The 143561-nt window shown below is 36.9% G+C and overlaps 6 protein-coding genes and 1 pseudogene across 6 annotated transcripts; 3 read left to right on the top strand and 4 right to left on the bottom strand.

The window, feature by feature from the left end:
* The first annotated feature begins 20387 nt into the window (after window positions 1-20387).
* Window positions 20388-23098, top strand: LOC109001432 (light-harvesting complex-like protein 3 isotype 2, chloroplastic). The gene is made up of 3 exons (XM_035685419.1): window positions 20388-20871; window positions 22384-22521; window positions 22625-23098. Exons 1-3 carry the CDS (start codon window positions 20457-20459, stop codon window positions 22870-22872), a joined length of 801 nt encoding a protein of 266 aa, XP_035541312.1. The 5' UTR covers window positions 20388-20456; the 3' UTR covers window positions 22873-23098.
* Window positions 23099-44326: 21228 nt separating this feature from the next.
* LOC109011005 lies at window positions 44327-48927 on the bottom strand (annotated as a pseudogene).
* A 4914-nt stretch (window positions 48928-53841) lies between these two features.
* LOC109011006 (cyclin-T1-like) lies at window positions 53842-55441 on the top strand. Its single transcript, XM_018992010.2, has 4 exons — window positions 53842-53857; window positions 53925-54218; window positions 55094-55291; window positions 55370-55441. The coding sequence occupies exons 1-4, from the start codon at window positions 53843-53845 to the stop codon at window positions 55439-55441; spliced, it is 579 nt and encodes a 192-aa protein (XP_018847555.2). The 5' UTR covers window position 53842.
* A 2330-nt stretch (window positions 55442-57771) lies between these two features.
* On the bottom strand, window positions 57772-121414 carry LOC108983692. The gene is made up of 35 exons (XM_035687346.1): window positions 121130-121414; window positions 120596-120689; window positions 120165-120259; window positions 119549-120057; window positions 119225-119435; window positions 118799-119107; window positions 116898-117048; window positions 116593-116730; window positions 114204-114285; window positions 112024-112298; window positions 111793-111906; window positions 107036-107298; window positions 94002-94250; window positions 93746-93901; window positions 93148-93285; window positions 92795-93037; window positions 91555-91682; window positions 91031-91154; window positions 89209-89370; window positions 88973-89120; window positions 88796-88896; window positions 84646-84807; window positions 81038-81085; window positions 80674-80781; window positions 78162-78236; window positions 77729-77779; window positions 74810-74953; window positions 74602-74732; window positions 65107-65194; window positions 62250-62309; window positions 61937-62180; window positions 59731-59882; window positions 59577-59647; window positions 58754-58910; window positions 57772-58276 (listed from the first exon to the last, which is right to left on the bottom strand). Exons 1-35 carry the CDS (start codon window positions 121304-121306, stop codon window positions 58112-58114), a joined length of 5523 nt encoding a protein of 1840 aa, XP_035543239.1. The 5' UTR covers window positions 121307-121414; the 3' UTR covers window positions 57772-58111.
* A 6495-nt stretch (window positions 121415-127909) lies between these two features.
* Window positions 127910-128401, top strand: LOC109005493. The gene has a single exon (XM_018984456.2). It carries the CDS (start codon window positions 127910-127912, stop codon window positions 128399-128401), a length of 492 nt encoding a protein of 163 aa, XP_018840001.2.
* Window positions 128402-128483: 82 nt separating this feature from the next.
* Window positions 128484-128983, bottom strand: LOC109005484 (adenylosuccinate synthetase 2, chloroplastic-like). Its single transcript, XM_018984449.1, has 2 exons — window positions 128629-128983; window positions 128484-128536 (listed from the first exon to the last, which is right to left on the bottom strand). The coding sequence occupies exons 1-2, from the start codon at window positions 128981-128983 to the stop codon at window positions 128484-128486; spliced, it is 408 nt and encodes a 135-aa protein (XP_018839994.1).
* A 7824-nt stretch (window positions 128984-136807) lies between these two features.
* On the bottom strand, window positions 136808-137714 carry LOC118347732 (putative nuclease HARBI1). Its single transcript, XM_035687891.1, has 2 exons — window positions 137427-137714; window positions 136808-137301 (listed from the first exon to the last, which is right to left on the bottom strand). Exons 1-2 carry the CDS (start codon window positions 137695-137697, stop codon window positions 136832-136834), a joined length of 741 nt encoding a protein of 246 aa, XP_035543784.1. The 5' UTR covers window positions 137698-137714; the 3' UTR covers window positions 136808-136831.
* Window positions 137715-143561: the final 5847 nt, after the last annotated feature.

Below are 143561 nucleotides of genomic sequence, written 5' to 3' on the forward strand. Positions count from 1 at the left end.
ATAAATATGGTGCTTTCTTTAACATGTTTTGGTTGATAAATTTTCTCTAATCTGTTCTATGTTCATGTTCTTGCTTCAAGTATGAAATTGTGATTTATATAACATGTTATGGTTGATAAATCTTATGTGTTCTATTCTATGTTTATGTTCTTACTACAAGTATGAAATGGTGCTATGTCTAATATGTTTTGGTTCATAAATCTTATCCAATTTGTTCTATGTTTAGGTTCCTGCTTCAAGTATGAAATGGTGGTGTGTTTAACATGTTTTGGTTAATAAATTTTATCCAATATTTCTATGTTTATGTTGTTGAGGTGTCTTGTTCCTGGAGGCACATCGAGCCACCAAGACAAGATTGTATACTTAAATTGTTCAAGTCAAAATTGTTTGACTTTAACATCTTTTAGTTAATTAGCATCATTTGTATCAACCTTACCTTCTAAAGGCACATTGAGCCATAAAGGCAAGGCTATAACAAAATTGTTGGAGTCAAATTTGTTTGACTTTAACATCTTTTAGTATCCTTGCTTATGGAGTCACCTTGAGCCATCAAGACAAAGTTATTTTTATTTTAGTTGATTAATATAACTTGTATGGTCAATGTTTATATACTTATTTTAAAAAAATATTTATTTTAGCAAATGGATAATCGTATGAATGAACTTGATCCGGTGGAGGAGTATCAAAATGAAAACTCCACTGGGATTAGCTTAGTAAAGCCCATATTTGATGATGATGTCACTGCAAATACTGAGGCTCCTAATACTGTCTCTAATGAAGGCCCAACAGAAGTGCAAACGGTAATCTATGAAAGAAAGAAGAGAAAGAGGACTTCTATTGTATGTAATGATTTTGTCGAAATTGAACGAGATGAGGCTAAACATCCTCAATGCAAGTGGTGTAAAACTTTGTTTAAAGCATCTCGATCAAGTTCAACGACTTCACTACGTAGGCACTTGCTAACTTGTTTGTCATACATAAGGTCTATAAAAAAACAGAAAGTCTTAGCAGTTGAGTCTAAGGTGGCAAATGGTGGCTTCACTGTCTCAAACTTTACCTATTATTGTAGTAGGGTCCGAGAGATTACCTCTCATATGATACTTTATCATGAATATCCATTTTCTTTAATGGAGCATGTGATATTTAATAAGTTCATGAGTGCAAACACTCCATTTGGGAAAAAATGTTTTGGGCTGCTACAAAGAAGGAATGCATGAGAACTTATGAGACTAAAAAGATAAAGTTAAAGGCTTTGGTTAAACCTGTTAACAAAGTTCATTTCACAACTGACATGTGGAGATCTTGTAAAAAACTTTCATATATAAATACTGATTGGCATCTTCAGAGGCGTGTGTTGAACTTTTGTAATGTGTCACCTCCACATACTGGCCTTCTTATACTGATGTTTTAGAAAAGTGTTTCCAAGATTGGAGAATTGAGAATAAAATTAGTTCAATTACTGTTGACAATGCAAGTTCTAATGATGTTTCCATCAAGATCTTGAAAGATAATTTTAGATTGAAGAAAACATTGTCTGTTGGAAGGAAATTGTTTAATGTACGTATTTGTGCGCATATAACTAATTTACTTGGGGAGATTAAGGAGATCGTTGATTGTGTGAGAGATGGTATAAAATATCTAGTAGAATCAGAAAGTAGGCTAAAATCACTTAGTGAAATTGCAAAACAGTTGTCATTGCCTTCAAAAAAACTGATTTTAGATGTGCCTATAAGATGGAACAGCACATATGTAATGTTGGATATTGCAGTTCAGTTCATAGAATTTTTTCCCAAATATGGTGATAGAGATAACAGTTTTGAATGGGTTCCAACTATTGAAGAGTGGGGGCAAGTTGAAAATGTTTGTCCACTGCTTGTTATTTTCTATAAAGTATCCAATATTATATCCGGAAGTGATTACCCAATAGCAAACTTTTTTCTTTCTAAAGTCTGGAGAATGAAAGACATCTTGGGTAAAAAGAGTAAAGATAAGAATGAGTACATGAAATCAATGGTAAGAAAATTAAGTGCTAAGTTTGAGAAATATTGGGGGGAGTGTAATCTATTGATGGCAAGTGTTGCGGTTTTAGACCCTAGATTCAAGATGATGCTGATCCAATTTTGTTTTACTTTAATTTATCAAGAGCCGGGAGCTTCCAAGAATATTGAGCATGTCTCTCAAGTGTTGCATGAATTATATGATGAATATGTTCAGGAATACAATTCGACTCTTGTGGCACAAAGAAAGCAGGAAAATGCTTGAATAAACGTATCCAGTTGTTCCTCAAGTGCTGGGAGAAGCATGCAAAGTGGCCAGTGATTATGAAAATCCTTTTTTAGAAGTGTTGATACAGTGCAACCCTCTAAACCAGAACTAGACAATTATCAAGAGGAGAGTATATATATGTGAAAAGAGTTCAAATGCAAGTTTCGATGCCTTGGAATGATGGAAAGCAAATAATCTTAAGTTTCAAACTTTTTCCAAATTGGCTCGAGATATATTGGCTACACCAATTACCATAGTTAGTTCAGAATCAACATTCAGCTCAGGAGGCAGAGTCATTGATCCTTATCGAGCTTCATTGTCAACTGAAACTGTACAGATGTTGCTATGTCGATTTGATTGGGTTAGAGCATTATATGGGCTTAAAAAATCATCAATTAATTATGTAAGTGTTACATTTATTTGAATCTTAAGTAGCTATTTTACTATTTTATACACCAATTATTTATAGAAATACTAACTAATGCTTTACCTTGTCAAGAGAAGGATATTCCATCAGAAATTCATATTCTCTTGCCAAAGCCATAAAGACTCAGATTCAAGTGCAACTAATATTTCCACAGTTTGTATTGTTTAGTCTATCTAATTTCCTATCTGATATTTGGAAAGTTTGGTTGTTCTATCCGGACAGTTTGGTTATTCTATCTGGACAATTTGGTATAGTTTACTTTTAAATATTTAAACAGGTTGGTTGTTCTATCTGATTTTGTTTGGGATGAAATGAGTCATGACAGTTCAGGTAATTTTTAAGTTCTAACTCCTCACCATCCAGATTTCCTAAATTTTGTAAATGGAAAATTAAATTTTTCATTGCAATCAAACATCCCTTGACAATATTACTAAGTTAAATGTATTTGAGCAATAATGCAAGGGATTAAAAATGAGATTAATATTTTTTAGTGTATCGGTGTATGCAGGTTGTTGTCATGGTGATTTTGTTCAAATTTAGGAACTTGCTTACTGTTGTCATTGTGATTTCAGATTTTGTAGAAGTTTGGTAACTAGCTATCAATGTGACATTGTTGAAGTTTTGTAACTGCAGTTGTCTGGCTGATTTTATTGAAGTTTGGTAACATGTTGTGAACTTTGGTCATGCTAATTTTTTTTTTTGTTTGGTAACTTGTTGAGTTATTGTAAAGGTGATTTTGGCCAAGATTGATAACTTCTTGTATCATATTGATTTTGTTTTGGTTTGGTAACTTGTTGATTTTGTTTTTATTTTTGCCAAGATTGGTAACTTGAGTCATGCTAATTTTTGTAAGAGAATTTGGTTGGGTTACTTGTCTATGTTTATTATCTTATATGCATGCTAAGTCGCTATTTGATCTTATCTGGTTTGTAACTTGCCTATTGATATACCTAATGATTTATTTTATTTCTTAGATTTCTTGGATAATTACATTGTGTAACTGTGTTAGAGATACGACATTGATTGTTGAGGCAAATTTGCATTCCTGTCAAACATCCCTTGACAGTATTACTAAGTTAAAAATACTTGAGTAAGCATGCAAGAGATTAAAAATAAGCTTAATGTTTGTAGTGTATTAGTGTATGCCTACTACTGACTGCTGGTTAATCTTCTTGTGTCATGCTAAGTTTTGATGTTTATCTTATCTAGTTTGTAACTTGCAGCTTGCCTACTGCTATACCTGAATGGCTGAATCCCTGATGGTTTATTTTATTTCTCAGGTTTCTTGTATAATTGTATTGTGTAACTATGTTAGAGATATGACACTGATTGTTGAGGAAAATTAAGTTTTGCAATCCTGTCAAACATCCATTGATAGTATTACTAAATTAAAAGTACTTGAGTAACAAAAAAAGGATTAAAAATAAGCTTAATTGTTTTAGTGTATTAGTGTATGCACGGCAGTAGGTTGGTATCAAGATTTCTAGCTCCATTTATGAAAACTTAGGACTTTACTGAGTTTACTCCACATTTTTTGTTTTAAAGTTTAATATACTAGGTTCCATAATTTTTTATTGTAAAGTATTTTTTTGATTCACTTGTTCCATTAGGATGTAAATGTCATTTAATGTACCATAGCCCTAATAGACTCTTGAAGGCTTCAAGGTGTAAATTTGTATTTAATTTGTCATTTCATGTCTATATTTACTTAAATTTTTTATTATTTATTTTGGAAATAAAAAATATATATATTCCAATCTCGAGCCAACCTCAGTTGAACTCGAGCTCGTCTCGTTAACAAACCGAGCTTCGAGCCAAGCTCAATCTAACCCTTAGGCCCGGCTTCAAAACGAATCTAGCCCAAGCTCACTTGTCTTGTGAACATGCCAAGCTCACACATCCCATTCTCATTCGAACCCGGCTAGTTTACAGCCCTAATTATAACATGCATGCGCGCAGGTCGTGAGGTGCTAATTACTAAATTGTAGAATGGAAAAAATGTAAGAGTTTTATTAAAATTCTATGCCTCACACACTCATATCCTAATGAGTTTATACTAGTTCAAATATATCTCTTAATTAATGAGTTATAGTGGGGATACAAATACCTCTAGATTTCATGATTGTTAGAAGTCTAGAAATAGCACTGAAAGGGTTAAGGGTTCTCACCTACAATGTAATTGTACCTCTAGTTATCGGGAGACACTTAGAGGTAAAGTTATTAGGGTTATCCTTCTCTCATAGTCAGATCAGATTTTTTATCAAACTAAAATGGAGGAAGGTACGTTTTTTAAATATTATTAATTATTATCGTGAATCATAGAAAATCAAAGATCCAAATATTAATGTTTCATGTTAAAATATTTAACATGTGGTATCAGAGCTACAGGTTATAGATATTTTATAGTTTCAATAAAATATAATATTGATGTAAATTTATAAACTGTGATTCGGTTTTACATATTCATGTACAACATTTGTTTTAGATATAAACTTCATGTATTTATAAATTTACGTAATGAGTATTGATCTATACGTGTGTTCTCGGCATGGAATGGTGTTCTGGTTCAAGGGAAAGCAGTGAGGGAAAAGCGGATGTGGATTGGTAGCAGTAGCGTGAGGATGGTGTTCATGCCTCTATTTGTTTTGTTTAGTTTATTAAAAAAAATGTGGTGATGATCTGGCGCTGGGAGGAGGCCAAAAACCTCCTCACCAATGTCTCTGTAGCAATGTCACAAAGAATTGAAAAGTCCAATATAGCGGCAACGTAGGGAAGAAAAATAAAAGGAGAATGGAGAAGGGAGGTGGACGTCGGCGGTGGGAGGAGGCCGGGAATGTCTTGCTAGCATCTCCTTGCCGGCGACGACATCCACAGTTGCCCCAAACAAAGTTGTAAACTCTCATCTAGTGCAACGGCTTCGTGAGAGTGAAGGAGAAAAACATTCGGGTCATAGATTGGTAAATGGATAGGGTTTACAAACCCATTACAGTTTGGGCTGATTATAGTGGGTCTTAAGTCTAGCCCAGTCTAAGAACATCGAATGCAAAGAATGATGCTTGGGCCAAAATAGTGAGCCCATATGTTAGGCCCAACCCAACAATGTGATTAAAAAAAAGTATTATACAAGTTGCGGGTCAGAATTGTAGCCCAGCCCAAACAAAAAAAATAATTCAGAAAAATAATTCTTTATTTCTCTTTCTCTCAATGCATGTATTTTATTGTTTACTAAATGTAAAAATTATTTGGACTTGAATTATGACTATTAGTTATAAAATTCTTAATTATTATTTCTTATGAATTTTATTGTATCGTAAGGCATATAAATTTATGAATTATTTGAAGTTAAATTATGCATGGCTACTAATTATAAAATTCTTAATTATTATTTTTTTATGAATTTTATTGTATACTTGGTCGTATATATATAATTTTAAATTTTAAATGGAGTGAGTAATTTGTACCAAAATTAAGGAAGGGGTTGGTCGCCCAAATGTACAAAACCTTACTTGATTTTAGATAAAAAATAATTAACTACATTATATCATGGGTAATAACGGAAAATGATTGGATCTGTAATATAATTAGTGATGTGGAGGGAAAAATTTGTATACTAGAGCTTACTTGCAAAGGAAAATTCTCATAATATAGCTAGTTCATCCACAAAATTTAAAATTAGAAGGAACACTTTGTATGCCGGAGTTTACTCTCAAATGAGAATTATGATGATACAGCTAGTTCATCCACAAAATTTAAAATTGAAGGGAACATTTTGTGTGTTTGGGTTCACTACCAAATTATGGATCTCAATGATACTTTTAGTTCATCCATTATGGTTTAAATTCTAAATTTAAAACTAGAGGAAACATTTTTGTGTTGGAGTTCACTCCCAAAGGAGGGATCTCAATGAAATTATTATTTTATCCATAATGGTTTAAATTCTATTATTATTATGAGTGTCAAACTCAAAGCATTATTGTGATCAAAATATTTTTCTTGCATTAAGTATGTGAATATCATTACAAGGTTCCCTATATAGATGACTCAAGTTTAGAGAAATATGAGCATGTCAGATTTTCACTAAGACCTCGTTTGGGAATGACTCTAGTTCTAGACCCTGGTTTACCTATTTTAAGTCTAAAATTAATTATTATTGAGAATAGTGGTATGGGTACAAAGGAAATGATGAATAGAGGTAGTGGTAAGAAATTAATTACAATATATCAAACTTTGAACTTTAGGAATAGAAATGATGAAATCTTCTTATTTCTTACATAATGGTTTATTCCAGATGTATAGATATATAGGGGTTTTAGACATATTTTGAAACCCAGCCAGTATATACCAATTTTGAGATTTGAATAACCGATACCGCACCGGTTACACTCCTAAACCGATACTTCCGGTTTGACTGGTTTCGGTCTAGTTTTTTTATTTTAATAAAGTATTAATTGATTATATAGCTAGTATAACTATACTATAATGATATAGTGATATAGTATTAGTATAACTACTAATATTATAGTGATTTATATAGTTATATATAGTGGATTATTAATAATATTAGTATTAGTATTAGTATTAGTATTAGTATTAGTATTAGTGTGTATATATATATATATAATAGTACCATATAATGATATAGTATTTGATTATTATGTTAGTGATAACATGCTAGTGATAATATGTTAGTATGTAACTTATTTATATATTTGATTATATATGTTAGTGATAATATGATAGTTACATACACTTTTGTATGACTGTAGATGATCAAATGTATAGAAATGTATTTATCCTTAATATATATATATATATAGTTTATATTAATAGCATATGATCAAATGTTCATCTTTAAGATTAAGATTTTATGTTATAAAATCAAAATTTTTAATGATAATGTTATATCAAATGTTATATTAATTTTATGTTATTAGGTTATTATTATACATGAATAATCGGAGTTTAAAATTTAATGTTATATTAATTAGCAACTTAGAATTATATATAAAAATTATATAAAAAATCTTTTATATAATATAAAAAATTAATATATATCTATATGAACCAATCCATGTTAAAAAAAAAAGAAGACCAGAACAGGACCGATTTCGACTAGTTTTGAGAAAATTGAAACTAGTACCGGACCGAACCAATTTTGAACTAGACCAAATCCACCGGTTCGATTCGGTTCACCTATTTACCGGGTTTTGTTTCATCCCTACAGATGTATTATTATTTCAACGAAATAATGAAATATGAACAAGTTGGTATAATGGTTTTTTAATTGATACACATATGTTTTGTTAATTTGTATTGAAAAACTATTATATCTTCTGGAAATGTAAGAAATATGTCAATTGAATTTTGATTGAAATAAGAACACATGAAGCTTTAGGTGTCCTAAACATAAGACTTGATTCGAAAGGAAGAGTAAACTTCTTTCTATACAAGTTTCGAATCAAATCTTATAAATGTTTAGACTTATTTTTTGAGGTTAAACTCGAGTGCAAATGTTCATGTTTCTTTTGTTTACATGAGTTTCAAATCAAACTCTATAAATGTTGATACCTATCTTTTTATTAGACTTGAGTACAAATGTTCATGTTTCAATTTGTTTCAAAATGTCAATTATGTTGGTTCCATTTTTCTTCCAATAAAGTTTTTATTTATCATGCCTTCATAATAATATTTTTGTTAAAAGTTTTTTCACTCATGATGGATGTACTGGAACCAAAGAAAAACTTATTTATGAAAAACTTTTACAATTTGTGGCATAGAGTTTGAAATATAATTTGTGACGTAAAAGTTTGGAGAATATCTCTAAGAAAAGTTGTAGATGTTTGTAAATAAAATATTTTTCGCAATTAAATTTTCTAATCTCAATGTGTGTTGATTTGTACAAAAGGAAAGCAAATCAAACATATTAAGAAAAGATGGCACAAGGAATAGGGAGTTTCTTGAAATAATGCATATAGACACATGTAGATCTTTTCTCGATAATTTTTTTTATAGATAGAAGTATTTCATTACTTTTATAAATGATTTTCATGGTATGGATGTATCTATTTGTTACATGAGAAGTCTCAAGCCATTGGTAATTCTTGAGGTACTTCTCATGGGAAGGAAATGCAGCTAGGTAGAAATGTAAAAATCTCGAATTGGTTTAATGTAGTAAGTGCATGAAAAGTATTATAAGTCAGGTTATAATCCTGGTCTGTTTTCTCAACTTTTTGAGAAAATGTAGTAAAACTCTTAAAAATAATAGTGTAGAACTTATATCGTGTTCCTCATAAAGTAGTTTTAATGACTTTTTCTGTGGGGTTGCATACTGATTTAAGGCATATACATAGTCAAGGTAAAGCACGGTCTTATAACCTAAATGAAAGAAATTTGACCATATAATAGTTATTAAGTACATTATTATTTTTGATTAAATGATATAGGTTGTGTTTCTAATCATGATCTTAGTATTGAGGAAATTGAAATGTCAAATTTCTTAAGGTTGGCAAAATTAGTGGGAGCATAAAAGCTAGAGATGTGATTATCAAAGAAGTTCATGATAGTATCTTCAAAAAGACTTGTAGTTCTTTTTTCTGATCACCTTAATGATAACGTGGAACAACAAGTAAATAATCATCCACCTCATAAGAGAAACACCGCTGAAGAATTAGTCATGAAGACATCAGAACAAGTAACCACATACAATCTTCTTGATTTGCTATTTGGTTAAATTACATAATGTATTTTCAAAATTCAGAATTTGATAAATAAAGATCCATTTATGTTTTCACAAGTTGTAGAAATGATTGATTCTATAAAAGATTGATACATTAAAGAGATATTAAAATCTATGAATCAATGTAAAATCTATAATTTCATCAAATTTTCTAAAAAGTATAAAAAAGTTTATAACTGTTATTTTTATGTGATTTTTATTACTCTTTTATTTATGAAAAGTGTTAGTTTTCCTTCAATTTTATTGATTTTTATAGGTTGTTTTAGAATAATGTTATTTTCTTAAGTTTGTGCTCAAAATGAGTCTTAATGCATAAATATATTTTTTGTAGGGCTTGAGAGTAATTTGGAAAAACAAGAAAGAAAAAAAAATCACAGAAGAAATCCACAAGAAATTCAAATTCGAAATACGCTAGGGACCTGAACATACTTTAGTATTTTGACCGTAACTTTCTACTCACATTTCGGATAGATGCGATTCTTGCAAAAGACAATTGGCAGAGAAGTTATTGAGGGTGTTAAAATTTGTAAATGGGCCCCGAGAGTCAATCATTTGTTGTTTGCGGATGATAGTGTGATTTTTTGTAAGCCAAATGGGGTTACATCTAAAAAACATCATTCTTTATTGAATACATATGAGAGAACATATGTTCCATGTATTAATAAAGAAAAGACTTCTATGATTTTTAGTAGGAATGTTAATGAAGACTTGAGTGTTTGGATTATGCAGCTTTGGGGGTAGTCATATACAACAATTTGAGAAGTATTTGCGACTTCCTCCTATGGTGGGTAGGTCAAAGAAAAAGCCTTTTCTAGTATTAAACAACGACTGTGGGAGAAACTTCAATTGTGGAAAGGTAATTTGTTGTCACAAAGGGGGAGGGAGGTTCTAATAAAAGCTGTAGCAATGTCTATTCCGACCTATGCTATAAGTTGTTTCATGTTTCCTAAATCTTTATGCTTTGAGTTGGAGAATTTGATGTCTCAATTCTGGTGGGGAAATCAATCTCAGGGGAGGAAGATTCATTGGGTTAGTTGGGAGAAGTTGTGTGATTCTAAGGTTCAAAGTGGGATGGAGTTTAAAAATTTAAGGCTGTTTAATTTGGCTCTCCTAGCAAAACAAGGTCAGAGACTTTTGAAGAATGAAGACTCACTTATGTTTAGTATCTATAAGGCAAAGTATTTTCCAAACTCCAATTTTTTTTAGGCTAAAGCTGGTTTGAGATCTTCATATATTTGGAAGGGGATTTGGAAGCTAGACACTTTCTACAGAAAGGATGCAGGTGGCATGTGGGAAATGGAATGAATATATGAGTATTCAAAGATCCTTGGATACCAAGATGTGAATTGCCTGTTGTTCAATCAATTGTTGATAAAGATATGCGAGTAAATTCTCTAATAGATGAGAGCACAAGATGGTGGAATGTTTAGAGTTTATAGCTCTGTTTAATCCAAATGAGATGAGGAAAATTTTGAAGCTGAATGTGTGTTTAGATGATGAAGATTCTATTTTCTGGGTATATGAGAGAAATGGAATTTACTCGGTTAAAAGTGCATATAGAATGTTTCAAAATTCTGGTGTATAGAATTTGGGTGAAAGTTCAAGACAGAAATCTGATATAGCTTTTTGGAAATGTTTGTGGCATTTGAAGTTATCTAAAAAAATGAAAATGTTTGCTTAGAAAGCTTGTCTGGAGAAGTTGCCTACATATCAGAATTTAAGGAGAAAGCATATTATTGATGATGATGTATGTGTGTTCTGTGGGAGGGAAAGAGAGGATGTTGCTCATGCTGTTTTTTATTGTCCTGATGTGAGACAGATATTTGCAGACCACCTCAAGTTGTACAAAAATGTTGTTTTTGGTTTGAGTTTTTGGTTTGAGTTTTTGGGATTTGGCTAATATCGCTCGAGAAAGAGGGTTAGAGGAGGATTTGGCTATTTTTATTGCAATTGCTTGGGCTCTTTTGTATAGAAGAAACAATTTTATATATGAGCAGGTCCTACTTCGAACACAAATGGTGGTTAATAACGCTCTATCTTTGAATTTAGAGTTCAAACAAATTTAGGTTTTTGATGTCTCAAAGAACCAAATCAAGAAAGTTGTTTCTTGGAACCCACCTCCAATAGGCTACCTTAAGTTGAATGTTGATGGTGCAACTTTTTATGAACAACATACATCTAGGGTAGGAGTTATTCTTCGAGATCACAATGGTGATATTCTAGTTGCTTGCAGTAAAGTGGAAAGGGATGTAGTGTCTTCTAAATTTATTCAGGCTATTGCTATGTTTAGAGGATTGCAATTGTGTATCCAATGGGGTGTTCCAAAGTTAACGCTTGAAACAGATTGTTTGCTTCTTGTGAATGCTTTGAATAATCTTACTGACTATATTACTGATTTTGATTTTCTACTTCAAGATATTCAAAGAATGATGACTTTCTTTCAAGAAGTTCAAGTTTTACATATAAACAGACTAGGTAATACTGCAGCACATTAGTTCGCAAGGTATGCTTGGAATATTAGTGATATTGAAATGTGGTGGGATTTTTGTCCTTCATTCGTAAGTCAAGCTGTTTGGCTTGACAAAAGCAATTTGTTGTAAGGACTTTTTTTGATTCAATGAATAAGATGTTGGTTATCAAAAAAAAAAACTTGTTTATCCCTTTCATAAATAATAATAATAATAATAATAATAATAATAATAATATGAATTAAAATAGAAATAAAAAAAAAAGTAATAATAATAATAAATGAAATTTACTTTATTATCTAAATTTTGAATCTATATGTTACAGAATCATTTTAGTTGTTATTTAATATGAAACTACCATTCTAGTTAAATAACTAGAACTTACGACTGCTCATCGTAATTAATTTTTAATATTGAGATAGTCGTTAACTCGCATGTAGTTTGCTTGCATTATTGCATTAAGGAGAGATCTTGATTTGATTTATAAGAAGAATAAACACCGCTTTAAACTTCATTTAATTAATGGAATTAGATATTCAAGGTCTCTTGCCAGAGCTATTTTATAAATTGTTTATTAAATCATTTGGGTTAAATTTAAGATTGAGAATAAAGAAGAGATGAATTTAAAGTAAGGGTAATTTTATGTTCTTACATTCATCGCGCATTGATAGGTATGAACACTCGTTTGCTCTGCTCACGGTGCAGAACCGACCTTCACTCAATTCACGATATTGAGAATACCAAACGCTAGTTTGCAAAACTGATTCAATACCCATTCCAAAACATCTTATGGTTCCATATAGGCAACCATTTACAACCTTAGAAACAAGTCCCATAATAATGAAAGGCATTAACCAATAGAAGAAAATAACCAAACATGGAAAAGTCTAATAATAACAAATAAAACAGTAAATGATAATAAGGATCAAGTCCCACACATCAAGCTACGTAGTTTGCCAACTTGACATTTGGTTTGCTGGTTCTTGTGCTTCTTCTACGTGATATCGTGGACCCTTCAATATTCGTATCATTTGCTCCTCCTGCGAGAAGAACCTTGTCCTCAAGGTTAAAATTTGGAAATTGCTCTTTAATAGTAGAAATAGGCTCCCACGTGGCATCCTCTTTAGGTAATGTATTCCAACGAATCAAAGCCTCCCTTACTCGGCCACTCGCACTTTGAACCCATCGTTCACCCAAAACAGCATCAGGTTGTAGCAATGGTAAACCATCATCAACATATGGAGGTAAAGTTGAATGCACAACCCCATGGTCCCCGAGTCGACGCTTCAAGAGAGCAACATGAAAAATAGGATGGATTTTTGCATCAGCAAGCAATTGAAGACAGTAAACAATATTACCAATATGTTTGAGAATTTGATAAGGACCAAAGAACTTGCTGGCCAACTTTTGATACGAACGCTTAAGAATAGAGTGTTGGCTATACGGTTGTAATTTTAAATAAACCCAATCTCCTACCGAAAAAACTTCTTCATGTCGACCTTTATCAGCTTGTTGCTTCATCCGATTGTGAGTAATTTCCAAGTTAACTTTGAGTTGGCGAAGAATACCATCTCGAGAAAGCAGAGTGCTATCAACCTCAGCTACGGCGGTAGATCCAGAAACATATGAGTTCAAGATGGGTGGTGGGCGGCCATATAATGCTTCAAAGGGTGTCATTTGGATGGAACTATGAAAGGAAGTATTATATGAAAATTCAGCCCAAGCACGATAAGCTTCCCAACGTTTTAGTGTTGCATGGACAAATCAACGAAGGTACTGTTACAAACACCAATTGACAACTTCGGTCTAGCCGTCCATCTCAGGATGATAAGCAGAGCTGGTGCGTAATGTTGTACCTTGCAATCGGAAGAGTTCCCGCCAAAAATGACTCCTGAAAATTCGATCACGATCGCAGACTATAGATGTAGGAATGCCGTGAAGTTTAATGATATTTCTAACAAAAGCATCGGCTACATCCCTGGCGCTGTAAGGATGGGCAAGAGCAATTAAATGGGCATACTTTGTGAGGTGGTCAACAACTACAAAAATGGCATCCTTACTGGCTAACTTGGAGAGACCAACTATAAAATCCATGGACACATCAGTCCATACACCCAAAGGAAGGCTCAATGGTTCGAGGAGGCCCGCAGGAGAGCGGGTATCATATTTATTGCGCTGACAAGAATCACACTGCTGGACATGTAATCGAACATCTCGTTCCAAGCCACGCCAAGTAAAAAGAAGAGACAAACGTTTATAGGGGCGAAGAAGGACAACATGCCCGCCCACTTGGCTGTCATGAAACTCATGTAAGAGAGATTTCTTGACAGCTGGAGAGTCGGGTACCAAAATTCAACCTGCACGCATAATACAACCATCCTTCAGTACGTGATCCTCTACAAATAATGTATCAGCTTTCAATTCCTACATAATGGGACCCAAAACTGAATCACGTTTGGTGGCAGCCCTTAATTCAAGTCAAACTTCCCAAATAGGATCGGAGATTGCAATTAATTCAAAATCCCACCCACTGCAAGATAATGCATCTACCGTATTATTTTCTCTTCCTGATTTATAAATAATCTCATAATCAAATCCTAAAAGTTTAGAAATCCATTTTTGCTGCTCAGAAGTAGTGATGCGCTGCTCAAGAAGATAACGCAAACTCCGTTGGTCAGTGCAAATCTTAAACTTCCTTCCTAACAAGTATGGCCTCCATAACTTAACTGCCTCCAAAACAGACAACATCTCTTTTTCATACATAGACCATGCTTTTTTTGCAGGACCAATTGCCTTACTAAGGAAAGCAATCGGTTTGCCCTTCTAAGAAAGTACCGCGCCCACACCCAATCCAGAAGCATCTGTTTCAATTATAAATTCTTCCAAAAAATTAAGAAGTGCCAAAACTGGCATAGAAGTCATAGCACTTTTCAAACTATTGAAAGCATCTTTGGATTCATCAGTCCATGTGAACTGCCCCTTTTTAAGCAATTGAGTTAATGGCAGAGCAATAAGACCATAATGACGCACAAACTTACAATAATATCCAGTGAGGCCTAGAAAACCTCGTAGTGCAGTAACTATCTTGGGTTGTGGCCAATGAGTCATAGCTTCAATTTTTTGTTGATCGACTCTCACCCCCTTCGTGGTAATAATATGTCTGAGGTACTCAACTTTAGTTTGGCCAAAAATACACTTTGAAGGCTTTATGTAAAAAGAATGTGAAACCAGTATATCCAACGTAATCCAAAGATGTACAAGGTGGTCCGCCAAAGATTTAGTATAAATTAAAATATCATCCAAAAAAACTAAAACAAAGTGACGTAAATGCACCTTAAAGATTGAATTCATAACAACTTGAAAGGTCGAAGGCGCATTGCACAATCCGAAGAGCATTACCAAATATTCAAAATGACCATGATGAGTCTGGAACGCCGTTTTGTGAACATCGTCAGGATGAACACGAACTTGGTGGTAGCCCGCTCGTAAGTCAAGTTTGGAAAAGTAAGCCGCACCAAAAAATTCATCCATCATATCCTCAATGGTCGGGATAGGAAAGCGATCCTTGATAGCCGCCTCATTCATAGCACAATAATATGTACCATCCTTTTTTTTAACTAGCAAAACTGGTGAAGAAAAAGGGCTCGTACTCTGACGAATCAACCCTATTGCTAGCATTTCCTCAACTTGACATTCGATCTCATTTTTTTGGAAATGGGCGTATCGATAAGGGGCCACATTCACGGGAGTAGACTCATCCTTCAACAAAATACGATGATCACACTCGGCACTGGGGGCAATGTTTTCGAAGTCTCCAAAACTTGGGAATGTTCTACTAACAAATGTGTAATTTCATCAGCAACAACTAGTGTACTAGAGTGTTGACATTTGGATTCACCCTCAATAGCCGTTAAATAAAACATCTCGACACCTTCTTTCCATTCTTGTAATAAAGAATTGGCATCAACCACCCTAGAAGGCCCAACTGATTCGGCCTTGATGAGATATTGATGATTATCCACTATAAATTGCATAAACCATTGTGCATAATTATGCCCCACATATTCCAGACCTTCAAGCCACTAATAACCCAAGACGAGATCCAAACCCTGGATAGGAAGTCTAGATAAAGTGGTTTCAAAATCGAATCCTTGGATTGAAATGGGACTTTATCATATCTCGCATGACACTCTAATTTTTCGCCACTTGCAATGCGCACACAAAATGGAGTAATAGGAGTAACCGCCAGATTTAATCGATTGACCACCAATTGGTTAATAAAATTATGGCTTGAGCCACTATCGATCAACGCATTAAGTTCTTGGTGATGTATCACAGCTCGAACCCGCATGGTATGATTACCCAAGCTGCCTAATATAGCATGCAGAGAAATAAGGGATCAGCTGGAGAGTCTATAGCCTCCAATTCTTCTTCGTTTGCAGCTTCCAGTGCCATCGGAACTTCGGCCTCAATCAAACATGTCTAAGCTTGACACCTTGCCAAGGGAGAATTTTTCATCACAATTAAAACAGAGATTCTTCTCATGCTTCAATCTCATCTCCTCAAATGATAATCGCTTCACTACCGAAGCTTGTAGAGGCTTTGTACCAACTGGCGCAGAATTGGGAGTAGTTAAAATTGTAGACCCTGGAGTGCGATTGGTGGAGCGAAAATTTCCCACAGCTCTTTTAGTTCTTTGCAACTTCTCATCTTGGTGTTTGGCCAAGTCAATGGCCCTTTGTAAGCTCTTTGGTCAAAACATTCGCACCTCAACAACAATTTCATCCTTCAGTCCCCCCATAAAAGCACCAAGAAGGGCTTTCTTTGGCCAACCCGTCACACGGTTGGCCAACTTCTCAAACTCCTACAAATAAGCCCGGAAAGAACCTGTTTGTGAAAACTTACTAAGTGCTTCGCCATAATCCTCAAAATCCATTGGTCCAAAACGATGAAGGATTCCTTTCTCAAACTGATGCCATGAAATGGTCTTCCCAAGGTGGAAACGGTTGTACCATTGCCACCATTGATTTTCCTCACCTCTTAAGTGAAAAGAAGCTAATACCACCTTCTTCTTACCCTGAATCTCCAGAGTAGAAAAATACTACTTCGCACGATCAAGCCAAGCAATGGGGTCTTCACCTGCAAATCGTGGAAAAACAAGTTTCACTCGAGAATGCATTCGTAGGGTCTGAGTCTTCTCTTTCTCCCTGACGTTATCACCCTCTGAGCCTATATCGGACGCTTGAGAGGAAAAAAGACATTTCACTCTCACCCTTAACAGAATCAACTAGCTCGAAGTCCTCTGAACTCGAGGACAACAATCGCAACTTTTTGGAAGACTTACGAGGGGATCCCTTACGGCGACGTTCGTCCCGACTCGATGAACAGGTGTTGGATTTAGCCAACTCTTGGAGAATGGACTGATTAGTTACACTCATTTCTTGCATTGTGCGACATAAATCAGAAACAACTCCTTCAAGTTGCTCCAAACGAGCCTTGTTGGTCTTTGATGGATCAACCATTGACAGCAGAAAGGAATGAATCGTACTGGCTCTGATACCAATTGATAGGTATGAACACTCGTTTGCTCTGCTCACGGTGCAGAACCGACCTTCTCTCAATTCACGGTATTGAGAATACCAAACACTAATTTGCAAAACTGATTCAATACCCATTCCAAAACATCTCATGGTTCCATGTAGGCAATCATTTACAACCTCGGAAACAAGTCAAATAATAATGAAAGGCATTAACCAATAGAAGAAAACAACCAAACAAGGAAAAGTCTAATAATAACAAATAAAACATTAAATGATACTAAGGATCAAGTCCCATGCATCAAGCTACGTACAGGTTGACATTTGGTTTGCTGGTTCTTGTGCTTCTTCTAGGTGATATCGTGGACCCTTCAATATTCGTATCACGCATATTCCATGAAGGGATTATTTACGTACTATATATTAACGTGACTTTATGTAATATATTAGGTCTATTTTATAATAATTACTCTTACTCCACTAGGCATATGATCTTAGTACCATCAACTAAGATAAATTCCAATGGTGTCAAGAGTACTTTAGCCCAACTCTACACGATCTGTGACATTAGGCTTATCCCCAAGACTTGTAAAGTAAACCTAAACCAGCAGGGAATTTGTTCAGATGGGAAAAAATATCAAGCCATGCTTGGACCTGTACATATCTACAATGTGTCGATGATGATTCATATAGTATCTTAGAGCATTAGTAGTGAAGTGACTAAGAGAATTCACTTTTTATTATTATTATAACTAGCTACTTTTCATAAATACCAAATAACAAACTCTCTAAATTCATCTCTACTTTATTAAAAAAATCATTTTTGTTCTCAAAGTAATTGAGAGATTTATTCCTTTTTAAAAAATCACGCAAATTAAAATACAATTTACAAGTGCAAAAAAAAAAAAAAGGTTTTATGCAATGGGCATTATAGATTTTGTCAATCAAGTGAAAAAAAAATAGAACAAAAAAAGGGAGAACAAAGGAAAAAAGAACACTTGTTAAAATATTTATAATAAGAATAAATAAATAAATAAATAGCCAGCTAGATTCACGGGTCATATTTGGCCAGCCCAAATAACCAACAATAAAATCAAAGTTGATTTAGGAGTGGTTTGGATTTAGAGATGAATTGAGATGATTTGTAAATAATAGAATAAAAATTAAATTATTTATTATATTTTATGTAGGAATTTGGAAAAGTTTTTTTGAGATTTGAAAAAGTTGAATTGTTTATTATATTTTGTGTGGAAATTTGAAAAAATTGTAATGATTAGATGAGATGAATTTAGATGAATTGGTGTGAGTTCTGAATACAAACAAAGCTTCGTACTTGATGTATTTTGCACTCATTGGCCAAATTTTAGCTATATTTTAACTTTGACTAATTCACTACAACTAGTGCTCTTAATTCATTAAAACCCCTTCTATCTCCTAACAAACTTGGATTACCAAAATTACACCTATCTACACTAAGGCTCTACTTGTTTTTGTGTAAAGTGAATTCGGTGAATAGTTTTCGGACATGTTTGGAAAAATAGGTTAACGAAAAGAATAATGTTAGATACAGTCTTAAGCTATGCAAATCTCAAGCATTATATTTAAGAAGTAGAATCTATTATTAAAAAAAATGATTTCGTCCAATAAAGACAAGTGAAAATGATTTCAATTGAGAAATTTTATAAACTGATTTCCAATCTTATTCGATCACTCTCGAATCTCAAACAACATTTTTATTTTTTATACTTTCCCTAGTTCTGTCTCTGGTGATCCTTTGATCTTTCTTGTCTTTCCTATGCCTTTTTTTCATTTAATATTTCTTAATATTTTTCATTTTATATATCTTAACTTACAATATTCATCTGGGATTTTTTAAATTTTTTTTACTATCTTTTTTAAGCTCTTTTATAGGAAAATCTTCACATAGATAATTTATGAAGGTAATCGAGTTTGGATGAAGTTGTGTTGCGACTAATATTAATGGTGAGGCAATGGATGGACTTTTTTGTAGGGAGTGTTATATTAATGGGTACATGATATTAAATATAGTCATCCACTCATCATGGCTTTAAATTGTTAAATTTTGGTCGTTTAATATGTTAATACTTTATAGCATAATTATGATAACTTGGAATGCATAATCTAACTAAATTCAACATTGGGTTCCCAATTGCTCTTATTTTTTAGAATAATTTTATTTAGTCATGTGAAACTTACTGTTCATATGACCTTTTTGACGTGGCACTATTATGTGATGTCATGTAATTTATTAAAAAAAAAAATTAAAAGTACATTCACAAAAAGATAGAGGAAACCTAAAATTTTAATTTTTTTTCTTTTTATACTTTCGAACATCTTTTTAATCTGAATATATTTTTTAATGTTTTTAATAAATTACATGAATGAAAGAGGATCATCTAAGTTTGGTGCTTGAGATGATAAATAACAAGTTCCAATAGCATTATGTCTCGTTTGGATAATAGGATGAGATGAGATAGTTTTAGATAAAAGTTAAAAATTTAATAAAATATTATTTTTTAATATTATTATTATTTTAAAATTTAAAGAAATTAAATTTTTAATTAAATTTTATATAAAAATATAATAAAATTATAATAATGAGATATATGTGATCATACCATTTCTGATCCAAATGTGCCTCATCTATTTTTCATCGATAAAGCTTCGTATATAGGCGAATCTTATTTATTGTAAAGTTGTTAATGGCAAGTACAAACCAACAGTTTTGGCCATTTCTGAGGGAGTGATGCTACACGCCTACCGCTCCCAGCTCCCGCTGGGAGCTACCGTTAGGTTTTTTTTTTTTTTTTTTTTAATATTTTTAAATATTTAAAAAAAAATTATAATATTATTAAAATATACTTTTTTAATTATTAAAAAAAAAATTAAAAAATCACAACGATAAAATAAAACGGTAGAAATAAGTGGTAAGAATAGTATTTTTCTTTACGAGGAGGAGGAAAGGATAGGTAGAGGACTCTGCTCTCGTTTCCAGCAAAACCATGTCCGTTTCCATGGCCTTGTTTTCTCCTCCAACCCACCCTCCATCCTTCTCTCCCTCTATACCCCTCAAACCCCACCTCACCCTTAAACCTCATCTTTCTCTCGGACCACTCAAGACTTCCGTCTTCCTCCTCTCCGCCGCTAGGGCCTCAGCGGACAATGGAGCTGGAACTTCGGCCTCGGCTGCCACTGCACTTGAACCAGATGCAGACCTGAAGATCTCTAAACCTCCAAAAGCGGTGTTTCAGAAGGATGAGAGCACTGCTGGAGCCAATGGGTCTTTGGGGGCGACGGAAGCAGGGGAAGTTGAGGTGGTGAGTAAGTTTGAGGACACCAGATGGATTGGAGGGACTTGGGACTTGAAGAAGTTTGAGAAAGATGGAAAGCCCGACTGGGATGCAGTTATTGACGCTGGTGAGGTTTTGGGTTTGTGTCAATTTGGGTTCAAAGTAACTTTTTTTCCCCTTTATTTTATGTTATATTATTTCGTTTATTTTGAATCCGATTTCATCACTTCTGCTTTGCTTCCGCGTTAATTTGACTTGGGCTGAGGTTTTATTTTTTCTACGTACTATTGTTATCTGAAACAACATGCAGCTTAAAAGTTAAAAATTTCAGTTATCTAGTGTGAATTATGTTTCTTTTTAAGAAACCTCTATCTGCATTGATCGGTCTGCTTTATAATAAAGAAGAACATAATGGAAATTGACTAAAAAAATATCTACTACAATATGAAAGGAAATGTAGCTAGAAGAGTAGTAAGAACTTCAAATATTGTTTACAGCACGTCCTGATCAGTGTCATCTTTTATCAGTCTCCTCTTTTAAAATTACTTTCTGTATGTCTTTTGTGATAATCAATAATACTCTTTGTGTTGTTAGGTATACATTCCAGAAATTTTTATGATCTGTAAGGAAAGCGTTCACAATAAGTTGTAGGAAACTATTTATTATGAACATTTTTGGGGACAGATGCTACCAATGTGGTGACTGTGATTTTTGCACAATAAGAAGCCTTTTGGCTTTTCTCAACAAGCCCTATAAACTATTAAATACCAACCACAATAATTCTGTCTATAGCTCCAAAAAATGCTAGTACCATACTGGAAATGGGATGAAACACTGGGAAAAAAATCCCGTAATGGATGAGAAAGTTGGAGAGCATGATTACAGTGGATTGGTCATAGGTTTCATTATCATTACGTTTCTTGCTGTGGGCATTGCTGAGCCTTGATGTTTCTGATTAGAGTTAATGGAAGTGATATTAGAGGGGACTTCAGAAGTGAGTGTATGATATTTGGAATTTTGAAGATAGAGCTCTGTTGGCCATCATTTTAACCTTTATCACCTCATAGACATGACTGGAGAATTGAAAGATAGGGCAGTGTCTTCCCTAATTACAGTTGCAGAAGGAGTCTTCCCTCATTTGCAGCAGAATCTAAGCTCAATACTTCTTCTTCCCATCCCCTTACAAGGAAGGTGATATATTAAAATGAACTTAAAAATATGGCCAACCATCCTACTTGAATCCCTAACTGAAATAAATGTCACTCTACAATCAGAGGTGCTTTACTGTATTGCATTATTGATCTTTCAAAGTGTGTTCAGATTACTCAACTTCCCGTGGCGTATTAGTAGGAAATTTAGTGCTTTCTTTCCTTGTTTAGTTTCATTATCGTCAATATGCAATTCCTTTGTTGCTTAAGTTTCACCAAGCCAAGAGGTTCATATCTCTCTCATTGATGTTTCCCCTGTCCTTTTGAAAACTTGGATGCTTGCCATATTTTTCTTTTATTTTTATAGGGAGGAGAGGATAGGATGAGGTGAAAATGGAATCAGTTATGATTACTTTATATTTATTCATTATTCATCCAGATTACTCTTGATTACTTAATTTCTAATGGACGTCCTTGGATAATTTTTTTAGAAGCTAGGAGGAGAAAATGGCTTCAAAATAATCCAGAATCATCCAGTAATGATGACCCAATAATTTTTGACACATCCATCATACCTTGGTGGGCATGGATGAAAAGGTTCCATCTACCTGAAGCCGAACTACTTAATGGTTTGTTCAGTTCATAGTTCCCTCTATAATGAATCTTAGCTCACAAAAAAGTGGCTGCTGGCTTATGCTAATTCTTCGATGGTGTTTAATGAGTTTTATGCAGGCCGTGCTGCAATGATAGGCTTCTTCATGACTTATCTGGTTGATAGCTTGACTGGGGTAGGTTTGGTTGACCAAATGAACAACTTCTTCTGTAAAACTCTATTGTTTATATCTGTTGTTGGAGTTCTTCTGATCCGGAAGAATGAGGATTTAGAAAACTTAAAGAAGCTGCTGGAAGAGACAACCTTCTATGACAAGCAATGGCAAGCAACCTGGCAGGACGAGACGCCTGGCAGTTCCAGGAATTGAGAAGTGAAATTGCTATTCATGAGTTTGCCTCCAAAAATTTCGTGGGCATCCTCTTTTGCGTTTCTTTTAAGGTAATTACTCTGTTTTAGTGGAGAAGGATGATTTCAACTCCCATCAGTCGTCGAACTTAAGTTTTCTTATATTTTTAGCTACTGTGCATTTGCAGCTAGAAGTTTATTAGTTTGTGAACACGATCCCTTTTAAAAAGAATTAAGCGGAAAGATTATTGTGGGACTAACTTCAGATTCCAAGATGACCATTCCTAGCTGCACCTGTCTGCAAGTATAACTATAGGATGATAAATATTTGGACTCTCATCAATTCAGTGTAACTTGGCCTAGCTTGTAAGCAATGGTCTACAAGTTTCTAACGAATAACTTGAAATTCTGAGTGGTACTCAGCTTTGTTGGATGAATTGTCAAATCTACTTAAAATAAATCAGTATTTAGGAAGTCATTACTCGAGTCTTTTGTGGCATTTGGCATACATCTCTTTCAAAGCAGTTGCAACGCCCCAATCATGTCCGAAGAGTTAGTTCTTGTAATCTAAAATTGTCTCTCATAACATATTTATATATTTCAAATTCTCCATAAAATATAAATTCATGTATTCAAAACCAAAAATATATGTTCCTCTACCAAGATACCAAAGAAATATCTCAATAAAATAAATTAAAATCTCCACAAAAATTTGGAAATATCCATTTCTCAAAATATCAAAATATCATAAAATAATAAATCTATTAAATAAGACTCTCCAATAAATACTTGTACCCTTGAAACCTTACTAACATTTCATACTCTTGACTTCCTGCCAAGGCATCAAAATTATTGAAAAAAATATCGTGGAGATAAGAGGTGAGTTATCAACAACTCAGTAAGTAAAGAATATATATTAGTATGTAAACATGAACATTTACAGAATTCAGAATACATAACAAAATATTTTCATTTTCAGAGTACAGAACCAGAACATGTTATCAAAAGTATCAAAGCAAAAGTTCAAAAATATTTTTATTCAAAATTCCTTTGGTATAGCATAACTAAAATATCGCATCAGAACATAATTTCATGTTTAACCCCTGTAGTAGGGTTGTGTGAATCCTGAGGGCCAACCAAGTAGAAACAGAATGTGAGATCTTCCCCTTATTCATTCTCGAAGCCCTGACTTCCAAAGTGGTTGCATCAGAAATAGAAAAGTTGGTACCAACTCAAACAAAGGCCACACTTTTACACCTATGGTAAGGTTAGAACGGAATAGAAATAGAATGTCATGCCAGAAGTTTTCAATAGTCACATCATATCATATAGGAGTACATAACATATTCAGAACACAACAAAATCATATCATAATCATATAATTATGCACAAATCTTGATATTTGCTTCTTGTTGCACAATTCATAAACAAAATGCAGAAAATAAGTTCATGTCTACACCAGTCATGACAAAAAATACTTTCTTATTATACAAAGTTTCATGAGTAATTCATAACAAATAACTGAGGTTCTTTCAAATTTATTTTCATAACAAAACATGCATATTTTTTAAAATTGACATCAGTTCATTTCTTTTATACAAATCTAGTATATGAACCCTGCTTACTTGGACTTTTAGATTTTCAGAATTTTCTCACAATAGTGCCAAGCAAATATTAATTGTCACCTATAAAATAGTCACGTAGCTTCCATAAATTTTCGATCGAACACGTATTTCGATACTTAAACCTGAAATGCTAAAATAAAATATTTTTTCTAAATGTCTAAAATTCTTTTAACCCTAAAATATTATTACTTTTCAAATTTCATCAATATCCATTTAATTCGTTCGACTAATACATTAATTGTAAAATACAATTTGTGTACTAATATAAAGTGAGACTAGGCCCACTTAAAATATTATACTAATTTTTGCAAACCAATTGAGGCCCATGGTAAATATCTCGCCCAACGTAAAAATACAAGTTCAAACTTTGGCTTGTAACTCAAAGGACATAAGTGTAATTTCATAAAAATTATTCTACTATATGCTAAGCTTTATGTGAAACCAAAGAAATCTTTCCTATTTCAAAAACAAGGCAAACACTAGAGAGGGGTGGTACGTCTGAGGCTTACTGAGAGGGAAACAGGCATGTGGCGGAGCAAGGGACTAGGCGGCGGTCGTGAGTGGTCAGCGAGGTGGAAGAGCATTGAGAGAAAAGAGAGAGTGATGAGAGAGAGAGAGAGAACGGAGAGAGAGCATGTCGTGAGGGAGAGAGAAAGCTCACAGTGAGATAGTGAGAAGGCGTGGGACGGTCTAGGGGTGATGGGAAGCTTTTGGCTATGGTTTCTGTGCAATTTCCGATGTGTTTAGCTCTCAATGATGGTGGTTTGCAGTGGCTCATGGTGGAGAAGTAGGTGCTCTATTTTGAGGAGCAAAAACAAAGATGCATTCGGTTCTCTATGCCAATGGTTGCCAGTTTCACGTGGGCTGGGCAATGGGCTATCACACGGTGGTTTTCTTCTGGATAGGTAGGTTTTGTGCGGTGGACGTACTCAGGTTGGGCTTCTATGATGAAGAGGACGTGCAAGTTTCCAACAGCAACGGCTTGATGCTGCAGCTTCCTCGTGGAGAAGGGGGAAAGGGCAGCACGACTGTTTCATGGTGGTCCCATGCTGGACGCTGGAATGTGAGAAAAATAAAATCAAAAAAGAAAAACTGTCACCTGAGAGGTGGTGGTGGCCGTGAAAATGTGCTGGTCTTGGTTATTCACAGTGCAGCAACGTGCATGGAAGGGGAAGCTTCAATGGAGATTTGCAGCAACCCTATTCTGGGAGAAGAGACGGTTGTTTTATCTAACGTGTGGTATATATAACAACTATTGAAAACCCTAGGAGAAGGAAAACATGCATGTGGATGTGAGTGGAGTCGTGCGTGGTGGGGAGTTTCTAAAAATTTTGGACGTTAGGTCTCTCAATTTAGAGCAACCGGTTCTGGGTATTACTATATGGGTTGGGTTGGTTATAGAAGTCCACACCTCATCTCTTTTTTGGCTTGCCCGTATTTTCATGGGTCTCAACACAATTGCTAAAATAGGCCAACTAGTCCTATAAATTTTTCGAGCCAATTTTCAAGTAAATAGATCTCACTTGGTTCATTAAATAATTTAACCTAATATTAAGCCCAATAAAATCCATACTCTATCAAAATAAAATTTGGGCTTGTAGCCTGTTATAAAATTACTCGTTAACTCTCAAGTGGCTTTAGAAAACTTCGTCCTCAAAATTTATTGCATCTAAAGTAAAGCCTAAAATACTTATCCCTCATAATCCATGCCTATTTTAAAGTTCAACTATTATGTCAATCTAATATTTCAAAATCCTAACTTTCCAATATCCCTCACCCCATTAACTTTTCAAAATTCTAGTGTCGATTTCCATACACGACCCTGAGTTCAAACATAAACCTCACATATATTTATAAAAAGAACTCCAAACAAAACATTTCAACCTCCTAATAATAGTAACATAAAAGCTCTAAGGTTAAGTCCTAAGTGAGCTCAATTCACTAATTCCCAAATCCTCACAAAGTCTACTTTCAAACCAGCAAGTTTCCAAAATTCACACTTCCATTATACACACTGACCAACCAAACACCTAAGGCTAGGGTCTCATGGACATTAATTATTGGGTCTAATCCCTTTCAACGCCTATTCACGCAATTATTACCAGGCTTGTAATTATAGACTACGCACCCTTGAACATTCCTATGCGGTCTATGTCATCCTTTGGAAAAATCATGCACATTCCCTTCATCCCAACTTCAATATTCTAAACTATAAAACTTAGTAAAATTCCATAAAAACTGCAATAATGATTTATCCTAACTCAACTAAAACGATTGCTTTGAAGGAGAAAAGGAGTAGAGTACTTGTTCGCATCGTGGTCGTCCTCAGGATCTACAAGTGTCAGTGCAAACACTCGAGCCAATCCCATTCTACGCTGATTGTTTCCCTATGTCATATGTTGGGGACTTGAAGGTGGGTTGGGCTTCTTGTTGTCTTCCAATAGTAATGGGTATTCCTTGATGAAGTGTTCGGTCTTACCACATCAAAAAACACGACCCTACCTCCCTTATGCACTCTCCCGTGTGTGCACGATTGCAAAACTTACAGAGATTATTCGGTTGATTTCTCTGCGTTTGCCTCTGACCTGAGATGCTCCCTTCGTTTCTCTTCTTCCATAGCCCTTGATCCATACTAGTGGAGGATTCTTGTGGGGTAGTTCTCTTCCTTTGATCTTGAAGTTCTATACTTCTCTTGAGGCTTCGCTCAAATACTTTGGCCTTATTCACTAAATCTGAGAAAATTTGGATCTCAAAGCCAACCACTCGTTCATAAATCCTATTGTTCAACCCCTGCTCAAACTTTGGGGACTTCTTCTCCTCGTCAGGGATTAGATATGTGGCAAAATGTGACAGCTCAACAAATCTGGCCACTTACTGGTGTATTGCCATAGTTCCCTACACCAAACTAGCAAACTCCGTGGCCCTATCTTCTCTAACTGAGCTTAAGAAGAAGCGATCAAGAAAAATTTATTTGAAATGGGGCAAACTGACTACATTCGTCCCTTCAACTTCCCTAATGGTTCTCTAAAAAATCCACCACCTTTTTGCCTCTCCTATCAGCTTGAAGGCGGAGTATAATACTTTTTGTTCATCAGTACAATTCAAGACACAAAGTATCTCCTCAATGTTCTGGATCTAGTCCTCAGCCAAGACTGGGTCACCATGCCCATCAAAAGTGGGAGGGTGCATCCGCCCTCATCGTTTCTCGCATTCAAGTCCCCAAAATTTCGAACACAACGACGAGCGGCCATCCTGGAAGACTCATACTTGGTTAAACGTTTCAAATGGAATATTACAAATAATAATTTAAGCGTAAATGTAACTTACAATTAATCTATATATCACAAATCAACAATTTATTGTCTTACTCGTTCTTTCTCATATACTAAACTGGCTTAAAGTAAACATACTCCTTAATAGTTCATTCAATTTAAACCAAACCATTTTGATTAAAGCTTACGTGTAAAAATTTACCTCAACTACTCTTCAACTTGACATCAAGGCAAACTTACCTACTAGATCAAAAACTAAGCACCATATCATATCATTTCATACATTAAAACCTACTGAATCTGAAGCCTAGTCCTCACTGAAACTTATGCATATCTTTAACATCTGAGCCCTGAATTCTTATCTAAAACCTCAAATATTTCAAAACCAGTTCTCCAAATTTCACAACCTCTAAAACCTCAAATATCATAAAACATATTCCCTAAAGTTTGCACTTTCTTAAAACTTTAAATAACGACATAATCATCTCCTACCATCCGCAAATGTCTACACCTACAATCTGAAAACTATTTCCTAAAGCCCACACATATCCAAAACTTCAAATATTATAGTCTGCAGAACCTCAAACCTGGCGTTCGATCAAGCTAAGTACACCTCCAAAATCTAAACATTAAATCTTATCAAAAATCATTTCCAGCAATCTAAAACCACGGATGTCATGTAGTCACTTATTAAAATCTACAAAATCTAAAACCTCAGATCTCATCAAAATCTTTTTTAGAGTATGCAGAATCTCTAAACCTCATATTGCCAAAAATTCAATCCATAAAGTCTACATAATCTCAAACCTGGCTCTTATACCAACTGTAACGCCCTGATCCTGGAGGTCCAGAGAGTTAGCTCTTGTAACCTAAAACTATCTCTCATAACATATTTATATACTCCAAATTTCCCATAAAATATAAATTCATCTATTCAAAACCAAAAATATATGTTCCTCCACCAAGGCACTTAAGATATACCTCAATGAAATAAATTAAAATCTCCACAAAGACTCAAAAATATTCGTGACTCAAAATACCAAAATAACATATAATAATAAATCTACTAAATAAGACTTCAATAAATACTTGTAACCATTGGCACTTATTCCTCTATGACCATCAAACATTGCTAACACTTCTTACTCCTGACTTCTAGCTGAGGCATCAAAGTTATCCGAAACATATTGTGGAAATAAGGGGTGAGTTATCAACAACTCAACAAGCAAAATATAAGCATTTATAGAATTAGAATGCAAAAAAAAATATTTTTATTTTTAAAATGCAGAATCAAAACATGTTATCAAAAATATTTGAGCGAAAGTTCAAAAATATTCTTATTCAAAATTCATTTGGCACAGCATAACTCAAACATCACATCAAAACAGAATTCTATGTTTAACCCCGTGGTAGGGTTGTGCAAACCTCAATTATCAACCGTGTAGAAACAGAATGTGAAATCTTCTCCTTATTCATTCTACCTCAATTACCAACCGTGTAGAAACAGAATGTGAAATCTTCTCCTTATTCATTCTCGAAGCCCCAAAGTGCACACAAGAAAGACCACTCAGAAAACCACTTTGATTTTCGAAGTGGGTGCACCAAAAATAGAAAAGTTGGTACCAACCTGAACAGAGGCCACAGTTTTACACTTATGGTAAGGTCAGAATGGAACAGAAACAGAATGTCATGCCAGAGGTTTTCAAAAGTCACATCATATCATATCAGAGTACAGAACATATTTAGAACACAACAAAACAAGATCATAATCATATAGTTATGCACAAATTTTCATATTCGCTACTTTTTGCACAGTTCATAAACAAAATGCCAAAAATAAGCTCATATCTATACGAGTCATGACATAAAATATTTTTTTCTTATACAAATTTTCATGAGTAACTCATAACAAATAACTAAAGTTGTTTCAAATTTCTTTTCATAACAAAACATGCATATTTTCCAAAACCGACCGAAATTTATTTCTTTTATGCAAAGTCTAGCATAGGAACCTCGCTTATCTGGATTTTTTAGCTTTTCATAATTTTCTCACAACAATGCCTAGCAAATATTAATCGTCACCTATAAAATAGTCATGTAACTTTCGTAAATTTTCGATCGAACACGTATTTCGATACTTAAACCTGAAATGCTAAAATAACATATTTTTTCTAAATGTCTAAAATTCTCTTAACCCTAAAATATCATTACTTTCCAAATTTCATCGATATCCATTTAATTCCTTTGACTAATACATTAATTGTAAAATAAAATATTTGTACTAATACAAAGTGAGACTAGGCCCAACGTAAAAATACAAGTTCAAACTTTGGCTTGTAACTCAAAGGGCATAAGTGTAATTTCATAAAACATTACTCTACTCTATGCTAAGCTTTACGGGAGACGAAAGAAATCTTTCCTATTTTGAAAACAAGGCAAACACTAGAGAGTGGTGGTACGTCTAAGGCTTACCAAAAGGGAAGCTAGTGTGCGGCGGAGCAAGGGACAAGGCAGCGGTCGTGGGTGGTCAACAAGGTGGAAGAGCACTAAGAGAAAGAGAGAGTTATGAGTGCGAGAGAGAGAATGGAGAGAGAGAGAGAGAGAGAGAGAGAGAGAGAGAGAGAGAGAGAGAGAGCACGGTGTGAGGGAGGGAGAAAGCTCACCATGAGATAGTGAGAAGGTGTGGGACAGTCTGGGCATGCAGGATTCTTTTTACAACGGTTTCTGTTCAGTTTTTGACTTATTTGGCTCTTGGTGATGGTGGTTTGCAATGGCTCACGGTTGAGAAGTAGGTGCTCTGTTTTGAGGAGCAAAAACGGAGATGCCTTCGGTTCTCTATGCAGGTGGCTGCCGGTTTCGCTTGGGTTGGGCTGTGGGCTATCACACGGTGGTTATGTTCTAGACAGGTAAGTTTCATGTGATGGACGTACTCGAGTTGGGCTTTATGATGAAAAGGACGTGCAAGTTTCCAACAACAGCAGCTTAGTGCTGCAGCTTTGTCGTGGGGAAAGGGGCAAGGGCAACGGTGACTGTTCCATGGTGGTCCCGTGCTGGATGCTGGAATGTGAGAAAAATAAAATCAAAAAAGAAAAAGTGCCACCTGAAAGGTAGCGATGGCCGTGAAAAGGTGTTGGTCTTGGTTATTCACAGTGCAGCGACGTGCATGGAAGGGGGGGCTTCAATGGAGATTTGTGGCAACCCTATTCTAGGAGAAGAGATGGTTGTTTTATCTAACGTGTGGTATATATAACTGCTGTTGAAAACCCTAAGAGAAGGAAAATGTGCATTTGCATGGGAGTGGAGTCATGCGTGGTGGGGGGTTTCTAAAACTTTTGGACATTGGGTCTCTCAATTTAGACCAACCGGTTCTGGGTCTTACTATCTAGGTTGGGTTGGTTATAGCAATCCACACCTCATCTCTTTTTTGGCTTGCCCGTATTTTCATGGGTCTCAACACAATTGCTAAAATAGTCCAACTAGTCTTGTAAATTTTTCGGGCCAATTTTCAAGTAAATAGATCTCACTTGGTTCATTAAATAATTTAACCTAACATTAAGCCCAATAAAATCCATACTTTGTCAAAATAAAATTTGGGCTCGTAGCCTGTTTTAAAATTACCCATTAACTCTCAAGTGGCTTTTCATACATATTATTCCAAATAAAAAATTTTGAATGTGGCTTGGTGCTGGACACAGGTGTTACAACAATCGTAGTTGACTCGAATCCATGATTTCTAATTGTGATAGCGCTTGTCAAATTGTGAACTATCAATCCACCTAAAACTAACTATAGTTAGGAAAGATAAACTTTAAGGCCTGGTTTAGTTTCATAAATATTTCAAACAATCTTATCACATCTCATCTCATCTCAACATTCAAACACCATTCAAACACAAATATTTTTCAATTGAACTTTTCAATTTTTTCATCTAATCATTATTACCTAATAATAACAACTTATTCAAACTTCCAAATAAAACACAAAGAATAATTTATTTTTTTCAAATTCAAAAACAAAAATTATATTAAAAAATTATATTCTAACTCTATTTTAACTTTATAATTTTTTTTATTCAATTTATTCTCTCTCATTTTCCAAAACTCCATAAATATCTTAACTCAAATCATTTTACTACCATTCACAAATTATCTAATTACTATTCACAGATTTCTTATCTCATTTCTTCTAAGCAACCAAATGAAGCCCAAGTCTAAGATAGTGAGCATGAACAAGAATTAGAAGATCACACCGACTCAAATCTATACAAACAATTATGGCAGCTTATCATATGGTAGAGAAAGTACTCTAGTATGCATTTTCAACATTTTTCCTTCCATCGGCTAACTCTAATGAAAGTCCAAAGAAATAGTGATGACTTAACAAAGAAACAGAAAAATTAATCGTTGCCCTGGAAGATGTTTGAATGGAGAAGACAAAATACAATCGTTTCCAGTCCATTCAATGCGTTAAACGGCCGATTAGCTGATCATCTTCAAATTGTGGCTCGTGTGCCTCAACTAGAAATGATGTTTCTAAAAAAAATTATGTATAACATATATAATTTTCAAAGTAACATATATAAAAAAAAAAATTATGTATAACTTACAAATATCAAACTAACAACTTTTTCTACTTCTTAGATGATATCCTCCGGATGCATCAGATTAGGGTTGTTCATCCGATCTGAATTAGCCATATTCCGACCTGACCCGACTACTTTCACTGTCGAATTAGCACTATTCTGAATCGTTTCCGTTAACCCACCCAACCCGAATATATTCAGGTGTTTCAATTTTTTTATTTTTTTATTTTTTATGCTACAAAGGTTGTTTTGCATCAAATTATTTTCAGCTGGTATGAAAAATTATTATTAATTTCTTACGTATAGGCATTCAAAGAGATGGAGCATTATTGGAAAACTCTACTTACAACCGGTTTGGGGAACCTCGGCGTCACCGTGTCCTACGTGGCACGTTTCAAAAACGGTGTCATTCTAAATTAAATTATCAACCGGTTGAATCTCCTCCAAAATCCCTCCTTTTTCCCCCGAATTTGAATCCCCCTCCATCTTAGTCGAAACCCTCATCCCCATTCTCTTCGTCTTCTCCATTCCCATCGTCTTCCCCGAGAAGCCAGCCTCTTCGTCTTCTCCATTTCAAAGAGTCTCTTCGTCTTCGATTTCGCTCCCAAGAGCCACGAACCCAGCAGTCGGCTTCGTCTTCTCCACGAAGTGGGTCTTCGTCTTCGATTTCGCTCCCAAGAGCCACGAACCCAGCAACCGACGAACTCACCCGTCGGCCCAGAAGCGTGGAAAAGTGAAGCCAGCCAGCTCGGTGAGCAAGACCAAGATTGAGGTGGAGAATATAGGTATGGGGAAAATGTGTATCGCTCTACATAATCTTGAAATCTGCTCTACTGTGTTTGTTTTATGGTTAAGAATCGGATTGCTGGTTGTTTTTGCTTGTAGTTTGTGTTGTCTTGATGCAGTCCGGGCCCCGAGGTGGTTTTGGTTTGGTTTAGCAGGGAAGTGATCCTATTGGGATTGAGTATAAGATGGTTGGTTTGGGTTTAGGGGATGCTTGGGGGGTAGGTGTGGGACCTCTGATTGGATGCCCTTAGTGAGATCTCGAGAATTGATGTTTCTGGTAGTTCTGAAAAGATGGCGAGTTTTTTGCGTTTAGTGTGAGAATGATGGAATCTTCTTAATATGGCTTTCATTTGGTACTTTCACCTTTTTAGGAACAAAATTGTGCAAGGTGCCAATTTCGGGTACCTTATTGGTTGCACAGTTACATGTGCGTTGTTTATAAATTATGATTGCTAGAAATTTATAATGAATTATATTTACATGATGGAACTTATTGGTTGTGCATTTTCTGGTTGAGTTGTGGTGTTGGGAGTCTCTTGGTTGTGTGAGGTGGATAAAGGTATGTATAAAGAGACTGTTCGGATTGATGTGGCTGTGTAGGTGGAGTTACATGGCTGTTTTGAGTTATATGTTGGCTGTATTTGGGTTTGTATGTTGATTGTTTAGGTTGATGTGGTGTTTGCATGGGATGATGCTTGTGGGCTGGTTGTGTTGGATTTGTCACAATGGTGGGCCATTGGTGATGTACATGTAAAAATTTTGGTTGTTTGGTGTTACTATTTGAGTTGATGTTGGATGTCGGAGTTGTTTTATGGTTGGTTGTGTCATGAAGTGTGTTGGGCTGGTTGTGTTGGACGTGTTGTAAGTTGTATGGATGGTCTAGGTTGACAAGCGGGATGGTTGGGTTGTGATGTCGTTGTTTGAATAATCTTGATGTGATTTGAGATGGTTCTCTTTTTTTTCTTTTGACACTAAGAGTTGGCACCTTTAATTTTTTTTGTATATTAACTGGCATTTATAGGCTTAATATCACTTACATTTATAGAAGTGTCTCAACAAAAGACTTTGAACATGGCAGTCGTTAGTCCTAGTTCCCCTTTTTCAGTATATTTACTTTCTTAAATTTGACTAATGCTATTAGCATTTTTGCTACAGTTGATCCATATTGTCTAGTAGTCTGCTACTTGTCAATTTAGGCTACGTCTTACCTTTTATTTTCCTAACAAATTGACATTAATTTCTAATTTGCTTTATTATGCCTACAGACAAACGCCATGCGACGTGTACGACGCCGGCCAACTCCTGCTCCCGACCAATCACTGTTCCATAATGCCCAGGCTCAGCAACTATACACTGAAAATTTTTCCAAGCACAATCCCATTATTGAGCGTGAGGTCAATCTAGGTGAGCTTGAAGAGACTATACTGCCACATATCTTTCGGTCTCGCCAGTGGGTATCATTAACCACTGGTCTCCCCCCTCCGTCTGTGGAGTTGGTCCGAAAGTTTTACTCCAACATTCATGCCATGGCACCTGATGGTTCCTTTGACGTCACTCTCCGGAATATCCAAATCAGAGTCAGTCCGGGCATGTTAGCTGATTTGCTTAATGCCCCCCGTGTTACCGAGGCCCCATATTCGTATGCTAGCACCTCTGGTCCTAGTAACCCTACTATCTATGCCAAGTTGTGTGGAGATGAATGAGGTTGGGATGGTCGGACACCCATTCCTACCAAAAACTTCTCACCTGACTATCTCCTTCTTAGTAGGATCGTCCTTACTAACCTTTACCCAACCAACTACCATAGTGATGTCGGCCTTGACAGAGCCACCTTGCTTTATGCACTGATCAATGACGTTCCCATCGATTTGGGAAGTCATCTTTGCAAGGTCATTTTAGAGACTCATCAGTCCAAAAAAACTCGGTCGGGATTGCCTTTTGCGTGTCTTGTCACTCGCATTGTTTTGTTTCACTATGTTCCTATTCCAGAGACAGAGCTTAGAACCCCTCTGAAGACTCCAATTGGTCGTCAGACCATCCAGCTCAGTCGTGCACACATTCGCCGATGGCCTTTTGATGATGAGGATCCTGCACCCAGTTCACACCCATCCCGTGCAATGCCATCAGGTTCTCAGCCATCTAGCTCAAGACCATCCACCCTTGCACCAGAGCCGAATCAGCCGGGAATACAAATGGTGCTTGATTGTTTGAGCCGCATCCAGACTTGTCTTGACCACATCGATAGTCGCATCGATAGTCGTCTTGATCACATCGTTCCTGGTCTTGAGCACATCGATAGTCGGCTCGATAATTTGGAAGGCCATCTACATCGCATTGAGGATCATCTAGATACTCGCATTGATAGCGTGGATGGTCGTGTAGATGGCTTACATACTCATCTTGATCTCATGGATACTCGATGTGAGAGTCTGATGTATAATTTTAATTTCATGGCTGGTCGATTTGTTAACCTCCAACACACGGTCCTACAACGCTTGAAGCAAATGGAGGAAGCTTTACTAACAGACGATTCTGAGGATGATGATGGGAATGTGATTACTGCTGAAAACGCTGTGCAACCTCCTCCAGATGCAAATCATTGATGTTTTTATTTATTTATATATCATAGGATACAAGTGGGATATGTTGTACAGGTCATGAAAGTTGTATTTTTCTTTTTATTATCTTCCATGTAAGTACCCCTTGACGAACTTCAAGTTATTCAGAAAGTTAAAATCATTATCACTGTTGATGGTTATATCTCATGTCCATTTTGCAACAACTTTTTTATCATGTGAGAGTGAGCTCCTTTTGCCCTTGACCCTTCTGAAAAATCTAATAATAATGGTAATTGTCAAGTTAACTAGGATAGTATCAAGAAAAAACTCATAATATAAAGGAAAATAAACAACACATGAGGGGAGGGAGATAGTTATCTTAACTATTAAAAAGACATTTTTCTTACTAGGATAATTATGCACATGAACATGGACAACACAAAATCAAAGAGTTTCGAGTGAATCTCTCGATATAACAAAGTCAGAGACTCACGCTCGATATTCTCTCGATCATAGCTCGAGCTTCAACTTGATAAAGCTCGAGCTAGGATCGAGCGAAGGTCAAGCGTGAGTCTCTGACTTGGATAAACCAAGTCAGAGACTCACGCTCCATATTCGCTCGATCATAGCTCGAGCTTGAACTTGATAACGCTCGAGCTATGATCGAGTGAAGGTCAAGCGTGAGTCTCTGACTTGGATAAACCAAGTCAGAGACTCACGCTCAATATTCGCTCGATCATAGCTCGAGCTTGAACTTGATAACGCTCGAGTTATGATCGAGCAAAGGTCAAGCGTGAGTCTCTGGTACTTCTCAAGTCGAATTGGTTTATCCTGGTTCAATTTGATGTCTTTTGCTTTTCTTTACTTTCACAGGGATTGGCAATTCAATTTCATGTCTTCTGCTTTTCTTTCAAGCCGATTGTGATAAACTCATATGTTATAACGTACGTAGCATTCTCAGCCAGATAAATTGTTTATTTACAAATACACCATACATACAGATAGGGACCATCAATTCGACTCAGTATTTGTGCCATTAAACATATACTAAACCAAGCATAATTGCCCCATATCAATTACACTCCATAACAAGTTGGTTCTTAGGCACCAGAGTTGCACATGAAGATCGACAAGCATGGGCTTGGTCAACAGACTATGGGTGGGCACATGGAGATCCATCTTCGCTCAACAATTAGAATCAAAAAGGCTTCTTCTATTTTCTAGAGGTTTTGCTTGCTTAAACTCCTCTTTTATTAAATGATTAATTTATGAAACAGAGAAGTAGGCTTTGAAAAGTAAAATCTGAAAACTAAAGCTTAACCTGTTTACTTGATAAATATCTAATAAATTAGAAGTAAATACGAAGTTAATGCATGGAGAAATACTATAGCAACGGAAGACCATGATAAACATATATTTGAAAGGAGGACCAAGTTTGTATCTTTCATGAAAATAAGTACTGCATAATATCCAGAAGAGACCAGATCATTTCTGTTGCCATAATGTTTCTGCACAACTTATGCCGAGAACAAGTGCATGGCACTTCACCTGCTTCTTTTCCGACCAAAAACATTCATAGATGTAACCCACAAACAACACAGTGATTCAGAAGATTTTCAGATGTTCCAAACTAAAGATATTTGGACTGGTAAGAGACCGTAAGAGTGGCCTTCTCAATGATGTGCAGGTCATAAAATCCATACCTAACGAAGACTTCAAAATATATAGCACGACTATATTCGAAGTGGGAAACAACCAAATAAGCAAGCAAAACGCATTTTCCAGCAGCACGAACACGGGAGAAAACAATCATATATTTGAAAGGAGGACCAAGTTTGTATCTTTCATGAAAATAAGTTCTGCATAGTTTTTAACTCAAGAAAACACAGCAGAAATGAAAAGAGACAACATATTCTTGTCGGTCGGAGCTAAATACAAGCTATAAAAATAGAGTTGCACTACACCTATTCGATAAAAAACCACAGGGAAGAACTGAAGAATTTGGACCGAGTGGAATTCATTTCATAGCTTGTATTTCCTTCGTACAATATGATCCACACAGTGCAATATTTATAGACTTCATTTAGTCTATACAATAGATTTCATACCTTCTATTTCCTTCATACAATGTGACTGTCAAAGTGCAGAACGATTGCACTGTTTGCGACTACTCAGATTTGGATAGCCCAACCCAAGTCGACGGCGGCTCAGATCTGGAATGTGTGACGAACGGCGACGGAACAGTTGGTCCACAGCGACAGTTCTTGGTTCAGAGAAGGGTCGGAGGTTCAAGTGAAAATTTTTGTTCTTATTTTTGTTTTTTGCTTTCCCTCCTTTTTCTGCCCCAGATTTCAATCGCTCAAGTTTTTTTTTTTTTAATTAAATTATCAGCTGACGTGGCTCTGGTTGCACGCCGATTCCGCACCGGGGTTTGTATATAGAAGTATTGTGTTTGTTTTGGGTTAAGTGAATGTGTTAAACAGAAAGATGCGTTCTAAAGGGCCAAGAAGACAGATTGAAAAATAAAGGCCAATCCCACCAAAATTGACAAGTCTTCTACCTCTTGTCAGCTTCCATGTACTTTTGAGAACCAGATAAAGATTAATTAAGAACGAGATAATTTTTCTGCTTGTTTTTTTATTCACTTTTTTTTTTTTTTCAAAACTCAAATATGCTCAAGTTCTGCCACAATCAGATCACGCTTTCCATCCGTTTTCGCTAGCCACCATGACAATCAAAGTCCAAACTAACTTATTCACAACAACCGAACCACAGCCAGAAAATATCAAGAAATGTCCCAATGACAACACCAACCAAAAATCAGACACCGAACCTTGCGAAGTAGCAGAGCGAGCAAGAGGGAGAGAGCGAGAGAAAAAAGCAGAATACTTCCAAGTTTCCAATTCCACCAGTGTGAGTGTTACACGGCTTGATCAAACAATCTCAAGTGAAGAAGAAGTCTGAGTTCGGGAGAAAGAAGAAGAAGTTTCAAGAAGTCAATAAAGCGGGCCGAGCTTCAGCCTTTTTATTCATTAATGGGCTGGGAGTGCGTTTTATGTGTTATGGAGGCCCATTTGTTTTTATGATGTTTTACAGGCCCATTTGTTTTTATGATGTTTTACATTTCCGTAATTTGGCCGTTTGGCCCTGCGACAATTTGACCTTTATGGTCTGCTGCTTTATTGTTTTACTATTTTGTTTGTTTCCTAACCGTTAGCTAGCTGATTCCTTTTTAAGCTGGACAGTACCTGTATGCAACGGATGCTTAATGAATTTTTCAGACTATTTTGTCATCTTCTATCTTCTCTCTCTATCTCTTATTCTCATATTTCTGGAGGAGCTCCCCTCGAAGAGAGCAACCCTAGTTTTTTATAGCCTTTTACAATAGGCTTGTTACAAAGTGGTACCAGAGACACCTTCTGTGAAATCCTGCATTTCCCTTTTCAGTAATGCCAGAAAACAAAAGGCTCAAGGACTTACAAGAAGGACTGAGCAACCTAAAAAAAAAATACTGATGGCCAATATAATACTCTTGAAACCGAAATGCTGTCAATAAAAAGACAGATGGATACAATGCTACAACAGATGACAACAATATCAAGTGAGCTGCAGAAGAAGGGTCGCAATCACAGCTCTGGAGGATCCTCATCAGCACTGCATGATCACGAGGAAGATGGGGACAAGAGGCCTGCGGGTGACGTGCAGACAAGGACTGTAAGGCTTGACTTCCCAACTTTTCATGGAGATGATCCAAATGGATGGATCTACAAGGTACAACAATTCTTTGTTTTTCATAATACCCTGCCACATCAGAAAGTTAAGTTAGCCTCATTTCACATGAGTGGTAAAGCTTTAACTTGGTTTCAAGATTGGGAAGATTCAGGACCAGAACTTGAATGGGAGCCTATGACTAAGGCATTGCTGGCCAGATTTGGTCCAAATGGGTATGATGACCCAATGGAATCTTTGACTCGGTTAAAACAAAGCAATACGGTGGAGGAATATAAAGATAAATTTGAATATTTATCTAATAGGCTGAGAGGCTTATCAGAACCATATAAGCTAAGTTGTTTTCTCAGTGGACTAAAAGATGAGATTAGACTAACTGTTAGAATGTTCAACCCACCAAATCTGACCACAGCTTACAGTCTAGCAAAAATACAAGAAGAAAAAGTGAACCTCTCCAAGAAACCAAACAGATCTGGTTTTATGTATTCACCTAACCCAGGAATACTCAAAAGACCCAACCTACCAAACAATGAACATCCTAAAACATTTCCCAAACCAAACCTGTAGATCCAAAAAATAAACCAAAGCCAAATGAAAGAAAGGAGAGAAAAGGGATTATGCTACTACTGTGACTCTAAGTGGACAGTAGGACATAAATGCCAAAATCCAAAGTTGTATCTATTAGAAGAGGTGTTGTTTGAATCTGAAAAGCAAAGGGATATGGAGGAAACCGTGGGTGAGTTAGAGAGCCTAGACAGTTTAAAAACAGAAATAGACCTAACCATAAACCCAGAAATATCTCTCCATGCCTTAACAGGATCCCAAAATCCAAAAACCATGAGAGTGATGGGGAAGATTGGACCTCAGTGGGTGACAATACTAATAGACACTAGATCAACCCACAATTTTTTGGATCCAGCTGTGTTAAACCGAGTCAAACTACCTATTAATCTGGAAGAAAAAGTTAAGGTGAAGGTGGCAAGTGGGGAAATCCTACCTAGTGAAGGAAAGTGCAAGGGAGTGAGTGTTAACATTCAGGGTACCAACTTTACAATTGAGGTGCATGTTTTAGTCCTAGCAGGTTGTGATATGGTGCTAGGCATTCATTGGCTGCAAGAGTTGGGTACTGTTTTGTGGGACTTCCAAAAGTTAACCATGGAATTTTCTGTTAAAAATAAAAGAGTGCAGTTACAAGGGTTGACAGCAAAGAAATTGATTGAGGAAGGATCTCTAAATACCTTTAATAAGCTGGAAAAAAGGGGCATAATTTTACATGTCATGGAAGGTGAAATCAACTTAGTTGAAGATCAAATTCCAGCAACTATAAAGAGTAAACTCAAGGAATATCCTGAAGTGTTTGAGGAACCAAAAAGCCTACCCCCCACCCGAACCCATGACCATTCTATAAATCTCATACCCAACACCAAACCCATTTCCATGCGTCCCTACCGTTACCCATATTTTCAAAAAGATGAGATTGAAAAGATAGTCAAGGAATTATTACATTCAGGAGCAATAAGGCCTAGCCAAAGCCCCTATTCTTCCCCGGTGTTGTTGGTTAGGAAGGCGGATGGGTCGTGGAGGTTATGTGTGGACTATAGGGGCCTTAATGCAGTCACTATTAAGGATAAATTCCCTATTCCTGTAGTGGAGGAGTTGATGGATGAGTTACATGGTGCCATGATTTTTTCTAAGCTGGATCTAAGGTCGGGGTACCACCAAATTCGAGTAAAACCCTCTGATATACACAAAACAGCCTTTAGGACCCATGAGGGTCATTATGAATTCTTAGTGATGCCCTTCGGGCTAACTAATGCCCCTTCTACTTTCCAAAGTTTGATGAACGAGGTGTTCAAACCTCATTTGAGGAAGTTTATACTTGTATTTTTTGATGATATACTGATCTACAGTAAATCTGAAACTGACCATTTGAGGCATTTACAGGTGACTCTCGAAACTTTAAGAGAGCACAAGTTGTTTGCTAAGCTTTCTAAATGCAGGTTTGGGTGCAAGGAGATAGCCTACTTGGGACATTTAATTTCTGGACAAGGGGTGAAGGCTGATCCAGAAAAATTACAAGCCATGCAAGAATGGCCTCTTCCCAAGTCTATCAAGGCATTACGGGGATTCTTGGGGCTAACCGGATACTACAGGAGGTTCATTAAAGGCTATGGAGACATTGCTGGCCCACTGACCAGAATGTTGAGAAATGATGGATTCAAGTGGAGTGAAGAAGCTAAAATAGCTTTCCACAAGTTGAAGGAGGCTATTTCTTGTCCCCTGGTGCTAGCTTTACCAGATTTTACAGCAACATTTACCATCGAATGTGACGCTTCGGGCACAGCTATTGGGGCTATCCTTATGCAACAAGGAAGACCCATTGCTTATTTCAGCCAATCTCCAAAAGGGAAGGCTCTACACTTATCCACTTACGAGAAGGAACTATTTGCACTTGTGAGTGCAGTGGTAAAATGGAGACCGTATTTACTTGGGGGAACTTTCAAAGTTAAGATGGACCAACAAAGCCTCAAGCATCTTTTGGACCAAAGAGTAGGAACCCCAATGCAACAAAAATGGGTTTCCAAATTATTGGGTTATGACTTTATTGTGGAATACAAAAAGGGTGCTGAAAATAAAGTGGCTGATGCCCTATCCCGAAAGGAGCAGAATGAGGAGTAGACATTAATGCTTATCTCCTTTCCCACGGTGGAATGGCTGGAGGACCTAAAAGCTGCCTATGAAAAAGACCCTAAGGTACAAGCTCTAATCTCTCTTTTCAAAAAAGATAAATTAGGCCCCAAGTATACCATGAGGTCAGATCTGCTATTATACAAACAAAGGCTATACATTCCCCAACATAAGGAGTTTAAGACCTGTTTGCTGGAATTGGGCCATAGCAGCCCATGGGGGGGACACTCGGGCTTTGATAAGACCATTCAAAGGATGAGGAGAGATTTTTATTGGCCCGGTTTAAAGAGTGAGGTTAAGTAGTTTATTAGAGGATGTGATCTCTGTCAAAGAGTTAAATCTTCTAATACGCTTCCAAGTGGGTTACTACAACCCCTTCCCATCCCCACATCACGATGGACTTTGTTGAGGGTTTGCCTAATTCTCAGGGGTTTAACAGCTTGTGGGTAGTAGTTGATAGACTCACAAAATACAGCCACATAATACCCTTAAAGCACCCATACACAGCCCAAGACCTCGCTAATCTGTTCATCAAACATATCTTTAAATTACATGGCTTACCCCTCTCAATAGTTTCGGACAGAGACAGAACCTTCACAAGTAAATTTTGGCATGAGCTATTTAGTTTACAAGGAGTCCAAATGGCATTAAGTACAGCCTACCACCCTCAGACGGATGGTCAAACAGAAGCTGTAAATAAAACCCTTGGAAATTTTTTGAGATGCTTCTCAGGTGACAAACCAAGGGACTGGGTAACGTGGATACCACTAGCTGAGTGGTGGTATAATTCTTCCCCACATGGGTCAACTAAATTAACCCCATTTGAGGCCCTATATGGATACCCCCCTCCCCGTTGGTTAGAATATGTACCAGGCACGGCTCGGGTCGCAACAGTGGAAGAACACCTCCAAAACAGGGATCGAGTCTCACGGGTCATCCAACACAACCTGCAAAAAGCCCAGGACCGAATGAAAAAATATGCTGATCTAAGAAGAAAAGAGAGGGAATTCACAGAAGGGGAATGGGTTTACCTCAGACTCCAGCCGTACAAACAAGCAACGGTAGCTCTACGTCGAAATCACAAACTGGCTCCGAAATTTTTTGGGCCGTTTCAGATTCTCCAAAGGGTGGGTAAGGTTGCTTACAGATTAGATCTACCACCACAAGCACGGATCCACCCCACGTTTCATGTATCTTTGCTCAAGAAAAAAATCGGAGCTTCAACTACAGCCATGCCCGATCTTCCTCCAGTAGATCACGACGGAGTCCTCCGACCAGAGCCTGTCGAGATACTAGCACGCCGAATGGTGAAGGTGGGTAATCAAGCAAAGGCTGAAGTTTTGGTGCGCTGGTACGGCCAGGACAGCAGTGAAGCCACATGGGAGAGACATTCGAAGTTGAGAGAGGATTTCCCACACCTTGCGGGCAAGGTGTTCTGAAGAAGGGAGGCTTGTTACACGGCTTGATCAAACAATCTCAAGTGAAGAAGAAGTCTGAGTTCAGGAGAAAGAAGAAGAAGTTTCAAGAAGTCAATAAAGCGGGCCGAGCTTCAGCCTTTTAATTCATTAATGGGCTGGGAGTGCGTTTTATGTGTTATGGAGGCCCATTTGTTTTTATGATGTTTTACAGGCCCATTTGTTTTTATGATGTTTTACATTTCCGTAATTTGGCCGTTTGGCCCTGCGACAATTTGACCTTTATGGTCTGCTGCTTTATTGTTTTACTATTTTGTTTGTTTCCTAACCATTAGCCAGCTGATTCCTTTTTAAGCTGGACAGTACCTGTATGCAACGGATGCTTAATGAATTTTTCAGACTATTTTGTCATCTTCTATCTTCTCTCTCTATCTCTTATTCTCATATTTCTGGAGGAGCTCCCCTCGAAGAGAGCAACCCTAGTTTTTTATAGCCTTTTACAATAGGCTTGTTACAGTGAGCTGCGACAGTGAGAGAGAGATTTGCAAGAGAAAGACTGAGAGGGTTCTCACTTCTAGATCAGAGAGCGTCGAGCGAGAATTCGTGGGTTAAACTATGGCAGTTTTTTGTCAAAATTCAGGTATCAGGTAATTCTGATTAAAAGAGAAGACGGGTACGGCCATTTCCGTTTCCGAAGTTAATTGAAACGGGTCGGCTTTTTTTATCGGTCCGGGTCAGATAAATCGTCTGGGTCGGATGAGCGGCTTATTTGTACACCCCTACATCAGATGAGCAAAGAACAGAACGAGTAAGAGATTGCCTCAGGCTTCCCATCCCCTCAAGAGGGTAGCTCGTGCAACCTGGTTCACCCCCAAACTGAAGGCACCCATTCGCAGGTTGCACTCTTGAAGTTTACACATTGCCTTGATTTCATGAAAGGCCCTCCTCATGTACCTGTTAAGCTCAAAGTTCACTTTCTCTTCTTCCCACATGAATCCTTGAATGTTCTGCAGCGCAGAGAGAGAGAGAGCCAATAAATATTACCCTAATATGAATGCATATGAAATAATCATAAAGCAATATCAGGTGCAGACTTCAATAAGAAAACAATATTCCATCATTCTATGGAGGATGGCCAAATAAAAATGAAGGAAAAAGGAAGTGTAATTATGCATTGGTGGGAGTGCAGTTTCTTTCACCTGTACCCATTCAAAATAGCTCACAGTTACACCACCGGAATTTGCATATATGTCAGGGAGTATAACAACTCCATTCTTAGATAAGATCTGCAGAATGGATAGATTTTGTCAATAGAATGTTTGAGCTTGGAAATTATGTCACTTTCCATTTTTGTATAAACACCGTCTGCATTATTACCTCCATCTGCTTCTGGGTCAGTGGGATGATTGGCAGCTTCTATTATGAATTTTGCCTTAACATCAGCAGCATTTTCCCTTTAAATGAGAATAAAAGTAAATAATAATTGACTTAACTTGTATTTGTTCAAATTAGCGGGGTAGAGGAAATACAAAATAGAAAATGATATAGTGCTAGATTCATTGTGTCCATTAAAAGTTTGTAGTACTTGAAATTGTAATTTTTAAGTAAATGATACAAGTCTATTTCAGGTGTAGTGTATGAAGCAAAAGACAGAATTAAAGTTGGTCAGCAGCCTGATAGTAATTAAGTATTTGGCAGTGAAATAGAGTAAGAACTCCACCTAAGGCACAAGGGATGAGAACATCACATTCATGAACAAATCATTTGGGTCCATGGAGTCCCCACCTTGGAAATCCTTTAAAGTTCCAGTGATCTCTCTGTGTTTCAGCAGAGCTGGGATATCAATTCCACTTGGATTTTTAACTGCACCAGTAATGTCACTAACAGCAACAACCTTGCCTAAGTTGCCTTCTTTCTCATGAATAAACTTTGCTGCCCATGAACCAACATTTCCAAAACCCTGAAAGTAGATTCAGTAAAAAGTGACTAAAAAGTCTACAAAATTGATTAAAGCCCCTGAAAAGGAAGATTACATGTGATACTGGTGCTACCTGTAGAGCGAACTTCGTACCAGCGATTGACTTCCCATATTCAGCAAGTAAAGACTTTGTTGCAAAAACAACTCCAAGTCCTGTTGCAGCCTCCCTTCCCAGCGAACCCCCAAGATCCTAAAGTGGGAAAAAAGAAGAAATTTTTCAATTCCATATTCCCTTAATAGAAACTTGCTGCAAAGTTTTTATCTCTCTCTCTCTTACTAACAATTGGTTTCCCTGTCACCACTGCAGGTGAATGCCCAATAAACTTTGAGTACTCATCAAGAATCCATGCCTTTGTCTGCACAGTTTGAAAATTAATTAGTATCTTAACCCAAAAAAAACCGTTGAAAAGTTTCTATTTTCAAACCAGAAGTACCATAATCAAAATTCATCTAGTCCATTGACTTAAATGGGTTACCTGTGCGTTAGTCCCCATGTCAGGGGCAGGAACATCCCTGTGAATTCCAATGAGATCGTGGATCTTCTGAGTAAAAACACGAGTCAGACGTTCTAACTCACTAATACTTAAGTCTATTGGGTTGCAGCCAATCCCACCCTTTGCTCCACCATATGGAATGTCTGCCACAGCTGTCTTCCATGTCATTAGATGAGCCAGAGCATTCACTTCATCTGGGTCAACCTAGCATCACAGAATTTGAAAGTTTGTACTCAATAGAGCTTACAAAAGCTTACAACCATTGTGACTACCTATAAATAAAATTCCCACGCAATACCTAGAGTGAAACATCTTCAGCATTTCATGAGGGAAAACTATGACTGGTCCTAGTTTCATTAAGCTAAGCATCAGTTTCATATTTTCTCTTATCTATACCAACCTTCTAGCCAATGACTTGGTAGACGCAACACATTCCCTAGACCACCATGTACAAGGTTGGATGTCGTCAGTTTCCTATTTGGTTGTACAATGAACTAGTGTAACCTATTTGTATCTGCTCTTGTTAATATGATCCAGCAATGTTTCTATCATAAAAGCTGACAAGAAAAGAGGAAAATCTGAAACATGTGATCAAAATGTTGACCAGTAAAATATGACACATTAAACTGTAACTTTTAAGCATATAGACTGCAAGAGTATCAATTCCCCACGGTTTCATTTGATTAATAAAGTATAGGTAGTTGAACGTGTCTCCCATTTATAACCATCACAATGTCATATGAATATCCTGCATGCAATTATAAAAATGTAGTATAAAAATAGGCATGTGTATAATGAATAATAGTAAAACTCTTTTGCTCAAGGGGACATTTAGAATAAAAATCTAGGATTACATCTAACACTTAGGAAAGTAGAAAGCTTATTATATATATAAATTTTTAAGATGAAAGCAATAAATGAACCAAGTATAGAAACGGGGGCACTTGCAAAAGAACATAAATAACATGACAGAACTCCATGATGCATATATTACAGAATCAGACATGCCTAAATTCGAGTGCATGGGGCAGGCTGCAAGAACTGAACTTCACCATCTAGTTTTTAGAGATACATAATCTGTTTATAATATAACTCATCATATACGCTTTGTGCTTCACGAACTTGTGGTGTCAATATTTCTCAACACCCTCATGACTCACGTCCTCATACCACTCAGATTGCCCCTCCAGTGCTCTCTAATGCATTTTGCACAATGCTATCCTATCATATCTAGATTGAGGATATGCTTTGACCACTAATATAAATATTGGGTTAGAATTTAAGGATCGAAGGTCAATCTGAGTTTTTGCAGAACTAAGGAAATAGAAAAGGAAAAGCAAGTTAGTACACCCAATAAAGCCATATAATCCTCCACAACAAACACTAACTTCAAATATCCTATTTTACTTTTTGAACTACTAGTAAGTTCGAAACTTGTACTGTTCCAAAGTAAACATAACTTCTTCATGAAGTTCAAAGTTTCCATCTTTATGTTTTTCAATCATTATAGAAAAGGAATGTTTTGGCAAATAAGAATGTTTTGGCAAATAAATGAACATTATCTTCATTACATGATCGTCCCTAGAACATCAAGATAAACTAATAAAAAGGTTCGAACGAACGAGGCATTGGGATAACAATGGTATCAGTCCCTGTCGATGACTTGATTTCAATTAAGAAAAGTTGAAATCAAGCCCATGTATTATAATCAAATTTTGGTAATCAAGATTGATCTGGGGGAAACTAATTTAAAACCCGATATTTTTAGTCTCCATCCATTAGTATCACGACAGCATAGTACTTTCCATAAGAGATAGGTTTGATCACACCATAGCATTGGTGTGATCTTTCCCCACCCTATAATTCCCCGCATGGGGATACCTTCCATTGGAGCTATCCACACCGATGTGACATTGGAAGGGTTTCAACTCTCCCAAGTATTGTACCTCTTTATGAAGTGTTGCACCTCTCTATGAAGGGTTGCATCAATGACTATAAATAGAGCTCAAGTGAATGGATTCAAATAATTCAGTTCTCTTGAGTTGATGGTACTGCTTGGATTTCCAACCTCAAGGGAAAGCCATCAAACACGTAATGTGAGCTTCAATTTCATCATCCATTTTTGGTTGATCATGCATATACTCAAACAGTAAGGATTCAAATCATTAAGCAAATTGTCTTAAACATGGTTCAGTCATAAGAATCTTCTTTTCTGATTAACGAAGTGAACTCGACAATGTAAAAGAAAAAAATAACAACGGTAATAAAGATAACCTCAGGGTGGTAACGGATTCCGCCTTTCATCGGCCCCCGAGCATTGTCATGTTGAATTCTATATCCAACATAGGAAGACAGAGTCCCATCGTCCTTCGGGATCGTACACTCAACCTGCGAGGAGGTCAAATTTATGAAAGAAGAAACATACCCGCACCCACAGTCGGACCACAAACAACAACAATAGTGCAGTGAAAGAAAAAACATCCACGAAGTCGAAGTGTGAAACGGGTTAATTTAATACTTTGATTTCTCTATAGGGTATGAGAAGACTCTTTTCAAGCTTGGAATCCAAACCAAGAAGACGACCTGCATGTTTGCCCAAAGCCAATGAAACAGTGAGGACCCAGAAACCGAAATGGAACCAAAATCCAAAGGGCCAAGATAACAAAATCTGAGGGACGGATATTAATTAAAGAACCATTATATACAAGTCTACCGGCTTTATGTAACTGTTTCTTCACGAGAGCAGAATGGCAAAAGTGTTCTTTGAGACGTTGACACTTCGACAGAAAAATGCGACTCTTTTCAATGGGCGTAGGAACTATTTGCTATTTAGGAAAATCTTGAAGACACTTATAGGTCTGTGGAATGCTTAGGAGACAAACAAGGCAAATTGCTCGACTGTTTTACTATATTTGCTACCGTGAATCCTTTGCATCACTATCATTGCCATATACATGAATTGATTGCCATTCTGCGGATTCTAGTTGAATAATTAATTCCCTAATATCTAATTTCTTTGTATAGCTAATTCCTGTAACGTCATAGCTTTATTTATCCATAGACGTTGACATATGCAAAATTTTCTATAAATCAATACAATCACCTCACGTATGAGATAGCCTATTTCCCTAAATGGTATCAAGCCAGGTTGGGGAAATCAACAAGATCGCCATTTCATTTTTGAGCTTCCTAGGCTTCTTTCATTTTTTCATACTATTCATACTGATATGTGGGGGCCGATTCCTGTTACCTCTAGGGAGGTAACCGATCTAGTTTGGTCTGATTTTAGACATATTTTAGAACCGAAATGATATACACCGATTTTAAAAATTTAAAAACGGAAACAGACCAATTTATCACCGAAGTCGGAACTTTCTAATTTTCCTGTTTTGGTCCAGTTTTTCCAGTTTATCGTTTACAACTATATAAGTTGAGACCCGAGAGCTGGTTCCTATCATGCTTGTTCTTCTTAAAAGTAAGTTCATATTAATAACTTAATATTAACGTTCATGATTAAGATTAAAATTTTATTTTATATTAATTTTATATTATAAGATTAAAATTTATATATTATATCAAATATTATACTAAAAGTTATAAGATTAACTTTTTGTTATATCAAATGTTATATTCAAATTTATAAGATTAATAATATATATGAATAATGTCACTTTTCAATGGATCGAAAATTCTGATGTAGCTACCATTTTTCGCAATTTCCTTAACTTTATGAAAATTACCAATTTACTAGTGTTAAAATTGTTTAAATTGATGGAGGTGACGAATATGTAAATCAAGTTTTGAAAAACTATTTTGGATCCAAATGTAATAAATTAGAGGGAGAAAATAAGAAACATCATGGAAAGTTTTCAAGTAATTACTCTAATTTTATGTGATAGAAATCAAAGCACCTTTTGCTATTAATCCCAGTTTAAGTACGTTTTGTTGGAATTAAATTCTAATTTCATGCGATAAGATTTGTTAGGACATGGAGATTATACTTTAATAAATAATCATAGATCCCCTCTCCACTCTTATTTATCTTTGTTTAATTATATTTAAGAAAACATTGATCAACCAACAGTTAAAAGATGTTATATTAAATGATATTTACCAATTTTTCATAAGGGATGTCTAGAAATTGAGTCCACATATCTCCAACTTACCTTTATAAAAAAAGTGAACAGCTTAATTACCTATTTTTTAGCAAGCATTATATTAAGAGTAATGCTACGTACATGCAGTGGTGGAATGCGCAAGCACCGTACTGCAGTCGCTTTAAAAAAGAGTGAGGTCCACTATTAATAAATTATTATTTTTTCATGTGGGTCCTGTATTCATTCTCTTTTTTCAAAGTGATTGCACGATGCTTGCACACTCACAACTGCAACTATCATTTCTCTAATATTAATGAAAGGATTTAATTAGGTGTGAAAGAAATGTGGTGAATCTCCACAAATGTGCGCCTATTAAAGCTAATACAATGCTTGAAAAATATAAAACATACAAAAGAGATTTTAGCCTAATAAATTGATCTTCACACATCCCGGCTATATTGACCAAACCGAGTAGCTACCCATCGTGCTTGATTGTTTTGATAGTCTTGTTGGCAGATTGAGATGCCATAGTTGGAAATCGTGGAGAGATCATGAGATCAGGTACTGCAATTCATTACTCTTTCTCCTAATTCTCAACATGTGGCAAGTACACAATGGGCTTCTCAAAGGAAGAAGAAGATTGTCTGAAAAAATTGACGATGGAATGGCTAGTATTGGGGCACCCGCACAAATGGTTTTGCCGAAGTACATTTTGTGGCAGCCGTTAGATTTGTGGGTGTCGAATCATGTGGAGAGGTGCGTGTTGGTATATTCAAGATAAATGGCACTTGGTCGGGCTTCATCCACCTTCTAGAAAAAAAAAAACTTGAAGATTAACAACCTGAGTTTATGCAAAAATAGAAATGAACTCAATATACATCTCAGTGTGATTAAGCAACTAATTTATCAACTAAGACTTAGCATATGAGTGAGCAATTATATGGTCACGACTACCGCTGGCCGCCCCTGAGCCCTAGCTGTTGCCATCCATATTTATGATCATTGCCAACAGTTGTATGGTGGTTTCTTGCCACCACTTACGTTATGTCGTCTTGTGTATTTTAGGCTGATGGCGGCTACCACCCCGAGTAGCGATTGGATTGATGGTGATTACATTGATCGTCTCTTGAGATAGCACTTAGCATTTAGGGTTAAAAATAATTAGAGTTAACGATTCAAGGTTTATTCTTTATACTTCGATGTTTAGTTTAGATCTAAAACATCATGTGTGGTGCATATTTGTTAAAAATTGTGCATCCTTTGTGTGACAATTGTGATTAAAGCATGTAAAAGTCACTTTTACACATCATACCAACCAAAGATGTACTCAATTGAAAATTCAGCCAATAAGATAGAAAAATAGACTGCCTGTTTGGGAATATAACTATTTAGAGGTATTTTTGCAAATTCAATTTTTTTTTCTTATTTTTCAAAATTTAATAAAATATCTTAACTTAAACTATTTCACTGTCATTCATTACTTAATCATTAATCGAGATGGATGCATGCAAAAGCCATTTGAGTTCCGTAAAATGGTTGCAATATTAAATCCTCCGAGGGCCATTGTATGTGGAGGGTTCCCCATAAACTGAGATGGAATGCCTGTTTGGTGTTTGGTCTTAAAAGATTACCGTTGACCCATATTTGGTCAACTCATTTTTAAGAATTTTTAATATTTTATAAAAGAATTTTCCATTTCAATCCAATCATCTTTCAATTCAGTAATAATAATAATAATAATAATAATGATAATAATAATAATAATAATAATAATAATAATAATAATAATAATTTACTTCCAATCATTTTCTTAGATTTTAGTGAAAAATAAAATAATAAAAATAAAACAACTCTTACAGAATTTTTTTTTTTTTTTAAAAAAAAGAAACTCTATATATACCTCCTACTTAGAATTCTCAAGTCTCCTACTACTTAGCTTAAGCAATTTTTATTTTAAATTTGCATCCAATCATTTATATAGATTTCTCCAAATCTTCTAATGCTTCTCTCTTATTTGTTTTTCAGCTTCTTAGTGTGACTCTCGTTCTGATATTTCTTTGCTAACTCTATTTTGGGTTTCTTGTTTTCAGTGAAAGAACTGTTTTTCCTTCCATAATTTGCTGCATAGACGTCCTGGGTTTATTGTAGCTAGGCTGCACCTAGATCTCCTCTCATTTTAAAGACAGTTTATCAGATTCAGAAGAAATATATATAGAAAATTGATAAAGATGACTAACTAATCTTTCCGGCCCCTTCATGCCTCAATTCAATTGCTTGATTCTAGAGCATATTCCATGTCATTTCTTGGGAAGTACCACGTGGATTTTAGAGTGCATTTCAATTATTTGGGTTAGAAATTCTAGATTAGAATGCAGCAAAAGCGATGTTACTTCTAGTGGTAAATCCTGGATCAAGTGTGGTTGTTCCACTGACTTTTCTATTGTTGTTCATCTGAATTCATTCTTCTCAATAGTGGAGTGTGTCACGTAGTAAAATCATAAGTATATATAATACTACTCCAAAATAAATTGAAATTCACATGTTGTCCACGGCATGTGAGAGAAAGAAAAGGGCTTGGCCAATTAGAATACACGCAAACCCGTGCTAAGATATTTAATAAAAATAATATAGCTTTTTAAAATAATATTTTATATTAAGTTTTTTAAATATGCATAAAATGTTTTAGATTTATTTTATACCATTCACTATAAAAAAATCATAATGAAAAAAAGTTGAAAATTCCATCTTTGTGAACCAATTTATTTCTGCAATATCATCAGATAATTAATGAATTAAGTTAGTCATGTTTCTACACTCCTTTCCAAGTACTTCGTTTTTCTCTTTTAACAAACCACATTTTGAAAACTAATCTTAAATTAAACCTTGTAATTCAATTAAATATACTATTTTCCATTTAATAATTTTAGTTCTATAAGATCAAAGTTGTCGGTTTAATTAGATGCATGCATGTATTATTGTTTATTTATGTGTTTGACTTAATTGCATATATTATTTACTTATTATTTAGTAATAATACAATTGGGGTGATGATGTGGCTTTATAAGATCAATAATTATCGTTTAATAAGAAGAAAATGAGATGGTGGATTATGTGGCTTTATGAGAGCAAGGCAGTCTCGTTTGTTTTTACAGATGAGATGAGTTGAAATTAAAGTTAAAAGTTGAAAAAAATATTGTTAGAATATATTTTTTTAATATTATTTTTATTTTGAGATTTGAAAAAATTGAAATATTTATTTTATTTTGTGTGTAAATTTAAAAAAATTGTAATAATTAGATGAGATGAGTTAAGAGGAGTTATGAAAACAAACGAGGAAAGTTGTATTAGCATATAGATTTATGAAAACAAAAGATGAGATGCGTTGAGAGGAAATTAGTTAAGTTGTTTATTTTATTTATTGCTTAATTAGAAATTTGTATTAGCATATAGATTTGTGAGTTGATTTGTCCATGTAATCATGTAGTACTAGACAACTTACGCTAATAACAATATAATTGGAACTATCTAAGGATGTGGTCAAGGGTTTGGTTTCGATCCAACCAATGACTTCGTGTCAACCATCTCTTGTTGGCTTTGGCATTTCCATTAGCATCTAATATTTCTTGTGCCTGCATGATCCAATGCATTCAGGCACACGTACGCACGTACATACATAAATATGATATATATAACCCACATAATATATATATATATATATATATATTATATATGTCTCAACTCTAATTTAATCCTCCTCACTCCCTCAACATGCCAACTAAAACGGTAAATCAACTCTCTCTCTCTCTCTCTCTCTCTCTCTCTAATTGTGTATGTTGGCATGGCATTCTAGGGAACATACTCCAAAGAGAAGTCAGTGTTACTGAAAGTGTATGTAGAGCATCCGAGGAAGAAGAGGGTCTCACAGAGTCAGCATCATCACCACCATCACCATCACCATCATCTTCATCAAACAATCAGACGAGAGGTAATCTTATACAACGTTAATGGTGCTTCTACTAAAGGGTATGATAGGAGAGCTCAGCTTCTACAGTACTCCAGACAGCTTCGACTGTCTGCTCGATCAGCATCCAAGTCACCGTTCGAATCAAGTTCTTCTTCCGGCAACCACAAACCGACAAGCCAAGTACCACCTTGTTACACCTATATATATATATATATATATAGTGTAGTAAACTTCATTTTGATTTTGTGATATTTTCCTTTCTTTCTAATTTTTTATGAATCGGCTATTGGAATTGATTAGTTTATAATCCTTTGATCTCAGCTTATTCCCTCGATCCTTTTGGTATTATGCTAAGACATCTTTTGGCATCATACGATTTCTGCTAACTTATGTGCTTGGATTCATGTATATATATACCTTGATCATATCATTATATTCATTTCCCCTTATTTAGAATCATTTTTCTGATTTATCGATTACACCAAAGGCCAGCTTAATTAGCCATCATTTAGAGGAAAGTTAGTTGATCATTAACCTGCAGATTGTTTTGTGATGATCTCCTACATATTCTCTGATCTAGTTCTATTCCTTTTCGTTCAGAGAAGATTATTCTTTTCTAAACTGGATTTTTTTAAGAATTTCTTACTTCCAATTACATGAAATCAAAAGGTCTGTACCTTTTGGTATTCTTGTAGGTTGCTTATAAGTTGAAGAGTTCATATCCTTTTGGTTAATTAATGTTCATCCACGAGAGAGTTACGTACTAATTGGGATTATCACTCGTTGCTCGTTTGGGAATAAAATCTATTTTTTGTAGCATGGATGTAAAAGTAAGACAAATAAAAAAAAAAAAAAAAAAAACAACCAGAAGTAATTGGTTTGTTGTCTGCATGAATATAAATGCCACGTACATGTTCTAACCACTATTCTTGAGAGTGATCTTTATCTTCTCCAGTACTTACCTTCGTTTGAAAATTGAATATTGGTTTAGCCCTCTTGACACTGTATTTCATCTGATACAGTTGTAATTTGATCTTGATGTTTTGATTTGTTAGAGTACTGTCGCAGTCCCAAGAAAGTCATCAAAGTCAAAACATCCTAAAACACCAGGCTGCAGCTTTGGCAACTGGAAAATCTTGCTTCCAAGCTTTTTCAGATCTTTGACAGGATCCAAAGGTAAGAAAGAGAGAAAAAACATAAAACAAAGTGGATGGACAAGCAGCAAGATAAAAGCTTTCACGAAAAGTTTGCAGGTAATCACTAATTTCATGATCTTAATTTTGCACTTAATCCTAGTTTCACGTTTTATTAATGGGATTAAATTCTTCCAGATGCAGAAAAAGAAGCGGGGGTCCATTTCAGGCTGTATTAATTCAACAGTAGGAAAGAGTAGTAGGTCATGAAGAGCTTCATTTAGGTGATTTCCACATCAACAGTAGGTGTATATTTATATTTATATATATATATATATATTTATGGGAAGAAAAAGATCGTTTTTTTTCCTGATTAGAATTTAGCTTACATTCACACGTACTTCACATGCATGATCTTTAATAAACAAAAACAAATTATATTCCTCTTCATATTGAAATTCTTTGCAGGTTCGTTTGTTTTCGCAGATGAGATGAGTTGAGATTAAAGTTAAAAGTTAAATAAAATATTGTTAAAATATATTTTTTTAATATTATTTTTGTTTTGAGATTTGAAAAAGTTTTATATGAAAATTTAAAAAAATTATAATGATTAGATGAAATGAGATGAGATGAGTTGAGATGAGTTGAGAGCAGTTGTAAAAACAAATGAGTGGAACAATTAGTTATTTTTCCATGCAGAAGGGCACAAACATTAAATAGGAAGTAATTTATTCAAAAAAATAAAAAAGTAAGAATTTCTAAAAGGACCTAATTTGAGAGAGGGATGGATGTCCAATAAACACCATCATGAATCGTTAGATGCAAAGTAGAAAATCATAAAATAAATCGAGAAATAGTATCAAATAATTGATTTAGTTCATGCACACTGAATCTAAACTGTATCCAAAGTAGTAGTTCAAGATCTCAATCTCGGCTAAAATCACTTCGCAATTAATAAAAAGAAAGCACCAACCAACCATATACCAAAAATTTTAGGAGAGTTGGACACCCAAGGAGTGACGATGAATCGATTAGCTTCTAAGCATCTATACAAAAGAAACAATAAACAACAAAAGAAAATGCAAAAATATAAATAAAAAGCCATTGATCAGATGCCTAAGTAGTGGTGAGAGTGCTAGGGTGAGGTTGGAGGAGGCGACAATTTGCAGTCATGGCAGTGGCACATGAGCGGGGATGGATGAGGCTTGACGCTGACGTGCATGGAGTGATTACGGCCAGCGAGTGGTAAGTAAGTGAAAACTTGTAAACGATGGGGAAAAAACCTGAAGAAAGTGAGAACATGCTGATTCTATGGGTTGGTGAGAGGGGAGAAAGGGAGGAGCTAGAGCTCTTCCCTCCGCCCAAGAGAAGGCCATGTGATAGGCCGAGCAGAGGTATGGTTTTTGTTATTTTTTTTCTTCTTTTTCTTGAGAGAGAGAGAGAGAGGATTCCGGGCTCTCTCAGTGATTTTCTTACGAGTGTTCGCTTGGCAGCATGAATTTGAGAAAGCTTTGATTCCATATATTTCTTACAACATGCTTCCTACTTCCTTCCAATCCTTTACTCAAACGTGTAGCCTTCTTTGCTTCTAACAAAACGTAAGATCCCTTGAAATAAAGCAATAATCTCCAAAACTTTTGGCCGGACAGTAACTGTACCGTGCAAGGGCTCCCTCACAAGCACTGCTAAGCCTCAATTCTCCTTGTGCATGCCTTTGTTACCTGCCGGAACACTTGCCTTGCTCCCCCTATATATGAAACCGTCACACTTGCTGTGTTTAAATCAGAGTACCAAGCATTCCCCTAGCCTACTCAAATTACTTGAGACACTTCCACCATCAACCATCGAACACCGAAAACAAATTCTAGTATTTGTTAAAATGGGCATTGTTCGAGTCCCGCGGCAATGGCTTGAGATAGGTTGATGAACCCTATACCAGAATCGGATGGGTTGCAGGAGCGTGTTCTTAATTGTGCCAATTTGTTACAATGAAATGCTCAGGACCGCGTAGAGAGCCTTTAAGATAAAGTGGATAACTAACATAATCTTGTCATTTCCAGGGAAAAAAAAAAAAAGGATGCCCATGCAACTACCTGCACATCAAAGGATCAACATGGAGCTTAAATTTACCTGGCCCTTTTGGACAGCTATATTTCAGGTGTATCCAGTTTAGAGATGTGGCAACTCCAGCCTGATTTCGAAATCCCAAATCTATAACAGCAAACCAGTGAAACCATTGAACTTTTAGAAATCAACGGAGAGAACAGATCTACGGACCCCAGCAGCAACACTCTTGTGCTCACACACACTATTAAGACAGTGACAGAAACAAAGAGGAGAAGTATTCCTAGATATCGGCGCAAATATGAAGGTATCCATATTCTAGAAATAAAAATTCTACTCAACAGTCCACACCACACCTACTGAGGGAAAAAAATAAAAACCCACATGAGCAAGTGTGTGGTGTAGGACTGCTGAGTAGAAGAACTCTTCTTGAAATTACCAATTTTCCAACTTGGACCTTATTCTTGAGAGTGTCATGACGTAACATGATCCCACAACAAACCCCAAACCAATTAAAACACTTATATTGGCTCAGGTATCTACTTATTAGATAAGTGAACAATAAAAACACAAAATAATGGAATTTAATGACATTTCCCTTCATTCTACCATGTTTAACCCACATCTTATTACTCAACAAAGAGTGTTTAACCCACATCTTATTCCTCAACAAAAAATGTTTAACCCACACCTTATTCATCAACAAAAGAAATGGCTAGATTGTGACAACAGTCTAATTATAGATACTCGCATGTCAAATAATATGACTGCAATACACTGACGACAATGTACGCAGCCTGTAAATCATATGCAGCTGAGTTATTGGATGAAGAACATCTCTGGGTATGGTGGACAAAAATGTGTTTAAATGAAGATCTATTGGGATCTTTGCTGCCGAGTATACTCCCAGAGAGCAATGGCACCACTGACATGAACATTGAGAGATCTAACAACCCCCAGTTGTGGAATCTCAATGCAAGCATCCAAAACGTGTATTACATCAACAGGTATACCCTCCTTTTCACGGCCGAGGACGAGGACCTGGAAAAATGATGAAATAGGCAAACAAATAGGTATACAGGAAACTTTCGCAAAGAAAAAAGAATATATAGAAAAATTTAGAAAACTATTCCAAATTTCCAGTAAATGAATTGGACCAGTCCCAGTAATAGACAATCCGAAGCTAAGGACCAAAGCAGGTGGCGGAAAATATTAAAACAAGGAAAAGGGAAGTAAAAATTGTAATTTTCCTCTCTTCCTCCTGCAGCAGATCCAGAGCATCCCCCCCCCTTCTTTTTTCTCTCTCTCTCTCTATTCTTTTAATAAGTATAGCTCTCATTATTTTTTCTGAACCAAGTATTAAAGTAGGAATGTAAGACACTAGGGGAAAAAACAAGAAAAGAAAAGGAAAGGGAATGGAAGAAAACTGTATACATAATATATTCCATGAAGTTCCAACAACTGTACTTCTTTCAATGCTAAATGAACTTGAAGGCCTGAAATCAAAGAATAACTTACTGTCTTTGCGGGAAAGGTATACTGGTCAAGAGGTATACTATTTGCTGTTTGCTCTAATCCCAGTATAGAGAAGCCTTCTTGTTTCTTTTTCTCCAAGAAGACCTTCACACTATTCACAGGAACTTCTATGATAGGAACCCACTTCTCTGCTGTCACACTGGAAAACAAAACACCAGTTTCAACTTACAGCTAAAGTATGGTCAGAATATTTACTTCAGAACTTGTAAATTTCAAGTATATAGAAAAGTCTATGTGACGAGAAAACACCATAATGTGTCGATTATGCAATTGTCTTTGAACACTACATCAGACTAGAATCAAAGTCTTCAACACTAGCATGCGTGTGCAACTCAAACTACCGAGAGAAGCAATCAACTTCTGATTTTTAATGTAAAAGAACAGCCTAAATCACATGAATTTTTAACATTAGGTGCTACCCTGCTTCTGAAACTTCCACCATGCTTCATGATACAACGTATTAGGCTTCATGTGCTTTTGGCAGAGAATATAACTTCAATTATGATTAACCCCATACCAATTGATGTAGATTCATGTTATAAAGACACTCAAACCTCTAACTTCATAATAAATATTAGATAACATGTATAAAATATTCTCCATGACAGCTTGATCTTTTATCAAGCAGAGGATCTTTTTCCTTGTTTTTGGCAAGTAACACTTACAGTAACCATCAAACTGTTCTATGCACACTAGATAGCAAGCAAGTATATAGCAGTCCAGTGATTATATTCTGGATCTAAGATTCAGTGAAGCAATGAATGGAAAGAGATTGCAACATAAGGTGGTAAACCAATATCAAAACCTGATAAGCTGGAACTGTTTATCACGTAATATGGATGCATCTGCAATGGCCAATCCTGATGCCTTAAATACCTGATAGGAACAATGATTGGATCAACTGTAAAAATGGAAAGGAAAAATACCAACAACAATCATTATGAGGACCTATAACATACCTCACATGTCCGTGCCAACCCAGCAAGGTTAGGTATACGATCAAGCAGTGATGCTACTAAGATAAAAGGTTGCCGACTAGCTCTTATTCTTTCCATAGCTAGACTTCTAGACTGCAACAACTGATCTAGAAGCAGGTCATCCTTTTCCATTTCTGCTTCGTATAGCGCATACACAATTTATTAGAAGAGATGGGAAACAACTTTTATTTACAGTTCACTAATGACAATGCTCAAGTTTTTGACGTGAAGCAATTGCTAGTACATCTTCATCTGCATCATGATTGAAAAATAAGGGATTGGACAGAAACCTGTTGCTGATATGTTGGATGCCATCAAGGTGAAAGACATAATCAAATTTAACAAAGGAATAGGGAAAAGGAGGCAACTATCGGATTTAAAATATATTAGAGTGGTTCAACAGATTTTATTTTACACCGACGAGGTGGAGCTCATTAACAGCTTCACAGCCTACCACCCTAATTTCACAATTAAGTAAAATACGATTCCTCTTCTTCCCTTGAGTATCAAATGTTTACCCCAACTTTATTTTTTGATCACGAGGCACTCCGGAGACTCTGCAAACACAGCATATCTTTTATTTGGTTAAACCCATGACCCATGTAACACGCCCACATTACACTGATAAGGTAAATCATTGACTTATCAGTGATGGGATGTGGCCCCGAGAAATTACTTTCACCCAAGGATTCAAACCTTGGACCTGGAGGGAGCACACCCTCAAGACTAAGGGCCTGTTTGGAGTTGCATTAGAGGCCGTACAAAGTGCTTAAATAGCCTCGAAAACTCTTTAATAATAACATTAGGTTGCTTGGCCGTTACATATTAAAATATTTTTTAATCTCAAAAAGGCTAAAAAGTACATTTCAAGAAAAAGCATCATTTTGATTTTTTTTCTCAAACGTAATTTTCCGGATGATGCAGAACGTAGTTCCAATTTTAAAAAAGACTGTCAAAGGGCAAAATACTAATGCAACTTTTAGATAATTACAGCTTTGTCCTGTGATCTTATCACATGCACGACACTACCTCAAATGACCTTTTATGTCATTTCTACCTCAAAAAACACATTTTTTTTTATATTGTTTTCAAATAAATGCAACATGTTTGAAAATACTTTAGGCATAAGGTTACCAAACAGTAAATAGTTTTTTAATACTAGAGCTTATTACTTAAGCTCTACAACTTAAAATCATAAACCTAAAAACTATATTACCCACTGCAATTCCAAACATACACTTAAGGCCCTTACCACTTTAGCCAACCCCAAGGAGACCAAGGCCCTTACCACTGCCCCAAACCTTATTGAGCTTCATTATGTTGCCCCTCGCATGATCCAGACGCAAAGATGTCTTGCAAAAAAGAAAAGAAGTTCCTTTTGTTTCCTATGAACTTCTTGGTTAGAAGAATCAGCAGTTGGTTTTGGGAGTTTGTTTCAAGGCTGGACAGAAGCTGGAAAAACCATAGTCAGAGGGTTGCAGGAAAATTAGAAAAGCTCTCAATGTTAGCTAGTTCCAGTTGTTAGATCACAGGATGCCAGACAAGGAAGTACTACTCATTGTACATTCAACAGCCAGGCTTCACACTGTAATTGACATGGAATGGGTAACAGTTTCTTGTGCTGATGTATATCTAGGTATGCATACTCATGTCATGTTCCGCAAGAATGCTCCACAGGGCCAAGTAAAGGGTTTGCATACCAGAAGATGATGATGTAGATTGAGCCACAGCAAGGCCCACTTTTGATGATCTTACATCTTTATCAAAATGGCTAGCCTTGTTACCTTTTCCTTGTTTCATGTGCTTGAGTATCGGCATTTACAGTTAATTACTCAGATTCATACAATTCTTCTTATTTTCCATTGGATAAATTCATTGAAAGACAGAGAAGTGCCAGTGCCCAAGTACAAAATATTCATAAAATAGGTCCCTTTTAACAAGAAAAGTAAGATAAAAAACAACATTTAAAGCAAGCCAAAATTCACTAATCAAGTGCTAAGATATTACTCTCAGAATATGGAAGCCAAAATACAATATACAAAATAAGCGCATCGAAAAATATTTACTAACCAGTTAAAGTTTAGGACAACTATAATTAAATTAATACCGTCCAACTAAGGTACTTCGCAACATATATCACACAGTAAATTGATGCCACATGATTCTGCTTAAATGAATGAATACATACCAAAAATTTGTCCATTTGTTTCCTTGTTGCCAAAGAAGGAAGTGACATTGTCGTCTTTCTTCTCATGTTTCAAGAGAGTAACCTTCTTTTGAAAATCTAAACAAGGCTGCTGGCTAAGCAGCTTTTGTTCTTGGACATTAGATGATATTTCCATGCGGTCAAGTTCTTCATCAACTCTCAAGCTCTCATTCTTGATGATTACCACATCCCTGGCCATTGAACATCTAAGGTCTTCTCTGACATCCTGCACCACACAACACATGAGACACAAACCTCAAGAATAGGTGGCAGTAAAAGGTCATCAGGCTCTTACATTTAAAAAGGTAAGCACTTGCTCCATAAGGGATACTGGTACGCATTCAAACTCGAGTTCCTTCAACATGCCAACAAAAAGTTGATTTAGAGTCAAAAGTATCAAAAAGGTTAACCATCAAAAACCAATCAATCCAAAGATTTCCTCCACAAAACAAACTGCCATTCCATACAATCACATAAGACCTTGCTGCCACCCCCGTCATCCCAAAAATCTGCAAAATTTAATCCACGGAAAAAACAGCAACCATCCTTTAAACCCTAGCTTCTACTCCCTAGAAGCTCTCAAACTCCAGAATTTTACAATGAAATCAGACTGCCTGTCCCTTTTGAGAACTGAAGATCCTACTGCCACACCCTTTAAGCCTTAAGAACTTGAATATTCTCATCAAGATGAACCTCCTATTCCTCCTTAGGAACTAAAAGAATCTGCCACCCCTAGAACTACTTAAATTTAGCCTTTCAAACCTATACAACTTGCTTTCCTTCATTTTTTATTATAACAAACCCTCAGTGCCAGCCAATGTTATTGAAGATTAGGCCTGCTTTCTCCAATGTGTACTTAAGTTTTCTTACTAAGATACAAGCTTAGATCTCAGATAAAATTCTAATAATTTTTTATTATGTTCCTTTGATGATTTTATCACCAAAATCCGTACGAGATTCGATCCTTCTTGTTACCCAATTCATCAACACTCATATTCAGATACAGTAAACGATCTTCCTTAGGGTTTTAATCAAGCAAACCTATTAGTGAGGTTCATGTTTGCTCTATCGCATTTGTTTCATAGAGTTAAGTTTGGCCCAGTTATTAAGATTGCAAATAGATTAAATACAAAATTTATTAATGATGTCTGGTATTCCAATATGATTTTGTAACAACAGCACAGGTTAATTTCTCCTCAAGAAAGCATGATTATGTCATATTTACTTGATATTATGGACCACCAGTGCTTAAGATGTGTTTAGAAGAGTTCTACACATTCTTATCAATCAAAAGCATATCTACCAAATCTCTACAGACCAAGGCTCTACAAGCTGTCCACATATTGCTCCCTTTAAAAAAATAGAGATTTCCATTATTAACATTTTAGAACATTCCCATGGCATTATTTTGGGGGTAATTGAATAATTGACTATTAACTCATGCTTAAGCATTCCTTGAAATACCATGCATCTTACATGATGAATGAATGCATGAACTTAGGTTGCATTATTTCACGCCTTATGAAATGAATTATGACAATGGCATCAGAGCTAAAACACGGAGGCAACCATCTTGTATGGTCCGTAGAGATTCAACCATTTGAGAGCATCATCGTTTATCACGTGATGTCCAAATCTTAGACCCGAGTTCAAATTGCACGGCCACATGATTGCAGTCGGGACCTGATTGTCAACCTTACACAGAGGGCATAAATCAATAAAGGACGCTAGATGGATAAAACAGAAAGTGATGCTTGCAATGTGTGCAATGTTTTTATCCTTATTTTTTTATTAAGTTTCCTAAAACCATAAAATTTTATAATGTTATTTACTGTGATGTATGTAATGACCCAAGGGCAGTCCAAGTCTCATCTGGACTTATACTCATAAAGACTAGTCAATGTTACAATTGGATCTTCATCAAAATCATTATAAATGTCAAGAACCTCTCCCTCCCAAGCAACACAAGATCCCATTTACCACCTTCTTATACCAAATTGGGATATTACAATGTAGCTATTTACTAAATATTCAACTCATTTCTATTTTAACTATACAGATGCTGTTTAGGACAACCCTAAAGCCCAAGAAACTAGAGTTAGAATTGTTACCTACAGGATGGTTTATAATAACTACTATTAGCACATTAGAGACTTCTTTTATAGGTAATCAAGAAATTTTATTCATAGAAGTAGGCAAAGCCCAAGTACACGTGGAGTTTCTTTTAGGCGTGCAACACGAGGCACATTAGAGACTTTATTTTAGTTATTTTGTGTTATAAACCAGAATTTAATGTTCAAATATCTTTTTATGAGTTGCAACTGCATGGTCCGTTGTTTAAGTCCATTAATAAAGTTTGCTTAGACACGTGGTTTACAAATTTTTCAAGTTCTGCATAATAGTATGAACGTTATCCGACACTCTTAATGAGGAGGTGGTGTTACACCATTTGAATGAACTTTGAACCAGATATCCAAAGACCCTTTGCTCTTTCAGGAAAAAACGTCCTCAGCAGTATTTCACAGAAAAACAACTACAAAATAAGAAGATTTTTGTGCAGCATTTGGATTAAATGTTCCTCAAATTCATAGTACTTTTGTAGCATTTAGATATCATATCCACACAAAACAAATCCTAGGAGTGGTAAAAAATATATATGATAAAAGCTAAAAACCAAGAATTGTTGGGTTTTCTAACTAAATTTAGGTACACAAATATTTAAGGGTAATTCAGCTATTTTACCTGATATAGTTTTAAGTGCCAGAACACTGCCTATCAATTAAAATTAGGAAAGACGTAATGCAACTATGCATCATAATTCAAGAAAGTGCCTAAACATATGCACTAAACGACCAAGAAACTACTTATCAAAAAAAAAAGACGACCAAGAAACTGGCAAAAGATCCCCAGCGACTTTCAATTCAATTAGCAGTTAGAACTTTGAGTCACTGGATATAACTCTCAATTGAAGTTCTCAGATTACTACATGCAGTTGTGATGTTCACTACTTCATTTTCAGAACATAATTGCATGTTTCCTGAAGTGTTCGTGATACCATAACAGTATTGAATTTTGTTTTTTTACAGTCAAGGTTCTACTAAAAAATGGCTAAAATTGTAAAGTTGATCAACTTCAACAAAGAAGTCCCTGACCTCAACCCGATTGATAAAAATTCCTCCTGGAGTGACAGAGCTTTTGGGATTATAGGCATCAAGATATCCTTCCATCGATGCTCGTAAGCTGAAATAGAACAAAGAAAACTAACAATAGTATTAAGAGCTTTCTACAAACCATAACTAAAGGCATGAAATCAAAGGAGTCTCTCAGTATTCGTATAAAAAATAAAATATAAAATCCCAAAAAATATTTGTTGGGGCTCATATTCTGATTTATCACGATCCAGCAGTGCAAAACATGTTCAAACTACAAACTTTTGCAACATATACTTGCATGTAGGTTTTACAACAAATTTATAGAACTGGTTCACTTCTGATTTGTTTCTTGTGAAGAAGGTAATCAGTTAAACCACACATATCGCACGTAGTCTCAAAAGAAGTCCAGTGCATTTTATCAATGACAAGCTTAGGTAATTCAGCAATTCTTGTGGGACAAACAAATTCATAAATCTCTCTTAAAGGCAGCAAATTGTTAGAAATCTGATACAAACCTGTCAAACTCAATGACTACATTCCCAGAATTGAAACAGATGATGCAAATGACTCGTACAATTTCATTAGTACAACTATCTTCATCCTCAATCGTGAGATAAAAGTAATCTTGAACTACCAAAGTTGTCTCTTAACCCCTGCTTTGAAAAAATAAGTTGCAATTTCCCACTTGTTAAGATCTTACCATTAAGATGGTTGAAAAATAGATGACACGGTAGGATTCCAGTGGTAGGATTTTAAAGGAGGGCCAAACTGCAACTTATAACTTAAATTGAGGAAAAAGTGACATAGTTTGATGGTCATATGGCAAAGATATTATTCGACTGCGCACAGGTAAGGATATCATTGCCCAAAGTTCTTTAATTATAGGTGCCACCATTGTGTATTAAGATTTGTGATTAATATAGGCCCCTTCATATTTTATGAATTGACATTGCATCCCCTAAAAAATACACTGACCAAATAAATAGTTTGAAAATACAAAGTACACATTATTCCAAACAAGAAAAAATGAAGCCTTCGAACCTGAGTTGCTATCATACCACAAATAAGAGTGGATATGCAGTTCTGGTGGATACATAATGACCGTACTTCCATTTAAAAAATCCCTATCACAACCTAATGTCCAAAATAAACCGAGACACATTGAACTAACAAATTTGGGTCTTTCTACTAGGTTCCCGTTTCCGATGTTTCTACATAGCTCCTAGTATTTTTATTTGACTGCTTGACTACATCAGAATGCAGATAAAGTAGTTCAAACAGGATCCCCATCAAGTCAAACTTCTCAAAGGACCATTATATCCCATAACACATTATTTTGACTTGAGGATTGTTTCTTATTATGCAACACTATCATTTGGAAAATCAAAGCCAACCATGAACACAACCAGATGCAGCAATAAAGTTCCTATTCATGCTCAACAACCAAATGGAACCCACGTTTTCCAAGATAAACATAGAATCCTAACCTTCGCAAAAAACATGTGTTCCATTTGGTGTTGGGAAAAGATCATCCCTCCCTCTCAAAATGCATTCACCAAAGGAAGTAAAATTTTAATTTCAGTTCTTATTGCTCATAAATGCTTTGATGTTTCAATTGGATTGAATGTCCCTCATTGTGAGGGTTCTTCTCATTATATAGAACGATATCACTAATTACAAGGCTGAAAATCAGCCATTACAACAATCAAATCTAACTAAATAAGGAAGCTATAAAAGTCCTACTAATTACACAATCTTGCCATAAATAGATAGACAACCAGTACATATCCAACTGACATCCCCCTCAAATTGATGTTGGTCCATCAAGAAGCATCAATTTGCCCACAAAAAACTGATGGCATTGTCGTGTCATGGCCTTTGTAAACACGTCAGCTATCTGGAGGTCAGTGGAGACATGAGGCAGAGAAATGATACGAGTGTTGAAGGCTTCCCGAATAGAATGACAATCCACCTCAATGTGCTTCTTATGCTCATGAAAAAGGGGATTAGCAGCAATCTGAATGGCACTAGTGTTATCAGCATGGAGAGGAGTAGGATCAGGCTGAGAAAAGCCAAACTTAGCCAGAAGCCCGCGAAGCCATACAATCTCAGAACAAGCAACAGACTTAGCACGATAGTCGGATTCAGTAGAAGATTTGGAAACTCGAGCTTGTTTCTTACCCTTCCAAGAGATGAAAGAATTACCAAGACACATGCACCAACCCGTGACAGACCGTCAAGTATCAAGACATCCGGCCCAATCCGCATCACTATAAGCAACAAGGCGAAGAGGAGAGCCGGTTGGGAAGAACAAACCATAGGCAGGTGACCCTCGAAGATATCGAATGATACGACGAACAACAGCTAAATGTAGATGGTGTTGAGTCTACATAAACTAGCTAACCTGCTGGACAGCAAAGGAGATATCAAGCCGAGTGATAGTCATATAGTTCAAGCTGCCTACCAACTATCGAAACACAGTAGGATCGGAAAGGATTTCACCCTCCTCGCTCTGAAATCTCACATTGATGTCCATAGGAGTATCTACCGAAGAAGAATCCTGAAGACCAACCAAGCTAATCAAATCTTGGGTATATTTGTGTTGATTCAAGAATATACCCGAAGGATCGGTGTGCATCGCCAACCCCAAAAAATACGTAAGAGGACCAAGATCCTTCATATGAAAGGAGCCCTGAAGATGCTGCTGGAGTTGGGTAATCAAGGTGGAGTCAGTGCCCGTAATGACAATATCATCCCCATATAAAAGTAAAAGAACGAGACCAATTGAAGTCTTGCAAAGAAACAAAGAGGAGTCGTATTGGCTTTGGACAAAGGAGAAGCGAAGCAGAGTAGACCTGAACTTCTCAAACCATGCCCGGGGGGCCTGTCTTAAGCCATAGAGAAACCGCTTCAACTTACACATAGTGGAAGACGGAGAAGAAAAGAAACCCGGGGGAGGAGTCATATAAATATCCTCTTTGAGATCACTATGAAGAAATGCATTTTTTACATCCATCTAGTGAAGTGGCCACCTCTGGGAGGTGACAATGGAAATAACCGTACGGACCATAGTCATCTTTGCCACCGGAGGGAATGTCTCCTCATAGTCTATCCCATACCCTTGCCTGATCCCAAGAACAACTAATCAGGCCTTATACCGGTCCATAGTCCCATCAGAGAAGAGCTTAATTGAGTAAACCCACTTGCAACCGATGGCTTTAACATTAGAAGGACAAGGAACCACGTCCCATGTATTATTTTCTTGGTGAGCCAGAAGTTCCTCATCCATCACTTTCCGCCAACATTCATGTTTAACCACCTCGGAAAAGCATTCAGGAATAGGAATCGAAGACAAAGTAACATAAAGAAAAGTGTGGACGTGATACTCGAGTCGATAGACATGGTCCAGACGCAGGAGGCATGTCAGGCCCAGGAGAACTGATCGGAATTGCCTTAGATGACAGGTCAATCTCAGGAAAAGCGTCTGAACAGTCTCAGATGGAGGGTCAATCTCGGGAAGGGGCAAGGTCGGTTGATGTCGAGTATACACAATTCCAAGTTTGAATCGTTCAGGAAGAGGAGGCAACACATCAAAACAAGGTAGAATACTAATTTCAAGCAATGACTCAACATGGGTAGAAAGGAAACATTGACTCTCAAAGAAAACAACATTACGAGAGATATGAAATCGGTTAGATCAAGGATCATAGCAAGCATAGCCTTTGTAAGAAAGACTATACCCCCATAAAGGCACATTTTACAGATTGAGCAGAAAGTTTGTGACGTTCATGAGGAGGCAAATGAACAAAATAAACACATCCAAAAGTGTGCAGATTAAGATAGGTAGGATGTTGATGATACAAACGATAAAATGGAGTATCAAAATTCAAGACCTGAGAAGGCAATCTATTAATTAAGTACACTGCAGTAGACAATGCCTCAACCCAGAATGTAGAAGGAAGGGAGGACTCAAGAAATAAGGTTGCGAACAACGTCCAAGAGATGGCGGTTCTTTCATTCCGCCACACCATTTTGTTGTGGGGTATAAGGACAGGAACGTTGAGAGACAATTCCTTTGCAATGTAAGAAATCATGAAACTCGCGGGACATGTATTCCCCACCAGAATCAGACCTCAAAACTTTAATACCTGTAGAAAATTGGGTCTCCACGTAGGCTACAAAGGTTTGGAAAACAGTTAAGACTTCATATTTGGACCGAAGAAAATATACCCAAGAATACCGACTAAAATCATCAATGAAAGTCACAAAATATTTATATTGAGCATGAGAAATTAGGGGTGTACAAAAACCATTAAAAATGGCTAGGACCGCCCGCTGGAATACTGAACCGGCCGAAACCGACAGAGAATCGGTCGGCCGGCAGTAGAAATAGGCTGCAACCGACGTCGGCCGGTTCGGTTCCAGTTTGAACCTGGTTCAAACCGATGAACCAGGCAAGTATATATATATATATTTTATATTATACGTGTAGAAAAAGACGTCGTTTCACTTAAATAAGTGAAACGGCATCGTTTTAAACCTAGGGTTTTGAAAAAAAATATATGAAACGACGCCGTTTGGTTTAATACACCAAACGGTGCCATTTTGGGTTAGGGCTTCAACCCTGACCCCCGACCCCCACCCCCCTTCCCCTACCCCCCTTCCCCTCTCATTTTCACGTTGTTTCCCTCTCATCTCTCACTCCAAGCTCTCTCTCCCTCTCAGCTATCTAATCTCCCTCTCAGATCTCTCTCTCTCTCTCTCCGATGCAATCTCCCTCCCATCTCCCTCTCAGCTCTCTCATCTCCCTCTCAAATCTCTCTCTCTCTCTCTCTCCAATGCAATCTCCCTCTCAGGCTCTCTCATCTCCCTCTTAACTCTCTCATCTCCCTCTCAACTCTGATTGGACGACACAAGCATAGAAGGCCGATGAAGGGCTACCTCCCTCTCCGATTCATTTTTCTATTTTTTGTTGTGATATTTGATTTTTTTTTTTATAAGTAATAAATTATTTCATTGATAAAGAATGAAATAATGTGATATTTGATTATTTGTCGTGACATTTGCTTATATTTGTTTTGAGATCTCAGATTTTTGAAATTTTTTTATGGGAATGAAATTGACGGGGACACCGATGAACCTAGGGTAACCGGCCGAAACTACACCGGCCAGTTTTACCCCCCCTTTATCGGCCAGTTTCGGTCGGTATCACCCCCTGAAAAACACGTTGGTGCAGTTTCGGTTTTAGATCGAAATCGCACCGATATCGTCGGTTTTCACCCCTATGAGAAATTACAGGAGAAATGCCCCATACATCACTAGGCACAATATCAAAGCACTTTTCAGCACGACTAGTATGAGAAGGAAATGGAAGAGTCTTACTCTTACCAAGTTTGCATACAGAACAGTCAAATGACATATTTTTAGAAACTTGTTCTTTATTGCCTAACAAACCAGAATTTAACATATGAGACAGAACAACAGAGTTTGGATGACCCAAACGCTTGTGCCATACTTCACTCTAAGTGTTAACTGTCATACAAGCCAAAGATAAACAACTAGGAATGGAAAAATGCAGTGGAAATAGTCTGCCAACTTTAGGCCCCTTCGCGAGTATCTTCCCCGAAAACTTTTCCTGCACAAGACAACCACCACGAGAGAAATGGACATCACAGTTGTTATCAACTAATTGGCAAACAGAAATAAGACTAATAGAAAGTCCAGGAGACACATAAACATCTCTGAAAGAAGAATTAATATCTCCAACCCCATTAATAGCTAAATGACTTCCGTTAGCAATCTGAATATGGGATGACCCATGATATGGACAAACATTGCTAAGAGCATCAGACGAACTAGTCATATGATTAGATGCACCAGAATCAACAAGCCAAGACTTAGACGAAGTAGTACCATTACCTTGGAGCTCTAAGGCAGAGAAGGCAGACACAATCATCTGTTGTACCATTTCAAGAGTAAGAACAGATTGTCCAACTATAGATGAAGAAGTTGAGGACATCGTTGGAGTAGAAAAGGTGGTCACTGCTTGGTAAGCATTGGCTTGACGATTTTGAGGCCAAGTGGAACATTCTTTGATAAAGTTTCCCAGTTTCTTACAATAGTTGCAAACTTTATTTGCACAATTGGAGGCAATATGACGAAACTTTTTGCAGCTGAAACACTGGACTTTGCACATATCCTTACCCTTCTCTCTCTCGTGAGCTACATAGGCGACAGCATCAGGATTGGAAATTCAGGAATCTTGCTGAAATGCAGCATGTGTGAGAAGATGCTCCTACTCACAAAGCAATTCTCCAAAACATACATCCAAGGATGGAGAAGGATCCCAATTCATCAAATTTGAGCGAGTAACCTCAAATTCAAAGCGTAATTTCATCAGAAATTGATCTCTCTTGCTTTGCTCGTGAACAGCTTGAACAACTGAGAGAGATGCAGCCAGTACCTTAGCGTAAACCATATCAGAGAATTCTCCCCACAAATTCTGAAAACCAGAAAAATACTCCTGAATGGAGAGATTGCCTTGAGTGTAATTAGCAATCTCATATTCCAATTGAAAACGGCGGGCAGTATTGCCCTGGCGATAAACCTTCAGCAAATACTCCCACATGGTCTTGCAGTCTTATATGGCCTCAGATTGAGCACAATAAGGGGATCTACAGAACCTAAGATCCAGGACATCACACATGCATCCTTAACCTTCCACTGAACCAGCTCTTTAGGCTCCGTTGGAGCTGGATCACTGCCATCGATATGGCACCATAAGTCTTTCCCAGTAACAAACAACTGAAACTGGAATTCCCAGGCAGAATAATTTTTTCCAGTAAAACGTACCCCAAAAGACTCACTAGAAGACAAGATGAAACCAAACAAAATACCTAAAAGCTCCAAGCCCACCAGATTTGTTTGTCAGCAAGCCCAAACAGCAAACAGCAACCCAAGAGGCCCCAAAGAAAGACAGAGGGTGCCAAGACCACCAAAGAAAGTCACCGAAATTATCAACCACCAACAATCCCTCAACTCACCCCCCCAGTTCTGTCAATCTCCACAGAGATTCCAACAGCCAAGAAAATTCACTCAAAAGAGCCTAAAATATCAAAACCACAAGACCCAATCCCACGAGAAGACACTGAAAATAAATTCTAGCTCTGATACCATGTCAATTGGATTGAGGGTTCTTCTCATTATATAGAACGATATCGCTAATTACAAGGCTGAAAATCAGCCATTACATCAATCAAATCTAACTAAATAAGGAAGCTATAAAATTCCTACTAATTACACGATATCTACAGCAATATATATAAAATCATGCCATAAATAGATAGACACGATATCTACAGCAATATATACAAAATCCTGCCATAAATGGATAGACAGCCAGCACATATCCAACTGACAGGATGGAAAAATAAGATCAGGGTTATCAGGAGTCCTTTGCAAGCCAGATTTAGAAAAGCCATATAATCACATGAATAGGGAGTTTATTGTACATGCTGTGGAGGTGTGGATTTGGGGAGAAGGGGTGCAGCTGGATCGCTCAATGCATCCACAGTGTGCTTTGTCAGTATTGGTGGTTGGCACCCCCATGATGATCTCAGCCTTGGTGGATGGGAGTCTTCTAAAAGGTTTCTTAGCAGGGAACCGGAGTGAGAGAGCTTCTTATCTCAAACTTGTTTACACATGGCACGCAGATTTATAGTGAGGCACACCATGAACACCTGCACTCTTTGCGCTGCATGTTGCTCTGTTTTGTAGTATCAAGATCGAAAATCAATTTGGCTAAATCCCTAAAATTACCGGTTGGCAATGCAGATAATGTAGGAAGCCTGGCTGGTTAGCATTCTAGGATGTAAAGAGTCTTAATTGTCTACAGCATACCTAGGCCTTCCTTTGGGAGTTCACTATAAAGAGAAATCAATTTGGAGGAGAAGCTAGAGTGTCAATTGGCTAGATGGAAGAAATATTGAAGCAAGGGTAACCTTAATGGCTTATCAAGAGCACTCACGAAAATTAAGCCAACTAACTTTATGTCTCTATTCCTACTCCTTGTGCATGTAGCAAACCACTTTGGAAAACAAAAACAAATAATTTGTTATAGGGCGGTAAGGGATACTAGCTTTAGTGAAGTTTCCAAAGGTGTATTTCCTCTTTCAGATAGAGATCTAAGCATCAGAAGATTATTACTTTTAATTGAGCTCTTTCAGGGAAGTGGTTTTGGCAGACAATAATGAGACATAGAATCTGGAGAATGGTGATAGTATGTAGTATGGAAGTATGTGGGGTGGATGATGTTCTAATGAAAGTGAATACGAGCTACGGGGTTAGGTTATGGAAGAACATGCTAGGTATATTGGAGTATTCTCAATACAATAGATTTGAGTGGGCGATGCTTCTAGGATAATGTTCTAGTATGATGTACTGTACAGAGATCAGCCCCTCAAAGAAGCTTTCCCCAACCTATTCAACCTTGCTAGGGTTGAGTAAGCATCAGTGTCAAACAATTTACAGCTCTTAATGGCTCTTCGAACAAGAAGTGGAGTTTACAAGCGAGCACAGGATTGGGAGGTCAGAGGTGGAGTGCTTTACCACTTTTTATGATCAATTGTATGATTTCAAAAAGAGACATGGTGGTACTGATAAGCTACGTCGAAGCATATCCAACAAAGGGGTGTTTTTGAAGTGAAGACACTGAATAATGCGTTAGTTCCCTAGATAACATCTTTCAATTGAAGACCATTTGGAGTAGTAAGGATCTCCCAAGAGCAGCTTTTTTTGTCTGAACAGCTACATTGGGAAGATCCTTACCTTGGACAAGTCAAGGAAGAGATATGTTATGGTGGTTGAATGGTGCTGTATGTGCAAGTGGGATGGGGAATCAGAGGATCAATTCTGACTTCATGGCAAGCTAACTAGCTCTTTGTGGCAAGCAGTGCTTAACCTAATTGGGCTAAATATTGGCGATGCCTAGACGGGCATTGGATCTGTTGGTGTGAGCGGTTTAAGAGTCCTGAAAAGGAAACCTTACAGATAATGATCACAAATTTTTTGATGTAGTGCTTATGGAGAGAGAAATTATCTAAGTTTTGAAGATAACTCAAGGACAATTGTCGACTCAAGGCTTTATTTACAACTTTAAATTAGCACAGGATGGCAGCCACCATTGTCTTCCCAACTTTAGTTTCCAAGAGTTTTTCTTTTATCTCTATTCCCTCTCTCATTAGACGTATTATCCCTGTGTACCTTGGTAATGCCTATGTTTTTATTGATCATTAACAAAAACATTTCTTACTGATGAAAATAATAATAGACACGCGTGAATTGATTTAACAGCTATCATACAACTGTAGCATTAATTGAGAAACTCGTAGATTTTTCTTGTGTCATGAGTTGCTTCAAAAAGGAATGCTCACACATAGTTCACAGCATTGGCAACCATAATTTCAGAAACAGGAGATAAAAACTACAGAAAAATACCGCACGCAATCAGAATTCTTTGCAAGGTATGATTTCAAATCTTCAAAGCATCTTTTCTCTAAAGCTATGATCTGAGAGTCTCCAGAATCCAATGTAGGAAACAGTTTGCAAAGAACTTGGTATACTAGTAGCTGCCAAGAATAAGACTCGTCATAAACAAGAATTTTTTTTTAGAAAATATGGATTCTTCAGCTAAACAAAAACTGACCTGGGTAAAACCACGTAAGCTGTGGTGATGTGACGTCAACAATGGAACTATAGGTGGAAGTAGGTTATCCAAATGCATGAATTTAAATGCTTCAGACGCATGGAGGATGACATTAGCTGTTATAAATACATACGATGAGAGTGCCTGCATTTGATGACAAAAATTACTAGGCGTTCTGACAGTCCAAAAAGTTTCAACTTAAGAAGTTATGCAATAATGCTGAGGAGCACACTTGTTTTTACAAGTAATAAAAATTAATTAATAAACACAAAAACTCATTCAAATGCATACGATGTATACAAGAAGGTGACCTATCTAGAAGAAGATAACAATACAAAAATATGAAAAAAGTTAGCCCATTAAAGTCAATAGAAGCTGTCCCAAGGAATAGGATATCAAAAAAAGATGTTTTAAGCTCCTCTAATGTTAGTTCCTAATACTCAAAATTCATCTCATGCCTTTCCCTCCAAACACCATACCAAGCAAGAAGGAACAATCTTCCACACTGTTGCAGTTTGTGGGCTTCCTCCTAACCCTCTGCAAGAATAAAAAGGTCCACTACTTTTCTAAGCATGACCCAAGCCAATCCAAATAGTCTTAAAAAGTAACTCCCCAAGTCACTAGCCATCTCGCAATGAAGTAAAAGATGACCAACAAACTCTCCGCTCCTTTTGCACATGCAACACGAATCAATAACTACAATGTCTTTTCTTCAGATTATCCATCGTGAGAATTAGGACTGAGCAAAAATCCGAAAATCCGAAAATCCGACTCCACTCCAACTCTAGTCCGACTTCGCTCCGACTCCGACTCCGATCCAACTCCAACTTTATACTCCGACCCCGACTCTGAATCCGACTCCAATATTGTACTATGCTATAAAAATATGTATTTATCTATATATTTATCATATATACTAGTATAGTTATATAGTTATATAATGAGAACTTATATAGTTAAATTCAATAATATACTAGTATGAGTTAATTATTATAAAATAATATACTTATACTATAATATAAATAGACTAATGATAGTTTAGTATATGTAAATATCATAGTATTACTACCATATATAATTAAGTATAGAAATAAGTTAGACACTAGTATTTAATAAGTCTAGTATAATAACAAGTGATTAGACACTAGAAAGTCTAGTATATAATTAAGTTAGAAATAAGTTAGACATTAGTATAATAACGTGTAATACTAACGTATAATAATATGTAATTAGACATTATAGTACAAGTCTTGTATAAAAATAAATTAGACACTAGTATAGAAATAACTAATAAGTCTAGTACAATAAGTTAATAACAAATAATACAATTTTACTAAAAGCATTATAACACGTATTTATTTTTTTTTTATCGGTAGTATTATAATATGTAATTAGACACTAGAAATAAGTCTAATATAGAAATAACTTATAAATAAGTTAGACACCAGTATAAATACTTATCAAAAAAAAAAAAAAGTTAGACACTAGTATAATATAAAAACATGTAATTCTTTAGTATAATAACATGTAATTAGACACTAAAAATAATATGTAATACTATAGTATGATAACATGTAATTAGACACTTTAGTATAAATCTAGTATAAAAATAAGTTAGATTTTAGTATAGAAGTAAATTAGAAGTGAATGATTTAGTTTTAGTTTTTATTTTTTATTTTCTTCGAAAAATTGATATTTGAAAGCCCACAAAAAATTATTTTTTAAATGGCCTAAATATGAAGCTAAAAAAAACGAAGCCCAAAGCTGAAATCTCAAATCCAACTCCGCTCCAACAAGTCGGAATTGGATCGGAGCCTACACAAGTCGGAGTTCATATTTGAACTCCGTCAAAGTCAAAGTCGGAGTCGGATTTAGGGGAATCCGACTCCGACTAAGTCGGTGCTCACCCCTAGTGAGAATCTCTCCTAGAGAGGCTATCCATGCAAAAAACACCACTCCTGAAGAAGCCTTAGTGCACCCAAATGCTCTTCCATTAGAAGGCATTGTTATCATGCGGGATGAGGGCATTATGGAAGGGGCCCAAAGAAGTTCATCTTTACCTCTTCTTCCCAATCCAGTGGAATACAACCCAGTAAAGAATGTAGTGAAGGCATCTATCCTTCTAACATTTTCCATTGTATCAAAGGAAGACAAAACAAAATTGGAAAAATAAAGGAAACTAATCATGTGTCCATAGGGCAAACAATCAACTGGAACTGATTACCTGATTTAAGACATCATCATTGTAGACTTCTTGAAGGAAGAATTTCTACAATTCTTTTAACACTCAAATAAGAGCCTTAAGAGGAAGCAGTACCTGATTTTGGTCTTCTAAATTATAGTAGTTTGACATTTTTATTGCTAGAGTCAAATTTATATAAACAAAGTTTATTCAGAAAACCTCAAGCTTGCAACCAAGATAAATTAGTATACAGGAGAGAATCATGTCGGGAAAAAAAATGGCGGGCTAGGGAGCAGTCTAGTGGTCAAAGGCACTCTGGAAGAGCTGTAGACTCAAACATAAGGATTTATAAAATCCAAACCTAATGAGGCTTGCCATGGTGAGGTTCCACGTCATCTAAAAAGAAAGAGATAAAACTACACTTAAAGGATTGATACGTGCTACAGCCACAAAGAGATCCCACAAAAGTAAACCTGCGAAATGACATAGTTTCATATAATACATTAGATCTACTTTACAATAAAAGTAGCTTTACAATCTAACATACCACATCAAACCATATCAGTTTGTAAATTTACTTTTGTGGGATCTTTTTATGGCTAAAGCATTTCTCTTAAGGATTTATAAAATCCAAAACTAATGAGGCACAGGAGAGGTAGATTAGGTAATTCAAACAAATGAACTGCAAAGGGAATTTTGCTTTATGATCAAGAACAGAATATTCTAAGATTATATACCTGAGGCCTCATGTCATAATCTCGTAATATAGGAACTAATTGCTCCACAACCTGTGATTTTAAACAATAATTTCAGCATTAACAAGAGAGGGATTGATCTCATGAAAGTAGTTGTTATTCTTTCCGTCATGGCAAGATAATTACATGCTTTCTTTATTTCCATTTTTTTAATGCCATAACTGATGCAAATGTAAATTTCTTTAACAGTGATTAATAAATAACCTAAGTACAGCCAATCAAATTTTAAAACTTCCAATTGCAAAAGTAAATTTCCAAAAATTCTACTTTTCAATTACATGCTTATTGATTAATAAGTGAGACAAGCATCAAGAGGCCTTAATAAATAAGTTAAACTGCTATACTATCTGTCATCACAATAACCACAAAAAGGGATGGCCATATCTGCCCCTGAAATTCACTACAAACTTCATACCAGTGAAGGAAACTTCAAGTAAATATTGATTGCAAATGTCTCTAAGTATTGGCGGACAGCAGGCAAGTTGTTTCTCTGCAGTAAGAAAAACAAATTGAGGCGAATTGTTAGTGTAAAAAAGTGCCGAAATGTTTTTTTTTTTAAGTAAAAGCACCAAATTGTTAGTGTAGAAAGTCAACAGATTGAATTGTGCAGGGCGTTCTAACTCCCATAACAAACAAGAGCTAGCAATGAAAATTCTAAATCCCATGAAAAACAAATGACAGCAATGTAAATAATCTTTTTCGGTGATTTCTGATTTTAGCTGATCGTTAGTAATCATGGGCTTAGATGTAGAGCTTTCTACATGATCTAATTGATCTTTGTTAATTCCTTTTTTTCCTTTAGTCGTTAGTGAACAAGCATGTGCTTTATGGGCAAGGAGGCGTAGAGATTGCTTGACTTCAAATTCCACTTTGGAAACAAGTACAGGTTCCACCTGGTCAAGTGTCTAAGATTTGCACCACGATTGCATCAAGCGGTTTAGTAAATGGTTTAGGGGCTGAAAACTCTCTCGTTTAACAAAGCTCTCTTAGGTAAATGGTTATGGCAATATGCTATGGAGAGAGAGGCTTTTATGGCAACTCATGCTATAAGCGAAATATGGTAAGGGTGGTATTGAGATGAGGTTAATAAGCCATTAAGGGTTGCGGTGCGGAAAAACATTCCAAGTGATTATATATGGGGTGGGTGATGGCTATAAGATCACATTTTGGTACAATGTGTCATATGAATATCAGCCTTTACTTTCTCCTTTTTGGTAGCAGAACGTTTGCACATCCCTAATAACAGAGCAATATGTAATGTCACATTTACTAAACCACGCACAATAGGGAGGTTGAGTTCACTCTTCATTCTTAATTCGTTTCTATTTTTTTCAGTGGAGAAGAGGTGGTGTTGAAAACAACTATTGGATTCTGTCCTCCAAAAGGTGGACCATCAAGGTAAAATCTTTCTCCAATGCACTCATCCTTCCAGTCGACTTCTCATTTCCTTGGAAGATTATTTTGAGAAATAAGGTATGTTCGAACGAAACTTTTTCTGTTTGCATAATTGGACAAAAGATGTTAAACTGCCAATTTTTCCAAAAACTTAACAGGTCGAAACAGGTAACTTCAATCATTAATCTATGAACAGCTCACCCCTTACACGTGGGTTAGACTCCTTAATACATGGGCTTAACACGTCAAACATTTAATAGAAAAATGGGGGTGAATTGGGGAGTCGGGGATGAAACTAAGGACCTCTACTATAATCACCAATTGAAAAATGGGTTAGACTCCTCAATCGTCAATTGTGCCAAAAACTATTTTTTTTTATCGGTAAACAAAATTTTTATTGATCAAAAAAGTAGGCAAAAACCCAATTGTGCCAAAAACTTAAGCTAGTAGGAAAAGGTAAATTTGATTAATTGATTTTTAATCTAACAAAAGACAATTTTAGTAATGGATTGGTATTGTATATGTAAGCAAAACCGGGAAAGTATTGATCATCTTTATCTTCACTGTGAGGTGGCTAGGGATTTAGGGGCATGCATTTTCGGTACTTTTGTGATAGACTGGGTCATCGTCAGCAGGTGGTTAGTTGTCGGCTTGTTGGCAAAATCCTTTTTGGACGTAATAAAATTTATAAGCTTGGAGAATGGTCTATTTATGCATTTAGCATTTGGCATGATGGCTTCTCACAACAGCTCCCATTTCTCTAATTTTCTAGATTTTATGAACTTGCATTCTTTTCTTCTTCTCACTAGTTGGGCGTTTCCTTTTGTACACTTTTTGTGTAATTAGGTTGCATCCCTATGCACCTTGAATAAGATTAATTTAATTATTAAAAAAATCATTTGGGTTCCTTCAAATACATGAAAATGACAAGTATTTTCACATTAGCTACCTGAGCTAGAAACTTTTATCAATTGGATATTCAAAGATTGAAAGGAAAAGATGCAGGAAGAAGACAATGTATCTTATTTTTCACACTTCTTTTTATAGGTTGTCACCTTTACTAGGAAATTTTATCAATCAAGTCTTCAGGGAGGAAAAACAATACACAGAAATCAGCAAGCATATCCTACACTAAAAATGCAAAATTGAAGGAAATGAGCTTCAACGATTTAATTGAAAACTAGCAGAAAACTAGCATAATTGGAGGGGATGCCAAATAATTATGCCTCTTTAAAAAAGGTTTAACATAGCATGATCAAACTATACATATAACCGATGTGCTTCGACTGAAAAAAAAAATATTTCCCTCATATAAATGGGATGTAGGATGACATTTTGGGTTCAAGACCTACTAGGGACGTGCATAACATATCAATAAAAAAATAAGTAAATTATGAAAATAGACATATTGACATATGCATGCAGGCACAGACTTAACTCAAATCCATAGAAAGAATATTGTAATATTGAATATTATACTGGTTAGTTAAACGAGAACTAGAAATGTTGTGGAATGAAAAAATAATACTTACACAGAGGGATGTGTGCAAGCTTTGTATAACTTGGCCCACTATATCTTCACAAGCGAATCTTGATAAGACACATATCATCTGCCAAGCACGTATTTTGCGCCTGTGGATCTGTCAAAGTAGAGCACGGATGATTATATCAAATTATATCAAAGACCAACATAAGAAAATACAAAGATAGGGAGAACTTGCAAGAAACATATGGCAACCTGATTCGATCAAAATCAACCAACTACTCAAATCTACTAAATACAAATTTTAATCATAAATAGTTCATTAATTCCATCAGAATTTCAAGTTTTACAATTCAAAGTCTGAATAATTCTCAACTCCCTGCTAAAAAGAATTAAAATAAAAGGATTCTCACCGCACTGTACTTTTTATACAACTCCTTTGCAAGGTCCTTGTCATTTACCTACATCAAACAATGAATCCACACTATAATACCGTAACAATAGAAACATGTTTTTCTGTACAGAAATAGACATGCACCAGAAGGTCAAATGAAAATGAACTAAGCAACAATAAGAAACCATAGAAAGTTTATATATCTATGCACACATTGCCATTGAACGCTCATAAAACCAATGACCAATAAGGACAGATTCGTATCTGTGCTTTTTTATCTTTTATTATTGATGAAAAAAAACCATGCAAAGAGGGGCACAACCCCATTACATGGGTAGTATACAAAAGAGGAACAACCAAAAAATCATGCAAAGCCCCTCAAGCTTAAAATTGAAGGAAACCCTAACGAATTGGATAACGAAAAGTAAAAAGAAGTAGCCAATAAAGCACAAGAAGTTGGCAAGAAAATATTGTCAATCTTGAAAATTTGTAAAGAAAATTATAAAATATAATATAAATATTTTATTTTATTTAAATGAAGCAGCTCGTTAACAAGCTCTTAACTCACTCAAATATTAAAGGCTGCTTGTGAACATAAATAAAACTCGATGAAAAGCTTGAGCTCGACTCGTGTTCAAATAAAAACTAAACAAACAAAGCTTGACCGCCTACTACTTGCTCTAACTCGACTCACTTAAAACCCCTAAGTTCAAGCAATCATACATTTTCATAACATAGAACGATAGCACATATCTGGTCAATAAGCAATATTTACTAAGAATGATTGATGACGCCTTTGAATAGAGAGGTTAACATAACAAAAAAGGGAAAAAGAAATGAATAAGTTTATAACTTGATTATGAGTTGTTTAAATGTGACCTTTGATTACTAATTTAATAAATTAGATATTGAAAAAAAAAAAAAAAAAAAAAAGAAGAAGAAGAAGTGCTTAGATTCTAAATTGTCAATTATTTATTGGCATGACCTTTCATTTTATTTTAAATTTAAACAACCAAGTTTATCATCGTTTAAAGCAAGAATGGATGATGCAGCTCAACCGAAACAAAACCTTTGCTTCAAAAATTATATATGTTATAGATAGGTTGGTCTTATTAAAATTATAAAATTTATGTTTCCCAAGTTGGGTGTTTCTTATTGTGTACTTAATGTGTATTTTGGTCGTATCCTCTGCACTTTGAATAAGATTGCATTACTATTCAACTCAAGGCCTACAACTATGGCCTGCACACCATGTGGAAATAACAAAAATGCCCTTTATGATTCTTATCCAACCACATATTCTACTACTTTCCCTCCCAGCTGCCAAACCTGTGATAGAAACCTCTGCAACTGTTGTTGCCAGTGGGAAGGTTGGTGAGCTGGGAGAATAAGCAGTACACTCTATATCAATCAAGACACCAATGAAATGTTAGTATAAGGCTATGGCTGACTTATTAGAGAAGAGGGAGAGTGGGGTGTTGTGGGCCTAAGCAGTTAATGGACCATGGGCCTGGTATGGTTCATTACATGCTAGGCCATCTCCGGTCATGCCCAGTCCAGCTGGGAAGTCAAAACGAGACTATTAGAAAGCACGGAAGTGAGCCAAAAAAAGCTCGTGAGCCTAATGACTAACAAACTCAACTCAGCAAACAATAAAGGGAAGCGTCCACTAATTCCACAAGCTCCAACTGGGCCCAGTTCAAAAAAATCCTCAGAATAGTAGGTAAAAAAAATGAGACAGCTGAGAAGTCAAAACGAGATTATTAGAAAGCATGGAGGTGAGTCAAAAAAAAGTTCGTGAGCTTAATGACTACCAAACTCAACTCAGCAGACATTAAAGGGAAGGGTCCACTAATTCCACAAACTCCAACCCAGCCTAGTTCAAAAAACCCTCTCAATAGTAGGTCAAGAAAAGAGACAGGTACTAAAGAAGGGGTGCAGGAGAGCACAAAATCACAGCTCAATGATGCATAGAAAGGAACACCATTGGGTTGTGAAGCTTTGGCCAACATTTCAGCCATTATTACGTCAGAGACTCAAGCCACCCATTATGTAGAAGTAGAGATACCTAGCGAAGGGAGTTTCAATTTGTCATGCAGGTGCAATATCTGCTGTGTAGGGGCATTTAAAGTGACCAAGAAACCGCTCATGCACTTAGAATCAGAGCCTTCCAAGGCCTAGAGCACCACAAGCCAATTATCAGTTCCCAACTCCCTTTCAACACTCCCCTTTTCCTCTCAAATTTACAAACCGGGGGGGACAAGAGGCCATGGAGGAAACTAGTGGGTCTTGTGAGACTGATAAGTGCAGTAGCTTTGGCAGTGGCGATTTGGTTTTAGCGGAAGTACCAAAACGGGGGAGAAGAGATGGGTAATTGATCTTTGTCATTAAAGGGGGAAGAAGGCAATACTAAGGTTTCATCCTCTCCAACCATAAGTGGGGCACAGGAATAACTCTAGAAAGGGGACTGAATTATTGCTGTTGGTTGGGATTGATCCAAGTATCAATGCAGAGCCTAATCCTAATGCAGGGGCCATCCTCGGTAGGAACCAATAAGGTGTGAGCCATTAGAAGTCGACTTTCCTGGTTAAAGAGATCCCTTTGAAAGGATTGGGTAGGAGACTTCAGATAGGGTACTGCAGAAGGTGGAGAACTTCATGAAGGGGATATCATGTGAGGGCTTTGAATTGAATGGCCTTCTTTTAAAACCATTGAAGCTAGATATTCCCCAGGAAAGATGGTATGTAGCCCCAAATCAGATAGTACAGGCAATAAATATGCTCAGAGAATGGAAGGTTGAAACACACAAGTCCATCATTTCTACCACTCTTAATGTTGTGCATATGGAGAGAGAAATCTCATACAATATACAAAAGCTGAAGCATCCTCTTTGTAAAATATTGCGCCATTTCCACTTATTTCTCTTATACCTTGGTTTCGTTGCCATCTTCTTCTTGAAAACCCATCTGACTTGGTGGTCGTGAAAGGTTCCAAAATTGGTTTCCCTCCTAGAGATGAAACTCTTTGTGGCAATGTTGGGTGGCCATCTCTTTTGTGAAAAACGTTGCAACAGCAGAGACTCCAGCACCAAGCCCTACATCTGAAGTTGTCATCTTTATGCCCACTTTAGTTGCATCTCTTGCAATTTTGACTTTCGGTTTGTCTCCCCCACCCACCCCTTCTCTATGTATAAATTGACAAGTACATCGAATTTCTCATGACTATGAGAGAGGTATGAAAATATAATAGAGCTAAACTCAATAATTTCCTGCACAACACGTGGATAAATTGCTAGTACTATTTAGTTTTCAAAGCATTAAGTCTTACTCATATGAAGCCTTGCTCATATGGAGCTACATCATCAACTATCCCACTATATTATTATTTCTGACACCTAAACCCTAGAGCACTAGATTGGGATGCATCCATCTTTTTTCAAAAACAAATGAAAAGTGCCACGAACTTTTCATTGAGTGGTGTGAAGTCAGGTTTTACACTCCATCCATGTAGAAGGTAAACCCAATTTTGAAATCTTTAAGTGGTAGTTAAAATAGTTTGGAAAACGGACAAGAATTTCAATCTTAGATGCCAATAGAAAAGGATAACACAGAAGAATCAAGAAGCTACCACAGAATCAAGCAGCTCTAACAGAAATAACTTTCCAGACTCCAAAGCAGCAAGACAATCTTCAGTTTCATTTGTCGATCCCACCATATCAGCCAAGTCAGCTAGCTTGTAAAAGAGAGCAGCAACAGAAACACGTCCATACAATTCTGTGTTGATAAATACCTGACAAGAGAAGATATCACGTTATAAAGAAAAATTCCAGCAGTTTATAAACCAATCCAACTTGCATCTCTATTTGCAGTATACCAGCACCAGCAAACTATGAACAGTAACCCAGTCAGCATGCAGTGTTCATATTTACCAGAAAAACCTCGCTTCAACAATTATTAACAGGAAACCAAAAGTCTTTCTTCCAAATCTAATCAACCAGGAGACGCAAAATAATTATAGAGTTTCCTTGAATGACAATATTTCTTGATTAATGCCACTTGGATAAAAGTAGCATCCCTAATTGTAGATTGATAGAACTTGTATTTATTGCTAACATTCTCTGGCTCTCTCATAAATGTAACAAAACTGTAGATTGATAGAGCCACCACAGAGAGAAGGAAAATTTTCAATACCAAATGAATCACCACTTCATACATTTAAATGATGTCAAGGCTAACTGCTTTCAATTCAAATGTCTCATATCGCCGCAGAAGAAAGAGGATTATGTTTCACATTCTCACTAATGAAGAATGTGTTCTACACCAGCAACCAAATTTAGACAAGTCCCAAAATATTTCTAAAATAAATTCAATCATTTTAACATGTCTAAGATGCACAATTTAAAACAACAGAAAATCTTGTGGTCTTAAAAAGAGTTATTAGGAGCAGCTTATTACATCCCTCCCCCAACCCATATAGATTTATGACTGGTCAACAAGATCCATTAGTTAAGACAAATAGAAGCCGTTGACAGATTGTTACCAAATATAATTTGCATAGGTCCACCAAGTATATGGGACATATACACGAGCATCGCCTATGCGTGCTAGTTTTGTGATACAAGAAATTCATGAAAGTCCATTCCATTATATCAATTACAACTGACCAATGGAATAAAGTATTAAAAAATAAATTTCTAAGCTCATCCATTGATCGCTCTCAATCTTCGAAGCTTCTTTCGTTCCTCTCCCTCCAAATACACCACCCTATGCATATAGGGACCATCTTCCACATTGGTACTATCTGAGAATTACCCAAAAGACCTCTCAAAGAAGCTAGGAGATCAATCACCCTCTCGGCATCATTCAAGCTAGTCCCACCCGAGCGAATAATTCATTCCGCACAGTCATGACAATCTCACAATGAACTAATAGATTTCGGACTCCCCATTTTTTTATGCATACAACACCAATCCATAACAATGATTCGGTGTTTCCTTAAAATTGTTAAGTGTGAGGATCTTTCCCAAGTAAGTCTTCAATGCAAAGAAGATTGCCTTTAGGGGTACCTTTGTCTTCAAAATACTCTTTCATGGGAATGGACTTGTGTTCATGGCTTGGTAGGAGCGGACCATGAACTTCACTTTCTTGGAGTGACGCTAGAAAATCTTGTCTTTCATGTCCCCCCGCATACAAGTAGAGTATACTAGGTCATAAAACTAAGAAAATCCGTTAACTTCCCAATCTTGTGCATTTCTAAAGAATGTGACATTCCACTGGGGGAGTACCAATGGATATAACCAAGAGGTCCGCAATCAAGGCTTCTTTCATTCTTACTATACCATAGAATTCTGGATAAGCTTCCTTGAATGCCGTGTTGCACCATATGCATGCCAAAATTTGATTTTGGATCCGTCACCCACCTCAAAGCGGGTATTTCTAAAATATGCATCCCAATCTCTTCTTCTGTGCTTCCAAAGCCCCCACCCCATTTGGCCCACTCGCCTCATTCAAGCACCATCCTCCTCATGCTTCACCGCACTTCAATTCTATGACGCTTCTCCACAAGGTCCCCGCTCTTGACAGTATCTATAAAGCTATTTGCCCAATAAAGCCCTGTAAAAAATAAACCTACCAATTCTTGATACCAATTCCTCCTTCTAAAACAGGGGTGCATACCGTGGCCCATTTCCCAACTGAAATTTAAACTCATCATTCATTCCCCCCAAAAGAAATCTTGCTGGAGTTTTTCCATACATTGAGACACCTTGGTGGGGAGCGGGAATAATGATAGGAAGTAGGTCGGCAAGTTGGAGAGGATATTTTTAATTAAAGTGACCCAACCACCTTTGGATAAGTACATCCTCTTCCAACAAGACAATTTCCGCTCCATTTTCTTTAACACATCATCTCAAGTGATTTCAACTTGAACAGAGCACCTAAAGGAAGGCCAAGTCAGCAAATAAGATATCTTGCATCCAACAATGGAAGCCATGTTCTCCACGTTAGAAACATCCCACTGGAACTACTTCTAATTTGACCAAGTTCACCTTCAATCCCGAAATAGCTTTGAAGCATAGGAGCCCTCATGGCTTGAATATGATTATGTCTAGCCCCACAAAAGATTAGAATGTTGTCGGCAAATAATAGGTGAGATATGGTGAGTGAGCCGATATTTACCTCCCCACTAAGAATCCATATAGGAATTCACCCTCCACAACTCCTAAGATCATCTTACTAAAGGCTTCCATTACAAAGACAAATGGTAGCGGGGATAGAGGATCACCTTGTCTCAAACCTCCATTTAAAGAATCATTTGTGTGCCATTCACCAAGATAGAGAAGCAAGTCATTGAGATACAATGGTTGATCCATGAACACCATTTCTTACCAAAGCCACATCTCTCGAGCATGTAAAGCAAGAATCTCCAATTGACACAATCATAAACCTTTTACATGTCAAGTTTGCACAAAAATCCCGACTCTCCCGACTTGAGCCTACTATCCAAGCATTCAATGGCGATGAGCACTAAGTCAAGAATTTGCCTAACTCTAACAAATGCATTTTGAGGCTTTGATATTAGCTTGTCTACCACCAAGCTCGATCTATTCACCAAGACCTTCGAGAGGATCTTGTACATCCCGCTCACCAACCTAATGGGTCAATAATCTTTTACCTCAACCACAACGGGTTTTTTGGAATGAGAGCAATAAAAGTTGCGTTGAGATTTTTTTCAAACATTCCATTTTCATTAAATTCATGGAAGACAATGTCATCTTTGATCACTTCCCAACAAGTTTGTAAAAAAAAAGTCATAGAGAAACCATTTAGACCTGGAGCTTTGTATCCCATCATACTTTTGAACGCTTTCAAGATCTCCATCTCTTCAAAAGGTCTCTCAAGCCATGCCACTTCTTGTGAATTGAGAGCATCAAAAGTAAGTCCATTAAAGTTCAGTCTCCAAGATAATTGCTCCGAAAGCAAATTCCCATAGTAGTTAACAAGGTGATATGTGATCTCGGGTTGGTTTGAGGTAGCCACGCCATCCACCATCAATGTCTCCACAACATTGGTTCTCCTATGCAAAATAGCCACCCAATGGAAGAATTTGGTGCATTTATCCCTCCTCCTTCAACCATAAGGCTCTCGAATTTTGTCTCCAAGATATTTCCTCCAACAGAGAAACCCTTTCAAGTTCAATAGACACTTGGATCAAACACTTTTCTGAATAAGCGAGAAGATTGAAAACATCATTCAAGGACAGTCAATCTCCCTCTAGAAGTCCCAAAACATGCCTATATATAGGCTAGATCATAAGGAGTCATGGTTGAAAATGACGAAAATGCCCTTCAAACAAGCAAAACACAAAAAAGAGTGTAAAACCACAATTCTGTCTGCTCTGATGTAAGAGGCTCGGTCAACCAAGCTATACCACAATCCACAAAGGTAGACCAAGTATCCCATGAGCATCCTGCAACATGAGTCAGACCCTTGGTCAAAGCATGAGTCTATCTCAAAAGGCAATCACTAATGACCCCATACTTTTGAATTTATAGCCTCATTTAAGTCTTCCCAAATTCTTGTAAACCTACAGCAGACTTCGAAAAGTCCCCTCTTAGGTTATTGTCTCCTAACCAGAATTATCTTAGCTGAAAACCCAATTTATTTAGAATATTTCCAAGTTTCCCAAAAGCAACTACAGACTAATTTTACTAGAAAAAAATATTCACTTTATATACATTATTCTTAAAATGTCCAACTTTCTATATTTAGATAGTTACTTCAGTCAGCTCAGGATCGGCACTTTTTGCCAATAATGACACTTCAGTCTTCGCATCAAAGTTGTCTTGCAATTCAGCTTCAAAATCCTCATCAAAAGCAACTGTAAAAGAAATATCACAGCTTATTAGACTAAAAGAATATGGACATAACACGGAAAAATTGAGCATACAACATACCAGAACCATAAAGAGAGAGTAGTTTGAGCTCTTTAATGTAGTACTTAATAGTCCTGGGATTTGAGAGCCAAAGCCCAGTCAAGTGTAAAGCTGCAAGACGAATTGTACGAGGACTTTTTTTGCCTTCCTCTATAATATTTTCAATTAACTGCAACAAATATAAGATAACAATCACTAAAGTTCTGTAGGTAATTTGCATGCACACAAACAAACAGTCAGAGAGAGAGACCACACACCCACTTCAGAGGCCCAGGCGCTTTGTTAGTTACATGCATGTTCTCATCACCAAACACGGATGAATGCAAAACAGAGGAGAGAAGAGCGGCAATAGGTGCAACCCTCCTCTTGTTGCAGCTGACATGCAATATCCAAGAGGAACGAACCAAATGCCACATCATCTGAAACATATAATTGAGAATCCTGAAATGATTTGTGAAGAATTTAAGTAATTTTATTTAAAGAAATATAATTTTTAACAATCATTAAATTATAAAACAATCATTATAATTATAAATCTTACTGAAAGGAGTAGGGTGGTGAAAGACACTTTCGTTGGAAGTTCTACAGTTGTTGGGTTGGTGAAAGCAGTGGAGGCTTGTGTTATGGCGGGGGACAACAAGTACTTTTATAGAACAATTACAGATGTAAAAATAGTATAACTTGCACAAGGGCGAGGGCAGTATTTCGGAAGGGGGAGCAGTTACCGTTGGAGGCAAGACAGAGTTAAATTTGAGAGGGTATCAAGACTTGCCTAAATTCAAACTAGGTGTTAATCCTGGTGGGGTTGAGGTGCTCGATGGCAGCTTGTCAGAAGGAAGTGCGTACAGTAATCTATGGAATGAAAGCTCAGATGTTGGTGTCAAAGGAGATTGAATGGATTGATCAGACAAGTGGATGAGGGATTGGGCTCGGGTATGGACTTGGATCGAGTTAAAGAGGTGGGCTTGAACAATCAGCAAAAACTGAAGGGATTTTATAATCCCAATCCAGAACCACATTTCTTTTCATGGAAACGCATATGGAGAAAATGTGCAACCTGAGAAAGCGTGGGATTATTGTTAAGGATTGGTGCTCTATGTGCAAAAAATGTGGTGAATCTGTGGATCATTTATTACTCCATTGTGAGGTGGCCAAGGCTTTATGGGGTGAGATTTTAGCAGGACCGGATTAGTGCAGGTGATTCCTAGAGGGTGGTGGATTTTCTACCTAGTCGTAGAGGACTTCAAAATAACCATCAAATGGCTACAATGTGGAATTCGATTCCTTTATGTCTCGTCTCATGTGATGTATTTGGTTGGAAAGGAATGGTCAGAACTTTGAGAATAGGGAATGCTCATTGGATGACCTTAGATGCATCTTTTTCCACACTTTATTCTTGTGGGTTCCTGTAATTGTCCTTAATGATGCTAGCTTTCATGATTTTCTTGTATCCTTATGTAGCCTCTAACTTGTAACTAGGTGTTCTCTTTGTATACTTCCTGTGTACTGGGGCTTAACCAGTTTTCTAATGAGAGATTGACAGAGATACCTGATTGCAAATTTCTTTCAGGTGTCAATTTTGCGAAAGTTGAAAATTGAGGCCTCGAATTGAATAAAGGTGAAAATCCAAGTACTGATTTTGCAATTAACTCAAAAGAAGTAACATCTATAAAGAGTCAACAACATGCTCTGAATGTCAGAGCATTCCCCTTCAGAGTTAAGTGGTGAGTTTCTCCTTTTATTTGGAGAAAAAGTATGGGATTGACTTCAATGAAAAAAAAAGGTTCATCAGGTAACTCTATTAACAGGCAGCCAGAAACAATGAAAGATGATCCATTGCAGCAAATCCAGCCCTCTCCAAAACATGATAACAATAATCAAATTTTTAGCAGTACAGGCACGTCAATAGTTGTGTGACCTGAAAGTTATCCAGCCACATCAGGGAAATCACAAACATATGCAACCTTGCATCAGAGATGCACAAAGCATTCACACAACCATATCCATCCACAGTGACTAATAAACTACAGATGCGTATGCTCATGAACACAAATTCAGTATCAAAGTTGTGGGGTGAACCTGGACATCCACACCATTGCACGAGGAAATAACTGAATGCAAAGTTCCTTTAGCAAAAAGCCCCAAAGCCAATCTGACTGATCTCAGCATGGATAAAACAGAGTCTTCCCCAGCATTCTCAAGGCTGCAAATTTATTTGGGGCCAAAGAGTGAAAAACAAAGAAAAAAAATATGCATTTTGCAGTATAGCCACAATTGTAACAAGTTTCATCTGGAAGCCAACTTGGGACATTATCTAACAACAACAGATGCAGACCATTTCAACACTATGAGAGAAGTTGGGTAAAGAGGTCTCATGCGAAAGCATGGTTGGTTGCAGTTCCTAAAATGTTAAAAAGAAAAGCAATAAACAGCATTTCAATCTTCGCTTGCACGCACAAGAGGGAGATATAAGAGAAAGCATACTGAAATTGAATGTGATTATTGCCCAGAACTGCTCACCCCCACCCAAGATGCCAAGAGAACAAGAAGCACAAATACTTGATGGATGATAAAATATAAATAGTTCTATAACTATTTCTTACCTCTCGACAAGGTCAGTGAAGATCAATCTGAGAGCAGCTTCTGAGTAAACACAGTTACCTTCCTCTAAATGAAGCCCACTCACATCGGCATGGCTTGGAATTGACAAAAGGGATTCCAGACACAGCCACTGAATAAGTCACAATCAACAAAGAGTTAGGATCTTTTCATCAATCTAGCATCATCATTTACACAGATGGAGAGATCTAGTAGTTGTTTGCAAACTTTTTTTTTTTATATAAGTAGTTGCTTGCAAACTAATTAACCTTAAACAAATTAATAGCACCAATAGTTCATGATACATGCATGGCATTGCAAATAGAAAAGAATATGTATTACCTATATACTTTATAAAGCATCTACATTGTAGTCTATTGAGCCACCTCATCATTTTGTTTTATTTTATTTTTCATTTTATTTTATTGACCTATATAACCCTTCATATACAAAAGACCTATCATTGTATTGTCTTTATTACCACAACTAACCCGCTCGATTTGTTGACATTAAGATTTAGGGGAGAGAGAGAGAGAGAGAGAGAGATTTGTAGACATGAAGATTTAAGCTTACTAATTTAATAGAGGAAAAAAAACTTTTCATCTTATAGTGATTATTGATTTCCCATTACTTGTCTCTTTAGTTTTCCCACCACTTAACTCTTTTACCATTTTGATAGTATTTTTCCAAATAAAAAAAAGACTTCATCTTATTATAGTTATTGACACTTGCCCATTTGGCTTCTTCACCTTTTTTTTTTTTTTTTTGATACGTAAAAGATAAATTATATAAATAAGAATGAATAAGGCCTAAGCCATGTACACAGGATGGCTTCTTCACCTTTTAACTCTTCTACTTTGAATTCTTTGTATTCTCACCAGTGAGTTTTGATATTTGTTGAGATATAATAATTCATTACTCAAGATTATAAAAATATTCTTGTATTTTAGACTCTGTGACAGAAATTTTAGACAGTCAATGCATGATAGTTAAGTAGTTATTCCCGTGCATCGTGCAGGTCGATGACTAGTTAAACATGAAATGGCATGCACTTAGCACTAGCTGATCACATAATTACAGCAAAAAACGTATAATACTAATAATGATGGTGAGCAAATACTAGAATAATAATTCCATTTTATGCCCATTCATACCGAAAATCCAATTTCAGGTGTTATTGCAAACAGCATGATTGCCAAAAGAAATAATCACCAAAATAAAGTTCAAAGAAGACAAATCCATAACCTTCCAATTCAGTAGAACTGCTCGGCGTGTCCTTGCCAAAACCCCAACTGCAAGAAGATTATTGATGTTTTGAAGAAAAGAAAGGGCCAAGGAATCTAATAGAGGTGTGCCTTCTAGTTTAAGTAGAAGGAATTTATCATTTTCCCTAATAGTATCCAAAATTTGAGGAGAAAACACAGACGCTAGCGCTCTGAGAGCAGGAGCTAATGCTTCATATCCTGCAACAGAGATTTCTGCTCCAGTCTACATTGGAGCTTACAGATTATTATTTAAAGTAGCTCATAACAATCTAACAAAATCTTTTAAACAAAAACCAGCATGATTTTAGATTGGCTATAGAACTTGCAACATGCCTCTGAATCACAAGATGGAAATGAAACAATCTTCAAGAAGAACTTCCACAAAAAGCTAGAAGCAAAATTTAGCAGAACATCACTTTTAAATTTTGCACACCATGATGAGATAGCTGCAACAGACTTCACGGCTGTTACCTGTTTATGCATACAGAAGGAAGACACAAAGAAAATAAAAAATGAATTACCAATAAGGACTACTCCATAAAAGCAACATATAAATGCAAGAAGCAATGGCTCAGAAATGAGTTAAAACAAACACCAGAAAAAGACATTGGCATGTCCAAACTGAGAACAAAACAATTCTTATAGAACTTCATAACTTGGTATTCATAGAGCAAAATAGTATGTAAAATATTTAGAATTTTCAATTAATAAAAGAATGCTCACTGTGGTAAGCAGTTATAAGTTAATTTTTGCAAAATATACATAAAAAGAAGAAAAAATAAAAGGTGCAATTAGCATGAATGTGGTAGAAGCATATGTAACTGTATGCATGTGTCTTTGCCAATGTATATATAGACCGAAAAATCATTTCAATTTTCCATACTAGATCGATTTAATAAAGCAAACAAAAGAAAAGCCCAGAAAGATTTACAGCTTGCAGCACAGCAGCAGTGGTGGAAGATGACAACCGGCGTTGACTGGGGCCTCCAAGTTTTCCTCTCACAGAACTAGGCAGATCCATATCATCTATCGCTGTGCTGGAAGAATATATGGAACAAGACAGGTTTGCAAATGAGACTAGTTCCTCCTGCAAGCCAGTCAGAATATTCAGATTACAGTACCATCAATTCTAAGCACGTATAAGAGGTAGAGACTTTGAAAAGTAAGGTGCAATCAGTTTCCAGTACCAATATAAGAAGAAAAATCTCAGTGAAATTCTCAATTAAAATGGCTACTTCTCCATCATTCAATAGAAACAGTGTCTCAGGTGAGCTAAATTCTGATCTTCTTTGAACTTCAGTACCATATTCAGCAGCTCTTTCATGCATTATTTGAAGCTCATGAACCAAACTCAGGGTAAGGATGAGAAACTTCACAGGTATCCACTCCATATCATTGTTTTGATTGCAAATATTTGCACCATGATTTTGAATAAACTGCACAGACAGGTAAAACATGTGTCAGAACAACTATTGGATGACAAAACCCTTGATGAATAAAAAATAATATTTTTATAATATAACAAGCAAACAGAATGAATAACAACAGTTAATCATGCATGGAGGACAGCATCTGACAGATAGATGATTTTTTTTTCTTTTGATAAGTAGTATATGCTAATTATACCAAACAAAAGGTAAAATTATAATGCATTCTAGTGGCCAACAAAAGATATCACATGAAGTTATTTTGTGCAGTAAGCTTGCTGTAGCATAATGGCTTAGAAAAAATCTAGAAATGCAATAACATATTTTGAAGGAAAAACTCAACTATGGCAAATTTAGGATGAAAATACACTTGAAATAGATGCAACCAAGCAGCATTTAAGATCCTTTACCAAAGTGATATGCATGCTAGATGTATTTGTTGGCATCCATGCATGTTTGTACATACACATAAATGCATGTAAGCATGCATGCATTACCTTAGGAAAAAAACTCCAAGACATTATGCAGAAAAAAAATTCTAAAAAGAATTGCATAGATAGCAAGGGAGAAAAATGTTTTGATTTTCATTCTGATAGCGTAAATTTTCCATACCGGTGCAGTAACCAGTATAGTTAATCCCCCATGCTCCGTTTCACTCTAAATTACAGGCTGTTTTAGGTTGTCCCAACTATTCCAAATAGTTCCGGCCATTTGTCAACCTCCAATAGTATACATAATTTTATATTTTATCTTTGAAATATAAGAACTTATTTATGCATTTAAAATGGGGTTCTTTATGCATTTTTTATTTATAAGTAAGAGAAAAACTTTATTGATAGTAAAAGGCATAGCCCAAGTACAAAGGAAGTATATACAAAATACAACTAATAACCACTAAGCACTAGTGATGGATTCAAGCGAATTATGAAAATTGTCCCCATTACAAATAATGACCAGGCCCAAGAAAATAATGTTTTAAAAAAGATTCTCTCCAACCCGTCCAAGGAAACACTCCCAGTCTTGAAAGCACCTATCATTTCTCTCCATCCACAAATACCACAAAATACAATGAGGGATCATTTTCCACACAGCGGCGATGTGAACATTACACCTAAGATCGTCCAACACTTATATCCACTACTCTTCCTGGCACAACCCACGTCGTGCCAATCCGGTTAAAGATCTCATCCCACAAAAACCTAGCACCTCACAATGTAACAATAGATAATCCACAGATTCTCCATTTTTCTTACACGAAGAAACACCAATCCATAATGATGAGGCCCGATTGCCTTAAGTTGTCAATGGTGAGGATTCTCCCAAGGGACGCGGACCAAGCAAAGAAAGCAATCCTAGAAGGTACATTTACGGGTGGCAACAGGCCTCCGCATCCCACCTGCCCACCCTCTGTTCGGCCCACCCACCTGGGGCGGGCATGCGGGCTGCCCCCCGCATGCATTTGGGTGCCAAGGGACTGGACCCATGATGGGCCCAAGCCCGCCCAGGGTTTCCCCTGTCTACCTGGCCCTATATATTTAAAGGAACTTCTCTTCCTTCCATTAAATATAGGCTGTAAGTTTATCATTGATTAATAAGAGAATTATTTTCTTCTCTAAAATCAACATGGTATCAAAGCCACCTTTGATCCATAGATAGATGACAAAATACAGGATGACAATGGCTCCGCAAAGTCAATCCCTCTCTGAAGTCACCTCCCATCCTGAAACCTTAGCCACAAGCAACAATGGAGGATCAAATGGCAATATTCTACCATTACAGGGCACAAACTCAATGGACAGAATTATCGGTCACAATCAGTAATGATGTTCATTTGCGGAAAGGGAAGAGACGAATACCTCACCAAAGTAGCAGCCCCACCAAGCAAAGAAGATCCGAAGTACAGAACATGGAAGTCAGAGAACAACATGGTGATGTCTTGGCTTATCAACTCGATAACAAACGACATACGAGAAAATTTCCTATTGTATGTGACCGCAAAGAAAATCTGGGATGCAGCCAAAGAAACGTATTCTAGCTTTGATAACTCATCCAAACTATTCGCTGTTGAAAGTATTCTTCACGATCTACGCCAAGGAGATCTCACGGTCACTCAATACTTCAACACTCTCACACGGAATTGGCAGCAATTAGACATGTTTGAAGAATACGATTGGAACTGCCCAGAAGATGGAATCAAATACCGGAAAATCATTGAAAAGAAATTCTGTTGAGCCTCAACAAGGACCTTGATGAAGTTCGAGGAAGAATCATGGGGCTAAAACCGCTACCTAGCATTCAAGAGGCGTTTTCAGAAGTGCGTATGGAAGAGAGTCAAAAGAAAGTGATGATGGGACCACCAACTACAGCTCACAGCCCTAAAGGATCTGCACTCTCGAATCAAGGCCTCAACATCAAGCTGGAGACAATAGACCGAGAAAAGGATGACCTTGATGCGATCACTGCCAAAAGACTAGTCACACCAAGGAGACCTGCTGGAAGATCCATGGAAAACCCGCCAATTGGAAGCCCTCACGTCCATTCAACAACAAAGAAAGTCGTGGACATCTGGCCTCCTGTGACGAGAACCACACACAGCCAGAACAGAGTCTATTCAGCAAAGAACAAATGGAGCTTTTGCAAAAATTGATCAACCAGCAACAATTCTCCAATACCTCAGTCATTGGAACCGAATCTTTGGCTCACAAAGATAATTTTTTAAATGCTCTTAGGGCAACAAGAGAGAAAATCAGCCCGTGGATTGTGGATTCAAGAGCCTCCGATCACATGACTGGAGATGCAAGGATTTTTAATACTTATAGTCCATGTCATGAAAATTTTTCTGTCAGAATTGCAGATGGGTCTCTCTCAAGAGTAACGGGAACAGGTTTTGTGGTTATATCAAAGAACCTCACCCTAAACTCCATCCTCTTACTCCCAAACTTAGATTGCAATTTACTTTCTATTAGCAAACTCACTCAAGAGCTTAACTGAGTTACTAAATTCTTCCCAAACTCGTGTGAATTTCAGGATTTGAATTCGGGGAAGACGATTGGCAATGCTAAGATGTGCTCAAGGCTCTATATCCTCAAGGTTGGTGATCTTCCGAAACAACAAACTCACAAGGCAAATTCGGACAAGGCAAACAATCAGTCTACAAAAATTTCTTTTTTTGTTTCTCGTTTCAATAATGATAGTGCAGTTATGTTATGGTACTATAGACTAGGTCATCCAAATTTCATGTACCTTCAAAAACTTGTTCCTTCATTATTCAGCAATAAAAGTCCAAAAGATTTTCAGTGTGAAGTTTGTCAATTCACTAAACATGCCCGTAACCCTTATTCAATTCAACCATATAAAAAATCATATCCATTCTCAATGATCCATGGTGATGTCTGGGGACCTTCACGTATCAAAAATATTATTGGGACTCGCTGGTTTATTTTATTCATACATGATCACACTAGGATCACTTGGGTGTTTCTCATGAAAAAAAAAATCAGAGGTTGGGCAAATCTTCAAAATCTTCAACACTATGATTCAAACCCAATTCCATACCAAAATACAAATCTTTAGGACTGATCATGCAAAGGAATACTTTTTTGATAAGTAATAATATTATACAAATCAGAGGTTTGTTTCTCATGATGTCTGTAAGCTAAGGCGTTCTCTGTATGGGCTCAAGCAAGCTCCCCGAGCTTGGTTTGAGAAGTTTCGGCATTTCACAGTACACTTCTTACCTTCAGTTTTACACAAAGTCAATATGATTCTTCTCTCTTCTTCCACAAGTCTGCATCGGGTATAGTCCTTCTCTTAGTTTATGTGGATAATATTATCATTACTGGCACTATGGCTTGATTATTAAGCTTCAGCAGTTGTTGCATGCGACTTTCCATATGAAAGATCTTGGCCAGCTCACATACTTCATAGAATTGAAAGTACATCATCGGGTCAATGGTATTTTCTAAAACCAGCATAAGTATATTCAAAATCTTATTACCTTGGCTGGTTTGGAGGACACTTCTTCTGTTGATACTCCTATGGAGGTAAATGTCAAATACAAGAAAGATGAAGGGGACCTTCCGGATGATCCTACTCTCTATCGGCGCTTGGTTGGGAGTCTTATCTACTTGACCACTACTCACCCCAATATCTCCTATGCCGTTCATCAGGTCAGTCAGTTTATATCTTCTCCTCGGCATCTCCATCTTGCTACAGTTCAACGCATCATCCGCTATCTTCGAGGTTCGCCTACTCGTGGGTTATTCTTTCCCACAAGCTCATCTCTTCAACATGTTGTCTATAGTGATGTTGATTGGGCTGGGTGTCCAGATACACGTCGATCTACTACGGGTTGGTGTATGTTTTTAGGTGATGCCTTAATTTCTTAGAGATGTAAAAAACAAGATCGTGTTTCTAAATCCTCTACTGAGGCCGAGTATCGTGCCACGTCTACTACTTGTTCTGAAATTGTATGGCTACAAGGTCTTCTTGAGGAGCTTGGGTTTCCTCATACTACTTCTACCCCTCTTCATACTGATAATACTAGTGTTATTTAGATTGCCACTAATCCCCTTTTTCATGAACGCACCAAGCACATTGAGGTTGAATTTCATTCTATCCGAGATACCTTGGAGAGTCGGGTGATATCTCTTCCTTACATTTCTTCGGATCTCCAAGTGACCGATATCTTCACCAAAGCGACTCGACAGTAGCATCAATTTCTGGTTGGCAAATTGTTGCTGGTTGACTTACCAGCATCAATTTGAGGGGGGATGTTAACGTATACAATTTAGGAATTTATACAATTTAGGACTTCCCTATTAATATTAGCTGTACAGATATATTACCATGTATATAGGCTGAATATTAGGAATCAGTTAGATTTTCCCGTGTATAGCATTTGATCTACTTTCCTTGTATAGACGCTTTTTACGTTGATAATGAGAGGGGCTGAACTCATAGAGCCAAGTTTTTCAAAGTTTTCTTGGTTTTGACACATATATCATCCAAGATTTACCGATCAAAAACTATATATATATATATATATCTTCCAAGATAAATGATGTATTGTAATTACCACTTCTTGTGATATTCAAAAAATGGCACTTTCAATAATGAAAGGACATTTGAAGTGAAGAACAAATCTATGAAAAATAGGAAAATGGACTTTCAACAAGTTCTTCAAGTGGGTCTTGAAATCATCTTTCATTCACCAAATCAGTCTCATTTTTGGCAAAGCCTGCCATTGTAAACTCTTGATTACATTGTTCGCATAAATGTACCAAGTTCTATTTTTTTCTCTCTCTCTCTCTTTTCCTCAAATCCTTACCCCACAAGATGCTGTTGATAAGCAGATTCATCCACTGGTACTAGTAGTTAGCCTCACATTTCAATCGCATGCCTAAACTGATGCTTTGTTTGGATTCACAACCCATTTCAACTCATTTCAACTCATCTCACTACTATTCATCAACTTTAACTCACAAATTTCACTACTATTTACAATCAATCTCACTACTATTCACAACTCATCTCAACTCATCTTCGAATCCAAACAAGAAATTAGTCCTCCCATTGCCCAAAATCACCACCATCACTATCCTCCAATATCACTACCCCATCCCCAACTAACACTAACTACATTAATCAACACCGTATCTTGCACTTTGATCACAAACAGCATTTGGCACTGTCCTTCATGATGCTGTGGAGGGCTCAGTCATCAAACCAAGCAAGGTTAGAGATGCGAAATGAATGGATACATTTGTGGTTTTGAGTATGGATAATAGGGATGGATGTTGATGGTGCTAGAGCAATTGATTCACAGTAAAAGATTTTCTGATTTGTCAGACAAAACTTGATTTTTTTTTTTTTATCAGTAAAAAGTAATTTTCATTAATATGAATGAAAATAGGCAAGGCCTATGTACACAGGTAGTATACAATAGAAAACACCTAAATACATTCTTAAAAAACTAAATTAGAGCTAGGAACTCATGTACACTGTTTCCATTAAGAACAATGGCTGAAAACCATAATAGTAAAGTGTGTAGAAAAAAATTCTGAAGCTCCTCCATCGATCGCTCCCTATCTTCAAAGCAGCGTGCGTTCCTTTCCAACCAAATACACCACATAATGCACAGCGGGATCATCTTCCAAGCTGCAGCTACTTGTGTACAGCCTTGTAGACCCTTCCAACAAGCAAGCAAGTCCACCACCTTTGCCGGCATAACCCATGCGACATCTACCCTACAAAATATTCCATTCCACAACTCTCTCGTCACCTCACAATGCAATAATAGATGGTCCACTGATTCTCCATTTTTTTTTGCACAAATAACACCAGTCCGTTACTATGAGTCCCCTCTTTCTTAAATTATCCGTGGTTAGAATTTTTCCAAGTGCCGCAGTCCACACAAAAAAAGCCACTTTGGAAGGTACGCGTGACTTCCAAATACTTTTCCACGGAAAATATTCATTACCTTGTGATACCAGAATTTTATAGTATGTCTTGACTGAGAACTTCTTACTGTCCTTGCCCCTCCATTGTAGCCTATCATCTTGTGTCGTTAATCTTTCTGAGGAATATATCATGCTAAAAAATTCTGAAACAATAGACAGCTCCCAATCATGATTAGCCCGAGTGAATAAAATGTTCCACTGAAAAGAATCTTGGGCAATCACGCATAGATCCGCTATAGAAGCCTCCCTGTTAGTCGCAATATTATATAGAGCTGGAAAGGCTCTCTCCAAAGAACGCTCTCCACACCAAACATTCTGCCAAAACTTGATGCGAGTGCCCTGACCAACTACAAATCTAACATTATTTTCAAAGCACTGCCATCCCCCCCTTATATATCTCCATAGACCCACACCATACCCCCCCTTACTTCATTAGTGCACCATCCCCCCCAAGCACCTCCATGTCTCGAAACTACCACTTCCTTCCATAATGACTCCCCTTCTTCTTGATACCTCCATAACCATTTTCCCAAAAGCGCTTTATTGAAAGTCCTCAAATTGCGCACACCTAAACCACCACTCGAAACTGGAGAGCAAACTTTGTTCCAACTAGCAAGATGGAATTTAGTTTCTTCCCCCAGACCACCCCACAAGAACTCCCGGAATAATTTCTCGATACGATGCGCCACCCCTACCGGCAACGGGAATAATGATAAGAAATAAGTTGGTAGATTGGATAAAGTGCTATTGATCAAAGTGAGTCGCCCTCCCTTCGATAAATACAACCGTTTCCACCCTGCCAATCGTTTCTCTACTCTCTCAATAACCCCTTCCCATATACCTCTAGCTTTGAAAGTGGCACCCAAAGGAAGGCCCAAATATTTCATTGGCAAAGAACCCACTACGCACCCCAACGTTTCTGCTAGTGTACTGATATGAGGCACCACTCCTACCGCCACCATCTCGGATTTGCCCAAATTGACCTTTAGACCCGTCACCGCCTCGAAGCACAACAAAAGTGCCCTTATGGCTTGTATTTGACCCACCTCCGCTTCACACAAGAGAAGTGTATCATCTGCAAATAAAAGATGTGATATCATGACAGAACCAAAAGTACCATTGCCTGCCACAAAACCCGCTATATAGCCTCCTTCAACAGCTGCCTTCACCATCCGGCCTAGTGCCTCCATAACAATGACGAAAAGAAATGGAGACAACAGATCCCCTTGCCTCAGACCGCGTGAACTACGAAAGAAACCCACCGGATTACCATTAACAAGCACTGAGAAACGCACAGTAGTTATGCAATATCGTATCCATGAGATCCACTTGTTACCGAAACCACATCTCCCAAGTAGGTAAAGGAGGAAATCCCAGTTTACATGATCATAGGCTTTTTCCATATCCAACTTAAAAAGTATACCTGATTTACCTTCCTTTAACCTCTGATCTAGACACTCATTAGCAATAAGAACTGAATCAAGTATCTACCTCCCCCGTACAAAGGCATTTTGGGACTTTGAAATGATTTGTTCCATAACCACACTTAAACGATTAGCCAGCACCTTTGAAATAATTTTATAAATCCCACTCACTAAACTAATGGGGCGAAAATCTTCAATTTCCAGCACTCCCTGTTTCTTCGGAACAAGAGCTATGAACGTTGCATTGAAGCATTTTTCGAATTTTTGGAAAGCATGGAATTCAGAAAAGACCCGCATAACATCACATTTCACTATCTCCCAACAATGTTGAAAAAACCCCATCGAAAACCCATCCGGTCCAGGTGCTTTGTCTTTGGCCATGCTACTAATGATCTTCTGTACCTCTTCTTCTTCAAAAGGTCTTTCCAACCAACTTGCACTTTGCATGTCAATGGACTGAAAAGGCAAACCATCGAGCTTTGGCCTCCAACCAGTCGGCTCTGTTAGCAGATTCTCATAGTAGTTCACAATATGGTTCTCTAAATCAGTAGGAGAAGAAAGAACTTGATTACCTGACTGAAGGGACTCAATAGTGTTGTTACGCCTATGAGAATTGGCCACTCTATGAAAAAACTTCGTACATTTATCCCCTTCTTTTAACCAAAGAGCCCTGGATTTTTGGCGCCACGATGTTTCCTCCATCAACAAGACCCTCTCTAATTCAGTCACCACTACCCTTTTCCGTAGTAGTGCCTCTTCCGAAGCATTTCCCCTTAACGCCTGTTCCTCCAAGACCTGAAGCTCCTCTAATAGACTAGTTTTCTGATTTTCAATATTGCCAAAAACTTCCATGTTCCATCTCCTTAAATCTTGCTTTAAAGCCTTAAGTTTCCCAGCGAGAATGAAACTAGGGGTACCCGAGATCTGATAAGAAGACCATCAAGAACGAACTTTCTCAACAAAGCCATCCACTGCTAACCACATATTTTCGAACTTGAAATACTGACGACCCCTATTAATACCTCCACAATCTAACATAATTGGGAAATGGTCCGAGCAAACCCGGGCCAACCTCTTCTGATACAACTCCGAATAGTGGGTTTCCCAAGAAAGAGAAACAAGAAACCTATCCAGTCTCGACCACCCCCTATTATTAGACCATGTGAACTCCCCCCCAGCAAGGGGAAGATCCATAAGATTCAGATCAAACATGAACTCGGAGAACTCTTCCATTGCTATTGAGTGGCCATTATTCCCTGATCGCTCGCTTGGAAAACGAATGATATTGAAATCCCCACCCATACACCACGGCACATCCCAAAGATAATATACACCCGCTAACTCCTCCCATAACCTTCTTCTTTCTCTATATCGATTTGGTCCATAAATGCCTGCAAATGCCCATTCCCACCCATCAATTACATTTCTAAATAAACAAGCCATCGAGCAAGTCCCAACACACTCCTCCACCACCTCCACAATTCTTTTATCCCACATCAAGAGCACCCCCCCAGAAGCTCCTTCCGAAGCCAAATATGACCATCCCACATAAGGACATCCCCAAACACTACGAATAAGACTTCGCTCAACATATCTTAATTTTGTTTCTTGAAGGCACACTATATCCACCTTCCACATTCTCAACAAAGTTTTTATGCGGGCGCGTTTGAAGCGCTCATTAAGCCCCCGCACGTTCCAAGATAGAATTTTAGGTTTCATGGACAATGGTCATACCCCTCCCTTTCGTTCTATCCCTACTACAACTACCCTCCTTCCCTTCATAATTTATAGAACATTGTAATCTTTTAAGCTCCCTATCTCTCTTTGTAGCCGACTTCAATTTACTCTCTTCAATGGCTATAATGAGAGCCCAAAACTGCTCTTCAAAACCTGTACAAGACACCCCAGTACATAATTGCAATTCATCCACTTTCTTGAGAACCCAATCAGGGATAATATCAGAATTGGGGCTAGGAGGAAGCATTCTTAATGGTTCAGCCTCTCTATTATCCATGCAATCCCCTTCACAAAACCCCAACTGCATATTTATACCTTCTAAACTTGCTTCTCCATCACTATTTGAACCAACTACTTCATTAACCTCTGAATTTGATTTCTGCCCAACAAGGAGTTCTCCAACAACCATTTGAGACATAGCTGAATTCTGAAGCAATCCATCTATAGAGCTTGAACTAGTGCCACCCGCCGTCAAGGGCTTCTTAAAAGTGCCGCCAGTTTCCATCGAAGATTTCTGTTCCAGAGAGGTCTGTATAACCCCCGTCGCTGACCCCTGTAACAGCCCACTCGTGAGGGATGAACCCATCTCCTCCCTCGCATTAATCTCAAGCCCCAAAGACGTCGCCATAGGACTCTCTGCCTCCGTCGCACCTTTCTGTGCAATATCCGAAACATATTCCTGCACCACTACCTCCGCCGTAGAATCTACTACATTCGGCGAAGTTGTCTGAGGCAACTCCGGAAGCAATGGCTCTGTCACTGTTACGATACTCAAATGTGTCTGAGAATCCCCCGTCGTTGACCCCTGTAACAACCCATTCGAGTGGGATGGACCCATCTCCTCCCTCACATGAATTTCAGGCCCCAGAGACAACGTCATAAAATCGCTTGCCTCCGTCGCACCTTTCTGTGCGATTTTCGAAACCTTTGCCTGTACCACTACCTCCGCCGTAGGGACTACCACCTTCGACGAGGTTGTCTGTGGCAACACCGAAAGCGGCGGCACAGTTCCATCCCCCGATGGACCTCCAACTTCCTCTCGGGTCCGATTGTATGTCTGCCTCCAAAAAGGGCCCGATTGTTTTTGGGTCTTGTTGGGCTGAAACCCAGCTTCACGGCCTAGTATTTTGCCCTTCCCCTTACCAATGTTTTCCTTGGCCCATTGATCTTCAATATCCCGTCCATGATCCAAGCCCAGTCCCGATATACCTTTTAATTCAACACACCGTTTTAGCCATCCCACCTTATTTGTTAACTCTCCCAATTGCTCCTCCATATCACTTAACGCCTTCAACAAGTTTTCTTCTTTCAACGCAACAACATCTCTGCCAACTCCATCCCGCAACAGGTCATTACCCGCAGAAGTGACGGGACCTTTCTTCACCAAACCCACTTTCTCTGCGTAGTTCACGTCTCGAAACTTCTCCACTTCTCTGCTCCCCTGCAAAACATCACTGTATGAGCGCAAATTTGAATTCTGCACAGTTGTGATTGGTGGTAACTGACAACCACCACCACTTCCAGCTTCCTTCAGCGCCATCGCTAATTTTCTCCATCCCACTCTATCCTTATCCCCTGGTATGAAGACACAGTTCCGACGACCCCCTCCACAATACTCCACCAGCGCCATGTATTCTCCCCGCGAGTTGGAACACCGTTGCGCAATGTAGCCCCTGTCTCCATCCCTATATGCAGAGTAAAAGCCCTTACCCTCCTTCTTCAAGCACACCTCCAATGCATTAAAAAACCAACGTACTGTTCCCAGACTTAAGTTCATCTTTTTTATCCCTTTCCACCCCTTCTCTGTAAGAATCACGTACCTGCCATCCCTATCCACCTCGAAAAGTTTTGATTCAATATTGAAAAACATCTCATACTAGGATTAATATCCTTTAAAGGCAAAGAATCCTCCCCTGCTAAACTAGATCCCACGATCAAACTCCCATAAACGCCATTAAAAGCAAGTTATCTAAATTCTACTATAGACTACATGCTAATCACCACTGGACTGCATGTTAATCACCACAAGAAAATACCAACACAGCAGAAAAACACAAGAAAACCACGAAAAGAAAATAGTGTACGGAGAGAAAATTTTTAGGAGAGAGAAAATACTTGTTATAGAGTTATAATGTTATATTAAAAAATGCACAAGAAGTTAGGGCATGTTTGCCAAGTGAAAATTTCTGTAATGTTTGAGACCTCTTGAGAAACTTGATTTTTTGTCAGACAAAACTTGATTTTCTTTTTATTTATCTTCTTGTTTTACTCTGATAAAACAGAAAATATATATATATGGCTTGCGTGGGATATGCTGTCAGCTTCCATCCCGATAAGTCTGTATCTATAATAAAGTAAGCAATAAATAAGCCAAATTGGTATTTTCGTAATAGATGTTCTACCTTAATTGGTTGAGGACAACAATGAAATAATCCAGAAAGTTGAAGGGTAACATTGTTGCAAATAGAAGAACAAGGTCAAAATGGAAACATTGAAAAGTAACAGACAAAATGAACACCTTACCCAAAATTAGTTCAATTATTCCCAAATATTTTTTTATGAGGAACCCCGGAGCCTATACAAACATTATTTTCCACTCGTTCAACCCTGGACCTGTCTAATGCGCCCACATAGATCATGTACATCACTGGTTTTTCACGAATGGGACGTGGCCCCAAGAAATCATTTGCACACAAGGGTTTGAACGTTAGACCTAAGAGGAGCATATCCTCAAGACCAAAGCCCTTACAACTTGAGCCAATCCCTAGGGGTTATTCCCAATTAGTTTCCCCAGGATTCTTCACAAAGCTGCAGATTAAAGCAGCTCCATGTCTTTGGGTACCATCACATTCACCATAAAAGTGTGTGTTAGTTCTTTCTTGTCCTGAGCAAATCTAGGAATAGAGGCATTTAGATTTTCTCTATTTGTTACAGTTCTCAACCCATGCATCAGACAGGTTTTATTCTATTATTACCTTAACCAATAAGTTTCGTGAAAAACATTATCAAAATAGCTACTAATACCTTCCACACCCACAGAAAACAAAGTAAAAAATAAAACTGATAAAACAAAAATCCAATACTAATTGTAGACAATTATAATAAACTAGAGACCAAGTTATTTTAAACTCGGGTAAAAAGTAAGCCAAGTTATAAGATTGCTAAGGCCAACCTCTAATATAGGCATTAAATGATGTTCCTCCTTGATTGCAAGGAAAAGCACTCTTGCCCATCGTTTTATTTCAAATTCCCATGCATCCAAGTCTTCATCATCATATATAAGAAAATCATCAACCAGACAATGACAACTTGTGAACTTTTTGGGGAACTCATGAAGACTCTTCAAAAGCTTCACGTCAGTATTGTAGCATCTTGAACTACAGTGCTTCTTACCACACCCTGAAAGCCATTCCTGTACCTTTACTCTTAAGGAACCTAGAATAAACATAGGAAGAAAGGGTCAACACATATTTAAATTAATGAGTGAGAGAACCACACACCCACCAAAAAGTACAATTACATATCAATATATATAGACAAATCATACAGTATGAAGGTGTCAAACTTTCAACTAGGCCCCCAACTTATAAAAAACTACACCTACAATATGAGCAAATCAAACTTCCAATTTCTAACAAGTAATACATTTCTCAGTTTTGCTCTGCTTTTAAGTACCGTTCTAAGTCCACCACTAATCTATAAGTAAAATAAAATTTTATTGAATCAAGTAGGCGTTGCCCAAGTACACAGGGAGTATAAAGAGAACACCTAGTTACAAGGTAGGAGCTAGAAACTGATACAAGAAAGTCATGAAAGCTAGATCCATTTAGTACAATAACAGAAGTACAAAGAAATAAGGTGTGAAAAAAGAAACTTCTAAGCTTATCTAACGAGTGCTCTAAGCTCATCTAACGAGTGCTCCCAATCTTCAAAGCTCCGGTCATTCCTTTCAAACCAAATGCGCTGCCACCTTCCTAGGCATCATCCATCGAAGTCCGGTCTTGCTAAAGATCTCATTCCATAACACTCTTCCCACCTCACAATGAAATAATAAATGAACCACAGATTCACCACTTTTCTTATGCATAAAGCACCAATCCATAACAATAAGTTCACGCTTTCTCAAGTTGTCCATAGTCAATATTTTCCCAAGATAGGAAGTCCAATCGAAAAATGCAACTTTGGAAGGCACCTTACTACTCCAAATGCACTTCCAAAGAAAAGGAATTTGGCTCTTACATGGCAATGCCTTGAACAATGACCGAAGAGCGAACTTCTTATTCCTGGTGTGTGCATCCAAAGCATCCTATCCACCTCAACACTACCAATGCTCAAAGCATATAACAAGCGGAAAAGGTCGAAAATAGCTCAATTTTCCCAATCCAGGCAGCTCTAAGAAAATGAACATTCCATTGTGAAGACCATTAGAGCTGTCCAAAAGATCCAACATCTAAGCCACCCAATCAAGAGCAATCTGGAAAGGGGATGGAAACACGGTCTTGAGGGCAAAGTTTCAGCATCAAATATCATGCCAAAATCTTACCTCAGATCCCTCACCAACCACAAATCTAATATGACTAGTAAAAACCTCCAAGCCATTACCAATTTTTTTTCCACAAACCCACACCATGCGCACCCCTTACTTCATTAGAACATCAACCCCCCCAATAACTCCCATGCTTGAAATCAATTACAGCCCTCCACAATGGCTCCCCTTCTTGGCAATACCACCATAACCATTTCCCAAGAAGGGTCTTATTAAAAATCTTCAAATTATGAACCCCAATTCCACCACTAGAAATCAGGAAGCAAACCTTGCCCCAACTAACTAGGTGGAACTTAGCCTCCTCCCCAATTGCTCCCCATAAGAAAGCTCAAAAAATTCTCTCTATCCGATTAGAAAGAGTGCTCTTAATTAGTTTGATTGTCCCCCCTTTCGACAAGTACATCCTTTTCAAACCTGCCAACCTTCTCTCAATCTTCTCAACTACCTCATCCAAGATAGCCTTTTCCTAAAAGTAGCCCCCAAGGGAAGACCCGGGTATTTCATGGGCAATGTAGCTACCTTACAACAGAAAATACTTGCCAAACCTCTAATATTGTGCACTAAACCCACCGGGACCATCTCAGACTACCCAAGGTTCACCTTAAAGCCGAAGACAGCTTCAAAACAAAGCAAGAGGACCCTCAATGATTGAACATAACCATGGTCCTTCCCACAAACAAGCAATTTGTCATATGCAAAAAGAAGATGGGAGACATTGACAAAACTATTGTTAGTACATCCCAATGAAAAGACTCGAGAAAACCCCCGCCAACAACAACCTCCAACATCCAACTAATCGCATCCATAACAATAACAAAGAGGAAAGGAGTCAATGGGTTCCCTTGTCTCAATCCACGCAAGCTATTGAAGAACCAACCAGGGTGCCATTCAACAAAACTGAGAAATAGGTTATGGTTACACAATGCTTAATTCACGACCTCTCTAGGCAAGATTCTCACTATTAATAACCTAATGTAAACTAATGAAGAGACACATCTTAGTGGTTGATTGTTGCTACATGTGTAAGAGGAGCGGGGAGTTTGTAGATCATCTTTTATTCCATTGCGAGATTGTGAGTGCATTGTGCAGTGACTTCTACAAACAGGTTGGCTTGGCTTGGGTTATGCCCAAAAGATTGGTGGGCCTATTTAATTCTTGGAAAATGGTCCCTACTTATCATATTGGGAGGAAATGGATGACAGAAGCTTTGAGGATCACGAACGAATGTTGGAGGAGCTCAAAACTTTCTTCTTCAATAATCTCTCTGGACAGCTTCAATAGAGTTTAACAAGCTTAACTTTCAAGATTTTCTATCTTTTCTCCTTCTAGAAACGTGTGTTTTCATATACTTTCTATCTAGTTGGATTCGCATTTTGTGTCTTTGAGTAAGGTCTTATTACTTATTAAAAAAATTGTAGAGATACATATAGAGGGGGTGGGCTAATTTTTAAAGATTTGTTGAATTTGCAGTGGGTAATAGCAGATCTAAGGTTTGCTTTCGCCATGATATATGGTATGGGGAACAACCTTTATAGATAATCTGGATTTGAATAGTAGCACAAAGTGTCAAATGCGTGGTTGGTCGATCATAGGCAGCTCCATAGGGATATTTAATAATATGGAGATCCAAAATGATAGTATTAATTGGGACATACTTTATATTAGATCTATACAAGATTGAATAGTGGATTTGGTATCTTCTTTTCTAAGACGTTGTATTTTGTTAGAGTAAGCAAGGAGGCATGAATAGTATATACTTGACCCCTTTCAGAAGACAAGTGTTTGAAGTGAAATCATATCATCAAGTTCTAGCTTTACCTACACTTGTTCAATATCCTTGAAGGAGTACTTTGAGAGTGAAGACTCCTTCGAAAGTGCCCTTTTTTGTGGATGGCAGCATTGGGGAAGATACTAGTGTCAGCTCCATAGTGGAAGTATTTAACAGGATATAATTTTTATTAGACCCATATCAGATTGGGAAGTGGATTTGGTATCGTCTATTTTGAGCAGTACTTTGTTAAGAGTAAGGCAAGGAGGCATGAATAGTATATATTGGACCCCTTCCAAAAGACCCAAGATTTGGGGTGAAATCATATTATCAGGTTCTAGCTTTGCCTATAGGTCCTCAATTTCCATGGAGGAGTATTTGGACGGTGAAGAACCCTTCAAAAGTGGCATTTTTTGTGTGGGCGGCAGCATTGGGGAGGATAGTGGCATTGAAGAACTTGAGTAGCTGGAATGTCATTGTTTTGGATTGGTGTTGTATGCATAAAAAAAGTTGGGAGTCTATTGATTACCTTTTTCTTCATTCTAAACTGACAAGAGATCTACGGAGTTTGCTTCTTAAGTCATTTGAGGTTGATTGAGTTATGCCTAGAAAGGTGAGAGAGTTCATAAACTGGGGAGGACAAAAAGTGCATCATAAAGTTTTAGAAGTTTAGAGTTGGCCACTTTTTGTTTAATGAGGTGTATTTGGAGAGAGTAGAATGCATGACCTTTGGAGATAGAGAAACAGTTGTTGTAGAACTAGAAAGATTATATCAACTCCTTTTGAACATGGATAGAAGCTCGTAATGGTTTGCACTTTTCAAATTTTTCTACTTTTTTTAATTTTTGTTTTTTGTTTTTTCCTAAATAGTTTCTCTTTTATAGTTCTTACAATACTGAGTTGCATTCCTCTGCAGTTTTATAATGAGATTCAACACAGCAGTTAACCAAACAGAACCAAACAGAAAAGTGGATACTACAGTATGCCACAAAAATGGATGCCTGAATTCCTAGGTTTTTTTTTCCCAATGAAGCATTCATCTGCAGGGAAAGCTAGATAAAGTTGTTGTGTTCTATTCACCAAGGCATGATTTGTCTATGGTCATAATTAAGAAAGATTTCCATGTGTTCAAATCAAAACAGCAAAACCAATGATAATAAATTGCGAACATATCAACCACCAACATATACATTCATATAGTGATTAAATGCAAAGTAACTGGTCATGACTTTCTGCAATAATCAGCAAAATATAACTTAAGAAAATGGAGGTGACTGGGTAAGAAACAAGGAGTCAATGCCATTAAAATGCCTAAGGGATATGAGGTAGTAGAACCCTGCTAGGCAGGCCCCACCAAAACTCCACTCGAGTAATGATAGAGATATAACTCTTTTAACGACTTTTTTACAACTCTGTTTAAATGAAGGGTATTTTTGTAAAAGCATGACTCTTGCAACTCTGTTGAACAAAAGTATCTTCCATTTAAAGCAGAGTTGTAAAAAAGTTGTAGAAAAGAGTTGTCTTTATCATTTTCCAATTCCACTCTGATGTCTAATGTAAATAGGCAAGGTGAACCCCAGAAGTAGATGTAATACGCCAGAGCAATCCTACTTACCACCATAGTCAGTTAATTCTCGTGGCAATGTTGAAATGAAGTGCAAAAGTATCTCCAGGGGCACTTCAAACACACATACTACTGAAGCAGCAGCCTCAAGGACTTTGTCACAAACTGGTAGCCATGGAAAGGTACCAGATTAATTATGATCTCACCTCATAATGATTACGGGAAAGCGTATTATATTGTAGTACAGAAAATATCATAACCTAACATATCATTATTAGAGACCTCGAAAACGATAATTAGGATTGAAATGCTGTCTGCTGCTCTCTATAACAAATCTCAAAATATCAAGTAAAGTTGCTTTATCATGTTGTAGAAAATTTTCTGAAGAAATTTCCACATTGGCCATGTCAAGAAAAGCATCTTCACACCAGTCTGCTTCACTGTCATTTCTACAAGCAGCTAAGGCAATGCATTCTGCAAGACCCATCAATCCAGCTCTACTGAAAGATTGCTGCTTAGCAGCTGATGCTAGCTTGCTCAAAAATGCAATTCGGTTCCTGTGACCATAAGGAATTCTTATAAGTAAAGGTACCACATTTTATACATAAGATTGCTTCTAAGCAGCTTATGCCAATTGCTCGAAGATGCAATTCAATTCCTGTGAACACAAGGAATTTTTTTTATAATTAAAGGTACCACATTTTTTTATGAGTAAAGGTACATATTTAATTCAACCCAAGCATACTGGGAGCCAGTAACCATATGGAATGAATAGTTCCAACTAGTTCCTTTTTTCCTTTTTTGTTTTATGACGAAGGGGTTGGCAGAATCCATTTCGTGGCCCTCCAATACAAACTACAATGTCAGTAGCTTTTGTACAAAGCAAAGTCACTTGCATAGTTGATGCAGCCAGCTGGTCTCAACTCCAAGAGAAACCTTCCATCAAATTCTAAGCAATGTTACCAGAAAAATTGTACATTTGGGTACATGCTACAGATACAGGAAACTGCTATGCTCCTAATGCCTGGTTCGTGGTGCAATGAGGGTACGCTTTGATGATTTGATACATGATGGTTCATGGTAAATAGTACTCTTGCAGTTTAATGTTTGTGAACATATAAACATAAGAGCATGCATGTGAGTTAGCCATTAAGGCCCCATTTGGATTCGAAAAGTGTTTCATCTCATCTCATCTTATCATTACAACTTTCTCAAATTCTCACACAAAATATAATAGACAATTCAACTTTTTCAAATCTCAAAACAATAATAATATTAAAAAATAATATTCTAACAAAAATTTTTTCAACTTTCATCTTTCATCTAAAATCATCTTATCTCATCTCTAAATCCAAACCAGCCCTAGCACAGCAAATAAAAACTTCTTGAAAGAGAAACCTTTTATGGCTACCCAACCACCTCATTCAGATACATATTTTAGTTTTTGAAATTTTAAAGAAAAAGGTTAAAGACCTTTTCATTTTCCCAAAGTTATAGACCATAATAAATAGTCAATTATATATTCTAAAAAGACTGTAATTTCATAAAGGAAAAATAAAAATTAGATCATTTTTTGCATACGATGAAACAAAAGAAAAATGCTACAGCCACAAAGAGATCTCACAATAGTAAAGACACAAATTCACATGACTTCATACTATACGTTAGATCTACTTTACAATAAAAGTAGATATACAATCTAACATACCACATCAAGCCACGTTAGTTTATGGATTTACTTTTGTGGGATCTCTTTGTGGCTAAAACATTTCTCTTTCATAAAAGTTCAATATTGGAAACTGGGATTTCTAAAACTGGAAATCTGGATGGCAACACCACGCAACTGTTCTTCAATCTGGATCACAGCTCCATATATGGGAAAGTGCACGTCTGGCAAAACTTGTTCTATTTCAAAGGATGTTACTGTCAGTTTAGTTTTGCTGGAGTTTCTGGGACAAAGTGACAATCTTGTCAATTTTTGGGAATTAAAATCTAATTAATATGGTCAACTAGTTTTGGCAGAGTACTGAAATAATATCTATCTGAGAAATGCTACTTATCATCCCCACACCACACACCATGTGATTTGTCATTTTTATCCTTCTGTTGAAATATATATATTTACACATCAATATGTGTGTGTGTTTAAGTAGAAGAGCAAAAATGACAAATCACAAGTTGGTATATGGTGCAGGGGATAATAAGTAGAATTTTTCTATCTAGAAACTAATCAAACCAGACAAAATCTATCTCGAATTCCTCGCTGCACTTAATTGTGAATGAAAATATCAGAATGCACTAATCTCTTGACAACAAGAATTATTCCAATAACTGGGATCATCCCTTATCAGTCTTTTAAGGCTTTATTTGCTGATTTGCAGCATGAACTCGTTCTTGCAGCATTTTTCACCACAATTACTTCTTTATGCACATGGCATCTTATCTATCAAGTGATAGCATACCTCTCGTTGAGGCAACTTGTGTACTGGTGAAAAAACTGGGCTGCACCCTCAATTATCCTGGATGAGTAGACTCCTTTTACACCTGTAAGAGAAAAGATGGGAAAAAAAGACCCATCGTATCAGAACATGATAAATTAAATAAATCCTTTTCCTTGCAACATTAGTGAAGAGTGAAGGAAAAGCACTAGACAGTCTTAGTAAAAGAAAACCTAAGGTTTGGATTTAGATATATATATATATATAGAGAGAGAGAGAGAGAGAGAGATTATAAATGATCCCCAACTATTGAGACAAAAACTTGCAATTAAAATCATGAAACTTTCAATCTCCAAAAACTACCGACAAAAAAAAATTACAATATAAACAATATGGAAAGGTAAACTTTTTAGGGCGTTCTTATGGGGAGGTATGGGGGAGGAGAAGAAATTCCATTTGGTTAGATGGAAGACGGTATGTGCATCACTTGTAAATGGGGGTTTGGGTGTGTGTAACCTGAGAACTTTTAATAAAGCATTATTGGGTAAGTGGCTTTGGAGATATCAGTTGGAGGGGGGATCTTTGTGGAAGAATATTATTGACGCTAGACATGGTGTCGCTTGGGGTGGTTGGTGCTCTAAGGAAGTGAGAGGGGTGTATGGGGTGGGTTTGTGTAAGTATATCAGGAAGGGATGGCCATGTTTTGCAAACCAAATTCGCTTTGTAGTTGGTGAGGGCATTCGAATTAGATTTTGGAGGGACGTGTGGTGTGGAGACCATGCTTTGAAAAGGGTTTTTCCGGCCTTATATCGTATTGCAGTGAACAAGGAGGCTTCAGTGGCAGATGTGCGTTTATTTTCTTATGGTGCGCATCAATAGAATATTCTTTTTAACAGGGATTTACATGATTGTGAATTACCTATTGTCTCAGAATTTTTCAGCTTACTATATTCCATGGAGATTCCTTTGGCACAGCGAGATAGTTTGAAATGGAGGTCTAATAACCACAAGTTATGTACAGTTAAGGCGTTTTATAATATCCTGACAACACAACTTGATATTACGCCATTCCCCTGGAAGAATATTTGGAGGTTTCGGGTGCCTTCTAAAGTAGATTTTTTTGTTTGGAGTGCTGCTCTTGGGAAGACATTGACCACGGACAACCTGAGGAAGAAAGGATGTGTAGTGTTGGATTGGTGCTACATGTGCAAGAAGAATGGAGAATCTGTGGATCATCTCTTATTGCATTGTGAGGAAACAAGGGTGCTATGGGATGAGATAATCCTAAGGGCAGATATTGCTTGGGTTATGCCTATGAGGGTGGTGGACTTGTTGGGTTGTTGGTCTAAGATGCAAGGATGCCATCAAGTGGCAGCAGGGTGGAAAATGATTCCATTGTGCATAATGTGGTGTATTTGGATGGAAAGGAATGCACGGTGCTTTGAAGATAAGGAACGCACTACGACTGAGCTGAAGAATTTTTTTCTCCACACTTTAATGTGTTGGTTTTCCACTATTGTATTACATGGAGATAATGTTCAAGAATTCTTGTCTTTAATTTATCGTCCTTAGAATGTAATTAGGAGTTCTTATGTATACTTCCTGTGTACAAGGGCTATGCCTATTTCATTTATATATATAATATCTATCTTTTACTGATCAAAAAAAAAAAAAAAAACGTTCATCCTGTGACTACCTAGAGAGCAATCATGTACGAGAGAGCTTTCAATTCCAATAATCTTACATCAAGCACTGACACTAAAACCTCATATTTCCACTGGGCACTGATAAACAAAATTGCAAACATTTTACACAAGCAAATAAAAAGGATGCTTCAAACGATTTATTATTAATATAAATTGAAGACACAGTCAGATCCGAGACCGAATTACTGAGTTGATTTATTAATACTACAAAGATTTCATAAGAATGGGAATCTAAATGAATGTGAAAACAGAAATCTTCGGGAAATTATTAAAAGGAGAGCATATTATGAGTCATTGCCAAAAGAAATCCAAGGATAACTAATGTTCTCATCTAGGTTTCATCAAGGGAGAGTGAAGCAAAGTTTGGGCAACAATTTAACAACTCAAGGAAAGTCAAAACCACATTTGAGCCTATACTCCAAAATGATTAGTCAAGGTTACAATTGGAGCCCCTTAGAAACATTATAAAAGGCCAAAACTTCTCTCTCATAAGCAATGTGAGATTCCATCCACATATAGGCCAATACTCTCAAAACAAGCTAGATGATAGATAGTTAATTAGGGTATGGATTAAGAAAGCATACCATTCTTTTTACTTGTGATTCCCTAAATATATCACAAGTAATTGCCTATAATATACTACAATAGAACCAAATATGCTTAAAGAGTGATGTTAGTGCAGAGGACCAATCAAGTAGAGAACAAACCAAACTCTTTGTGGTGCACAGGGTCATTCAACGCTTGTATGAATGGACCAAGAACAAAAGTTTCAGGCACGGATTTTGCAGAATTTCCATAATTCTTCCACTCAATTCCCAGAAATGACTGCATAATCAAGCACCTAACTGCATCACAATTCATACAAAAACCGAACTACGTTACACTTAGCCAAAAGGAAATATATCTATGATTGCCTTGTTTACTACAGTATACTGAATATACCTATGAACAAACTAAATAACACGTGCTTGTTAAGTCATCGGAACCTTGAGGATTTTTTAATAAGCAGTACCTTGAGGATTATCATGACAGAAGCCTCGTTCCCAAAGAATCGATAACCAATTAAAGATTTCACCCACAATTTCACACTGGTTTCGATGGATTCCATCCACAAGGCTTGCAAAATTAACATGTGACATAGAGAATTGAAGCAACAATGATACCTGCAACAAATGAAAAGTTTCTAGCAGATAGCCTGAAAAAATAATAGCAATGCATTAAATTCTGCAAAGCCAAAATGAAGCCTTTAAGGAGACACTTAGGCCTCATTTGTTTTCATAACTCCTTTTAACTCATCTCATCTCATCCAATCATTACAGCTTTCCCAAATTCTCATACAAAATAAAATAAACAATTTAACTTTTTCAAATCTCAAAACAAAAATAATATTAAAAAAATATATTCTAATAATATTTTATTCAATTTTTAATTTTAATCTCAACTCCTTTTATCTCATCTGCGAAAACAAACGAGGCCTTACTATACTGAGATGCATTACGAACTAGCCTATGCAAGAATTATTCATTTCATCAGCCAATGAGCATATCTGGTTGCATGGAAGGAACTTATCAAAAAAAAATATGGTTGCATGGAAGGAAATTTTTATATTTCTAATAAAGCAAATTCTTGAACCAAGACAATTGTTTTTCATCAGCAAGGTGTCACAGCCTCGATGCTCTTATATCTTGTTTTTTGAAGTATGACCTTTCTTTACATTCCTATCCTCCCCAACACTTTTTTCCATTCTAAGGAGACGTTTGTATTCACAACTCATCTCAACTCATCTCAACTCATATCAACTCATTTCACTACTATTCAGCAACTTTAACTCACAAATCTCATTACTATTCACAACTCATCTCCCCTCATAAATCGGACCTGGAACCTCTTTTTTGGTAAGAAATTGGATCTGGAACATCAGTAGCATCAAGCACTCTATGTATTATTTTGTAAGGAAGTATCTGATACCTTGGTTAGTATGATAGCTTTCAGCATCCAGGATCAAGTTTAGGCAAGACCTTAGCCTTTGCTCCATCCAACAAACAATAAAACTGAATTTGCAGACCTTCCTATACCCCAACATAATTTTTCAATTTCTGAAATAAACCAAATGATTGTGAAGAGAAAACTTTATTCTCCTTAATGACTACTTCTCACTTATTTCCACAATGCAAGATATCAATCACTTCAATATGATGCCTCCTTGTAAATTCATTTTCAAAATCCTTTGCTCCATAGCACAATTCCCTTCCCTATCCAAGAAGCCTGCCAAGGTGAAATCCTTCTAGAGATATTCAAGACAAATCATTAGAGATATGCTCCAGAGAGAGATGACCTAGAAAAGCTTCTCTCATATTTTTTCAACTGAAGAAGAAAATGGAACCACCTCCGTCTTCATTTTTTCTTGGTATCACTTAATTTGACTTCAAGAATTCTATCATAGATATTTTAAAATTGTTCCTTCCTTGACTACTTATCAAAAAAAGACTTTTCCTTTCTTTAGTTACCACCTTTATTTTAAATTTTAGTCAAACAAATGGAATTATGGTTGTATTTATAGAGTCCTGTTCAATTTACTTATTTATGTACTTTTCATAGTTCTTTTATTGATTCAACCATCTTCATTATAGGACCGTCCTCTCTGTAGAAGATCCAATTGGAGTCAGGATAGCTATTACTTTTGATGCATGGGAACACTAATGTTTGGAATAAGAAGTGATTTTGAGATACTACAAATTCAGAAGTCAAATAACAGGATTGTAACCTCATATATGAAAATAATTGTTATTAAAAACCCCAAGTTGGCTTCAGAAGCAAAGGGCTCCTCACACAACCATTTCATACATACATGAGAAAATAATGACATCTAAATATCAAATTCAGGAGATTCATTAGCAAAATGAAGAACAGAACCTGATGATTCCATGCTGCTTCAACCAAGTGAGTACCATACTCTTCAAGCATCTCATATAATAGTATGAATGCCTCCCACTGCTGGTGGCTGTTCAAATTTTGATCGGCTGATTTGTTGATTTTTCCAATACCCATAGACTTGGCTTCCTTGTCAGCCCACAGCTCCCTCTTTGTCATACCACGAGGGATTGACCTTTCACACAATTTCGTGTCCGAAACACCAGAAGAGGGTTGGCTTCCTCCATTAATGGGAAGTACATTCTTCAACATTTGTAACGACTGCTTCCTCACCAGTCCCTCCTTATCAACCTGATCAGCCCCGCCAAGGAGGGGGAAAGGGAAAAATAAAACATCAGCAAGTGCTATATTTACCAACAAATCAGAATGGTTTAACAAAAAATTATTTAAAAAATAACACTTTGCTACCAATCCTCTTTTAATTTCGTCCCAAAATTCTTTTTCAGATCTTATGTCGAATTCTTCCTCGCTCATACTTGTGTCAGCAACATCACATTGTTCTGTGCAAGGAAGAGAAGAGAAATACATGGAGAGTACATTATAGGCATCTCTTCTCTCTAAAGGTCCAAGAGAAAACAGTGTTCTGCAGCACTTCCAAATTTTCTCAAGGAAACTCTTCCTGTGAGACAATGGCATACAGTTGGTAGAGAAAGACAAAGTCAAAGCGATAGCTCATATCAAATCTGGTAAACAAGATGCAAATTCACATAGTTGAAAAAAGTAGAGGGTTACCTCAAAAGTATTTGTTTCTGCCCATGAACAGAGATTTCAAAAGACCGATATGAAACAAATGCTTTGAAAATAATTGGGAGAAAAAAGTGAATCGTGCAGGAGCGGTGTTCCAAACTTTGTAGAAGCAGTCGTTCAGTCAAATTACAAAGATCCCAAATTAAATTAGCAGCAAACTTCTCTGCATAATAATCATTTGCCACAATCAATTCTGAGATTGAAGCTGATTGCAAGCTATGAAGGGAAGCATCCAGCATTAAGGTTAGAATATGACACGATATTGGTAGTGGGAAGGGTCCAGATGGAGAAAGCATGTGTTCTTTTACCACACCCACAACATTTCTCAGGTCATTTAAACCTTTGAAAACTGCACATTCGAAGGCATCTGACTCTTTGTGTTGAGGCATACCCGTAGAAAGACCAACAAATCTAACAAAAAAGGGCACCAAGTTTTCTTCCACAACAACCCAGGAATTAGTCTCAATCACAACATTGATGAACAACTCGCCAATCTAGATTTAATGCAAAGCAAAGAACAGTAGCACCAAATAACAGTTAGAAGCAGGTGAAACATCAAAGACTCCACTAAAGATGATAGCACCCTCTTTAGACAATCTACCTGGTTAAGCAGTTCACGGTCAGATGCATGTACCAGCTTCAACAAAGGAATAAAACTTCTCGACATAAATGACTGCAAAGCATTATTATTGGCCCCTGCGATAGAATTTTAGTCAAGTTTAAAAGGTCTAGTATTTTCTACAGGTAAATATAACTCAGATCACATAACAAGACACATAAACCTGATCAAAGAGAAGATACTGAAGGAAAGTAGACAAAATGGAAGTTCTGAAAATTAACACATTCTTTCCCTGAGTCTTTGTCCAACCGAACAGACATAGCCACTTCCATGTAAAAGGTATTTACTTTCTTAACAATAAAGCGACCTAACAGGGTCTGCAGAGATTCTAGGGAAGTACATGGTATTAATCTTACAATCTCAACTGACAGAGAAAACCTATTTCCCAGATTGGGCGTTCCATGATAACTCACCAAGTTTTTTTAGAAGGTGACAAAGTGCACCCACCAATGATGTAAGATATTTACACCGATCACGACCCAACTTCTCATCCTCCTCGAGAATATCCTACAAAAATTAACCAAACCCTAATAAACATCGACTAAAATTTAACCACCCTTTATATAATCTTTAATAATAGAAAAATGATAAAATTACAACCCTTACAACTATTTTACAAGTCACAAAAACAAAATGAGCAATGCTCTACAGAAAAATAAACTGCAAGATGCCTGCAAAAACCTAAGTGATAACGCATCCACTTCGTAATTCAAGGCAAACCAATGACCACATTAAGCTAAGCCTTTCTTTTTTTGGGGGTAAGATAAATATAGTCTCAAAATCCTTTCTCGTATTCACTTGGCACAACATTTCACTATTACTCTGTTCTTAACCCACTTGCATTTAAAATGAGAATGCTTAAGTTTGCTTTTCCTGCATTTTATCAGCCACCAAGCACACAAGTAGAGGTTATACAAGCGGGATGTTTGATGGAATTGCTGATATACCTTAATGAGATTAGGGAAAGCGTCAAGAAGGGAAGCGAAGAGAGACGATGGAGGTAAGCCAGTGGAAGCCAATATGCAATCCAACATCGCTGGAACAGCCACTGGAGGCACTTTCCCGAAACTCGTTGAGAGTGAAGCCATAAGAGAGTTCATGGAGCCGCTCTTACTCGTAGACATATCCAGAACTACTCGTAGAAGCAGTCGTTCAGTCAAATGGGTCTTTTGAAGAAACAGAATATTCAAACAGAGGTTATGATAAACCCTATGCCAGGGTTTTTCCCTTCTTTTTGGATCGTGCTACAGCCCCCGCTGGGGGCTCCGCTGGGGCTGTAGTGTATTTTTGTATGTGTTTTTTTTTAAGTTATTTTTTATATAATTTTTTTTAATATTTTTTAAAAAATAAAATAAATTTAGAACATTATTAAAAATACTTTCTTAATCAAGAAGTAAAAAAAAATTATTAAAAAATACTTCCTTAATTACGAAGTAAAATAAAAAATTATATAAAAATATTTTATATTTTACTTCGTGATTAAGTAAGTATTATTTAATAATATTATAAATTTTTTTATTTTTTAAAAATATTTAAAATCATTAAAAACATCTACATAAAAAAAAGAATTAAAAAATACACATAAAAAAATACACTAGAGCTCCAGCGGGAGCTCCCAACGGGAGCCCCCAGCGGGAACTCTAGCATTTTCCTTTTTTTTATAATTGTTTTTTTCAATTGGGTTTTGTGCCTCCATCTGCTGGTATTCTGTTGCCCAGTCTTGGGATGTTTTCGTATCTTCTTTAACTTCTTACATTGTTTTCGAAAAGAATAGTTTTTTTTTTTTTCCGAGTATAATTTAATGAAAAATAAATTCAATTAATTAACATAATCATATAATTTAATTAAAAATAAATTCAATTTTATAAAAACTGACTCAATTAAATGAATTTATTTTCTGCTAAATTGTATAAGAAAATCATGTTCTAAAATATTTAATTCAAATTCAAATAGTAAAATGAAAAAAAATAACTAAATAATGAGAAAAAATCTATTCATCATTCCAACTCCCATCATCGTTCCATTATCTCATGATATGACATTAAATGATAGGTTTACAAAGAAAATATAATAAATAATTTTCAATCACATAATGTCATATCATAGAATGATGGAGAAATTATGGAAGTTAAGTATATGAGTAGAATTACTCAAATAATAATACAATAGTAAATGAGCAAGTGGGACTACTGTACTATCGGTTCACATCTTTTCATACAGCTCAATTTTCCCAACAAAATCATCCTAGCTATTAGGGGTCCCGCCCCCACTATCCCGCTCCGAGCAACCCCGCTCCGCCCATGCTGGGAAGGGCCTCCCACCCAGCATCTAGCACCCCTGGCGGGGAGAGCCCAAGCCCGCCCCGCCCCCGCTTACATCTATGTATATATATATATATATATATATATATATATTATACATATATAAACATAAATATATATTTATATTTTACAAATTACGTATATATAAATATATATATTACAATTTGTTAGACTTGTTCACAAAATATACATTGGTAAATTTAAAAATTACATAATTTAAAAATTAATACACTACAATTTACACAAAATATGTATTAGCAAATTTAAAAATTACTTAATTTTTAAATTATAGTCATATTTACAAAATTTAAATTTGTAATTTAGATCTAAAAATATATTTTTAATTACTTTTACGGGGTGCGAGGAAGGGTGCCCCGCCCCCTCGCACCCCGTAGGGGGCACCCCTACTAGCTATATAAGGTTAAGAGCTACTACGGAAATCGACAGTTTGGATCAATAAGTTCGACCAATTGAGCTGGCAGCACGTGACTAGTTAATAAAAAAAAAAAAAAGAATAATGCTAGAGCTCCCTCTAGCATGTATTTTTATGTGTTTTTTTAGTTCTTTTTTTATATAGATTTTTTAACAATTTTAAATATTTAAAAAAAATAAAAAATAATTCACAATATTATTAAAAAATATTTTCTTAATCACTAAGTAAAATAAAAAGTATTTTTTTATTATTTTTTATTTTACTTCGTGATTGAGGAAGTATTTTTTAATGATTTTTTTTTTTTACTTTCTAATTAAGGAAGTGTTTTTAATGATGTTCTAAATTTTTTTTTTTTTTAATATTTAAAAATGTTAGAAAATTTTATATAAAAAATAACTTTAAAAAAAATACATGAAAACACATGTTATAGCTCCAATAGGACCTCCCAGCGGGAGCCCCCAGTGGGAGCTATAGCATTATCCTAAAAAAAAAGGAAAAACCTTGTTGTAGAGTTGTAATCGAATCAAATTGAGCCGATTTTTAGTTTGTCGAACTTGGCTCAATTTAAAATACTCGAGTTCAAGATTTTTATTTATTTTTTGTTCATGCTCGACTCGATAAGCTAAATTTTTAACTCGATTTTGAGCTCGAGCTCATCTAAAAAAGGAGCTCGAGCTCGCTCGGCTCTAATATTGTTTATTTCTTTTTTAATGAGATTTAATGATTAATAAATTAGATAAATAAAATAAAAATAAAAAATCTAATATTGAATTTGTACAACTAATAAGGAGAACCTCTATTAAAAAAAAAAAAAAAAAAGGTAGGACCTCTATTGAATTATAAGAGTTGAGTCGAGTTTTGTTGGGCATGTGTCATTTACTAATCAAACGAGTATCTGCTTTCACGGGCGAGCTATTTTTTTCACAAGTCGAGTTCAATTCGAGTTTAACCGGACGAGTACTGAGCAGGCTATCGAACAAATTAGTTCATTTACTGCCTTATTTGTCTGAATGCCCGTTCCGTCCCTTAGTACGTATTCTTTCCCTCTCTCCCATAACCCTAAACCTCTCCCTCACCCATCCCTCCATCTTGGACGGAATCAATGAGTCTGTCAAGGGCCATCCTTCCATCCATGTGGCAAAGATTCATTTTTGGCGAAAATCTTCGTTCCCAACCGGCTCCCTTCCCGCCTCTCTCGCTCCCCACGAATTCAAACTTTTCGTCCATTTTTTATTTACATTCTCGACTTGTCATTACTAGCTATTGTTGTGATTTGTCTTTGATGTTAAAACAATGAAAGATTTTAGTAGCTACTTTTTAGAATGTTAAGGTTATCACAATTTGCTTATTGTAGTCCACCTATTTGTGATAAGGAACCTAAGGGTTGATTGAAAAAGAAAAAATCAAATTATCCAATAGCTTCGTGCCCAAGAATTATTGGAAAATTCCAATGAGTGCCTATAGGGATGGTGCAATTGAGTTGATTCCGTTCAAAAATTTTGAAGGTCTACATTAGAAGATCGAATAGGAACTTGGGTTTTTTTTTTCTTTTTTTGAGAGCTTACTTTCATTTTCCAAAAGGTAAGTGGAGCTATGAGATTGATTCAGTTTTGTGGTTTCATCCGAGAGGAAGGGGAGGGAGGGAGGCATGCGACTTTGGGAGGGAAGAGAGAAGCATTAGGTTTTATCAAAGGGGAAGAGAGGAGCCTGGGTTATGTGTAGTTTATTTTCTTTAAATATAGTGTATGGGCCATGCACAAAGTGACATTTGGCATCAATATAAAGTATTAGTCAAATCTCTCGGTTCCAATAGTATTTTCCATAAAGGTTATAATAAAATTTATTCTAGGATTCAAGTTTGGATGTAGAGCTAGGCTTGCCATCCGCTCTATGTGGGCGGGTGCCCTGTCCCCCCACTTCTACATGGGTGAGGGGGGCTTCCTTTTTAACCTTACCTCCCGGCACCATCTCATTCTCACATATGCTGGTGGTCCTCAACGAGCGAACTACCTTTCAAACTATCTAGCTACCTATTGGCCTTGATGGTGTATAGGTACATTGAGCCCAATGTCTTTTTAAAGTCTAGAATGGTGGTCAAGTTTCAGCCCATCTCTACTACAATTTGTACATGATTTTCCAATCTAAACTATATATAAATAAAGTTTATAGTTAAAATATTACAAATTAATTTAAACTACTTCCAAACTATAAATAAAGTTTATAACTAAATTTCTAACACGTTAAAAATAAAGCTAAATTATTACAAATAATTTGAGAATTATCTCTTAGTTCGCATGTTAAGTTAATGTTGTAATGAGACTAATTGTGAAAAAAAATTAGAGCACATTTGAGTTTGTTTATTCATTCTAAGAAGAGGAATAGATTAGTGCATAAAAGTTTGAATGATTTAGGTTTTATTCGTTATAACTTGAAGCTGCGAGAAAAATAAAATTTGTCAATAGTAATTTTTATTACTTTTGCAAAATATGTAACATTTTCACTTATGTGCCACTTTTATTTTGGCATAAACATAAACAAACAAAAGAGATGTTTTGGATCCTATCAACCTTGAAAACATCGGCTTCATGAAGGAATAGGTGGGTGAAGAATCAAAACTTATTGATGGAGAAAACTTAGATTGGGAAAGTATTGAGGAGTTATTAGCCTCGCTAAATTTGGGAGACGATGATGATGTTGGTCTTGATGTTAATGATGATGGTGATGATTGTGATTAAAAATATTTTGATTAACGTTTTGAACTTTGATCCTTGTTGTTTTTTAGATGAAGATGGGTGATTATTTTTTTAACAGTTGGATTAAGAATTTGGAAATATTGTTGAGTTTTTCAGATATGTATGTTTTAAGACTTGTATTGAAAAATATTATTGAGTTTTTTAAGTATGTATATTTTTTAGACTTGTACTCATGTTATTTTGGAATATAGTTTTTCTATATATAATTGTTTATATACACGTGTGTGTAAGTGTAATTTATCTATATAACAATTATCTCGAAACAGTATATTGAAACATATCGGTACTGAAATATTTTGTTCTGATACCTTAACCGGAACGGACACGAGAACGGAATTCAAAACTTTGGTACTGATGGAGCATAAATGTTCTTAGATGACATTTTTGTAAAGAAGGCTTGAAAATTTAATGCATTAAACTATGAAATATTAATGGAGCATTACTTAGTCTAAAGGACTTAACTAAAACCTCATAGTGACCTTCAATGGGTTATGAATGCAATTTGGGAATGTCCTCAGGTTTTACTAAAATTTGGTGATACCCCAAGCGCAAGTTCAACCTTTGATTTCTATATCACAAATGGTTTTGTGCTTGCCCTCCAACCCGTGTCATTCCTTCACACATTCATCACATTGCCTAACATTATTGCATTCATACGTTATTTGGGAAACAAATATGAACTCCACTCAAGCACCGCATCCCCCTTGGACAGATGCACCCGTTGTATTTATTTGACATGAGCTTTGCAATCTAAAGGTGGATTCAAATTCCTTGTTCTTCTAGTCTTTCAATGAGCTAGAGTGATTACGTTTTGGGTCTAGCAAGCAGAGCTCCAAAAAAGCAGTTTGTAGATAAATAGATAAGAGAAGAAGACTGTAAATATATATATAAATAGTGGGCTAAGTTTCTCGGTTATGGTGTTGAGGATGAGTAAGAGCAAATGGCTACGGGTCTTGATGTTGTCTTCCATGTGCGTTCTCTCGTTCATTTTTTTCCTCTCCTTTAGGGGCGAGAGGTCCCGTTTGGTTGATAGATTCAACTAAGATCAATTCAGCTCAATTTAATTTTAAATTGAATCTAACATCAAAATACTTAACTCTCAAATTAATAAACTCACCTCAACTCAAAACATCTTTACACGTGGAACCCACAATCTTTTTCAATTCAACACTTCTTTATATGCGGGATCCACAACCTTTTTCAACTTCTCATAAATATATATAAATTCATCTTAACATCCAAACACATTTAAACTCATCTTAGGTAGACCCTACAAAACTCACTACACCATATCAACTCATTACTATTCATAAAAACTCAATTCAAGATCCAAACACAGCCTAATTGTAATGGATGGATCCTATTAGTTGAAGGCGGCAGAGGAAATGGCATTGGCAGTGGAAGCGACTTCGGCTTATGGGCTTCATTGCAAGAAGTGGAAAGTGTTTCTTAAAAAAAAAAAAAAAAAAAAAATTGATGAAGCATTGCGACTGTGGAAGCAATATTTATTTGGTTAGTGTGCTCTCTTATTTGCTTGATATGTTTTACCTCTTCCACCGGTATGCTCATGGCCTTCTCCCTCCTCTTCTAATGGATACATGGCCTTGTTGCTCTTGGGTCAGAGTTACTGGGGGCTAAACGATAAACCTTTCAACACACTTCAATGTTTGCATTGCTCTTCACAACTTTTTCCAACGAAAAAAGATAAATGCAGTCGGCTGCATAGTCACGGGAGAATCGCTGTAGATGTGGAAAATGAAGCGCACCGTTTTGTGTTTGCAGCAAAACAGTTCGTTTCGTATCAAGACCAATACCCCTTCATCTCCCTCCCAAGTCCCAAGACCAGAACCCCTTCGTCTCCACCTCTCCCTCCCTTCAAAGACCAAAACCCACGACAACAAAAATCTCCAAAAATCTCTCCCCCTCGTTTCGTCTCTCTTATTCATATTTTTATTGATTTGGGTGTTGAAAAAAGGGAGCAACAGTTGTTTGAAATAGGAAATGGGATGTGTGCGAGATGCTTTAGGTGTGGTGGAAAAATTGTGTTTTTTTACCAATATCGCATCATGTTCATCGTGATAGCTTAAAGCTTTGAGGATTGATGTGGACTTTTTTACCCTCTGAACTCTATTACAAAAACAACGATACACTGAACCGCGTTTAGCCACGTTTGGTTGTGCCGCTGTGGGATCGTTGTCCCGCCTAGCATAGGAAATCCATATGAAGCGAAACCATCTTGGTCAGAGGAAAGGTTTGGAAAGAGCGAGTGAGCTATCACCTCAAAGGTGGGAAATGTTAGGGAGAAGACTAATCTCCATGTTCAAAAGCTCCCCAACATCGCAGCTTTCTGGCTCTGCAAATCCCACCTATGAAAATAACAGCAAGTCATTGGCTCGAAAGGCGGTGTCTTTTGTTTTGTTTAATGTAACATGTGGTGTCGCTTTGAGTGCTCTTGACGACCTTGCTATTTATCGTAGCTGTAGCAGCAAGGCCTTGGAGAAAGCTAGTAAGAACCAGGCAGTCATAGACGCCATTGAGGAACCTATTGAAAAGGGTCCATGGTATAGTGCATCACTTGCAATAGCTCGTAAGAGGCATTCTGTGTCTTGTACATTTCCTGTGTCTGGACCACAAGGCTCCAGAATTTTCCAGTTGAAGGCAATCCGTAATGGAGATGACTCCTGGTTATCATCTCTTCTGCCTCGTGATTAGGACATTCTAATCATGGATTCTCTTCTCCATGTTCCTGGAAATGACAAGAAGCATCAAACATTACAGATTAGTCTATCTGACTTCACTCCCCCAGCTTGTAAAGCATGCAAGCCTCAATTTCAAAAGTCACAGAATCTAGAGCAGAAATAAAAGTCATAGAATACGAGAATCCCCTCGAGCATCTGAGATGGAACAATTATCAATTTATTTTATTATAAGGGCATCACGTCCAGGTCTAACACCCATATAATGGACGGGTACACCAAGTTCTTCTATCCTTTGTACATATGCGGTACGTGCAGCCAATGGAAGGTCAGCATAGTTTTTGATAGAAGAAATATCACTCTTCCATTCAGGCAATACCTCATATTCCACCTTCAATTGCTCAAGAAGACGAAGATCTCCAAGGAATGATTTAATTGGTGTACCATTGATGTGTTTATATGCAACCCCCAACTGAATTTCAAGAAGCTTCGACAACATGGCAACCAATATGGTAAGATTTAGTGATGAAAAGTGTACTACTGGTGAATGGCTGCTCAGACGAAGAGCAGAACCCACGAAGACGAAGATGAGACCCATGAAGACTAGAATACACGAAGACGAAAACAAGACCCACGAAGATCACCAAAATGTTCTCTTAAAGTTCATCTACCCACATCGAGAGACCCCTCCCTTCAAAGATGAAGAACTCGACTTGTTTTTGTCTCTAACTCTTTTCTTTCCTAGTTTTTTACTTCTATTTTCGTCTGTTTTCACTTTTTACTTTTTCAAAGTGGTAGGCTAACATGGCAGCGACTCCCTGGCGTTTGCACCTCTCGACTGTACGTAGAAGAACTGTTTTCCAACAAATTATTGAACGGATCTTCATATTTGAGAGGCCTTGAACTGAGTGCATGGAATTAACAAAAGAAAGTGCCCCATTATTGGCGCAAAGAGGACGTCATAACTAGAAACTTGGGAGCATATATACAAACCAGGAGAAGAAGACTACATGGAACTTTTTAGTTCAGCATTTTCTTCTGGGAGAAAAGAGAGTTCCACTGGGAAAACTAGAGTTTAATCTCAAGTGAAAGAACAAGCTTGAAGATTTCCATCCCAGAGAAAAGCAGATCATACTACATGTACACCGAAAAGTAAATTCAGATTTCCAAACGAGAAAAAATAGCAAGAGAGAGAGAAATTACTAAGTTTTGCTACTCATCATCCCACACACTATACTTATTTTTTTAATTTAATTTTTAACTTTTTTGGTTTTATTCCTCCTAAATTAATTGAGTTATTCTACTCATCATCCATACACCACACATTTGATAAGGAAAAAAAATAAAAAAAAATAAAAAATCATGTGTGGCGTATGATGTGAAGATAATGAATAGATTTTTAAAAAATTACCTGGTTGGGGAAGAGAAGTTGAGACTTCGGTAATTTTTTTTAGATAGGTAGCGATGTGCGGTTACTTTGAACAGTAATTAAGAGGGGACATATTTCCGATCATGCAATTTCAAAACGCTAATAGCATTTTCATAGATCTCATAATCTTGAGTTTTCACTACAAGAAATTAAATTTTTTTCTGGCGATTTTAAGATCGCCGAAAAAAGTCATTTTTTGCGGCGATTTTTAAGTTGTCGCAGAATTCCACCACAAAGTTGACGAATATTGGAGGAGAATTTACTGCTTATTTTTTGTGGCGACTTTTGGACCTTTTGTAACTGTAGCGGCTTTTTATTTGCGGCAAATTTAAAATCGCTGCAAATAGATACTTTTCCTAACGAATGTCGCCGCTGTAAAAGCCATTTTCTTTTTAGCGGCGAATAAGTAACGCCAGAAAAAGTAATAAAATTAAATCCCCTGTGTTTTCCCCTCATTCCTCTAATTCCCTCCAGCCGTCTCCTCCCCCCCTCTCGTCTCCTTCCCAATCCCTCTTCTCCCCCGATCCCCACTCTTCATGCCTCCACGCAACAGCCACTGCACACCGCCGTCGACGCACCCTCAACGTCCACCTCCACCGTCGCCGGCCGACTCAGCCAAGCCCCTCCCTCACGGTTTCTCTCTCCCGCAGTTCTCCCTTGCTCTTCACGATCGAAGTCCTTTCTCCTTCGGGTTCCCAGTGCCGCTGCGTTCTTAGCTGCCACACCACCTCCATGTACCGGGGTAGCTACCCCCCCCAATGGTCCCCAGCCCCTCCACCGAAGCTTTCCCTCTCTCTCACCGTCGATCTGCTCTCCTCCTCACGGATCTCGCTTAAGCTCCTCGTACAAGTCCTTCGCCACCTTCCTCCACTACGCAGGACCGCCGCAAGTCAGCCCTCCACACGGTCGCATGGCCACCCCCATGCTCCACTGCCTCCCCTTCAAAGCCGTAAGCCAACCTAGAACAAAGCACTGTTTTTGTTTACCAACATATAGGAAAGTAGCTTTTATCTCCAATTAAGCGAAATTCTTAATTGGTTTGGAGAAATTCTTAAGTGTTTACAGAGTTTGTATCTCCCATTTTACTCAAGTTGTTGATAGCAAGTGATGATTGATATTGTCGTGGAAACAGACTTGGTTTTCTCTTTCAATTTTTTTTTATAAATTGCCTATGCATGTGTTTGTGTATGTATAATGTAACTGAGGCCATATAGTGTAAATTAAAAGATCTAACTTCTCACTTTATTTCCTTCACTACTTTCCTAGATCTTCTTTAATTTGTTTTGTTTATAGGAAAGCATGCAAGGAAAGAACAGAACAATTACTAGGATCGTTAAGGATAAACACATTCTTTTGCGTGCACTCGACCTAGCTAGGTAAACATATAGGGTAAGAAGTTTGGAGAATTGAAGTGCTAAGGAAATTTTCATTTCTTGTGCCAACTGTGTTAATAAAACTGCTTGGGGATGTGATTAGAAACATTACAAATTTAGAGAGGTTAATTGTAAGAACCAAAATAGTAATATAGGATATTTTACCCTTCTATATACATATATATACATGTGTGTATGTGTGTGTTTTTACTGTCCGTGGCATGCAGGCAACAGTGGTGGTGATCATACGTGCATATAGTTCATGCTATAGTATTATTTCTTTGGAGTTTGTAATTTTTTTCCTTTTGGAGCTATATTAACCTTGTTGCTATAGCTTATTCCTCTAGTTCCTTATGTTGGATTTTATTACAAAGAGTGCTCCAACTATCCATCAAAGACTCACCATTTGAAGCACCTTTTGAATTTAATTACTGCCTTGGCTCCATACAGTGACGATACCCAAGAAACTGGCTTTGCTGCAATAAGTAAGGAAGATGGTTTGTGATGCCTTGCATTTTGTTGTTGCATTTGATAATTTTCGAGTTTATCAAGAACTATCCATGGATAATTAGCTAATCCATGGCCTTGTTAGTTTTTTTTTTTAGCAACCAACCAACCAAATAAGAACAGGATGAAAAAAGAACAAAACTTTACTCACATCAACACATGTTTGAGGATAGGTAAGGTTGTTGGGTCAGATGGGGTTCACTCCCATCTTTTCGATATTTTCTCTTGAAACTCATATTTTGCACATTATGTTTACTTTTGAATCATTTGTTTTAGGTATGGGTAAATGGGGTTGCAACTCTCATCTAGTGATGCCATAGATGCTGCCATTAAACTTGCTATTGTTGCTGTATGTGTTTGTCTTGTATGTAAATATATATTTATTATTGTGTGGAGAATTTTATTTTCCTATTAACTTTGTTGAAATCTTCTAGGTCACCATAATAGTAGTTGCAGTACCCAAAGGGCTTCCCTTGGCTGTTACCTTAACGTAAGTTTGCTTGGCCTTATATATAATTTTGTTCAGATTCTTGACTTTTTTAATCTCTCCTACATGTCAACCCATGTTCTTTCATTTTATTATTTTTCTTTCCGTAGTTCTTGTATTACCTTCAATTTATATATAGCTCAGATTGGTATTATCGACATCACCAATTTCTTCGTGGCTCAAGCAGTTGAGATATTCTAAGCCTACTTTCCCATTAACTTTTGATGGTGCTGCTTCTAATTTCTTATTAGTGTAACCCATATTCGCTGGAAATAAAGTGCCGGTAAAGTTCATCAGGATTAACAATTGGCATGTATGCAGCATAAAGCCGGCTAGATTAAGAATCGAAAATCTGGGGGTTCTAGTGGTGCAAAAGCATCTGAGTAAGGTGAAATAATCACATTTGCTGGTGTTGCTGGTGTTGCTGGTGTTGATGAGGCCAAGGAGGAGCTAGAAGAGATCGTGGTATGCTAGAGACTACTCAGATTATCATTAAAAAATTTTCAAAATATATATGGAGTCCTGGATGCTTCCTTCTCATTCAGTAATTTTTTCAATATCTTCCTGGGCATTTAAGGGGGTATATTCATGACTTTCTTGTATCTTTTTCTATTTATAGTTAGATAAATTTCTTGTCCACATCTCGTTGTACTTGGAATGTGCCTTTTGCACTTTTTAATAAAGAAAGTAATTTTTTATTGTGATCTTTGTTTGCCAGGAATTTCTTCGGAATCCTGAAAGGTATATACGACTTGGTGCTCGTCCTCCTAGAGGTGTTCTCTTGGTAAGTTTTTCAGAGACTAATAAAGAATGTGAGCCTCATTATGAACCTATGAATATGAAGTTATGATGTCACTAGAAAGTTTTGATAATTGCTTGGGTGAGGCCAACCCTTCTAATTCTCTTTGTAAAGATGTCCTGTACCAGAAGTTAGTTATTGTTTCCCAATCTACAAATTTTTCTGGTTGACATTTTTCATGATTTGCACCAGTGTTTGTATGCCATTCAATGTTGGTAGATTATTACCTGTGATATAAGTTTGACATGTAATTAGTAAATGTGGCATTGTTTATCTTACATGTGGGTCTTCTTGGGACAGGTAAGACTCTCCTGGCAAAGGCTGTGGCTGGGGAAGCTGAAGTGCCGTTTATTAGTTATCTTACCAGTCAGTTTGTAGAGTTGTATGTTGGCATGGGTGCCTCCTGTGTGAGAGATCTATTTGCACGGGCAAAGAAGGAGGCACCATCAATAATCTTTATTGACGAGGCAAGAGTCTAGAAATCTCTTATTGTGTTGGATAATTTATGTTCAATCTTTGAAGTTGTCAATACATTTCAGGTTACATTTTTATTTTATTTTTTTATGTAGATTGATGCCGTAGCAAAAAGCCGTGATGGAAAATATCGAATTGTTAGCAATGATGAGCGAGAACAGATATTGAATCAGCTGCTCACTGTAAGCTTAACGAGCCATAGTTTTCCAGTTTCTTGAACATTTTATCTTAGTCACTGATGTCAATCAGTGTGTGTTTAATTTTATTTCAAGAGATGGATGGGTTTGATAGTAACTCAGCCGTGATCGTTCTTGGAGCAAGTAATCGCTCAGATGTATTAGACCCTGCACTTCGTTGACCAGGGAGATTTGACCGAGTGGTTATGGTTTGTATTCTTGTTCTCTTATCTGTCCAAAATCCAAATGTTGAAGTCTGACAAAGCATGTGCTCCTCAGCTTGGGTATAGTATCAAGATTAATTTTGTGGATTTGGCAATTTCCTTTTTGTTTTTTTTTTTTTGTGAAATATCTTTTCCGACGATTAAAATTCGCATGAAAATTTTTTTGTACATTAAATTTATTTCCGACGATCATATATCGCATGAAATACTCTTTACCGGCATTTTAGGTTATTTGTGGCAAATATTATTCGCCGTAAAAAGTTTTCCCAACATTAGTAGCGATTTGTTTTATTTTTCGCGACAACTATAATTCGCCGTAATTGCTGAATTACCAACGATGTTATGATCGCTGCAACTGAGTTCACAAAACCAAAAATTCAATTACAGCGATTTTTAAATCGATGGTATTGATTTATACCGGTGCATTTTTATCGCCACAATTGTTATTTCAATACCGTTTAGCCAATTGCGGTGATTTCAAAAAATCGCTGGAAAAGTATATTTTCGGCGATTTTTCCTCTTTTAGGGATAGTATTAAATCGCTGAAATTAATATTTCCCAACGATTAACAACTGAATCGTATCTTGCAATTGTGGCGATAAAAGGTACTATTTGCGGCGAAAACAAATCGCCGCAAATAGAAAATCTTTCCCAGCGATTTTTGACTTCCGTTAGAGTAGATCAAAAGTGGGGCTTTAATACCGGCGAAATTCCAGCGATTTATAAATCGCTGGAAAAGGATGATAGGCGGCGATTTTATTGGTTTTCTCAGTGAAAATGAATCGCCGAAAAAGGTGATTCTCCTTGTAATGTTTTTTATAATTTTAAAACTAAAGGGTTAATGAAAAGTAATTTCTTATTGTTGGTATTATGGTGTTGGATTTATTAAGGCATAGTAATAAGTTACATCAATCGAAGTACATTCTTCTAATTAAATTAGAGTTAGGGATGGTAGATAGATTCCAATTGCATGATAATGAGTTAATTTCCAGTTTTATAATATTTTATACTAATTTTCTTTGAAGTAACTGAGATTTTTATTTTCAGTTTACATATTCCTGCTAATTTTTGAAGTAATCAAAAATGTATTATTTTGGCGATGCTCTCTATTTGTGTCAAGAAATATGAGATGAAATATCTAAGTCAACTGCTGATACTCATACACGTTTTCATATGGAGTTATTAATGTGCAAAATATAGATTTTTTTTACTGTATTTGTGTCAAGAAATATAAGATGACTCATCTCATCTCAATCTTAAAATTTCTCAAAATTTCATTTTCAAACATCACTCAAATGCAAAATACTTTTAAATTTTAAATTTTAAATTTTTTTTATCTAATTATTATCTAATTATTATAAATTTTTTAAATTTCCAAACAAAGCATAAAAACAATATATTTTTATCTATTTTTTTAAAATTTAATAAAATATATTAATTTAAACTATTTCATTATTATTCACAAAGTATTTCAATATGTTTATATATATGTTAACAGCTACAGATTACATATTTATGTCCTGGAATGCAAGTGCATCTACCATTCACCAACTTTATGTTGATTTATCTTGTATTCATGTGTTTCTCTTATTGGGAATGGGGGACTGCGCACATGGCTTACATGGGACATCCTCACTAATTACTTAAATAAAATAAGTGAAATGTTTCTAGACAGTCCTGCTATTTGTAGAGAAAGTCCTCCAATAAACGTAAGATACGTAAGAAAGTGGTGAATGAGAATAATACACAACAATACAGGTGATTAAAACCTAATTGCTCTGCCTCTAGTTTTTCTCTTTATCGAAATCCTTTCCCCACTAAAACCCTTCACCACTGCACAACAACTCGTTGCCGCCATTGACCGTGCACTGAGATTTTGCCGTCGTCGCCACCAAAAGGAGACCCCATAGTTGTCGTCACCATCTTCAAGATCTTGCCGTCGCCCACCACGGTTGTCGTCGCCCATTAGGTGCTCGTCGCCCACCAAAGCTAGATTTTGTCGTCTCCCACTATGTATTTGTCGTGCTCTCTGCTGTCGGTTCGGAAGTCGGAATCCATTAAATATAAAGATCAGAATCCATTGAATATAAGGATCAGAAATGAAGCTCACTTTTTTTTGTCAAAAAAATAATTTATTCTGATTCTAAATACCTCTAGGGAGGAAAAAAGAATTAGGCCTCGTTTGGATTCGAAGATGGGTTGAGATGAGTTGAGATGAGTTGAGATGAGTTTTAAACAGTAGTGAGATGAGTTGAGATGAGTTGAGATAAGTTGAGATGAGTTGAGATGATTTATGAATAGTAGTGAGATGAGTTGAGATAATTTATAAGTTGTTGTAATTTATTTATGAATTGATATGGTTTTAACTTTATATTAAATGTTTTTTATAAATTATTGATAAAGAAGTATTAAATAAATTATTAATTACCCATATACTTTTTTTTTTTTAATGAAATGAATAATAAAAATGTTTGGATTACAATAGTCTTTTCTAATGAAAATACAACAAAATTTCCATAATAAATTTAATCATTTACTCAAAAATCCCAATTGTAATTAGCCGCAAAAAACACGTTAAATAATATTAATATATTATAAAATAATTTGTTCAAATAGCTGTGCTTAAATTCATTTCCCATATTCACCGTAGTAATATGGGAAATTTTTCCAACCTCTAATTTTCAACTATAGTCAATGATAATCAATTAGGAAAATAACATCATTAAATTATAAAATCAATCCTTGTAAATTTGTGTACGATAAAATTTACATATCGACCAATTATTTATGAAACTAAATTTACGTATATAGCTTATAATATTAGCAACCATATTTCTAAATAAATTTGCTACAAACTTCCCTATGTATATAAATTATTGCTTATATATTGCCATACCAAAATAACATTTGCAATACATTTGAATCTCTAACTACACCCTTATATAGTCTCAATAATGTCAATATTTATCAATATAAGTCAATGACCACTCCTAGCTTCCCACATACGTTTGGCAATGTCATCCCTAATTGCAGCCATAGCTCGGGCTGATTCGACGGTCATGTCAGGATGATTTCCTGAAACAGCGGCGTCGCTATATGCACGACCGCTTGGACTGAGCTCCATATCTCTCCACTCCTCGAACAACCAGTCATTCGGGCTCGTCATTCTAATAAAATTGTGTAACGTACAACATGCAATGATCAGATCCCCTTGCCTCCCAACTTTATAACCAGGCATGAGTCTTAGAATTCTAAATCGTGATTTCAAGACCCCAAATGTACGTTCTATTACGTTACGAATACATGAATGACGATGATTAAAATAATCTTTATACCCCCTAAATCCCCGCTGACCCTGACGGTCACTTCTATGATATCTCTCTCTAGGGTAAGGGGGCATAAATCCTCGAGTACATGGATACGCCGAATCGACTAGATAATAATGACCTGTCAACCATTAACATTATGAGATAATCAGGCCCCAAGCAACGAAATGAGGCTTTTTAAAAACAACAGATATAAAGACCCAATATAATCAGACAAAAATAATTGTGGCTGTCGAACTGAGTTACCATCGAGAGGCATTGGAAATGCGTTGCGGCCCTGAGACAATGCATCGATGAATACACGTGCATCATGCGAGCTCCCCTCCCAACCAGTGTACAGGAATGTGAATTTCATGTCCAAGTCACATACACACAATACGTTTTGGGCAACTTTGCCATGCCGGTTGCGATATGCCTCACGCACCTCTGTAGGTACAACAGCGTCGATCATGGTCCCATCAATTGCACCAATGCATCCCTGCGAACGAGTAAGCGGACATGATACATACGAATACATACGGTTTAAGTAATTTACAAAACAATTATCCAATATGTACAGAATTATATTTTATTATCTACTATAAACAACTTACCTCAAACCAAGGATAATTTCTCGGATTGGCTGCGATTGTTGGGTGCACCCCGGATGTGTGACTTGGGTAAATAAGATGTGTCCCCAGCCTACACAGGGCCTTCATAACGTTCCTCACATGGGCATTAACAGTTTCTGTTGAATGTTGAAAGCGCTGCCCCACAATCCGTTGTTCGTCTCCAGCTGCCACTACAGATGTGAACATGCCTATTTGTTCCTCGACGGTCAACCCTTTTCTAGTATCCTTCAAAAAACTATTTGAACGTAACAAGCTGCATAATGCGCGGAAGGCATCAACCTCAAGTCGAAATAACTCGCGACAATTTATTGGATTCCCATTCAAAACTTCCAAAATATATTGATGTCCCCGTAATCCGATATTGTGTTGTGGCTGTCTAAGCTGTTGTTGTGCTTCTCTACCAGCCCTCACAAGAAATGCGAGTGTCTCAAGATCCTCAGTTGCAAGGTCATCTTCACTACTATCAGTCAAACACACATTAGGGAACGTATCATCTGAATCTCGATTCACGTTCATCGAGTACCTTCCTGCTGACCAATTCCCATTGTGCACAGTGGGTTAATTCGTACTATTTTATCTTTACAACAATTGTAAATAATCTGTCACAAGTTAACAAAATAATAAGGCGGTACTACGATAATCATATAATATATTAAACATGTCCAATATAATCATACAGAACCCGAACAGAGCCTAAAACAGGTCCTCCATAATCCGTCCTCATTTCAATCAAATTACAACAAATCAAACAAACAACCCCGCATTGGAAAATGAGGCTGTTTATAAACTCATCAACGAAATACAAATAGTCTCACTTCTACATAAAGGGTGACAATGCCATAGAAAATATAGCCTAAGAATTAAAACCCCGCCTACTTTAACAATGACGGGCCCAAGAGTCCCTCCTTGCAGCATCCAAGGACAAGAAAAACTGTCGCATCTCTGGGTTCAGTAATTCCTTAATTGCGCGAACAAGTTGGGATGGATCCAACGGAGGGGAAAGCTCGCTTAGCAACGTCGCACAATGACTAATCGGATCATACCCCGCATTGGTCCCCTCACTAGGCTCTGACTCTTTGCTGCGCTTCGATGATGCCACAGCTTCTGCATCCTCATATCGTTTACGCCTCGCTCTCTGCGTCAGTTTAACCTCCTCGACGGCCTCAGAAAGCTGCACCTCAAAATCGCTCTTCTTTCTTGGCTTCGGCCTACGTGATGACCCAGTCACGGCATCCACTGCAGGTGACCCGATCCCCATCAAGTCAATAAAGTCATCATTGCCAATGGGCAATCCCTGTCGATGGCCTAGTGCGGGAGGGCGTCGAGCTCGCATCTCCTCATCCAGGCGCCGCTCGTCTCTATCTGCGGGTAGCTGTGTTGATGCGTGTTGCATAGTCCCGTATGCAACAGACGCGCCAAATATGGTGCACAGCTCCTCGTACTTTGGGCAGCCAAAAGTACGAAACCTCCCCCATTTCGATTTAACCTAACAATTATAGAAGAAACATACGCAGTTAATAATCAAACCTCGAGTGCTCAAACAACAAATTTGAAGGGTGCAATAAAGATGGTTAACTTTAATTAAAATTTTACCCTAATGGCATTCTCCCAGCACTCGTCACTCGCGACAACTGTCTTTGTGTCGGGATCCCAGCCCATATCAGTTTGGCTCAACAAATCGGTAAACAAGCGCTGCATCCCCTTCAACCTCGTCAATTTTCCACGGACCTGGTTCCCGTCAAACACTTTCTTCCCAACAGCAGTGAGTCGCTGTGCATAAACTCCATGCTCTCTAAACGTTATCTTTCCGCCCTTTAATCTACCTTGAAGCGCGTCCTGGTAGAGCATGTCGATGAATATCTCCTCCATGGCATCGCCCCAAAGCACATTATCCCGGCTCGTATCTTCGGGGTCCTCCATTTGAAATAGCTAAAATGGTAATATAAGGAAAAAAGAAAAAAGGTTTTGCATGTCAACTACGCTACGTTATATGCGTTAATATGAGTAACGAGCCGGAATTACAAATGACCCATACCTGTTGATACGGCCGATGTGTAGCAGATGAGCGTAAGGAGTATCGCTATGGGAACATGGATGACGTAAGTTTATTAATCTCCATGAAACTTTGTTATATATAAATACACAACAGTTGTAGGAGAAAAACTGAAACTCAAAACACTACACTACCACATTCAACCACATGCATACCAAAACCCAAACCCCCAACCACAGTAGTAACCTTTTTCCTATTCTGACATGTGACTGCCGCCCATGGATTTAAGTTGTATAATAATGATAGACACACAGTTTTTTGTATGTCACAGTCGATACAGAACAATGAGTATATTTGAAAGTTTTTTCACTGATTATATGCAATGTTGTTAATTGGAATGGAGTCTAATTATATGCAAGCAGGAACTATTCGTATAAAACGATAAAAGGCTAGCTGAATTTAGCCAAAAGGATACACAAAATATTTTCTTAGGCATTGACATGGTTTAACGTCATACTATGTTTAAGCCCATCAACTTGAAAAGTACTTTTTTAAAATTATCTTTGCGGGCCAAGTTGTTGTATATAAATAAAGATATATATATATTCTTTTAATTATCAAGGATAATTCATTAAGTACTTATCAAGGATAATTCATCAACTTGAAAAGTACTTTTTTAAAATTATTCTTTTAAGTAAAAGGAAGACTTGGAATCTATTGAAGCAATCCACATGATGAACTCTCCTTACGAAGTCAACTCTTGATATATAATTTTCTTCCTATTTAATTAGTAATCCGGCAACAAATTAAAGCTTAGGAATGAAATTAAAGATCAGAGAGTGAAATTATTAGAATTAGTACCCACCACCTTTCACACAATGACTAATGTGTATGTGGCAATAATTTACGGAATGGATAATAGAGCTTTTCAAACCTTTTTGTTATCCATAAGCCATAAGGGGATCATTCAACTATAAAGTGCTATAGTGTGTTAAAATTAAAATATATATATGTTAGAAACTGATTATTTTGTATATTTCCTGGTTTTTCCTTCCAACAACAATACTAGAAGAGAGGAAACACAGAATTTATTACATATCATAAAATAAAATGAGGCCCCAAGCAAACTAATGTTTCAACTATAAAATACATGCAAATGCAAAAATCTCCCCACATTACCTCAAACTACTCCATGAAAGTAAAATACATCCAAATGCAAAAATCAAAACCACATGAATACACGTCATGCGCAGATTTGAGAAAGAAAAATTAAAACCCCATTCCCACATTCAACCACATGCATAGCAAAACCAAAACCCCAAAACCAGAACAAGAATCAAGACAACAACTAACAAGCTGAAATGAGGACCCAAGCAAACTATGCCATTCAAGTATGCAAATGCACTAAATGAACCATATTATGCACGGCAGTAGCAGGAAGAAGAAAGAAAAATTAAACCACATGCATACCAAAACCAAAAACCACATGCATACCAAAACCAAAAATCCAAAAAACAAAACAATAATCACTTTTACAACTAACCTATGAAATGAGGCCCCAAGCAAACTAATGTTTCAACCATAAAATACATGCAAATGCAAAAATCTCCCCACATTACAGCCAACAATAATCTAGAACTAAAATCCATGCAAATGCAAAAATCTGTCCAAACCCCATGCATCGAGTAGCATATTTGACAAAGAAAAAATAAAACCCCATTCCCACTGTCAACCACATGCATACCAAAACCAAAACCCCAAAAACAGATCAATATTCACTTCTACAACTAACCTATGAAATGAGGCCCCAAACAAACTAATGTTTCAACTATAAAATACAAGCAATTGCAAAAATGTCCTCAATATGGTGCACGGCTGTAGTTAGTTACAAAACAAAAAACTAACACCCCATTCCCACATTCAACCACATGCATACCAAAACCAAAACTCCCAACAAATCAATTATAGTCACTTTCACAACAAACCTATGAAATGAGGCCCCAAGGAAACTACTCCATTCAACTAAAATACATGGGGCAGCAAAAAACTCCCCACATTATGCACGGCAGAGATTAGATTTTAAACTTGAAAAATTAACACCCCATTCCCACATTCAACCACATGCATAGCAAAACCAAAACCCCAAAACCAGAACAAGAATCAAGACAACAACTAACAAGCTGAAATGAGGACCCAAGCAAACTATGCCATTCAAGTATGCAAATGCACTCAATGAACCATATTATGCACGGCAGTAGCAGGAAGAAGAAAGAAAAATTAAAACACCCCATTCCCACATTCAACCACATGCATACCAAAACCAAAACCCCAAAAAACAAAACAATAATCACTTTTACAACTAACCTATGAAATGAGGCCCCTTTGCAAACTCCATTCAACTAAAAAACATGCAAATGGAAAAAGCTCCCCACATTATGCATGAATCTCCCCACACAATGCACGGCAAATTTGTAAACAATTCACAAAAGCATAAGTTGAGGAAGCCCTACTTAAAGATAATGATAAGTCGTATGAATGGGGCCCCAACCAAACTACCACATTCAGCCCATGCAAACCCAAAAATAAAACCACAACCATGGCAACCATAAACATATGCAGCCATGATTATGCATTGATATCCACATTCACGTATGCATCGACCAATCATGCAAATTAACAAAATAACATCTAAAGAAATGAAATGGGTAAACAACATAAAAATTTTCTAAACACCTTACCATACAGCACTGAAAATTATAATAACATTTTAATTTAACTGTCGTGGTCATGAGCACATCAATGATAATATGGATATACATTTATCTCGGTCAATAACCACAACAATAATAAATTTAAGGAGAAATTCATCTCCACACTAGAGTAATGCCGACTGATTTAACATGCCCATGCATTTCTAACAGCTTAAAATGATTTGAGATGAGATTCACATACTTGGAAGGATCGTGTTCTTGGAGCCGTGATGGTGAAAGAAATACCCCGTAGGTGGTTATGGTGGAATCGACTTCTTGAGGTCGGGTGTTTGCAGATTTTGTGCGTTGTGGGTTTCATTTGTGAAGGGGATTTATGAATTTCTCATGTAAGGGGCTCTGACAATATTCCCTAAATCTACACTGTACAAGGCGAATCTAAAATCAAAACCCTAGAACTGATTTAACACAGCCTTTGGGTCAGGGGGCAGGGGAATCTCTGTCATGGAAGGGGGACGTGATTGTGTACGGTTACCTTGTAATAGATGAAACCCAAATCGATTGGTGGGGATGGTATCTCTCACGCGACTGAGCTCCCTGGGTTGCCTCAGACCGTCGGTCTTAAGATGCTTCCACCTCGGGTTGCCTTCGAACTGGTGCGTTTGGGAGATCGCAGATGAGATGCCCCCTCGCCCATGCCGTGAAGTGGTCTGAAATGGTGAGGTATGGCGTCGATGATGGCAGGAGATGGGTCTGCCCAGAGTGAGGAGCTTCGCCTGGAGATGAATGGTGCGTGAAGAGGTGGGTGAGGGCCTTCGAGCTCTGCGTGGAGTTGATGGGTTCGTGAAGGGCATGGGTGAAGGGGTGGGTGAGAGGGCCTTGCAAATTAACACCCGTGTAATGGAAACAGTAAAAAGCAAAAAGCAACGGTCAAAACCCCATATTTGTCTTATATGAGAGAATCTCTTGTGAGGTGTGGTTTGACAGACCACTTTTCCCGTACGAACTCAGTTTGAAATTGGATGAAGTAACCTTCGAATCCAAACAAGGCCTAAGTATCGCTTTCCTA

This window comes from Juglans regia, chromosome 2, assembly GCF_001411555.2.
Source record: "Juglans regia cultivar Chandler chromosome 2, Walnut 2.0, whole genome shotgun sequence".
Taxonomy (NCBI): Eukaryota; Viridiplantae; Streptophyta; class Magnoliopsida; order Fagales; family Juglandaceae; genus Juglans; species Juglans regia.

Excerpts from the sequence above, each read along its gene's own strand:
- LOC109001432 (XM_035685419.1), top strand. The coding sequence starts at position 20,457 with ATGTCCGTTTCCATGGCCTTGTTTTCTCCTCCAACCCACCCTCCATCC. Across the intron at positions 20,872-22,383 it reads GGATGCAGTTATTGACGCTG|AAGCTAGGAGGAGAAAATGG; the intron begins GTGAGGTTTTGG and ends TAATTTTTTTAG. Across the intron at positions 22,522-22,624 it reads TGAAGCCGAACTACTTAATG|GCCGTGCTGCAATGATAGGC; the intron begins GTTTGTTCAGTT and ends AGTTTTATGCAG.
- LOC109011006 (XM_018992010.2), top strand. Across the intron at positions 54,219-55,093 it reads ACCACAAACCGACAAGCCAA|AGTACTGTCGCAGTCCCAAG; the intron begins GTACCACCTTGT and ends TTGATTTGTTAG. Across the intron at positions 55,292-55,369 it reads CTTTCACGAAAAGTTTGCAG|ATGCAGAAAAAGAAGCGGGG; the intron begins GTAATCACTAAT and ends AAATTCTTCCAG.
- LOC108983692 (XM_035687346.1), bottom strand. The coding sequence starts at position 121,306 with ATGTCTACGAGTAAGAGCGGCTCCATGAACTCTCTTATGGCTTCACTC. Across the intron at positions 119,436-119,548 it reads CAGAAACAAATACTTTTGAG|GAAGAGTTTCCTTGAGAAAA; the intron begins GTAACCCTCTAC and ends ATTGTCTCACAG. Across the intron at positions 116,731-116,897 it reads CTGTCATGATAATCCTCAAG|TTAGGTGCTTGATTATGCAG; the intron begins GTACTGCTTATT and ends ATTGTGATGCAG.
- LOC109005493 (XM_018984456.2), top strand. The coding sequence starts at position 127,910 with ATGAAGCGAAACCATCTTGGTCAGAGGAAAGGTTTGGAAAGAGCGAGT.
- LOC109005484 (XM_018984449.1), bottom strand. The coding sequence starts at position 128,983 with ATGGGTCTCATCTTCGTCTTCGTGGGTTCTGCTCTTCGTCTGAGCAGC. Across the intron at positions 128,537-128,628 it reads TATGGGTGTTAGACCTGGAC|ATTCTGTGACTTTTGAAATT; the intron begins GTGATGCCCTTA and ends TTTCTGCTCTAG.
- LOC118347732 (XM_035687891.1), bottom strand. The coding sequence starts at position 137,697 with ATGTATTCGTATGTATCATGTCCGCTTACTCGTTCGCAGGGATGCATT. Across the intron at positions 137,302-137,426 it reads ATTTCCAATGCCTCTCGATG|GTCATTATTATCTAGTCGAT; the intron begins GTAACTCAGTTC and ends AATGGTTGACAG.